This window comes from Mesoplodon mirus (genome assembly GCF_964341445.2).
Source record: "Mesoplodon mirus genome assembly, chromosome: 13".
NCBI lineage: Eukaryota > Metazoa > Chordata > Mammalia > Artiodactyla > Ziphiidae > Mesoplodon > Mesoplodon mirus.
In genome coordinates, this window is record NC_138989.1 from 17,938,917 (window position 1) to 18,083,095 (window position 144,179).

At 46.4% G+C, this 144,179-nt stretch overlaps 2 protein-coding genes across 4 annotated transcripts; both read right to left on the reverse strand.

Moving 5' to 3' along the window:
* Nucleotides 1-10,738: 10,738 nt before the first annotated feature.
* SELPLG (selectin P ligand) lies at nt 10,739-28,324 on the reverse strand. 2 transcript variants are annotated; one of them, XM_082639931.1, is made up of 2 exons: nt 24,403-28,324; nt 10,739-13,137 (listed from the first exon to the last, which is right to left on the reverse strand). In XM_082639931.1, the coding sequence occupies exon 2, from the start codon at nt 13,130-13,132 to the stop codon at nt 11,750-11,752; it is 1,383 nt and encodes a 460-aa protein (XP_082496057.1). In that variant the 5' UTR covers nt 13,133-13,137; nt 24,403-28,324; the 3' UTR covers nt 10,739-11,749. The 2 variants fall into 2 exon arrangements, with proteins under 2 accessions (XP_082496057.1, XP_082496056.1); XM_082639930.1 differs by lacking the exon at nt 24,403-28,324 and adding an exon at nt 16,634-16,742.
* A 7,802-nt stretch (nt 28,325-36,126) lies between these two features.
* Nucleotides 36,127-117,497, reverse strand: CORO1C (coronin 1C). Of its 2 annotated transcripts, XM_082640828.1 has the most exons (12): nt 117,399-117,495; nt 100,752-100,993; nt 88,536-88,735; nt 67,736-67,858; nt 49,067-49,196; nt 45,943-46,124; nt 44,638-44,757; nt 43,675-43,779; nt 42,050-42,195; nt 39,995-40,052; nt 39,648-39,893; nt 36,127-38,550 (listed from the first exon to the last, which is right to left on the reverse strand). In XM_082640828.1, exons 3-12 carry the CDS (start codon nt 88,728-88,730, stop codon nt 38,431-38,433), a joined length of 1,425 nt encoding a protein of 474 aa, XP_082496954.1. In that variant the 5' UTR covers nt 88,731-88,735; nt 100,752-100,993; nt 117,399-117,495; the 3' UTR covers nt 36,127-38,430. The 2 variants fall into 2 exon arrangements, with proteins under 2 accessions (XP_082496954.1, XP_082496953.1); XM_082640827.1 differs by lacking the exon at nt 100,752-100,993 and having other exon boundaries at nt 117,399-117,497.
* Between the last annotated feature and the right edge of the window lie 26,682 nt (nt 117,498-144,179).

Sequence of the window (144,179 nt, forward strand, 5' to 3'; positions counted from 1 at the left end):
GGTCTGAGTTCTCACGCTGCCACCTCTCTGGTTCTCTCTTCCAATCCCTCTTCCACTTTTAAGGACCCTTGTGATGATACTGGACCCACCCACATAATCCGGGATCAGCTCCCTAAGAGGCTTAACTTAATCACACCTGCAAATCCCTTTTGCCAGGTAAGGTGACATATACTCATAGTACAGTTTTGAGGGATTGGGATGTGGACATCTTTGTGGGGGGGGGAGGGCATTATTCTGCCTCTCACACCACGGTTGCCTATGATTACTTGTTCCCTGCAGAGCTGGCTGGAATCCTCCACCCTCCAAAGCACTGGGTTTTCCTCCCCCCATAGAACCTATCATTGTGCGTCAAACCCAGCGGGTTCCAGAAGACCTTGGGGGGAGAGAGGTGAATGAGTAAGCAAAGCCCATTCAACAGATGTGGAAACTGAGGTTCATGGCGGTGCGACCTACTTGGGATCCAACAGCCTGTTGGGGATCAGAGCCCTTGCTTCTTCACCAGCCCCTCTGTGTCTTAGCTGGAAGTGAAATTGCCAGGCTAGTGACCCCGTTAAAGTGCTATCAGACCATGTTTCTCACACACACACACACACACACACACACACACACACAAAGACACAAATGATCTCCTTAAGCCAAACATCTCAACCTTCTACCTGAGGACAGAAGAGCGAAATGTCAGTCACTGATGGGAGAAAGAAGGATCCCTGAGTTCCAACCCCCTCATGCATCAGCTGTGAGTGGCTGGGCAAACCTCTGCCCCTCTCTGGGCTGCAGCTAAATGTGGGGTCAGTCTAGATGCCCACCACAAGCCTGCCAGCGATAAGGTTCCAACGCTGTAACATTCTAAATTTTATTCATTCTACAAACATTTCCTGAGCATCGATTTTACACCCAGCCCAGTGTCAGGCCCTGGAATCAGTGATGAGCAAACACAGGCACCAAGAAAGGAGACCTGCAATAAGCAAGTAAACAAAGAAACGAATATCTGACTGCAAACTGAGCTAAGAGTTGGGATGGGGCATTTCTGGGGCTATGGGAGGCCAGTCTGGGGGGACTAGTTTGGTCCTGGAGCTCCTGGGGACCTCCATGAGGAGGTGAAAGTAGAGTCACTCATGAAGATGAGGAGGTATTTAGGAAGGCAAGGGTGTGACAGGATTCCTAGCGGTGAGAATGGCATGTGCAAAGGCCCTGAGGTAGATGGGAACCCAGCACCTTCAGAGCAGTTCCTGAAGATTATTGAATAGATGAACTAGGTGTATGGGGTCCAGGAACTTTGCCTGTTTTGAATACCGCCTAACTCCAGCATCTAGGATAGTGCCTGGAACACAGTAGGCGCTCAGTAAATGCTTGATGCCATGTCAATGACCACTCTGCCCTCCACATTCCCAGGCTCTAGCCACTCCTCATCCGTCCTGAGGGACTCACGGTCCACATTCTCCAGCTCCAGGACCTGTTGCGGGGTCTGGCCCGGGTGACCCCCATAGTCCGCAGCACCATGGCTCCAAGGCAAGGGCAGGCCTACGGCATGGAGGGGGCCGGGCCACTTGCTTGCGACCTGCATGTTCAGAGGCAGAGAGCAATGGGTCGTCTGCCCAGCCTTGAAGCGATTCAGAGACCCCACCCTGTGCCCACCGTGCCCCCCCACCCACCCACCGCTGAACAGCCAGGGCCGAGGAGGAGGGAAAACCTCACCCGGACTTGAGTCTCTGCCAGAGTCCTCCCTGGGCTGAGCCTGGGGAGGGCCGCCTGGCCCACCGCAGCCCCCAGCTCCAGCCTCTTGTGGGCTCAGAGCCACTTATAATTATACAGCCCCCAAGGCCACTGGGGCCTGCTCTCCGGGCAAAAATATCCCAAGCCTTTCATGTGGCTGAGAGGCCCAGGCTGCAGCTCCATCACAGCACAGGCCTGGCCTTCGGAGGGACACCCATGGAGCAGAGGCCTCCAGTCAGGGGCTCCAAGGAGGCCGAGTGTATGTGAAACCTCCCCAGGCCTCAGTTTCCCCATCTGTAAACTAGAGATGTTCTTTTATTCCCTAGCTCTTTCCCAAGTGTCTCCATGTGCCAGGAACTGTACCAGGCCCAGAGAGAGCTGTGAATGAGACAGACGCTGATGCACCTCCGCTCGGGCTCTTCCCTCTGCCTGAAGTGCTGCCCTCCAAGGGCCCCCGTGCCTGACCCACCTGCACATCTTGTAGCTCAGTCATCACCACCTCCACCAAGCCCTCCCCGAACCCCAGCCTCTGGGGAGGGAGATCGGCAGCTTTTTCTATGCTCCTGCACCCCCGTTCCCTGCCTAGAGTACACTGGCCTGTAAGGGCCTGTTTCCATGTGCCTCTAGACTGTCAGCTTCTCTGGTCCAGAACGAGGGCTTTTTCTGTCACTGTATCCCCAGCACCAGTGCCTGGAACACAGTAGGTGCTCCGTAAATGCCCCTCCACTGGCTGAATGACTCTAGTCCAACCTGACCATGTTACAGATGGGGAAACTGAGGCCCAGGGAGGGGATTCACTGACATAATTGTGCTCTGTCTCAGGGAGCTCCTATCAGGGGAGACAGTGGAGAAGCAAGTCAGCTGGCAATTCAGAAAGACAACCGAACCCTGCAAAATGCTATCAAGGAGATAAAAAGGCCGAGGAGACAGGAAGTAGCTTGGGAAGAGACAGGGGCAGGTGTCTGGGCAGCTATTTTAGCAATTGTGGTCAGCGCTGGCTTCCTGGAAGAGGTATCAGCACTGACATCTGCAGGATAAGAGGAATCAAGCACTCAAGGAGCAGGAGGAACAGCTTCCTGGGCCAAGGAAACAAACAGCAAATGCAAAGTCCCTGTGGTGGAAAAGGGCTTGGCATGAGGCCTCTTCCAGGGAAACCAGACGGGGTACTGATCGGTTCTCACCAAGGAGTCGTTCAAGCTTGGAAATTGAGAGACCTGCCTTCTTCGCTCTGGGCTCTGCCCCTCAAGCACTGTGTGACCTGGGCCTCAGTTTCCCTTCCTGCACCAGGAAGGGTCAGCAGAGGCTCCTCCAACCTCTCTCTCTGTGATTCTAAGTGAATTTTCCACTTGTTTGCCCACCCCAGCAAACAACCCACCACCACGGGGGGAGAAAAATATCACAGCCACTTTGGAAAACAGTCTGGTGGGTTTTATCAAGTTAACCATGTGCTTCCCAGATGAGAGAAGAAGAAAGCTCTTTTCTCGGTATTTCCCCAAGAGAAATGAAAACACACATTCACACAAAGACAAAAATGTCCATAGTCGTTTTATCCATAATAGCAAAAAAACCTGGCAACTACCCAAATGTCCACCAACAGGAGGATGGATGAACAGACTGTGGTCCATGCAGTGGACACTTTCCCCCCGTGGAAGGAAAAGATGGGAGGTGGACAATTTGGATGAATCTCATAGACACACCAAGCAAAAGAAATGGACCCAGTCGAACCCAGACTGGGTGATTCCATTTACAGGAAGTTCTAGAACAAAGGCAAAACTAAGCTATGGGGACAGAGTCAGAAAAGCAGTTACCCTTGGGGGGTGTTCACTGGAAAAAGACACAAAGGAAACTTCTGGGGCTGCAGACGTACAATGTCTGGGTGGCGGTTATGTGGGCACGTGCACACAGAAAAATCAAGCTGCACACTTCAGATGGTCGTGCTTTACGTAGGTTATGACTCAAAGTTTTCTTTAAAAATTAAGAACACTGCATCTCTCTCTTTTTTGGGGGGCGGGGGGATGCACCAGAGCCAGTAGGATCTTTGGCTTCCTGTGGCCATGGTGGCCTGGCCAGCTGCAAGCTGCCTTGTAAACATTTACATTCCCCAGGGCCCTGTGCAAGGAGCAGCTCCGTGCACCCCACAGGGAGCCATCTCGGAGGGCAGGAATGTAAACACGCACCACCGGCTGCAGACCTGGCCTCGCTCTCCTGCTCTGCCAGATGCCCACGGGGTGCCCTCGGGCGGGCACTCCCCAAGAGCCCCCGCTGCCCATCCCCACCCTCCATCACGAGCAGGAATTGAGATGATTCTTCTGAACTGTCTTTGCAGCACCGTTGGAACTGGGTTGGGGGAGGCTGCCTGTCTTTGAGCAGAGGGGCAAAGTGGGGAGGGCTTGGAGCTGGACTTCAGGGCCCCTAAGTCCCCCAAACACTCAGTACATCGTCTCATGAGTCCCCTGCTCTCTGTCCCCTCACTTTACACTGAGATCGTCTGTCCCGTCTTCCCTCTCTCCCATCTTTCCGCTTCTCCCCTCCTTCCTTTCTTCTTTCCTGTCCTTCCCTTCTCATTCCTCCTTCTCTCTCAGCAAATCTTTATTGAGCACATACTATGTGCCAATCACTGGGGCTACAGCAGAGAACAACACAGATGAAAATCCCTGTCCTCACAGAGCTTGCATTCTAGTGGGACTGGAAAATGATTAAAAAGATAACTTGGGGGCTTCCCTGGTGGCGCAGTGGTTGAGAGTCCGCCTGCCGATGCAGGGGACACAGGTTCGTGCCCCGGTCTGGGAAGATTCCACATGCCGCGGAGTGGCTGGGCCCATGAGCCATGTCCACTGAGCCTGCGCGTCCAGAGCCTGTGCTCTGCAAAGGGAGAGGCCACAGCGGTGAGAGGTCCGCGTACCGCAAAAAAAAAAAAGATAACTTGGTAATTATATACAGTAAGTATGGAAGATGGTGGTAAGGGGTATGGAGGAAAATAAAGCAGGGAAAGGGTAATGTTCAAGCAGAGACCTGAAGGATGTGAGAGAGTGAGTCAGGGAGATGATCAGAGGAAGAGCAGTCCAGGCAGAGGGAAGAGCAAGTGCAAAGGTCCTGGGGTAGGGGGCGCCTGGCATTTTCAAGGCGTGGAAAAGAAGTGTCCAATGAAGCTGGAGCAGAGTGAGTAAGCAGGAGAGTAGGAGGAAGTGAGGTCGGAGGGCAGCAGGGCCAGATAGGGCCTCTGTGGGCATTTGCAGGGGCTTTGGCTCTATGAGTGAAGGCTAACCATGGTTCCCCATGTGTGTGAAACCCTCTCCTCCCCCTGCATCAATCCCCTCTCCTCTTTATCCCCGATGCCACACACACACACGTACCCCTTCTCTTGAGGACCCTCACCAAGAGAGGGCTCTGGGTCCCACCTCTGGGGAGGGGAAGGGGCTCCACATAAAGCCCCTGTGAAGCCCATGCAGATCCCCAGCTCTCCCCTGGCCACTGGCTTCTGACTCAGCTGGGACCAGAAACTTGGCTCCCGGGGCTCCCTAATGAACCAGCTCTCCTGCAGCTGCCATGAGTCAGCCTTCTGCACCTGAGCCCAGGGACAGCCTGACAGAGAGGGTCTTCCACAACCCCCAGATCCATCCACCAGGAGGGACAGGGCCACATGGGGGTGACGGCAAGGAGGCAAAACGCACCCAGGGTGAGCTGAGACCACCTGCCCTTCAGGGACCTCTGGGTTCTGCTGCTTCAGAGCTGGGTGACCTTGGGCTAAGTCATCCCACCACTCTGGGCCTCAGTTCCTTCATCTGTAAAATGGGGGTAACAGTAACACACACTTCCTTGGGTTATTGTGAGAAGGCCATGAGCCTTGGTACCTGGCACTACATACATACGCTAATAATAACAACAGCAACGCAGGTGGCACCTCGGACTGACAATCCCTCTCACAGTGTTGGACAGCAGCGAATACAGAGGTCTGGCACACAGCAGGTGCTCCATAAGTCTCCTGGACGGAAAAGGGCAGAGCAATTACTCACCGCAGCCCTCACCCACCAGCAGGCCAGCCGGCGAGGAGGCCCCCATCCTCGGAGGGGTGAGCCCAGAGGGCCAGGCTGGCTCCTGCACCTGCCCCGCAGCCGGGGCCCTGAGTGCGTGTAGCGGATTGATCTCTCCTGGGTAGGGTCCGACCTCCCCGGGGCACACGCAGGCGCTGGCCATGGGGGAAGGGCCCCTGACAGCTGGAAACATCTGGTTTGAATTGTCGGTTGGAAGCACCAACCAGGCAGCCAAGGAATTTGTGAGCTAATTTTAGGCCAAAAGACGGCGAGCTCAGCAGGGTGGGGGTTGCTAGGCAAACCACAGGGGCTCGGGGGACAGGCCTGGGGGGATGTGGAGGCCCCACAGTTCCCCTCAGAGGATCCACGACTGCCCCATAGCCAGGGACTATCCCTCCAGGGTAGGCCCCAGCTGGGCCCCTGCAGTGTGCCAGCCATGTCAGAGTCGTACGAACAGCAAGGACTGTTCTCCCCATTTCTCAGGTGTGGAAGCTAAGGCTCCAAGAGGTTAGAGTTGCCCAACATCCAGCAACTTGTAAACAGCAGAGCGGGGATCCGAGCCCAGTCTGCCTGACTCTGCGCCTCAAACCTAAGCTTCCCTTGATTTCTGCCAGTCACATGGCCTTTCTTCCATTCTCACACCCTCGCCAACCTTCCTTGCCCATTTGTTCATTCAGTAAATGTTTCCTGAACCCCTGCTGTGTGCCAGGCACTGTGCAGTGAAAAGCAGAGAGTGAACGTGAGGGACAGAGGGCCCCGCCCCTGCACAGCAAAAATCCATATATCAATAACGTCTCTCCAGATGGTCACCTGTACCTGGAAGGGGAAAATGGAGGTGTCCTCAAGAAAAACTGGGGGCAGGGATGCAGAGAGGGCCCCTCTGAAGAGGTGACATTCAAGCTGAGACGTAAAGGATGAGAAGATGCCAGTCACGCAGACATTTGGGAAGAGGATACCAGGCAGAGGAATAGCAAGTGCAAAGGTCCTGGGGCAGGAGCATATGAGGAAGAAAGAACAAGAAGTCTCATGGGGCCGGAGCAGAGTGTAAATGAGAGGTGACAGCTTTCCTGCACTCATCCAGCCAACATGTTTGTCAATAGGTGATATGGGGGTCCAAGCAGGGCAGGAGTCGTGTTCCAGGAGCTTCCGCAGGTGGAATTAGGTACCCCACTGTCCTACAGATTCACTTGTATCCAGTGATTTGCTGAGGGGCCACTGAAACTCTGGGGGAAATCCCTTGAAGCCTGTCCCTCTAGGGGGCCTGGAGGCCAGACACAAGGCAGAACAACAGGGTCTCCTGGAAGGACTTCCCCAAGGGAGGGGGCGGCCCAGAAGCAGTGCTGAGACAGGAGAGGACCTTGATTCATCTGCCCATGCTCCGCCCCCCCGCAGGGTTCATGTGCCCGGGAAAGAGACTAGCCTTTGCCCCTTTGGTTCTCCAGTCTCCTGCCCTGGGCCTGTTCCTCTCTCCTTCCTTCCTAGGAGAACAGTTCCAAGGCTGTCCCCCTGCCAGGCTCAGCGACAGCATCCTTATTTTGCCAGCCTCAGGCATGGGGCACTGGCTCTGCGGGCCCCCCAAGTGGCAAGAGCCTGGGCATCTAGGGCTACAGCCTTCCAGCCACCAAAATGACGCTCAACAACCAAGTTCATGGCCACACAGAGGCCCCTCTGGGTTTCCAGAAACTTCTGAGAAGGGGAGCTCCGTGGGCCTCTCACTGCCGAGTGGGAAAAGCAAGCTTTCTCCACCTCAGCACCACTGACATTCGGACAAGACACTTCTTTGCTGTGTGGGGCCGTCCTGTGCACTGCAGGATGTTTAGCAGGGTCCCTGACCACCTGCTAGATGCCAGCAATGTTCCTCCAAGTAGTGACAATCAAAAGTATCTCCAGACATTGCCAGATGTCCCCTGGGGTGGCGAAGTCACCCCCAGGTGAGGACCACAAGCTCAGAGCCTTCCTGTGTGGGCATTAATAGCTAAAGAGCAATGGCTTTACTCACTAGCTGGGGAGACCCGGGACCCCCAGACTTCCTAAACACTTACAGTTTTGTTCCGTACATTGAAAAATATTAGGAAAACACAGAAAAGTTGAAAGAAGCAAATAAAATTCACCTATAATCCCACACTCGATGGCTAATCTCTCAATAATTTGGTGTACCTCCTTCCAGTCTTTTTTCTGCATTTTATAATCCTAATAGCTATGTTTTATGGAGCACTTACCCCTTCCCAGGCATCGGGTAAGGCTTGGCTGAGTGGCAGGTGGGGGTGGGATACGGAGGGAGGGTTTGGGGAGCCTTTGCCCAGATCAGCTGCCAGATGAACCACCCGCAGGGCTGGCAGCCCCCCCTCCAAAGGGACAAGGGACTGGAGTAAACTTAGCATGCCACCTCCTGACCCCCATTTCCTGTCTACCCTCCTTCCTTCCCTGCGCCAGAGCTGAAGTCAGCAGAGTCTGGTTTCTTAGCAGTGCGACCTGCTAGAGCCAATGGTCCAGCTTTCTGAACCTCAGCTTCCATAGCAGTAAAGTGGGATAATAATTGTCCCAACATCACAGGTTGTTGTGAGGCCCGAATACGATCAGGCAGATAAAGCATTTGGCGTGGGGCTGGGCATGGACTGAGTGCCCAGTAAATTCCAGCTCCTTGTCCCAGCCATCTCTCTCTGTCCTGGGTTCCAGCTCTGCTGTGTCATTGCTCTCTGCAAGCTGGGTTCGGCTTTGTCACTCTCCCGAGTCCCAATGCCTTCCCTCAGCTACCAGGAGCCACAAAGGGTGACTGACGGGGGACTTCCAGATGCCAGTACAGGTCTGCAGGGGTGGGAGTTTGGGGCATGGAATTCTCCCAGAACCCCGCTGTGATCTCAAGGATAGCGTAACTTAGTGGTAAGAACGTGGTTTTCTAATACAGGTCTGGGTTCCAATCTCAGATCCTCATGTAAGACCTGGGACAGGTGACTTCACCTCTCTGAGCCTCAGTTTCCTCTTCTGTAAAATGGGGAGAATCCTAGTTCCTCCTTCCTAGGCTGTTTGAGGGGATTCATGGAGATGTGGCAGATTCTCATGCTCAGTGGACGGATGGGGAGATTCAGGGGGTGATGTTCAAGGGCAAGGGGAGGTCTGGACAAGGGGAAGGACACACTGGCAGCCTATACCAGTTTCTGAGAGCCAGCTGTCAAATTTTCAGAATTTTGTGAGTCAGTTGTTTCACAGTTAAATTACATTATATTAAAAGCCAAGGTCCTCAATACTCAAAACTCATCACTTCTTCATGATTTTACTACATCCTACTATTACCTACCCTGTTGGCATTATTTACCTTTTTGTATCATCTACCATATAAATGGTTGGTTTCTCAAAAGCAGCCATGGGAGCATCTACAGCAAGGAAATTGGCAAGTACTGCAAACCATACCTTGGGCACCAATCCACCCAAGGAGCCAGTTGTTAAATATATACCAGCACTCCACTGGGTTTGGAGCCTCGTCCTGTTTGAACCATCCCTCCTTCATCCTCAGAGCCTGGACCAACGGAGCTCCAGGCTGCCATTGGCTCCAACAGCTGGTGTCGGGCGCCCCCTGGTGGCTGCTTCAAGCACCCACCATCCCTGCTGCTGACAAATCCTGCACCTTGAAGAGAGGGCGGCAGAGGGGTGGTCCTCTTCCAGCAGAGATGGAGAATCGACGTCCTGGAGCAGAGGCGCTCCGGGAGCCCTCAGGAGAACGCGGAGACCTGCTCCCTGCCCAGATGGACGGGGAAGCAAGACCCCAGAGGGACTGCCCAAATGTGCCCCCAAGTCCTTCAGCCTCTGGGTCCCCACCGCCGTGATGTGGAGCTCCCCCCTGACTTTTCTGATCACTGCCAAAGGCCAGGTGAACTCCTGTTGTTCCCTTAGGAACCGGCCTTCTGCAGGGTCAGCTGTTCCCGCCCACGGTAGATAACCCTCTCCACCAGCGCCCCTGCCAAAGCACCTTGAACACAACTTCCTGTGTATCACACTTGTTCTAGAGGTTCAGAGGTGGGGTGGGGGAGGGTAGAAGCAGACAATTCTCCACTCATCCCTGATCTGTCCCCCACGGTCCTGACGCTTTTCGTGTTCCTCCTGCCTTTCCCCAGTCTCTCCTGTTCCCCCAACCTGCCTCTCCGAGCTGCAGCCAATACCTCTCAGATTCAACATTTTCTCTGAACTCTCTCTGCAGGTTATGCCCTGGAGTGGAGGGGTCCTGCATTCCCAAAGAGGCCCCTGGAGGTATTTTTCTAGAAGAGAAAAAGTCCCCTGAGATGAATGTATTAGAAGGTACAAGTGTGTGTGTGTGTGTGTGTGTGTTGTCCTTCTCCCTGTACAAAAATGACTAAAAGGCATTGGGAAGCAAAAATCAAGAGTTTGAATCCCAGCTCAACCACTGTCAGGAAGTAAGCCAGGCTCTTCACTTCTCTTAAGCCTTTGGCTTCCTGATCTGACCCTCAGTGTCCACGTGGGTTTCAGTGCTTAAATAGGGCCACCCACTGTCCTGATTGCTGGAGCTGAAAGTCTTATATCCCATAATATAGGACTTTCAGTGCTAAAATCAGGGCAGTCTCAAACAAACCGGGACATCTGGTCACTCTACACTTAAGTCGGGGACAAGCTAACTTATAGAGCCTAACCCAGCCTGCTGCCTGTTTGTAAACAAAGTTTCAATAGAATTCAGCCAAACCCATTCATTTATGACACAGAGTCCATCGCTGCATTCATGCCATGACGACAGAGTCGAGAAGTTGCAACAGAGACCACGCAGCCTGCCAAACCTGAGATATTTATGGTCTGGCCCTTTAAGAAAAAGTTTACTGGCCCCCAACTCTACATGACAAGTGGTCAGTTGTAGGAAGGCCTTGTAGGGTGTAGCCAGGCTCCCCCTGTGAGGAGGGGCCGCTGGGTGTTAACGGGAGATGGGCCCCATGTGGAACAGAGGGGTCAGGGTGGGCTTCTGGGGAGGATGGCACTGATGTTTAGAGGGGTATCTGGCTGAGATCTGCGGGGGGAACCAAATTCTGTAGGCTTGAACTGGGTCACAGGAGGCACTGAAAAAAGTGGTTCCCGAGGCCAGCACCCTCTGCCCTCCAACAGCCTGAACCCCGCCTCCCAGCTGCCCAAGGGTACAGCAAGATGCCCCCTGAAGTAACCGCAACAGCCCGTGCAGGGGTCTTCCTGAGGGGCCTGGGGCTGGGCGTGAACAGCAAAGGGCCAACTCCCCACCTGAAGGAGGCACCTTGGTACCTTGAAGCATTCGTTCAGCCATCGCTTGTTTACCAAACATTTACTGAGTGTCTGTGCTCTCCCGCGCCCCGAGCTGGGCCCTGGGAGACTTCGGTGAACAAGGCAGAGCCCACCCTAAAACAAGGCCACAGAGGGAGGCGAGGGAGGGTGGGACGGGGGTCACTCTGTCACCAGATGGAAGTTCATTTGTCCACAAAGTCCCAAAGAAGCCCATAGTCTTGGGTTTTCCAAGCCTGCCCAGCCCTCACCCTGGGCTCCTGGGAGAGATACCCCAAACGGGAAGTGACAGGAAATGAACTCAGGAATGGCATACTCCCCCCCAAAAGTGCCCCCTTCCTGTGCAGAGACCATGGCCACCAGAAGAAAGTGGCAGTGGGGGTATGGGCAGGGAACCCTGAGTCCTCCTGGGCACATGGGGATGAGATTCCAGCAGCCGTGGGAGGCATTAGAGGGGGCCAAGAACACATGGGAGAAAAAAAAAAAAAAAAAAAAGAACACATGGGAGGCAGGGAGGTGGAGGCGGCCTCTCCAGCCTCCACTGGGGGCTCCGTTTGCCAGGCCTGCTTTGGTGCCTGGACCTTGGCTGCTCTCAGTCCTGTGTAGGGCGGCCAGGGTTCCCACCCTAAACATTCCCATCCCCAGGGGGGCTCCAAGGAAGCCTGGACCCATGGCATAGAGCCTGGGTATGGGCGGTGGCCCAGCAGGCTGTGGAGGCCGCTTGGGGGGCTGTCCTGCTCAGGCAGCCGGGCTGGGAGCTAAGGGAGGAAGCTGTGCAGGGTGAGGTCATCCCCCTCGCGGTCCTCCCCAGACCCCGCCTTCAGGCCCTGACTCTTGGCCTTGGGCAGGCCCCCGTTAGCCATGGCAGGTGGCCCCTCGCCCCCCTCGGGCAGCAGGGACGAGATGCAGACCATCTCGGTGGGGGAGTAATTGCGCACGGGGTACAGGTGGTTCTTGCGGGACAGGCGGATGGCCAGCACCACGGTGCATACGAGGAAGATGGTGGCCACCAGGGCCAGGATGAGGATGGCCAGAAGACACTGCTTCACCGAGCTGGGGTCAAGCAGGCCCTCTGTGGGGCTTGGGGCCATGGAGCTCCAGGGGAAAAGACTCTGACCATTTTTCCAGTTGTAGATCAATTTATCAGATGAATTGCCAACTGCCACAATGGTGCTCTTGGGAGGATCAGAGGGCACAGCAAGGGCTGTGGTTAGGCCCCTTGTGGTAGCAGGTCTTGTGGGCAGGGTCTTCACAGTGGCTGGATCTGTGGGCAGGGCCCCTGTGGTAGTGGGCTCCATGGAAAGAACTGCTGTGGCGGCCAGTTCAGTGGACAGAGCCTCTATGACTGTGGGTTCCATGAACAGGACCTCTGTGGCAGTGGATTCTGTGGACAGGGGCTCTGTGGCAGTGAGTTCTGTGGACAGAGCCTCCGTGGCAGTGGATTCTGTGGACGGGGCCTCCGTGGCAGTGGGTTCTGTGGTCAGGGCCTCCGTGGCAGTGGATTCTGTGGATAGGGCCTCTGTGGCAGTGGGTTCTGTGGACAGGGCCCCTGTGGACATGACCTCCATGGCTGTGCGTTCTGTGGCTGGTGCCATTGTGCTTGCTGGCTCCGTGGGCAGGGTCTCTGTGGACAGAGCCTCTGTGGCTGCAGGTTCTGTGGCCAGTGCCACTCTGCCTGCTGGCCCTGTGGACAGGGCATCCACTGCAGCTGATTCTGTAGATGGATCCTCCATGACGGGAGGGATTACAGTGGCTGGTTCTTTGGTCAGAGTGACCCGTATGACCAGTTCCATGCTCAGATTCCCAGTGGCTGCCCCTCCTGCATCCAGGACAGCAGGGTCCCTTGTGGCCACCTCCAGAGTGATTGGCTCAGGTGTTAAAGGCCCTGCAGACTCTCTCTGCTCCAATGTTCCCATCACAGGCAGAAGCTTGGGGGCCTCGGTGCTATAGTTAAGCATTTCTGGAGGGTCCGTCTGCATGTCATAGTCATATATGTCGGAGTCGTCCTCATCCACTTCTCTCCGGCCACGGACAAGCAGGGGGCCTGGGGCCTCCTTGGCTCCATCCTCCCAGGTCTCCCACAGCTGGAGGCTGCTGCCAGGGCCCAGCAGGGCCAGAAGCAGTAGGAGTTTCAGAAACATGGCACCTGGAGGGGGATACGGACAGAGGGATGTCAGGATAGCTGTACCCCTGAACCTGCCAAGCACCCTCAACGGCCACAGCTGGGAGCTCATCTGGCCTGGGGCATCCTTGTGATCCAGCACATGCCTGGTGCACAGAAGACCCTCAGCAAATAGCAGCTATTATTACTAATCAACATCAATGAATCCATCTGGCGGGTAGCCCTTTAACTCCCTCTACATGGTGCATAGAAATGTGTTTGCCTCCTTATTCTTTTTTATTAAAACTTTTTATTTGTGGGCAAGACAATCTATTGGGGTGCAGAAAGATAATATTAGATCTTCTAGTTATATTAACTTTTATGTCACTTCTTAATTTCTATTTTTGTATACATTTATAATATATCATGGATGCAGTGGTACTTTATACAATTAATAAATAGATCAATGTTCCTATATTGTCCACTGATGGGGTCTGTGAGCAAGAGTTTGGTGGCTGCAGGTTTGCAGGATAAAGCTGTTCATTTGGCCCTTTGAGGCTTCTCAGAGTCTGATCCTGACTCCTCTCTCCACATCGTTCTGTTCCACTTTCCCTTATCTTGGCTCCCATCCCACACAGCCCTGTCCTGTCCCTCAGATTCTCAGATTTCTCATCCTTTATTGGTGTCTTGCCTTGGCCCAGTTCCCTTTGGCCGGGTTCTCACTTACATGATGGGAATGACAGCACCTATCCAGAGACTATTGTGAGGATAACATGAGGTGATATCTGCAAAGCCCTTAGCACTTTGCTCCCATCTCCAGCTCCCACAAAGGGCAGCTACTTCAGTTCTTTCAGTAAATCTATCCCATAAGTCCTCAAGGACCCAGAGCCATCAACTGCTCTATCTGGGGCCAGGAGATAAACTCAAATCTTTTCTGAAGAGGCTATCCTCAGCGAGTTGACAGTCATCTCATTTGCCTGTGAGTAGGGAGGGCCACTGTCCATCCTGGTATCACCCCTCAGCCTCCCGAACAGGTAGCCAGAAAGGGCAGTGCCTTTCCCTTTGGACATCTCATTGATCTTTCTACTTGGCCTTGTGAACGCTCATGCCTTCTGGATTTCCCTCTCTCCCCTTACACTCCCCTGGCACTGGCTGGTATCTGTGGGATTCAAAATCTTGCAGCTGAGACTCCTGTGGTGACCAACAGCTGTGTCCTGGGGCAGGATTCATATATCACTCGATTCCCTGACATAGCACCCTTCAGCAATATGCAGTCCCAGGCACAGTGTCTGGGGCAGAGCCTGGATAATTTCCAGTACCTTTCCTTGTTTGTTTTCTTAATTGGAGTATAGTTGATTTAAATGTTGTGTTAGTTTCAGGTGTACAGCAAGGTGATTCAGATATACATATATTGATACATATATCTATTCTTTTTCAAATTCTTTTCCATTTATTCAATACCTTTCCTTGCACTTCATGTAATTCGGGGCAGAGAGCAATTGTTCATCATTCTTCGAGTGACTGTAACTCACTCACGGATCCCTCAGCTTCTAGGCTCAATCCAACCTCTCACGTTAGTTAGAATTATGATGGTTTCTAAAATGCCAGTCTGATTTTATCTTAAAATCATTTCTTAAACCAATCTTGATGATATTTGCACCAGACACATCTGGCTCTCACAGTTGTCCTCACTTTACTGAGGAGGGATGAGGCTCAGAGAGGTAGAGCAACTTGCCCAAAGCCACACAGCTGCCGAGTGGCAGAGATCAGATTCAAAGCCAGCGAGGACTCAGGAAGGCTTTGTGGAGAGACCTGATCTAGTTGGAGGGGCAGAAGGAGCAAAGGCTTGGAAAACAGCTTAGCTTGATGGGTTTGTGGCTGCTACTGGGGACCCAGCTGGGGAATGGAGGGCAAAGTAAGACTAAGGCGGACCTTGAAGGCCATATCATCCAGAAGGGTCAGCCCCCTCTGTACTGGGTGCTATGAAGGGCACAAGATTGAGGGCACAGATTGTGGGGTCTAACAAAATGATGTTCAGGTCCCAGCTCTGTCCATTACAAGAGGAATGACTTTGACCCAGATCTTTGCCTTTCTGAGCCTCAGTTTTATCTGTAAAATGGGAACAACAAACACTACCCATCTCACAGGGCTGTTGGGAGAATGCAATGAGATGAGGGATTCAAAAGTTCCAGGCTCACAGTAGGTGCTTAATAAGTGTGTTATACACACACACACACACACACACACACACACACACTCTTTGCCTCTGAACTTGCCTTTGGGAGGTAGACTGTTTTGCACAGGGGGTCGAGTTCCTTCTTGGGGGAAGAGAATATGGCCTAACCTTGCCCCACTTTCCTGCAGGTGGGGGACTTTAGGAATAAGCCACCAGCTCTGGGACATATTTCATAACTATGAAGACTCACACCCACCACCCCCACTTGGGCAGTTCTCGGTTCCTGGAAGGCAGAGCCCTCAGTCACTTCCTGGAAGCAGAGAGGGAGAAACAAAAACAGAAGACGCAACCCACCAGTTCCTGTGTCGGGGAGGTAACTAGGCGAGTCACGGAGGCTGGGAGGGTACTATGGAAGGGACCAGGTTGTGTTCCCCAATGTGGGCTCTCCCCATGCACCCATCCCCACAGTCCCCTGCACACAGAGGCAGCCTGGGGTGGAGGAGAGACCACTTAGCCGCTGTGTAACCTGAGCAGATCGCTTCACCAAGTCTGAGCCTCAGTTTCCTCATCTGTAAAATGGGCGATACCATCTCAAAGATGAGAATGGAATGATGCAGCAGGGAAGATCCCCAGATGCTGGCATCCAGCAGGGGGCGCTGTGGACAGAGGCGCAGAGGAGAGGGGGGCCTCCAACTCAGGGAGAGTACAGAGATGGCGACCTCCCTACCTCCCTACACTAGGGAAGCAGTTAGGGAAGCTGCAAAGACCTGTGTGAGAGCAGAGACCTCCCCGCCTGCTTGGGATGCAACCGTGAGCACTGGGAAAACCAGCATCTCCCTGCCTGGGCCTGTCGAAGGCGACCAGCTTATCCCAGACATCCGCAGTGTTAGCACTGAAAATCCCTCGTCCCAGTCAGTCTCAGGCAATCCAGGTGCCTAGTACCTGCCACACTGTGGGCTTCAAGGGGAAGGGACCAGGGACACAGCAGCCTCTAGCCAGGCCGTGGCTGGGCAGGCTTCAGCCCATGTGACTGAAACCCACATGGCTCCCAGAGGCTCTGTGGCTCCAAAGAGCCACGCAGGCAACAAGGAGAGGAGCAGAGTGTAAGCGCTGTGTACGGCAGGTAGGATAATCACTTTAAGCTTTGCTAAAACACATTTATGATGCGTTATAAAACCCCCACTGCGGATGGATCATTTCATCATCTCATCATCTGCGGGCCTCATTCATCTTCACTCCAGCACTGGCTGCTATGGTTCCCATTACACAGATTAGGGAAGCAAGGCTCAGGGCAGTGAAGTCACTTCCTTCAGGCCCCACCTTTCACCTCTTCTCTCCTCTGATGGCAGGAAAACAGTCACTTACCACAGGAGTGGGGTGGGCAGGGCTCAGAGAGAGGGGCAAGGAGATGCCACATCCTATTTTTCTTGTTGCTTGCTTAACGGAGGAGGTCAGACACTGCCCGTTTCGTCTTCACCCGAAACCAGGGTGCTTCTGCCCCAAGCCCCACCCAGGCTGTGTGGAGGAGCGAGCTGCCAGGGGCCACACCCCAGCTCTGGAGACCGCGCCACATGGCTGCCCTGGACCACTCAGGAAAGGTGCTTGTAGGACTCAAGAAGCTTGGGACCTCCCATTTGGAATCCTGAATCCCAGGAGTCCCAGCGTTCAAGAGCTTGAAATCTCAGGATCCAAAAGACGGAACCTCTCAGGGTGTGGGTTAAGCAGCCTCGAGAGAGGGGATCCAGCGGAGGCCCAGGTGTCGCCCCAGATCGCAGCACAGGTCTGAGTCCTGCTGCACTGGACATGTAACCCAGCAGGACCCTGTGGGGCCTTCCCAGGACAGACCCCTCCCCCATCTCCTCTGCTTTAGCTCCTTCCTGAAGTACCTAGATAACAGTATCTGATGCACATTTCCTGAGTTGTTTTACAGATGCTAAAACCCCCACCAGATGGAAGAAATTAACTACTTGATGACCCCAGACCTGGCACATGAGGATTGATAATGTTAACCCCTGTGATGCCACCCTGTTACCTCACCATCAACCAATCAGGGAATTGTGCACGAGCTGATCACAGTCCCTGGAACTCCCCTCCCTCACCTGGCGTTTAAAACTGCTTTGCTAAAACTCATCGGGGAGCTTGGGCTTTTTGAGCGCTAGCTGTCCTGGACTCCTTGTCTGGCGCCCTGCAATAAACACTGCACTTTCCTTCACCACAACCTGGTGTCAGTAGATCGGCTTTACTGCACACAAGCGAGCAGACCCCAGTTTTGGTTTAGTAACAGACAGGACCTGGCCCAGCTCAGGATCAAATCCAGTAACAAACCAGATCCAGTCCCAGCTCTGTCGCTTACAAGCTGTGTGATCTTGGGCAACTGAACACACCTCTCTGAGCCACAGGTTCTTCACTTGGAGCACAAGATACCAGTAGCGCCTACACTTTGTGGGATTGTTATGTGTTGAAGCGAGCTGATCCAGGTTGAGCGTTTAGCGCAAAGTAAGTGCTCAATAAAGGCCAGGTGTTGTCATTGTCATTCTGCATGTAAGGCCACATCCCTGAAAAATCTACAACCTTGGGACAGCTTTGACACACTTCTGACCTTGTCAGTCAGAGAGAGCTGGGGCCGGGAGTCCCAGAAACCTGTCTCCACAGTACGTCCTGGGTGCCATACACAGCTCTGGCCTCCTCTGGTTTGTGTATCACGTGTAGACAATGTGCTGGACACTGTTCTGAGAGCTCTGCATGAACCATTAGCTCACTTGGGCCCCACAGCCTCCTCGTATTAACCCCACATGAAAGATGGGGAAACTGAGGTCCACTTGGTGCTTAAAGTCACATGGCCAGTAAGAGAAGGAGCAGGAACTTCAACCTGGTTGGTCTTGCTCCAGAGCCCACCTCATAGTCACAGCTCTGTACCACCTGTGAACATGACCTGGCCATTCCCCGGAGCCGAAGCAAATGCTGCCTCCTCCAAGAAGCCTTCCCAGATTGCCCAGGCATCATTAGTCCGGTTGTTTAAACCTTTTTAAAAAAATGTTTGTTTACTTTCAAAACATTCATTCCCATCAGCTCATAAACACTAAGAGGACAGGAACCACAGACACCTTACGGCTCACGCTACACACCCAGGGCTTAGCAGACGGGCAGGTGCTTGGTGGGCGCTGTGACATTGGCCCACTGGAGCACAGGCACTGTGGCTGCCCTACCGCCCCCACCAGACCACAAGTCTCCACAGGATCCCTGGCCCTCACAGGCCTGGCGTCCTGGGGGCTCATTAAAGGCGAGTTGCAGGAGTGGACACAGGAGTGAGTCAGGGCAACAGGCATACAGCTGCACAGGACGTGCCATCTGCAGGATTTTGGCCTCACATTTCGCATCCTGCACTTCCCAACCTTTTCTAATCAATTACCCCAGCCCCATCAAGGAGCCTTTCCCGACATTACTTTTCCTAATTACCACCCGCCCCCATGAAATTTTAAGACTGCAGATATATCTGTTGAATGTTCTGTGACCCTTTACAGGGACACAAACCATAGTGATAGCTAAGATTTCTTTTGCCTTCCCTCCCACCCTCCAAAAAACCTAACTCTCAACTGTCGTACCCAAATTTGCTGGCCTGGTACAGGGGAAGTGAGGTCCTTTCACAAATGAATTCACTGAGACTTACACCTGGTTTTAGTATAACAACTGACAATTTTCAGAGGATATCTGTCTGTCTGTAGACAGATGGACCAACACACAGACACACACCAGCCATCTGTAACAGAGAAGAACAAGCCTGACTCCATCTTGTATTTCTGTCTTTAAAAGATGGGGAATGTTTCAACTATCCCTAAAGAAAGTTCTCCGGGGTGCATGTTGGATAAGTGGTCTGATTACAGCTATGAACCCATGAGTAAGAGGAAGATAATATTTTATTGTAACAGTGTGTGGCCACAGTACCTGTCAGGATCTAAGGAATGGTGGCCCTTGAATGGCTCTCTAAATTACAATACAATCCTGAAATTAGAGCTATTCTGTGAAGAAGCAGGGGAGAATGATAAGATCCCCTGCATGCAAGCATTTGTGTTATTCCATCAGGATGAGAAAAAGTCAGACAGCTGTCGCCTTACGGTATAAAGGCTTGAAAAGAAACCCAAGGCAAGAGCTGTCACACAGGAAGAAAAGGAAGGGAACAAGAATGAGGATACATTGCTCCAAACCTTAAACGCTCCCCTGGCTGAGCTGGGTCCCAGCCACTCCAGCCACTATGCCAGTACCTCCACCTCTTCCACTGCCTCCCATTCTTCTTGCTCCAGCCCCAATTCCCAACCCCGGGGCTCAGGTAGTAGTCAGACTGGCTCCCTCTCCTTATAGGGATCAATTATTTTCCTGGGCACAGGGACCTCGTCTGGTATCACCATCTAAGACCCAACAGGGCACCCAATTTGGACTGGGAGCCATCCCAGAGCATGGCAATTATCCCATAGGGTGCGTAAATGAAAATGGCCAGCTGGCTGGGTTTCTATGGATGCACAGTCCCTTGTCAACCTTGGACTTGTTTAATTGGACAATCCTCCTTATAGGGAGAATCCTTTCCGAATGACAGAATTGTTTGCTTCCATTTTTGCCACCCATCACCCTTCCTGGACAGACATACACATTCTTCTCAACATGATCCTTACAGGAGATGAAAGGAGAATGGTCACTGATAAGGCCAGGGAAGAAGCGTACCAGCTCCACTTAATGGACCCAAATGGTACACCCAAAGCCCACCTGGCAGCACCCACAGTTGAACCAAACTGGGATCCTCAGTGAGGCAGCAATGCCCTTATTAGAGCATTGCCCTAAGTGCATCTTGGCAGGGCTTCGAAGAGGGGTCCCAAAACAAAAGAGTTTGAAAATATTCAAGAAATTCAGCACAAATCGAATGAAGACCACTCTGAATTTTTTGAAAGGATTTATCAGACCTACAGACATTATACTGATGCCAATCCCAAGGGCCCTAAAAATACTAGAAAGGTAAACATGAACTTTATCGGCCAAAGTGCCCCAGACATCAGGAGAAAGTTACAAAAATTAGATGGTACATTTGGAATGAGTCTTTCTCAGTTGGTAGACTTTGCTTTTAAGGTATTCAACAGCAGAGAACACAAACAGAAAAAGAAGGCACAAGGTGAAATGTACTTTTCTAACTGTTGCATTGGATTCCTGGAAGACAGGAGGCTCTGAGAAAGATAAGCCAGCACTAGGTAAAGAACAATGCACTTATTGTAAAGAGAAAGGACACTGAGAAAGAGAATGCCTGAAATTAAAGAACAAGAGGGCTAAAGACATGGAAGCAATGTAAATGTCCAACAACAGATGAATAGATAAAGAAGATGTGGTATATATATATAATGGAATACTACTCAGCCATAAAAAGAACCAAGTAATACTATTTGCAGCAACATGGATGGAACTATAGATTATCATACTAAGTGAAGTAAGCCAGAGAAGGACAAATATCATATATCATTTATTTGTGGAATCTCAAAAAAAAGATACAAAATAACTTATTTACAAAACAGAAATAGACCCACAGACATAGAAAACAAATTTATGGTTACCAAAGGGGAAAGGGGTGGGGGAGGGATAAATTAAGAGTTTGGGATTAACATATTCACACTACTATATATAAAATAGATAAACAACAAGAACCTATTGTATAGCACAGGGAACTATACTCACTAATTTGTAATAACATATAAGGGAAAAGAATCTGAAAAAGAATAGATATAAATATATGTATAACTGAATCACTGTGTTGTATACCTGAAACTAACACAACATTGTAAATCAACTATACTTCAATTTAAAAAAATTTTTTTTAAAAAGGAGGGCTAAAAAAGGAAAGGAGTGGGGCCTCTCAGATTAGGTAGAGAGGGAAGAATGTTTAGATGAAGAATGAAGAGGCCCAGGGGCTCCTCTGGATTTATGACACTCAATTCAAATATCCCCACAGGAGCCCCGGGTAAAATTGACAGTGGGAAGCAAACTGATTGACTTTCTGGTAGACACAGGGGCAACGTATCCCATGCTAAACACTAAGTTGGCACAGAGAACATCCCAGTCTACTCCAGTCACTGGGGTATCAGGGGAAGTACAGAGCCGACCATTTTCAAACCACTGGAGTGTCAATTAGGAAATCTGATATTAAAACGTAGTTTCGGGGCTTCCCTGGTGGCGCGGTGGTTGAGAGTCCGCCTGCCGATGCAGGGGACACGGGTTCATGCCCCGGTCCGGGAAGATCCCACATGCCGCGGAGCGGCTGGGCCCGTGAGCCATGGCCGCTGAGCCTGAGCGTCCGGAGCCTGTGCTCCGCAGCGGGAGAGGCCACAACAGTGAGAGGCCCGCGTGCCGCAAAAACAAACAAACAAAAAACAGTTTCTTGTACATGCCTGAATGCCCTATCCCCCACCTGGGCCAAGACTGCCTCTGTAAACTAAATGCTCAAGTGACTTTTTCACCAGGACAACTTGATATCAGAGTCCCACCAGAACATGCTTTAACACCTACAGAGGGCTCTCCTAGAAAACTCAGAAAAACAGACAGAACTTGATCCCCCTGAGGTCTACAGAAAGGTAAGATGAGAAGTGGGGGCTGATGGTGCCCCAGGAAAGGCAAATTATTCCTCAATTTGGATTGCCTAACACCAAAGTGACAATGGGCTTGCTTTTGTCTACAAGTATAACCCAACAAGTATCATATTGATTGTAAACTACTCATTTACCTTGGGATAGGGCCTTGCCAGTTGCCCTGTGACAGATTAGAGCGGCTCCCAGAAGCAAGCTTAAATTAAGCCCTTTTGAAATATTGGATGGTAGGCCATTACAGGTGTCTGCCCAGGCAGGAGAATCTGTAGCCGATAGGTCTGCAGACTTGGACTTGCAAGCCATCAGAAGATCTTAAGCTGCTGTTAAGATCCTACCAGCCTCCTACCAGATAGGTAACAATGACTTTACTCCCCCATTTCACTTGTACTTGTTGGAAAGGAAATGCTTTAATAAAGCGAACTGTGTGGCCAACAGGGGACACATGCAACGACAGCTCAGGGCAGAGCAGCCTAGGTGCCCTCATCCCAAGTGCTGGAGTTTCTATATATGTTCAAGTGCTTGTCTAAGTGTTGTGACAGGGCCATGAAAAGGGGGAGCAGTGTCCTCATAACACAAACTGCTTATACCCAGCCTAGGACTCGGGAATACTTCCAGTTCCAAGTTGATAAATTCCATTCCACCATCACCCCCTCCTTGCCCCCCTTCAGCAGGAAATAGCCAGAGGGGTCATCACCCCTTATCCCGCAAGATTGTGGAATGGACATTGACAGTAGGGAATTGTAACAGAGAAGAACAAGCCTGACTCCATGTTGGATCTATTCCTTTAGCTCTAACCTTTGTGCTCTGTTGCCTCTGCTTGGTCCTACTGGCTCTGCACCTTTGTAAAAGAATGTCACCTATAGCTTGAAATATTCCCGGGCTTGACCTTTAAAGGTATAACACTTTTCCACTCTATTAGAGATTTAAAAGTTGCAGAACAGAAAATAACAATTGTCCTGTTGGAGGTTTACAGGAACGTTGCGACCAGAACTATGTGGACAGTTGCAAGAACAAAGGATTCCAGCACCAAGAAGTTTGCAACAACCAGCCACACCCCCTCCCCTTTTAGTATACAAGAAGCCTGAATTCTAGCTCAGGTAAGAAGGTTCTTTGGGACACTAGTGGGCCATCTTCTCGGTCTGCTGGCTTTCCAAATAAAGTTGCTATTCCTTGCTCCAACACCTTGTCTCTTGATTTAGTGGCCTGTCCTGCAGCAAGAAGTACAACAGGTAACAATCGAATTTCCTTCTAGCCAGAGGCCACCCCCACTGTCTTCCTGCTCCAGCTCAGCAAAGGAGACTGAGAGACAGAGGCCTTGGGTCTTTGTGGGCTCCATGAGAGTCCTGCGGCCAGATGGGGCCACCACAAGTCCAAGCTCGGCCACCTCCCAGCCATGCTGCCATGGGCTGCTGCTTCCCCGCTCTGAGCCTTGGTTTTCTCATTTGTAAAAAGGGGGCAGGATTCTCAGATGATTCCCCGGCCCCTCTGAAGGCCTAGGTTCCCAGGGAGTGCTCAGCCTGGCATCCCAGCCCATTCCATTGAGTTTCAATCTCCCCTGTCTGCCGGCCAAGCCCAGTGAGGGAGGCATCGACCATGTAGGGTGTGGCCTGCCCGGAGGCTGGGGAGCCACCTCCTGAGGAAAAAAGAATTCTAGGAGACCAGAGCCTGCCGGCCCTGATCCTTGTCTATGGGTGTGTGTGTGTGTGTGTGTGTAAGGGGACACTGCTTTAGTTACGAGCCCCCCACCATTCTCTTTTATGCCCCTAAAGCACCCCAGATACAAAAGTAATGAGTATTCTAATCATTATTATTTTCTCCTTTGCTAGCAGTAGTATCTTAATACTAATATTTTAATAATTTGCTGTGGACAAGCATCACTTTCTCAATCCTATAAGAATGTGAAGAACACACTTTGGAAACACTTTTTTTTTTTTTTTTTTTTTTTTTTTGTACGCGGGCCTCTCACTGCTGTGGCCTCTCCCGCTGCAGAGCACAGGCTCCGGACGCGCAGGCTCAGCGGCCATGGCTCACGGGTCCAGCCGCTCCGCTGCATGTGGGATCCTCCCGGACGGGGGCACGAACCCGTGTCCCCTGCATCGGCAGGCGGACTCTCAACCACTGCGCAACCAGGGAAGCCCTGGAAACACTATTTTTATGGATCCATAGCCTGAGCAAATCCCTTCACCTCTCATGAAAGAAGGAGTAGGATGATTTTTAGGGACATGCTCCTGATTTCCCCAGTTTTTTTAATTCAGAGTAGCCCCCAAGCCGGCAGCTGCTGGCAAACCTGACAGGAAAGGCAGGGTGGAAGTGAGGGGAGCAGGATCCGGAAGAGACAGCAGAATAAGGCTACCAACTCCAGGCAGACCTCAATCCCGAGTGCCCAGGGCTTTGGGGTGTCCTTTCCAGGGGCTGCAGCTCAGGCTCTGCCCGGGGCTCCCCCCCAACCCGCCCTTGGCTGTCTCCCTGGAGACCCTGCCACCCAGCCACTCCCTGTGGTTTTTGCAAGCTGGCACTTACCGTGCTCAGCAGAGCATGAGATGGCTGCCTCGTGGGCCCAGGAGAAGCGGCGTCTCTGCTTTAGCGATAAGGACCCAGCCCGTGCTGCCAAGCACGGCTGTGGCACCTCTGCCGTGGTCTCAGACCGCTCCAACCCCCAACGGCCGTGTGTAAAAGAAGGAAGCAAAAGTGTGGTTACTCAAGGCCACGTGACGGCCCACACCTCCTTGTTTGTTGCAGCTCTGGGGACGTTGATCAAGCTTGGGTGGGTAGTAGGAGAAAGGGCTCTGCTGAGCCCAAGGTCACTCTTGGGTTCCTGTAACCACGGAAACACCTAGAACCACATGGAAACTTACAGGGGAGGGGTAGTTGGTAGGGGAGGGGGGCGGCCCAAGCTGAGAAATGCCGCAGCACTACTCCACGGGGGTGGAGTGTGGAGGTGAGAGGGCACCCGTCCTGGAAGGTAGGGAGTGACCAGATGCAAAGGAGGATGGTGGGGAAGCCAGCAAGTAAACAAGTAAACAGACATTTAGGACACAGTGTAGTCACGTCACCCCGGGGTGAACCAGGGAGGGGCCCCTAACCCACCCTGGGTCAGGGGGGAGTTGTCAGGAGACTCTTCCAAGGAGAAGTGGCCCTTGAGCTGACAAGTAGGGGTGGGCTAGGGGTGGGCTGGGCGGGCAGCCCAGGGGGAAAGCAGCGGCCCAAGGAGAGCACAGAGCAGAAGCCAAGGCTGGGAGGCCTGAGAACGCACAGACTCTCAAGGAAGCCAAGGAGGAAGGGCTGTCTCCCAGGGTCTGGCCAGTGGCTTTGTACAAGGTGTGGCTCAGGACACATGCAGAGAGAGGTTCACATCCTGCCTTGCACACAGGTTGTTTTAAACTGAAAATCAGAGCCCCAGTGGGTTGTCCACATGACAGAACCTTGATCACTTTAGGAAGCTACAGCTGGAAGGGGCCCAAAACTCAGTCTGTACAGACAGGGAAACTGAAGTCCCCAAAGAGGAAGGGAGACACTCAGAGCTTCCCGCTCCTCCCCGGGAAGAGCCAGCCCTCAGGGGCAGGGGCTGAGAAACTCTGAAAGCCTTACCCAGGAGAGGAAGGCCACTCCTCTCATCTCCGATCATAAGCATTCCAGGTACGTCTCTTCTAGCCTGGGTTCAAAAGCACTTTGGGGGCGGGACAGTCTCTCTGCTAGGATCTGACCTGGATGTCCACCCCGAATCCCAGCGCATCCTGAACCACAGCCCGTCACCAGACCCACAGGTGTGAAGCCGAGGGCAAGATCCCTAAGATGCAGCGGTCAAGGAGAGCGAGCGGACCAGGAGTCAGGGACCTGTGTGACCCTGGGGTGACTTCCCCCCATCCAGGTCCCAGTTCTCTATCTATAAAATAGGAAACCTCCAAAGACGGCAGGTTCTCCAAGAACTGGGGAGGATGCTGATGGCCAAGTCAGAGGGGCACGAGGGCGGCTCTGACAGGAACTTCCAGTGGGCCAATCGCCCACCTGTCGGGGTGGAGAGGGGAACAGTCATGACTTTGCAGCAGGCAAGACCCAGTGAGAGTCCAGCTCTGGGCTGACAGTCTACACAGAGAGTGACTGACCATCCCGGCCTGCCTGGGACTGAGCGGGCTCCTGGGATACGGGACTTCCAGTGCTAAAACTGGGTCAGCTCCAGGCAAAGTGGGATGAGTTGGTTGTCCTAGAGCAGGGTCCAGCCCCTCCCAGGCCATAGGGCCAGGGGACCTGGTCATTTGTTCTATTCTGAATGGGGTATCAGAGGCTGGTTAGCTTCACCTGCGGCACTGGGGTGGGGTACTGGCCAGGGGGTCCAGAGCAAGCAGATGCAGAGCCCCGCATCTCCCAGATGCCTCCTTTCCTCCCTGACCCCCATGCAGCTACAAGCTGCTTCTCAGAAGATTTGAGCACAGCTTGGGGAAAAGTTAATTCTGCCACTGTCCAGCCCCCAGTCCCTTATGCCCCTGTGAGCTGTGAGAACCATCCAGGAGCAGTGCCCTGGAAGGGACCACTCTCAAGACCAGGGGCCTCGTAACTGGCCTTTTACAAGCTGCGTGACCTAGGCAAGTCACTTTTCTGGAGCCTCAGTTTCCTCACCTGCAAAGCCTCGTAATACAAACGCTTAACATTTCCTTGGCCTCTGCTATGCGCCAGACGCCATGCATCTATCCTCTTGTAGGCTCACAGCAGCCTTTGGAGGTGAGGATGCTGAGGCTCAGAGCGAGGCTGTGCCTTGCTCAAGGTCACACAGAGTCAGCGGCAGAGTCCAGGGAGCAAGAAAAAAGCCCCCAACCTCCACCCCTGGCCTGGGACCGTGCTGGCTGAGTATTTGAGCGCTGGTGAATCTTCTCTATACCAGCAAGTGCTCTATGTAAGGGGGAAGGCAATAACTTAGCAGCAGGTAAAGCTATGTCAAGGGAAGACTTGTGCCGCTAAATCTGCCTTGTAGAGGAGGAAATATTGCTAAGAGGATGCTGGTTCTTGGCGCCTGTGCCGAGACCATAAAAGCACAGCACACCTCGTGGCACATAAACACCTGTAAGATGCAAGCATTCAAAGTGAGCAGGTTTCCACTTCCACAAGAGGAACCCAGAAAAGTACTCCAGAATGCCTTCAGAGATTGAAGCAATGATATTTCACCTAAGAAATAGTGGGAAGAAACATTCAAGTCCCATGCAGTGGAAAGCCTGTCCCTTAATGGGATAAGACGCAGGTGTTAAAGTCACATTTATGCTGAATGCTTGTAAAGCACTCACACCTTGTTAGGTGTAAAAGCAGGGTATAAGAAGGTATAAACACCATACTTCAGGGGATGGACTTAGAGGATGGACTGAAAAAAAAAGCTTACAGTGCCCTGTAAGCATGACAGTGGCCCTTTCTTTCTATTTTCCTTTTCTATAATTTTAAATAGAAAAATGTATATAATGATGTATATGTCAGCTTTATTATCAGGAAACAGATTTTAAATTCTACGAGGACTTTACAGACACCCTACATTTCAGGATGGCTAGACAATCTGCTGCTTTTGTCTGTTTCTATCCTTATGGGGTCTTTGGGGGACAGCACCTCCCACCCCCTAAGCTTGTGTTTTTCGGGGCTGCCAGCCACGGTTTCCCAATGCCCCCTGGCCACAGCGATGGGACCAATGATATCACTTCTCCAAATGCTCCTCAGCCTGACTATGGAAGATCTCCATGGAAGATTCTCTGGAGGGGTTTAGGAACCTGCTCATATCACAGACTAAACTCTCAGAGAACAACGCATTCCCTTGAATAGAATCAGGGTGCTTTTTCTGTAAAGAGCCAGAGAGCACATCTTTTCAGCTTTGTGGATCTTGTCAATAACTATTCAAGTCTGCAGTTGTAACATGGAAACAGCCATGGTCCATATGTCAATGAATGAGCATGGCTGTGTCCCAACAAAATTTTATTTACAAAAACAGGTGGAATTCATTTACAAAAACAGGTGAATTTGTCCCACAGGCTGCAGTTTGCTGACTCCTGACCTAGAAAAATGGGAGTCACTGGCTATGAGGAGAACCAGATTGGAAAAGGGACCCACCTGGTCCCCACTGATGGGCAGAAAGAGACACTGGTCCCCTTAAGACTACACTGCTGGCTTTCTCAGTACAGGGCAAATTTATTGAGCCCTGACAAGCGCCGGGCACTGGGATAAGCCACAAGCAGGACACACACTGTCCTTGTCCTCTTGGGGCCTTCAGGTTAGTGGTCAGACCAAAAGCTACCAGGTAGGGCCACTGAATGCAGCCGGGTAGAAAACACAGCCCTAACAATCAGGAGAATTGGGTCCTTGCTTCACATTTTCTATGTGGCTTTAGGGAATTCTCTTGAGCTCTCTGAGGGTGGATCATCTGGAAAATGGAGATTTGAAGGCTTAGTGCAAAACAACGGAAGGACTCAGTTAAGGCCTGAGAGTAAACAGGTGGGGCTGCCAATATAGGCAGAGGCCAACTACCTTACCTCTTTGACTCCCTGAGTCCATTTACCCTAAAACTCAAGAGCAAAACCTGCCATAGGGTTCAGGATGCCATTCCTCAATGAATAAGAGCAGAGGCCCCTTCTTTGCTCCAAGTGCAGGAACTCTCTCCCTATGCAGGATTCAATGGCTCCCCATTGTTTTTAGAATAAAGACTCAAATCACCAGCATGGCTGGCAATGCCTAACCACCCCCCTCACCCCTGGCCTCATCTCATTCACATGCCCCCTTGTTCTCTGCTCCGGCTCTTTTTTAGCTCCTTTTATGTTTCCCCCACTGACACAGGGTCTCTGCATGCGCAGTTCCTTCTGCCTGGAGCAGTCTTTACTGGTCATCACCTGGGTAACCCCTCCTCACTCTTCAGACCCAGTTCATGTGCCCCCTCCTCAGGAAAAGCCTGTCCTGCCCACCCTGCCCCATTCTGCAGTCTCAGAACCCTGTGCCCCTCTCCAATGTACATGGGATTATCTAATCAATGTCTATTTTCCTGGAAGCCCCAGGAGAAAACCGTGTCTGTTTTGTTCACTGTGGCATATCCTGGGCTAAGCACAGAGCCTGGCACATAGGAATAAAGACTGCTAACATTTATCAGGTGCTTCTCTGTGCCAGACAGTGTCCTAGGCTCTTGATATATGCTAATTTGTTTCATCGTCACAATTGCCCCATGAGATAGGTACTATTAGTATTCCCATCTTATAGATGAGAAAAATCAAGGCCCAGAGAGATTAAGTAACTTGCCTAAGGTCACACAGCTAGTTAGTGGCAGAACCAGGGTTTGAACCCAGGCTGTCTGATTACAGAGCCTGCATTCAATCAGATAAAAGGTTATTGAATAAATATGTAAGTAATTCCAGCTTTTCCTGGCTGGCCCTGCCTGTGATGATTGGTCCAAGGGAATGGATGCAACGCTCCCCACCACCCTCTAACCTGAAGTGAGCAGCTGGGGTGTGGAGCAGGATTTACAATCAGCAAAGCCAATGGGTGTTAAGTTCCTTTCTCTATCAGAGTCCAGTGGTGGGCTAGCCTGGGAACAAAGGCTCACTTATGGGCCTTTTGGGAAAATGTGGTCCTGGGCATTAACTAAAGCCTGTTACTGCTGGAGCAGCCTCATCTTAAAGGGAATGGCGTGGCTCCGTGGGCACCAACTGGACGACTAAGGATTTGATATCCAAACAGTCCACAACCTCCTTATACTCGGACCCTCCTAGATGATCATTTGTGTGCTAAATGCGGTCGTGCTTCCGTCACCTGATGGGTGAAAGTGCTGCAGCTGCCACATGGTGATGGTCACAGCCTCACCGTGGGCAGAGGCCTATTTGGTTGTTGCTCCTTAGTCGTTTCTGGTTGTGGAGTGCGGTGGGAAACCGTTCTTATGAAACTTAATACCATAGAGACAAAGAGAGGAAGCATTAGGTGCCCAAAGCCAGCAGAGCTTAGCTCCATCGTGGTACTCACCAGACGTAAGCTGGTCAGTTATAGAGGAAAACGAGAAAAAACAAACAAAAAAACACTTGTGGACTTCTGGAAATATGTGGATAGGCAAGGACTGTATCTGACAGGCCAGGAGTAGCTGAGATCCAATCATCTTTGTAATTTGCTGGGGACCCGCGTGGCCCCTCCCTCACAAGATGTCCACTTCCTGAGGACCCTATGCCCATTTCCCCGAAAATGGAAAAAACTGCAGGAAAACGGGGGTGGCATCCCCATAGAATCATGCCTGCCTTCCTAAGTGGCCATCATGCCTCCTAGGAAGCTGGGGCTCAGGGAAGGGCCCAGGTAGGCCAAACCGCAAAGCCTGTGGCTTTCTCTCAGACAAACAGGAGTCCAGTTGGCAGCACAGCAGTTTTCAAGTTTACCCACAGGACCCTTTGTTCAAGTGAAAGCCAAGGTCTCATGAAACAGAGAACAGAGATATTCTAATAAAAGGCCCAGCCCTGGAGAGGCAGAGGGGAACCAAACCCAAATGCCTGCCCTTCCCTTCCTCCTCCCCACACACCCTCTTTGGCCCAAGGGAGGGCTCACAGGCTGCCATTGGTTGATTTGAATGTCCGAAGGGGAAACGGCCACTTTGGGGGCCACCACAGCCAGGACGTCATTCTGTTAGGGGAACCAATGACCCAAACTGCCCTCCCTGGCAAGGCCTAATAGTAACCACTTGCATGAGTTAGCTGACAACAGGACCTCCTGGCAAGGAATGCAGAACTGACAAGCTACCACCAACCAGAAGAATTCGGGAAAGGTCAGGAGACGCCGGTCCCTATGTCCCTACCTCCCTCCCAGAATCCTTCTCGCTGGAATCTATCTTGGCTGAGTGACACACGTACCACCAGGTAGGACCCTGAGTCAGAATGATTGGCCAGAGACAACCTGGAGGCTAACCCCATCACCATTAAACCCGAGACTGTGAGCCACGTGGCAAAGCAGTTCTCCTGGGTTCCCTCACCCTGCTGCTCTCGGCCCGGGCGCCCCTTCCCAATAAAGTCTCTTGCTTTGCCAGCACGTGTGCCTCCTCGGACAATTCATTTCTGAGTGTTAGACAAGAGTCCACTCTTGGGCCCTGGAAGGGGTTCCCCTTCCTGCAACAATTCCCCTCTCAAATGGGAACAGAACTTTGAGGAGTTCACATTCAGCCTGATTCTGGCTGCCTCTCAGGAGCTGGCTGCTGGGATGGGAGCCTGCAAAGTAAGCCAGTCCTCCAGAGTGGACGGGGACTCTCCAGGGCTCACTGGGTCAGCTTAGGGTGGACAGTGGCCAGCGCAGGCGCTGGTCCCAGACCTAGAAGGCCAGACGGCAGTCAAATCTAAAAAAGTGCTCCAGACTCCATGATTTTTCCAAGGAGCACAGCAGCTGAAGAAATCAATGCCTCCAAGGAGCCACCCCAAGCACTGGGCCTGGGCTTGGCCCTAAAGGTACAAAAGACGTAGAACTCTGGACCTCGGAACTCAAGGGGCTCTGATGAGGGAGACAGAGCTGCACGAGGCAGCGGTTTTGGTCGCAGACAAACTCAAGTCAAACCGGCTTAGGTGGCAGTAGGATTCCTGGGGTCACTCGTGCAGCAGCATCTCAGGCACGGACTTAGGGAGCAGAAGGGACCCAGAGCGCTTTCTCCATCACTGGGTACCTGTCCTGCCTGCCTACTAGCTCCCTGCACCCCCAAATCCCAGGCCTTTGTAAAGGAGAACTCAGATTTGCCGGCACTGAAGGTGGCGGGCTTGCTGGTCCAGCCTGGGGCGGACTGTGGTCAGGGGAGGGTCATAATCTGGAAGCAAAGCACTGTTGCCCAGATAATCCAATAGGTATCCCCATCTCAGATAATAATGTCTATATTTTCAATTCACTCATTCAACAAGTATTTATTAACACCATATGCCAGAATCTAGGGATACCACAGTCAAGTTCCCGTCCTGTTCTCATTCAATTTGGGAGACAGAAACTCAATGAGTTGATAGAGCTGGTGGTGATAGGTGTTATGAGCCCTGCAGACACTGGGGGTGGGGGGAAGGATGGGTGGTCCAGAGAGAACAGCACATGTGAAAGCTCAGAGGTAGGAGGCCTTGTGACAAGGGGACATCAGGAGACGAGGTCAGGAAGTCGAGGGCCAGCCTCAACTTATTGTGAGGATCTTATAGCTCTTATTGAGTGGGATGAAAAGCCAATGGAGGGTTTGGGGCCTAAAAACAGGAGTCAGCCAACTTCTTCCTAAAGGGCCAGATTGTAAATATTTCAGGCTTTGTGACCATTGGGTCTCATTGTAACTACTCAACTCTGAGGGTGTAGAGTGAAAGCAGCCATAGATGCTGCTCAAACAAATGGGTGTGGCTATGTCCCAATAAAATTTATGGACACTAAAACTTGAATTTGACGAAATTTTTACTTGTCACTGGGTTTTTTCCAGCCATTTCAAAATGTAAAAAAGCTCTTCTTAGCTTGTGGGCTGTACAGAAACTTTCAGTGGGCTGGATTTGGCCTGTGGCCCTTTGTTTACCCAACCCTGCTTTCATACCTTAAGAGGTTACTCTGGCTGCTGTGTTGAGAACAGACTAAAGCAGGGGACAACAAGAAGCTTGGTTTGGAAGATGTGATGGTTAACTTTTACGTGTCAACTTGACTGGGCCACAGGGTACCTAGAAATTTGGTCAAGTGCTATTCTGGGTGTGTCTGTGAAGATGTTTCTGGGTGAGATGAACATTTGAACTGGTGGACTGAGGAAAGCAGACTGCCCTGCCCAGTGTGAGTGGGTGGGCCTCATCCAATCAGTTGAAGACCAGACTGGAACAGAAAGGCTCAGTAAGCGGGAACTCCTTGCCTGACTGCCTCTGAGCTTGGTTTTTTGCTGCCTTTGGACTCAAACTGAAACACTGGGTCTCCAGTTGGCTGACTGGAGATATGGGAACTTGGCCTCCATAATCATGTGAGCCCATTCTTATAATGAATCTCTCACTATGTATATGGACACATCTCATTAGCTCTGTTTCTCTGGAGAACACAGAAGAAGCTCAGTTCATTTCAGAGACGATGGGGGCATGAACTAGCAGGGTTACAGCAGCGGTGTGAGAAGTAGCTGGAATATGGATGTATTTTGAAGCTGGAGCCAACATGAGTGGCTGAGAGGAGACAGGAACCAGTTGGGAGGGAGGAAGGGGCAAGTCAAGGGGGCTCTCCTAAGGGAAGCTGAAGAGCTGGAGATAAGAGGGGAACCACTTGTGTCTCTCTCAGAGATCTTGACAGATTCTGTTCTAGAAAACATCACTCTGGAAGCAAAAAGGGAACAGGCGGGCAGAGGTAGAGGAACCAGTTACAAGGCTGTTCAAACAATGGGCTGGTCACTCTCAAGGGGGGGGTTTCTGGCAGGTGCCCAGATGCCCATATGGGAATCTCCACCTTGCTGTCTTTTGTGACATTTTAATCCACTGCCCTGGTAGAAACTGGCCAGGGCGGTAAGAACTCGCTTGTCACTTTGGGAACGGCCGTTGAGAATGGCAGTACGTAAACCAAGAGGTGCTTTGTCTACCTTCTACAATCCAAATACCAACTTGGCACAGAAATGAAACTGCAACAACTTCCTATTATACATGGGGCAACTTCCCAGTTCTCAGACCTTGTTGCTTAGAGCTCCAAAGCTTGGATTTTGTTGCTGAAACCCTGAAGGTTGATTTCTCGACCTTCAGGGAACTGAGCTTCAGTCCAAACAATTGGGCCACTTGGTCACTGGCTCCACTCCAATTTTCTGCAGGCCTCTTAAAATCTCGTATTTCCTCAGTGAATGCCAAGATGAATGGAACCATGGTGGGGAGGGGTGGTTTAGAAATGAGTAATGAGAAGATAGCAGGGCTGTGAACAAGGTAAAGGCTGCCCTGCCCTCCCCCCTCAGCTGCTGCAGCACCTCAGGGGCCCCGGGACGCTGTGCGTGACCCGTTCACACTGTGATCGGTCTGCATCACCTGGACTAGTTGGCCGTGAAGGTGCGGAAGGTACTTACTTTGTGTTTGAAGCCCTCAAGCAGAGCCCCCGACACCAGGCCAGCTCCTTGTCCTTCCACTTTCAGACACTGATGACTGTCTGTTTCTTTCAACCCCAAAGCTTTCCCTATACCCACAACTGTCTGCCAGGCCTTTGTCTGAATCACTTCTCTCCAGTGCTGCTCCAAACCCACCACATCATCCTTTCCAAAAATATTCACTGAGTCTTTCAGATCAGCATGAGGAAGCCTCCATTAAAAAAACAACAACAAAAAACTCAGCACCTAGTGATTCTGGTAACAGAAGAGATCTGTCCACTTGCTTTTTTTTTTTTTTTTTTTTTTTTTCTTTTTGCGGTATGCGGGCCTCTCACTGTTGTGGCCTCTCCCGTTGCGGAGCACAGGCTCCGGATGTGCAGGCCCAGCGGCCATGGCTCACGGGCCCAGCCGCTCCGCGGCATATGGGATCCTCCCAGACCGGGGCACGAACCCGTATCCCCTGCATCGGCAGGCGGACTCTCAACCACTGCGCCACCAGGGAGGCCCAGTCCACTTGCTTTTCAACTGCTTCCCAACCTAATTTAGAAATTCAGAAAAAATCCAATTAATGAAAAATTACCCACAACTGCTACCCTACATAGCAACATTTGTGGTCTTTACCCTACACAGAAATATTCATTATATCAATATAGGCACAGATCCCTAAAAGGGTTTGTCAAAAACAATCTATTCCAGGGCCTCCCTGGTGGCGCAGTGGTTGAGAGTCCGCCTGCCGATGCAGGGGATACGGGTTCGTGCCCCGGTCTGGGAGGATCCCATATGCCGCGGAGCGGCTGGGCCCGTGAGCCATGGCCGCTGGGCCTGCGCATCCGGAGCCTGTGCTCCGCAACGGGAGAGGCCACAACAGTGAGAGGCCCGCATACCGCAAAAAGAAAAAAAAAAAAAAAAACAAAAAAAAAAACAATCTATTCCGGGGTGGTTAATAACTGAGCCACCCTCTGCTGGACTAATTTTCACTCTTCCAGTTCCCAAACATGCCTCCCGCTACTGTCCTTGGGACAAAATTCCCAGAGGTGAAAATCCTGGGCTAACAGGTAAGAACGTCGAGAACTCCTGATATAGCCTGTCAACCTGCCCTCGGCAGGAGTACCAGTTTACACACACTCCCTCCGGCAGTGGAGGAAAAAACGTTTTTCATCTGAAAAAGGAACAAAGGGCACTGTGCAGCTGCCCACCTGCAGAAGGAGAGGTGTGTGTCCTTGACCGTCTCAGGTCTGTGACCCAATGATGGCTTTAGGACGTGGGAACGTGCTATCAGCATAAAGGGACGGGCTGCTTCGAGCTAACTGATTCTGAAGAGCCAACCAAAATTCTTCTGGACACAGAACACCAAGTACAGCAAGGGAAGTAGGCTTTAAAAAGTGGAAGTTCTCCCTCGACGGGGCCTGGCTGGCTGTCTGGGGCTAACGTGGTAACCCTGGGTCTTCTGGCAAAGGAGCAAGGCGGCCAAGGTGAGAAGCCAGTTGGTCGTAAACGCCCTGCACCACGCATCTGCCCCCTGACTGGGGGCACCGAGGGGCTGCAGACGGAAGCAGCCGACTTCCACTTCCTGCAGCCACAGACGGGCTGACCACGACCCTGGCTGCCGTTCTCCTCACAGACTAACAGCAACTTCAGGAAGAGAGTGTTTGAGGAAGGGAGGCTTCGTGCCAACTAGTCATCATAGTGACATTTAGAGAAACCAAATGGAGGGAAATTCTTTGCTACCATCACTGAGATGTCATGGGACAATGTTTCAGTGCACAAAGGGAAGCGGAGAGAGGGCCAAGAAATTCGAGTGACCTTGAAAACCTTCTGCTGGAATAAAAAGCACAGCTAAGCCAAGAGTACTGGGCTTCCTACTGAAGAAAGAGCTGCTTTCCAAGGCCCCCATTCCCAGGGAATCAGCTTGTCGTAGGACCCACGGTGGCCGTGCAGTGGGCTCCTTGGGTGGCCAGATGCGGCTATTCCTCTCACCTGAACTCTACGCAAGTCTCGTCCCTCCTTCACAATTCGGGGTTCATCCAGACTAGGCTATCTGCCCCAGATCCGCCCCTGGCAGAGGCTGGAGGCAGGATAGACCCCACTCCACCTGCGGAACCCGGGGCCCACCCACATGTGCCCCGTACTTACCCCCCGAGAGGGTGGTTCCACCGAGTCAGAGATGCTGGGTCAGGCAGCAAGCTGCATGCTGCCTCAAAGACAGCGGGCGTGCAAAATAAACACGGACACCGTTTGGTAATCAATGGTTTGTTTTTTTTTTATCTTTGAAAATGGAAGCAAGTGTTTTGACAGAACACGATGGCCGCTCTATAAGAGCCGATCTAGGAGTAATTCACTGGTTTTCCTCCGGGATAGCACGGATTTAAAAAAAAAAAGGCAAAACAGGAAAAATAATCCACAGAGCTTGAGGCGCCAACTGAGACTGGCGGGGAGTCCGTTCGTTAAATAAGCCATACACTACACACTAAGATCAGGATAACTCACCCTCGCCCTCCTCTTCTCTCCGAACCGCATTCCCTACGGTGTTTCACCGCCATCAACAATTTTGTTCACTTAATTAATTGGGTGTCAGAACCTTAGAACACTTCCGAATCTTAAAAATGAAGGTCCTCAGCAGATTATGTTGATAAGGAAACACATACAGGTTTGAATATAAACCACTGTTATTGTTTTCTTAACACCTCATTATCCACTTTAATATTTAAAACACACATGCACGCACACACAAAACCACACCAAACATTCAGATGCCCTGAAACCATGGAGACGGCAATCCCAGGACCGGTAAAGAATACGGTACCTTCTTCTCTACCCAGACACGAGGACGGCTTGACCGTGCAGCCCAACCCACCGACGCCACACTCTGCCTCAGCCTGGGTCCCCGCGCACAGACGCTTCCAGCCAGTCCCAAACCGTCCCCACGCCAGCAAGAGCACGTGCAAGCGTCCCCGCCATGGTCCTAATGCATGACACGATTCACGTTCCATCACAGGCACTCAGCCCTTCCAAAGCAGAGGCTCCTTAAATCTTGTTTCTCAAGCACGCACTCTGAGAAAATGGAAATGGAGAGAAGTCCCAGCTAACCCGGGTGTGGGGCAGGCCATGGGAGATCAGTGTCTGGCCGGGGGCTGGGTAGTCTCTGTGCTCGGACCCAGACACGGTGCAGCTACAAGGGGGCGCGGGGGAGTTTGTGAAGAGGGTGCGCAGGGACCAGCTGCACCATCCAAGCTACAGCAGACGTCTACTTCCTTCTCGACCCTTCTCCCCAGTCTCAATATCAATATTCAACAGCACCCTCTGGCCTCAGCTTAGCAGAATGCAGTTAGCACCGAAAGGCAGGAGGAGGGAGGGACGGCCGGCCGAGGGAGCCCTGAGAGAGGGGGCTGCATACAGGAGGGAGAAGAAAGGGCAGGAGCTCCAGGGGGCAGCACGGGACACGCGGGAAAGCAGAGGATCACGCGGGGCGAACGCTTCCCTCCAGGTCCCCTAGTCTGTCTCACGCCATCCCAGGGTACTCGGGAGCCAGGCCAGCTGCTGAAAGGGACAAGTAGGAACATCCCACAGCACGTGTGGCTCCTCGTCCTGGACACCCTTGTCAAGTACTGACCAAAACCTGGAACATGACGTTAAAGTGATGAAGGTAATAGATTCTATGTGTGTAACAAAACCGCAGAAACACATGCTAGTTTAGGTTCGATTATAATCATCTGAAGCACAGGATAACCAAGAAGCAAAGTTCCATTCTGGTACAACCACCCAATTTCTAGAAAAGAGAAAGGAAACGATTCGATATGAGCTTTTTTTTGATCAGAAGACTCAATGGAAAGGGAGGGGTGGGAATATGAATCCACATGATTTTTCAAGCCTTCCTTTTGTACAGTCATTAAGATGACCAGGTTTGTGCTGCAAAGAAGCCAGCACAGTGTGGCTACTGCTCTGATTGTTCTCAGATGAATGTTTATACAAAATAATATCTTCATTTAGTTTATAAACATACACAGTGCTGTCCCTTTCAAATTAAGGAGAAAAAAAACCCCCACACACAAATACTGCAAAGTAGCAACATACAAAGAAAAAGAAGCTACTTTTGGTTTTGGCAACATTAAAAAAAAAAAAAAAGAAATATAAAAAGCAATGTGGCATTGGTCCCTGTTTGTAAAAAACAAAAACAAAAAAACCAAAAAAAACCAAAGGTACTTGGGCAGGACACTGAATCAGAATTGGTTGGTTTTCTAAAATTCAGAATATCTGGGATTTTCAAAGTAGCACTTTTGTCTTTTAGAAGTTCACAAGTCACATAACACTTAAAACATCAAAAAAAGCTTTCTGGTAAAAAGCTCAGCTTTTAAATCACATTTTGTTTCTGCAAATTTGGGAGACGAGTTGAGTCCTTACTGGAATGTGGCCTATCGCTGGTCGACAGATCTGAAATGTCTCCAAGTGGCAGTGCCTCCCTTTCGCCCTCCCTGGGACCACACCAACTACCAGCCACGAGCGCGCGTTCTTGCTCCGTCTGCGGGGTGGGGGGTGGACCTTCAGGCTGCTATCTTTGCCATCTGCTGTTCTAACTTGGAAATACGCTCATCTTGATTGCAGATTGTGTCTTTTATAGATTTGATCTCTTTCAATATCTCATCCAATTTGGCTTCATTTTGCTAAGGAAACAAAAAAAGAGGGGAGGGAAGAGGGTGACTAAAAAGCAGCAATGTTCAGCACAGGTAGAATGCACGGGCTATAACTGTGACCTTCCATTTTGGAAGTGGCAGGCTGCAGCGGCCCCGCTGAGCCTTGTAGGCACGCCAGGAATGCTGGCTGGGCCAACTGGCACCCACAGCAAAGCAACAGTGTATCACGGCTCCTGGCCCCACCTGTGCGCCTACCTGGATGGAGACTCCTGGGACACAACCAAACTGCAGGAAGAGATTGATCCCTGCAAGGCTGCCCCATATCCCAACCACCCCGATCAGCCAACTCCAGCAGGAGCATCTTCTATGTGACCAGGGTGACGGGTGACCCTCCAGAGGCTACTGAGCTCCTATCAGCTCCTAGAAAGGTCCTTGGGAAATATATCCCTTGCCCTGCCTGCTCCTCTAAAGAGCCTGAGCTTCTCCCTTGTGGAGCTGATTCTTCTGCAGGAAACCCTGCAGTCCCCAAAGTTGTGGTGCCTCATGTGGCTTGCTTGGTCACAGTCAAAACACTAGCTCCTGAGGGCACTTTGCCTCTTGTTTCTGCCACCTCCACATCGACAATTCCTGGCCCCTCCTGGCCCCCAGAACTCCATTCTACAGCCTGCCAACGCCAGCCCCCTCTCCTCCCTGGCTCGACCCCGCTCTCCCGTGGCCACAGGGGTCTTCACTGTCAGCCTCTGGTCTCCATCACTCCCCTGAAACAATTCTTGCCAAGATGCCCAGGATCATCTCTGCCTCTAAGTCCCACTCACCCCAGATCCTTCTGCCACTCAAACACTTAGCAACTTCTAAAATCTCTCACCACTCCCTCCTTCCTAGGACCTCATCTTCCCGGCATCGGTAACAGACTGACTTCTATCCTGGTCATCATAAAAAAGAGAGCTAAAGGAGTCAAACTCATAAATGTCACGTGATCAAGGTGGTTCCTACAAACAGTGCCTGTTACCATGACTGAACCCCATCCATCCAGCGGGGACAGTGCCCGCAGACGCCCAGGCTGGCAGGCGTGTTCGGGAGGGCCAGGCCGAGCTGGCCCAGCACGCCCCAGGCCCTGCGGTCCTTACCACGCCGGCCGCGTCTGCAGTCTTCTTGGGGACACTGATCAGGTCGCACTTCTTGTTTGCCATGGGCTTGCTGTCCAGAATGTTCTTCTTGACCACTTTGAGGTCCCTGTTTTTGCCAGGAATGTATCCGTGCTTCAGGGAGATGAGGAGTGGATCTGCATTCCTCCCCTCGAACCACTCTTCCGCCTCCAGCGCCGCTTCGGGCCCCGCCGTGTCAGGGTACAGGTCATCCTGGAAAAGGTCAGACTACACGAGACACAGTGGAGAAATCCACAGGTAAGGAAGGAAGCTCTGGGGTTTTTAAAACTTTTTTAAAACATGGATTGCCTAGACAACTGGGCACTTACCTTCCTGGGGACAGTCATGATAATAGGCTCACACTTTCTCTCGTGAAGTTTGAAGAATCTTCAAAGGAGAAATAAAGGCAAAGTTGCATTAAGTGAAACAGGAGGCCAAGTAACGGGCTTAATAACTCACTCGTACATTCTGTGTTTGCCCATCACCTCATCTGACGCATCCTGGGGAGCAGGTAGAATTCAGCATTCCCATTTCACAGAGGAGAAAACAGAAGCTGAGAGTAGCTATGCTAGGGAACAGCAGATAGGAGACACGAACAGAGGCCTATGCATTATGGTGACAGTCAAGTTCCAATTACCTGGGGGCAAATCAACTGTGGGGAAATGATTAACACCACCAACAATGAACCACTTATGAGAAAATTACCAAGTCAGAAGACAATTACCAAGCCAGAAGACAATGAACACCCATGTCTCAAAGAGTACTTATGACCTGGATGCCACGTCTGCTGCCAACATGAAGTGGCTGAACTTTCGTTGAGTGTAAATAGGATTTTTAAAAAGGAAACGAAAACAACCCTACGAATTAAATGTTGGCATCCGAGCAAACCACATCATGCATAACACTCAAGAAAAGTCTGGAATTATCCAGGGTGTGGGAAGAGTAGGAAGACCAAGCCCAAAACCTGTGCGGTCGGCTCAGTGGTGGGAAGGCTGGCCTGGGTTGGATGGCCAGCTCCACCCCCCACACCTAGGCACGTGCCCACCTGACCCAGCCTCGAGCTCCTCATCCACATGGGGGGTAAACCAGCACCCGCCTCACAGCATGGGTATGAAGAGAAAGGGGATCCGGGCCGTGTGATTAGCACAGTGCCCAACACGTAACCAACACCCCAGAAATACTGAGGAAACAGGAGGTGTCCTGAATGACTTCCTTATACAGTCATCCCTCGGTATCTGCGGGGGATGGGTTCCAGGACCTGCTGTGGACACCAAAATCTGCGGATGCTCAAGTCCCTTTCATAACATGGCACAGCATTTTATACTCTAAGTCATTCTAGATTACTTACAATACCCAGCACAATGTAAATGCTACGTAAACAGTTGTAAACACAAAGTAAATGCTACGTAAATGGTTTCCCATGCGCCACAAATTCAAGTTTTGCTTTTTGGAACTTTCTGGAACTTTTGTTTCCAAATATGCTCAATCCTTGGATTTGGAACTCGCAAATACAAAGGGCCGACTACATCTTTTAAACTTTTAGATGACAGTAAAATAAATGTGTTCCCAAATCCTGAATGTAATTTTGAAGTTCAGATTCAATCTGTTTTGAACCACATTTTCATTAGTTTGATTTAAGCCACAATTTAGAATTATCTGTGACAGCTTTCCTTCATTATTCTAGCTATAGAGTTGAAGGTATTATTAAAAAAACAAACAAAAAAACCCGTGCAGTGATTAATATAAAAAAAAGGGCTCATAAAAATTTCTTCTATTTTTAAAGACGTGTCAATTATTTATTTGTGTGACCAGGTCAGCACACTTAGAAAAATGTCCATATAAATGCAGTGTTATAAAAACTCCACAGAGTAGTCCAGAGAGGCGGAAGTTACAACACACAGCTGAGCTTCCTAAGCCAAGCTAACCTAACACCCGCTGTGGATCTTTGTTTCTCTAGTTTCGGATCTGTGGGCTCCACAACCGGGTTTGGAACCTGGCTGGTCCCTCTGCAGGGCAGGAAAACCATCCCTCATTTCCATCCCAGGGACAGGCTCTTCCTGGTTGCCTCCCAGGGGACGCTGGCCACAGCTGTAGCCTGAAGACAAGCGACCATGGTTTCACTACTTAAATTAGGGTGTGATACGCCCCAGTGAAGCCTCTTAACCGCTGCATTTCAAGTTTATCATCTGAAGGATGGGGAGGGCACAGCTGGATGAAATGATTTTGAAGGGTTTCTTCTTGCTCTCAAACTCCACGTTTCTAAGAACGGGCAGGAAACAAGATACTAATTCTATGATTCTACTGCACACACACAGGTAGAAAGACTCAGGAGTGGACACGAACGGCGTAAGCAGGCTGAACACTTTCCGATACCGATTCTGTACCTGGCAATCTCACATTTGTTGACATCGAGTCCCCTCTTGGGCATGTAACCCATCCCCCTCTGAGGCTCCTTGCTGCTGAATGTGTTGAGGTAGTGGACATACGGGGATTCGTCCGTGATCTCAAAATAGCGGATACTGCTGTCGCCCTACAAGAAATCGGAGACAGGTTTGTGTTTCACGTTAGCCGCAATATCTGATTTAGGTGGGTGTCCCTCTCCTCTATACACCCAGCACTGCCTGGGACTCCGCTACGCTGGCTGACCTTTCCTCCCCTTAGGAGGCTTGCCTCGAGCACATGATGGTTTCTCTTCCTGGCAGAGCAAGCCCTCGCTTATGCAAGGCTAGCACGCCCTTTAAACAGCCTCCCCCGCCTCCTCCTGAAGGTTCTGACTTTCCTGCGCTGAGTCTGGCACCGAGTCACAGTCGGAGCGGGAAGGTTAACACCTCCACCCAACAACTGCGCCACAACAAACAAACAAACAAACAGAAGACCAAGAGGGGCTAGCAGGCAATTACTGATTTTTCAGCATACCTCCACGGGCACAGACCTGAGGGCACTAACACCAGACCATCGGATAATAGGAAGTAAGATTTTTCTAATGAAGAGACATTGGTTTTAGTGAGTAACCTTTAACTTCAGAGGAGAATGCTATCCCATTACAATGTGTCAAGTTCTGTGATAATTTGGCTTAGAATGGTCAGATTTTTTTGAAGACCTGAAGCACGTGCTAGCCTCTCAGTGTAAATAACTGTAGCACAGTTACGTGAACCTGAACAATGAAGGCAATCCTGCCTGAGGGGAGAGATGTGTGTGTAAGAAGAAGTGATAAATAGCTAGGCAGTACTCTGCCCTAACAACCCTCTCCTTTCTCATATTTCCATTTGTTTCAATGATGTAACTATCTAAAGCAACGGAAGACAAGCTAATCATACACTGTTTGTTTTCTACATACTCACAGTAACTTTCCACCCAGTGTTAGTAACATCTGGGTAACAATGCAGTCTATGGCAGCTGTTAACATCTCAAGTAAAATCACTTTCAAGGAAACAGACAAGATCTCAGTTTCTAAATAACTGACCTATAAAAATGTCAAGCAGCCCACTCCATCAACTGTGAACAGAAGTAAAACACCCCCAGCTTCATCCCCAGCAAGGGACTATCTGACAGGTTTGGGGAAGGGAACACATCAACAGCTCCATTTGTATTAATTCATTTATTTCAACTACAAAAATTCTAAGGGAAATTGAGCCTACAGAAGAATAAGGAATACTGAGGTCTTTACCTTCTAAACTGAGGTAACAGGACTGATAATAAAGCTACCAACACTTCAGTTAGGCAGGAATCACCAGGCAGCAGGAAGGTGTCCTGAGTTCAGTGTGGGGTCTTCTTGTAACAACTGTCACCTCCTGACACTTGAGTCAGGCCATGTAATTGCAAGGCCTGGGCCTTAACACTGAACTCCAGGAGCAAGAACCCTCTGGAGAGTCTCTGAGGCCCTCAAAAGCTTGTACCCACGGAGCACTATTCTCTATACAAGTAATTGCTCATCTACTAAATCTCTGAAGGATAAACTTTTCTTCTTACAGGATTAAATTTAAGATCAAACAGCAAAATTACTGTTTACCTTTCCACATAAGTAAATGATACTGGTGTCAGGGTCATAGAAAGGTAGCAACACCCCATTGCTAGTGTCCATTTCATGAAGAGCAATTGGTTCCTCCATATTTTTCTGGGAAAAAAAAAATACACACACACACACACATTTTTAAAAGGTGAATTTTTATAAGATGATACATTTTTCATCCCTAATTAAGTTAGCCATTTCCCTAAAATAATGAAAGTTTAAACAATGCACATATGATATTCATACATGTAATTACCAATAGGAATACTAGATGAGATCCAACTCACTGAAAATTGTGTTGATTTGGCAACATAATTAATGCACACATCAGTGTGATCCCATGACAGAGATGAGAGCCTATCTCCTTTGTGACTGCTTTCTTTTTTAAAAGTACTTTTTTCTTATTACAAAAATAAACTCATATTCTTTTAAAATTAGAAGGTACAAGGAAAAATAAAAAAATCATCCCATATTCTGTAATCCCACGGTCCAGTGGCGGGTAGAAACAATTACCATTTTGGCCTATTTCCTTCCAACACAGAAGCACACACAGATTGGGATCATACCATATATGCAGTTCAGTACGTTTTTCCCACTTGTGCTGTCATGAACATTTTCCCAAGCATGACTATTTTGATTTAGACATTTGATCATGTTCTTTAGGAAATATTTTAACTAAGTTTAGAACTTATTTCCCAAGTCTAAAACACTGGATTCTTCACGCATTCTTTCTAAAATCTACAGTCAACACAGACTCCTTGGGAGTATCAAGAATGCATTTTTAAAATACATTTCGCAGTAAGTCTCCAGTGAGGATGAGAACTTCACATCCAACTTAAGACAAGCAGGAGTTCAGCAAACGACACTGAGAACCCTATCATCCACTGACCAACCCAAAGGCCCGCTCAGAAAAGAGAAAGCTCGAGGCTGGGGAAGGGGTGGCAGGGCTGGGGAGGGGCGTACCGGGTTCCAGAGGGCCAGCTGCCGCTCGCTCATGCGGCTGAAACCAGTGGTGAAGACGTTGCCGTCAGCCAGAAAGATGGCCCTCATGGGTCGGGCTCCTTCATGTGCTTTCTCCTTCTCCTGGGCGAGAGAGCAAAGAGGCAGCTTACACAGTCAGACTGCGGGAAGGAAAAGTGGGGGAGAGCGGGGGCTCAGACAGCGAACCCCGCCACCCTACATGGCACTCATGTCAAAGGTGTGTGTGAGTGTGCACATATGTGCACGAGCGGGTCAGTAATGGCCACCTCCCCTCCCTGAAGGAGGAGGAAACAAAGCGACACCAAGGGATCTGGCCAAGTCCCCTCGGCTGGTGAGCGAGCAACCGCGCCAGGTCGGGCGGGACTGAAAGGCCTCAGTCCTTCCACCAGCCCCTGCCACCAAACCAAGTCCAGGCTCTGCAAAAACAAAACACACGAAACGGCTCTGCCAAGCCTTTGTTTCTCAAGAGTATGATAATAACCTGAAGGTGGACAGTCACTACAGCATCTAGCAATTTCATAGGACAGAAAGTCGAATCTGGCTAACCCGTTCCTTAGCCTCATCTCTTCAGCGGGAACCCACCAGCCCCACCCCTTGGAAGGTTCTAGTGGAGAAAGCACGGGGTACGGGGCCTTGATAAGCACCAGCCATGCCTGCCACCCGACTCTGGAGAAGTATCACCGGCTAAGAGCCACCTTCTCAGAGAAGGGCCGTGACGAGGCACAGAGTGGGGTGGGAGTGAGGCACCTCTGGATTCAACATTTGCAGTGTCAACCTGACTAAAGGCCCAAGTGTCCATCTTTTGCCGTGATGTGTGATTCTGTGGAGGCCTAGCTCAGGTGGCAGAAACGGGGACGCTGAGCTGTGGAGAGAACCCATGGCATCTTGTCAGGCCCTTTAAAGACCGACTGGGGAGCAGGGGAGGGAATCAACAGATCCATCTGCAGTCCTAAGCCAGCATGCAGTAAACTCTGTGAGTTAGCTGCCCTAGACTTGCACATTCTTAAGCAAACTGATAAAAAAAACTTTGTTTCTTTGTGAGAAATGGTCGCCAAGTGAGAGGGAATTCCGGCTGGGGTAAAAGCTAGAAATGCACAGCTCTGGAGAGAAGGGCAACTGGGAGGCCGAAGCCTGGCCGAGACTTTTCTGATTCACAGTTTGGCGTCTGCACACAGCAAGGGTCCACAGACTGGCAGTCCCAGCCCCTACGGTCTGCCTTAAAACGCAGAAAGTTCTCACTCCCTAAAGCGCTACACATACTGGGGCTTTTGTCCTAAGAATACTTACAGCAACAATCTCCTGTTTCCTAGGATCGATTACTCTCACTTTCTTGTCTTTGGAGGCTGTGCAGATCAGACTGCCATTCCGGTTCCAGCTCACGTTGTAAATCATGTCCGAATGTATATCGTCCAAGTTTAAAAGGGCTTCCCCCGTCCCCACGTTCCAGATGATGATGGTGTTATCACAGCCTGAAAGCAAGCAGAACCACACCCCTCAGGGATGAGAAACGCCTGCACAACAACACATTTGTGAAAACTATCGATACAAACACAGGGAGGATAAACACACCTATGTATTGAAATGGAGATGCTAATTATAAGAAGGCTTACTTACTGGCAGTCAAAAACTGATGTGACCAAGAAAAGAAGAAATTTGTGTAAAAGAAACACATTAAAGGAAAAATACAGCTTGTGAAGTTTGGGCTCATGTGAAACAAACAAAACCAACCAAACAAACAAAAACAAAGAACAACAGGAAAATAGAACCCTATGTGTTTTTTTAAGAGTTAACTGGGCTGGTGGACCCTGAGTGATCTTAAGTTTCCTTTTCTAGTAAAACAAGCATCAGAACGAATACAGCTTCTTTCTTTTCCAGAGGAACTAAAAATAAAGGGTTTAAATGGTGGTTTAGGAGGCTCAAGACAAAGACTGGATAGCAGGTTATTCCCATCAACCATACTGTTAAGACATGGTCTTGCACAAAAGCATGTAAATTACAAGTGAAGGGAAATGCCTAGCCATCTGCTCACAGCAGATCTTTATCTTTAAAAGGGGAGAAAAATAGGCCAAGACTGGCCTGATTTGAGAAGCACAGACTGTCGTCAAGTAGGCACGTGAATTCAGAACCTGATCCCCAAAGAGGCCACAGGTCCACTGAGCCACAGCCCCTCAGCTCTTCAGCTCCATCCTCCCTTCCCTCCAGGGTTGGCCCCAAGTCCCCGAGGCCCCTTTAAAAAGAGGCACCATTTGCTGCTTCCAGGACATTAGCTCAAGGATGAAGCAAAATAAGGGATGGACATCCTGAAGATGGATTCTTGTCAATAAGCCAATTCTGCAAGCACTTAGAAAAATTAGCCACTAATAACCAGGACACCTAAGTTACCTAGGGTCAGAAGTAGGAAATGGGTGAAAAAAACTGTACGACAGACAGTATAAAAAGTTGGAGCTAAACTCTGCCGATGGAGATTTGACCCATCCTCTGCCTCGTTCATCATAGGCAAATGAGTAACTTCAGCCACTGTGGATGGATCACATAGTCTTAAACTATGCACAACTATGCACAACGCTGCAATCAACCATTCTACTCTGCATGTAAAAGGGAGACTGGGCTCAGTCTGCTGATGATACCCTAGATTTGACCTCAACGAGGCGGCCAGTAGGGTATTTTCCATGAGGGAATTCCACCTTTGGAATTGTTTTCTCTCCTTATCAGACTGAGGTTCTGAGTAGAACACTGGAAGGCTTCCCAGTTATAGTCAATTGTGATTTTTAAAAAGTCTTACTTTTTTTTTTTTTTTAAGTAGTTCTTGGTTTCAATAGGTTCCAGGCACTAGATTTTTAACTTAACTCACTACGTCACAAGTACCTTTCATACCCAGTTGAAAACTGAACTGCTCCTCTCCTTTTTACTGGTGAGGAGAAAGATCTTTAAAATTCTACCACTAACATTAGCACTGCTTTTTTTATAAGCCAATCTTATTAAGGTATAGTTTGTATGAAATACAGTGCACCCATTACAAGTATACACTGGTTAAGTTTTGATACATGTACATATTCATGTAGCCATCGTCACAGTCAAGATCAACATTTCCATCACCCCACAAAGCTCCTTCCTGTCCTTCGTATTGCTTCTATAAAAGCAGATAAAATCTCAGATTTTAGACAAAGAAAAAGATTTCTTTAAGATGAAACTTGGAAACTACACAAGTGGGAAACCAATAGGAACACTAGGACTTGGTCACAAGGGTTCACTGCAGTGCTGTTTAACAGTGAAAAATCGGAAACAACCTCAATGTCCAAAAATAGGGGACTGAATAAATAAACAGAGGTATTCAGACAATGGACTATTAATGGAGTCATTAAAAATATCATACAGGGCTTCCCTGGTGGCGCAGTGGTTGAGAATCTGCCTGCCAATGCAGGGGACATGGGTTCGAGCCCTGGTCTGGGAAGATCCCACATGCCGCGGAGCAACTAGCCCCGTGAGCCACAATTACTGAGCCTGTGCGTCTGGAGCCTGTGCTCTGCAACAAGAGAGGCCGCGATAGTGAGAGGCCTGCGCACCGCGATGAGGAGTGGCCCCCACTTGCCACAACTAGAGAAAGCCCTCGCACAGAAACGAAGAGCCAACACAGCCATAAATAAATAAATAAATAAATAAATAATTTAAAGAAAAAAAAAAGTTTATTAAAAAAAATATATATATATCATACAACATGTAATGGCACCTGAAAAGGACCACAGTGTACCAGCAAGTGCAGAAAGCAGGTCACATGTAAAGTGTCTGAACCCATCTTTGTATGTAAAATTGTTTATGGGCACAGAAATATCTCTGGAAAGAAACATCAAAGGGTAATAATGATGTTTCCTCCGGGTGGTGGGATTGTAAATGATTTTTCTTTTCTCCCTTTTGTTTATATATATTCTCCATAGTATACATGGACTACAAGTATAAGGAGAAAGATGAAAATATTTTTTAAAAGGAAGGAGGGTACTTGACTAATAGAACCACCCCAAAGTTGGCGGCAACACCAAAGCTGGAACCCAGGGCTCCTGGCTCCCACTCGGGCTCCTTCTACTACATCAGGAATAACTACAACTGAGGGTCATGGAGGCATGGAGGGCCCCAGCAGGAACTACGACTCTGCTGAGATGTGATTATATAAGTAAGCATGTGTCTGTTCCTAATTCTAGGCAGGAAGTCCACAGCTTCCACTGGCTTTGCCCAAGTAGCCTCGACGCACACACATGCACACGGGTGTTGGGAACTCCCACATTTAGGCACCCTGTCGTGGGCTCCAATGATCTGCTTCACAACTGCCAGCACAGTCAGCATGCGTCTTCTGTTCCCTCCACACAGAGGCCAGGAGAAGCGAGGGCAAGGGGAAAGCAGAGGCCAGCTTGGCTCCTACCTGCACTGAGAAGCACGTTGCGGGCCGTCGGGTGCCAGGCCACGATGCCGACTCTCTTTGAGTGGCCTTCTAAAATGACCACGGGCTCAGTCAGGGAAAGGGTGAGTCCGTTTTCTGGGATCTGCCATACCTGTTGGCAAAGGAAGAAAGGTCATCCACATGAAAGCGGTCGTCTTTCGTTATCACATTTACTGTGACCATCCAGTGTGAAGCCTTGCTCTACATAAACAGAACATACAGTGGTCTTTGGATGAAAGGCAGAATGTGGTGAAACACGTACAGCTGTTTTTCAAATGCAGTAGGAGAGCAAAGAGCAGAATATCCATGAGGTCTAAAAATGTTAGACCTCTCTGCTTTTATTTACTATCAGTAGAGATTTTATTTTAAATTCGCTGTTAAGTTCAAAACTCTCCAGTTAGAAGCATACCAAAAAATTGAAAGAAAAATACAAAATGACTGAAGCACCCATGAAGAGACGCATTGGAGTGAAAACCCCTAGCTAAGTCCATGATTCTTGAGGGGAAAGCAAACTCCATCCACCAAACCTTCTTGGGGGGTGGCGCAGTTTCTCAAACATCATATTTTCTATAATTTTACATTGAGAAAATGAAAAGGTAGCTAATAGCTTTGTAACATGTACTAAAGAAATCTTCTTACAAAAGAAAAACATTAATTGGACTTCATCAAAATTTAAAACTTTTGTGTTTCAAAGAACACTGTCAAGAAAGTGACAAGACAACCCACAGAATGAGAGAAAATAATTTGCAAGTCATATATCTATCCGAAAAGGGACTTTTATCTAGAATATTTAAAGAACTCTTACAACTCAACAATAAAAGGAAAATAACCAATTTTTTTTTGCAGTACGTGGGCCTCTCACTGTTGCGGCCTCTCCCATTGCGGAGCACAGGCTCCGGACGCGCAGGCTCAGCGGCCATGGCTCATGGGGCCCAGCCGCTCCACGGCATGTGGGATCCTCCCAGACCGGGGCATAAACCCGTGTCCCCTGCATTGGCAGGCGGACTCTCAACCACTGCACCACCAGGGAAGCCCACCAAATTTTTTAAATGAGCAAGGAATCTAGATGTTTCTTCAAGGAAGATATATGAACAGCAAAAAAACACATGGAGAGCTGCTCAACATTATTAGCCATCAGGGAAGTGCACATCAAAACCACAATAAAATATCACTTCATATCCACTAGGAGTTTGGAATAAAAAAGACAGATAACAACAAGCATTGGCGAGGGTATAGAGAATTCAGAGCCCTCATACACTGCTGGTGGGAATGAAAAATAGTGCAGCCACTTTGGGCAACAGTTTGGAAGTTCCTCAAATGATCAAACACAGAGTTACCTATGACCCAGCAATTCTACTCCTAGGTACCTACCCAAGAGAAATGAAAATATATGTCCACACTAAAACCTGTACACAAATTTTATAGCAGCATTATTCATAACAGCCAAAAGGTGGAAACAACCCAAATGTCCAGCAACTGATAAATGGATACACAAAATGTGATACGTGAAGGAATATATGACCACAGAAAGGGATTAAGTACTGACACACGCTACAACATGGATGAAGCTTGATAATGTCAGGTTAAGTAAAGAAGCCAGTGATGACAGTCCACATATTGTAGGATTCATGTATATGAGATGTCCAGAAAGGAAAATCCATAGAGACAGAGAGTAGATTAGTGGTTGCTTAGTGCTGGGGGTGGGGGAGGAGTGCAACAGGTAAAGAATATGGGGTTTCTTTTTTGGGGGGGGTTCTTTTTGAGGTGGTGAAAACATTCTAAAATTGTCTGTGGTGATGGTGGTACATATCTATGAATATACTAAAGACCACTTAATTGTACACTTTAAATGGGTAAGCTGTATGTGAATTATACCTCAATAAAGCTGTTAAAACCAGATATTAAGTAACATTTAAGTTTGTGAACAGGCTAAAGTTTAAAACAATTATCTTCTTCTGTATGAAGATTAAAATGAGTAAATCTTCTACCAAAAAAAATCTTATGGAACTAGTTCATAACAAATTTAGAACTTGCCAGTGGGAAAAAATCATACTCAACAGTGGAACAAGTGAGAAACAGAATTTTCCCTTGTTGGGGATTTTTAAGGAGGAGACAAACAACTGTCTGTTTTCGACTGCTTGGTGGAAAGGCAGAGTCTGAATTAGGAGTGGTTAAGGTTCAGCTCAGTTCTGTTGTCCTGAAAAAAATCAGAACAAAAATGTTGCCAGTCTGAGGACTGCAGGAAAGTCGTGAATTAAGTGATCATTCATAAACCTGCCTTCTGAGGGCGTAAATTTAGGACGTCACCTAATTTCCCCTGCACGCTCGTCATTCAGCAGATTTTAAACACGGCAGATATGAACAAGAATGGAAGGCAAAGGGAATCTACCTTGACTCTTCCAACCCCTCACCCAGACCACTGCCTCTCTCCACCAAACATAACAGACTCCGCGTGTGGGCATCTGTTACCCTCCAGAGCTATCTGTTTGCTTTCACCTATTTTTATTCAAGGGTTTATGAACAGTAAAACAGCTCCACATTGAACTTGGCTATTTGAATGTAAAGCAGGACTGAAACTGTGAATAGAAGGAACAGAAAACAACGACCGGTTTAATCAAAGCACGCAGTCGGCAGAGAAACAATTATGAAACGAGACTTCAGAGACTCAACAGGAAATGCATTTTGCAAGATGAATTCCGACTCAGGCTTAGGACGGAAAGCGTGGTAATTCCACCTGCCGTCTCCAGGGGGCACTGTGACCACGGGCTGCTGGGTTTTCCCACAAGGATTGTAAAACCTTCACTGCCTGAATGACCGAGATTAAGCAGTGCGTTTTCTAAATCCCTAATGAGGCGTGGAGTGATGGGAGGCTTTGGATATAAGCAGCATTTCCTGTCTTAAACATGAGAGCTCATAATGGGACATCATCTTTTCCTTTCTCTAGCTTCTTCATCCATCTTTTCCTTGGATGGCGAGGAGATGTTAATGATGGGACAAAACGTTTACTATATAATTTTAAAAATGAGGAAACTCTCTGTCCCTTTCTTTATCTCACTTTTGGCAGGTTCCATGGTTCCCTCAATGAGGCTTATGTATTTCATCCAGGCACCTAACCCATCCCACTACCTCGGTTACTCACTTGTGCAGCACTTTTCTTGAGTAGCCACCGTAATGCAGGCCCATTACCAGGCAAGTGGGGAAGGACAACTAAACCCAGGTCCCGCTCTCGAAGGGTTTACGGTCTAACAAAGCAGAGCTGTCTATGAGGCCGAAAGTCAAAAAGACAGCAAAGACAAGCAGTTGGATGGAGCATGGGCTCTGGAGCCAGAGAGACCCTGGTTCCAATCCTGCTCGGGCCTTTTACTGTGATGGTCCTGGGCAAACAGTTCAACATCACTGCACAGGTAAGCATCAGTACCTGTGCTTCCTAGGGCTGCTGTGAGGACTGAGTTAAGGAAGTCCTGGAATAGTGCCTGGCACACAGTCAGTGTCCCCAGTACGGTGCAGGGGTAAAGAATACCCTGATTCTGCTACGTATCAGCTGTATGACCTTGGGGACATTCACCTAACCTATCTGGGCCTTGAGTTTCCTCGTCAATGAAATGGGAATAATAATGAACCTGCCCTCACTGGGGTTGTCTGGAGACCAATGTGGTAACATGAATCTAAAGCACTTAGATGGGACTTCCGTGGTGGTGCAGTGATTAAGAATCCGCCTGCCAATGCAGGGGACACAGGTTTGAGCCCTGGTCCGGGAAGATCCCACATGCCGCGGAGCAGCTAAGCCCATGCTTAGCCCAACTACTGAGCCTGTGCTATAGAGCCCGTGAGCCACAACTACGGAAGCCTGCGTGCCTAGAGCCCGTGCTCTGCAACAAGAGAAGCCACCGTAATGAGAAGCCCGTGAACCACAACGAAAAGTAGCCCCCGCTTGCCGCAACTAGAGAAAGCCTGCATGCAGCAATGAAGACCCAAAACAGCCAAAAATAAATAAATAAACTTATAAAGAAAAAAAAAGAGATGGAAGGGGAGAAGGAAGGAAGGAAATCAAGGATCCAGTTTCAAAATAAAAAACACCGATGCAGAGAGCAATTTTCTAAAGAGCTGATGCTCCAAAGAGGCTGGCTGAGGGGCTGCCAGGGAAAAGTCACCAGAGTAAGAAAGATAACACCGGCATGAGGATTCCCAGAGGCAGGGGAGAGTCACCAGAACAGCCTGTACGATAAAATGCAAAGACAGTGTGGCATTCCGGCCTCTGTGGGGAGAAAGGCAGCCTGTGGGGAAGGGCCGGCACATCTGTAAGTCCTTCCACACGAAGCGGACACAGCCCTGCTTCGGGCCTGCTGGCCCTGCTCACAGGCCTGTCGGTATGCGGCTCTCTGCCCTCTGTAGGGCTCTCTGCTGCAGCCGGCAACGGCCTTCCAGTTTGGACTGGAGAGGTTGCAGAAGTCCCATTCGGTCCCTGTTTAGTTTTCTTATGCATAACCTGGGATGCAGCCTGGTGTGGTGGAAAGGATGCTGGCCTGGAGCATCAGAAGACACGGTCTCCACCAGAGCTGAGACGCTAACTGGATGTGTCGACATTAAGAAGGGGCCTCACTTCCGGGAGCCTCGATTTCCTCGTTCCATACAGGGGACAGCAGCGGCTCTGCCTCCTCAGGGGCAAATGCAAAGGTCAAATGAGCTGATACATTCTGCACCCCCAAGCACTACCCGAATGTGAACTACTGCAAACGGGGTGACCTTTGACAAAACTGTCACCCCCTGGGCCTGTGTTTCCTGAGTGGTAAAATGGGACACACTCCTGCCTTACTGTGCTGTTAACAATGGTTAAATATAATCACCACATAAAGGCTTAAAACGGCGCTTGACAAAAAAAGGATCTACTATATGTTCATGATTATTTTTCTTGCTGGAACTGTGACCCCTATGACCCCAACATGTAATTTTAAGTCTGGACAGCAGGATTCTATGGAATGAAATTAATTTGTCTTCAAATTAATTCAGCCCTGTACCCAACTGCAGGCCTGTTTATATCCAAGATATCATATGTGTGAAAGCTCCAGTTCATGCCCGGGCCAATTAGCACAAATGAGATCGGCTCTGATTTCCAGGCTGGTCCGTCAGCTTCTCTCTGTTCCGTGGCTGCGGCTAGGACTCTCATACCACTCGGCTCTTCCAAAAACGTATGCGGTGAGTAGAGAGGAAAAGTGGCATCAAACACCCTCTGCTGTGCCCTGAGTGGGCATCTCAGTACGGCAGCCACTACAAGCTATCCCCTCTCCTCCTGATTTTTTCTTTTCTTTTCTTTTTTTAAAAATAATACTGTGTATTCCTGGAATTTTCTATGTGGACAACACATTACTATGGCAATGTTTTGTCTTGTTCTGTTTTGAAAGAAAGGGAAAAAAACACAGTTAGTCTCTAGGGCTTCCACATGAAAAAGTGAATCAATCGGTGAAAACCCAACATGGTTCTGGAAAAAACAACTTTAAGCATCCATTCAGGAATGACTATATCACTGGCATCCTCTTCCCATGTGAATTTCTAAATATGGAAAAAGGACAGCTCAAGAGAACAGTTCTAACAAGAAAAAAAGCGAGGAAAGTTAAGAAAAGTGGGTTTCTCTCAAGTGGTCATTTTAAAGTACATTTATTTGATGGTTTCATTTCTCAAACACAGCGCAAATTTAAAGCAAACACAAAGTGTTTCCAGACACTGCCTCCCTGTTTTAATCACCCATCATGAACTTGCTACCAGGTTAGGCACTAGAGTTACAGCAATAAAAAGGGCTATTCCCCCAAAAGGCCACATTTTTAAAATGTAGAGGAAACCAATTCCAAAGGCAGAATGAAGGAAAGAGCTGATCTAAAGAGACAGGGAGAGTCTGAGATTCTGCAGCAGCTGCAGAGCAGCAAACCCCCTGCAGAAGCCACTGATCCAACACCCCAAGGGGCAGGATGCAGAGAGAGTCAGGACATCCCTAAATGAACCATGACACTGAGAACAACATTGGTTTTGAGAAAATCAAGAAGTGAGAGTTGGGTTCCGATGTGCCAAGGTTATAATACCCACTTGGCCAACGGCCCAGACGCAATCTGTACAGAATGGAAATAACAAGAAGTCCTGCTGAACGACTGAGTAGGCTCAGACTCCTGGGGAATGTGCTCCCATCACCAACCACATCACTTCTACCTTTATTTCAAGGCAGAAACGGCAATAGGAAAATTTACAACAGAAGCAAAAATGGGTAAAATAGGGAGTTTATTTTTGTTGATTTCCACAGGAGTTTAAGACTGATTTGAGAAAAGGGAAAAATGTCCATTTAAAACTTCATCATTTGGGACCAATCAGAATATCTAGGTAAAGGCAAATAAGATGCTCCTCCTGCAAGATCTTTCCCTCTCCCAGACTCTGGAAGAACCAGTCAGGCAGCGCCACTGTCTGAATTCACCAGTTTTTGCATCCATGTCTGCAGATGAGGGACAGTGTTGAATCAACATCATTCACTAAACTTACCTTGCCTGCTCTTTTATTTAATTTTATTTAGTTTTTTATTTTTGGCCGCACCACTCAGCTTGTGGGATCTTAGTTCCCTTACCAGGGATTGAACCCAGGCCCTCAGCAGTGAAAGCACAGAGTCCTAACCACTGGTCCACCAGGGAATTCCCCTTGGCTGCCCTTTGTATTATTTAAACACTGTTATTTTCTTAGAGCTAAAATTTTCCCAAGTAAAATACTTAACAGCTACAATCTTTAAAACTCTCTGTGAGGGGAGTTAGAGAAAAGAACTCACAGTACCAAAAACCTGGAAAACCTAGGAGCAGAGTATAGTTTCTGGGAAGAGGGTTTAATATCATTGCTATCTGCTCATACAAAACATCACTTCAAAAGTAGTACACCAGGACTCCAATGGCGGTCCAGTGGTTAAGACTCCGTGCTTCCACTGCAGGGGGCACGGGTTGCGATCCCTGGTTGGGAAACTAAGATCCCACACCACATGCCAAGCAATGTGGCCAAAAAACAGAAAAAAAAAAAAAAAAAAAAAAAAAAGGTAGTACACCAAAGGCAAACCATGCCAATATAATTTACTTTTCGGCTGCTTAAAGAAGCCATCTCTAAAAGATGGAGGAATGTACCATAAGGCTGGCATTCCCTCTCTAAAACTGCAATCAATGTAACATGACTGCCACAGAATCAATTCTCACACAGTGAATAAAACGCTGCTTAAATGCAGAGGACATAATGGAATTATACTATAAATACAAAAAGTATTTTTTTAATTAAGTTAATCATTTTACAGATCATTTGGTAAATTGTTTCTACTGTGTTTTTTTCTACTGAATTATCTGCTGAAGATATTCTTACTACCACGAATCCACTATAAGTATATATCAAAACTCACTGTAAAAACTAGTAACTCCTTATACTTCCTTGATCCTCTCAGTTGGCTTGTTTATTTAATTTAGTTTTTTAAGCATGTAAGGCAACTGAGGCTGAGAGCATTTAAGTGACCTGGGCTTATCTCAGCATCCTTTCTCTACTGGAGCTGGCCCTTGATATCCATCTACACTTGCAGGTCCTGGGCTATTATTTCCAGGAGGCTACGCTTGGGAAACTACAGAGAACTTTTCTGCTTTTTTTTTTTTTAATTAATAATGTTGCTGTTCGAAATCATTTGATTTGTTGTACACTGGTCTTTCATCTTCAGGAGAACAAAGGGGAAAATGAGGTATTAAGAAGCAGGTGGGGAGAGGGCACACAGCAGAAGCAAGAAGAACTACAATTCTGCAGCCTGTGGAAGGAAAAACCACATTCACAGAAAGACAGACAAAATGAAAAGCCAGAGGACTTCGTACCAGATGAAGGAACAAGATAAAACCCCAGAAAAACGACTAAATGAAGTGGAGATAGGCAACCTTCCAGAAAAAGAATTCAGAATAATGATAGTGAACATGATCCAGGACCTTGGAAAAAGAATGCAGGCAAAGATCAAGAAGATGCAAGAAATATTTAACAAAGACCTAGAAGAATTAAGGAACAAACACCCAGAAGAATTAAAGAACAAACAAACAGATATGAACAATAATAACTGAAATGAAAAATACACTAGAAGGAATCAATAGCAGAATAACTGAGGCAGAAGAACAGATAAGTGACCTGGAAGACAGAACGGTGGAATTCACTGCCATGGAACAGAATAAAGAAAAAAGAATGAAAAGAAATGAAGACAGCCTAAGAGACCTCTGCGACAACATTAAACCCAACAACATTCGCATTATAGGGGTCCCAGAAGGAGAAGAGAAAGAGAAAGGACCAGAGAAAATATTTGAAGAGATTACAGTTGAAAACTTCCCTAACATGGTAAAGGAAATAGCCACCCAAGTCCAGGAAGTGCAGAGAGTCCCATACAGGATAAACCCAAGGAGAAACACGCTGAGACACACAGTAATCAAACTGACAAAAATTAAAGACAAAAATTATTGAAAAAAACAAGGGAAAAATGACAAATAACACACAAGGGAACTCTCATAAGGTTAACAGGTGATTTCTCAGCAGAAACTCTACAAGCCAGAAGGGAGTGGCATGATATATTTAAAGTGATGAAAGGGAAGAACCTACAACCAAGATTACTCTACCTGGCAAGGATCTCATTCAGATTTGATGGAGAAATCAAAAGCTAAGAGAATTCAACACCACCAAACCAGCTCTACAACAAATGCTAAAGGAAATTCTCTAAGTGGGAAACACAAAAGAAGAAAAGGACCTACAAAAACAAACCCATAACAATTAAGAAAATGGTAATAGGAACATACATATCGACAATTACCTTAAACGTGAATGGATGAAATGCTCCAACCAAAAGACACAGGCTCGCTGAATGGATACAAATACAAGACCCATATATATGCTGTCTACAACAGACCTACTTCAGACCAAGGGACACATACAGACTGAAAGTGAGGGGATGGAAAAAGATATTCCATGCAAATGGAAATCAAAAGAAAGCTGGAGTAGCAATACTCGTATCAGATAAAATAGACTTTAAAGAATGTTACAAGAGACAAAGAAGGACACTACATAATGCTCAAGGGATCAGTCTAAAAAGAAGATATAACAATTATAAATATATATGCACCCAACATAGGAGCACCTCAAGACACAAGGCAACTGCTAACAGATATAAAAGAGGAAATAGACAGTAACACAATAATAGTGGGGGACTTTAACACTTTACTTACACCAACGGACAGATCATCCAGACAGAAAATTAATAAGGAAACACAAGCTTTAAATGACACAATAGACCAGATAGATTTAATTGACATTTATAGGACATTCCATCCAAAAACAGCAGATTACACTTTCTTCTCAAGTGCACACGGAACATTCTCCAGGATAGATTAGATCACATCTTGGGTCACAAATCAAGCCTCAGTAAATTTAAGAAAATTGAAATCATATCAAGCATCTTTTCCAACCACAACACTATGAGATTAGAAATCAATTACAGGGGAAAAAACATAAAAAACACAAACACGTGGAGACTAAACAATACGTTACTAAATAACCAAGAGATCACTGAAGAAATCAAAGAGGAAATAAAAAAAAATCTAGAGACAAATGACAACGAAAACATGATGATCCAAAACCTATGGGATGCAGCAAAAGCAGTTCTAAGAGGGAAGTTTATAGCTGTACAAGCCTACCTCAAGAAACAAGAAAATCTCAAATAAATAATCTAACGTTACACCTAAAGGAACTAGAGAAAGAAGAACAAACAAAACCCAAAGTTGGCAGAAGGAAAGAAATCATAAAGATCAGAGCAGAAATAAATGACATAGAAACAAAGAAAACAATAGCAAAGATCAATAAAACTAAAAGCTGGTTCTTTGAGAAGATAAACAAAATTGATAAAACTTTAGCCAGACTCATCAAGAAAAAGAGGGAGAGGACTCCTATCAAAATAATTAGGAACGAAAAAGGAGAAGTTACAACAGACACCGCAGAAATACAAAGCATTATACGAGACTACTACAAGCAACTCTATGCCAATAAAATGGACAACCTGGAAGAAATGGACAAATTCTTAGAAAGGTATAACCTTCCAAGACTGAACCAGGAAGAAATAGAAAATATGAACAAACCAATCACAAGGAATGAAATTGAAACTGTGATTAAAAATCTTCCAACAAACAAAAGTCCAGGACAAGATGGCTTCACAGGTGAATTCTATCAAACATTTAGAGAAGAGTTAACACCCATCCTTCTCAAACTCTTCCAAAAAATTGCAGAGGAAGGTACACTCCCAAACTCATTCTATGAGGCCACGATCACCTTGATACCAAAACCAGACAAAGATACTACAAAAAATGAAAATTACAGACCAATATCACTGATGAATATAGATGCAAAAATCCTCAACAGAATACTAGCAAACAGAATCCAGCAACACATTAAAAGGATCATACACCATGATCAAGTGGGATTTATCCCAGGGATGCAAGGATTCTTCAATATACACAGATCAATCAAGGTGATACACCATATTAACAAATTGAAGGAGAAAAACCATATGATCATCTCAAAAGATGCAGAGAAAGCTTTTGACATAATTCAACACCCATTTATGATAAAAACTCTCCAGAGAAAAGGGAACTCTCTTGCACTGTTGGTGGGAATGTAAATTGATACAGCCACTATGGAGAACAGTATGGAGGTTCCTTAAAAAACTAAAAATAGAACTACCATACGACCCAGCAATCCCACTACTGGGCATATACCCTGAGAAAACCATAATGCAAAAAGTCATATACCACAATGTTCACTGCAGCTCTATTTACAATAGCCAGGACATGGAAGCAACCTAAGTGTGCATCAACAGATGAATGGATAAACAAGATGTGGCACATATATACAATGGAATATTACTCAGCCATAAAAAGAAATGAAATTGAGTTATTTGTAGTGAGGTGGATGGACCTAGAGTCTGTCATACAGAGTGAAGTAAGTCAGAAAGAGAAAAACAAATACCATATGCTAACACATATATATGGAATCTTAAAAAAAAAAAAGGTCCCGAAGAACCTAGGGGCAGGACAGGAATAAAGACGCAGACATAGAGAATGGACCTGAGGACACGGGGGGCGGGGAGGGTAAGCTGGGATGAAGTGAGAGAGTGGCATGGACATATATACACTACCAGATGTAAAACAGATAGCTAGTGGGAAGCAGCCTCATAGCACTGGGAGATCAGCTCGGTGCTCTGTGACTACCTAGAGGGGTGGGATAGGGAGAATGGGAGGGAGACGCAAAAGAGGGAGGAGATATGGTGATATATGTATACATATAGCTGATTCACTCTGTTATAAAGCAGAAACTAACACACCATTGTAAAGTAATTATACTCTAATAACGATGTGAAAAATAATAATAATAATAAAAAAAACTCTCCAGAAAGTGGGCAGAGAGGGAAACCTACCTCAACATAATAAAGGCCATATATGACAAACCCACAGCAAACATCATTCTCAATGGTGAAAAACTGAAAGCATTTCCTCTAAGATCAGGAACAAGACAAGAATGTCCACTCTCGCCACTATTATTCAACATAGTTTTGGAAGTCCCAGCCATGGCAATCAGAGAAGAAAAAGAAATAAAAGGAATACAAATTGGAAAAGAAGAATTAAAACTGTCACTGTTTGCAAATGACATGATACTACACGTAAAGAATCCTAAAGGTGCCACCAGAAAACTACTAGAGCTAATCAATGAATCTGGTAAAGTTGCAGGATACAGAATCAATGCACAGAAATCTCCTGCATTCCTATACACTAACAACGAAAGATCAGGAAGAGAAATGAAGGAAAAAATCCATTCACCATTGCAACAAAAAGAATAAAAACCTAGGAATAAACCTACATAAGGAGGTAAAAGACCTATACTCAGAAAACTACAAGACACTGATGAAAGAAGTCAAAGATGACACAAACAGATGGAGAGATATACCATGTTCTTGGATTGCAAGAATCAATATTGTGAAAACGACTATACTACCCAAAGCAATCTACAGATTCAATGCAATCCCTATCAAATTGCCAGTGGCATTTTTTACAGAACTAGAACAAAAAAATCTTATAATTTGTATAGAGACACAAAAGACCCTGAATAGCCAAAGCAGTCTTGAGGGGAAAAAATGGAGCTGGAGGAATCAGACTCCCTGACTTCAGACTATACTACAAAGCTACAGTCATCAAGACAATACGGTACTGGCACAAAAACAGAAATATAGATCAATGGAACAGGATAGAAAGCCCAGAGATAAGCCCATGCACCTATGGTCAACTAATCTATGACAAAGGAAGCAAGGATATACCATGGAGAAAAGAGAGTCTCTTCAGTAAGTGGTGCTGGGAAAACTGGACAGTTACATGTAAAAGAATGAAATTAGAACACTCCTTAACACCATACACAAAAATAAACTCAAAATGGATTAGAGACCTAAATGTAAGACTGGACACTATAAACTCTTAGAAGAAAACATAGGAAGAACACTCTTTAACATAAATCACAGAAAGATATTTTTTGATCCACCTCCTAGAGTAATGGAAATAAAAACAAAAATAAACAAATGGGACCTCATGAAACTTAAAAGTTTTGCAAAGCAAAGGAAACTACAAACAAGACAAAAAGACAACCCTCAGAATGGGAGAAAATATTTGCAAACAAATCAACGGACAAAGGATTAACCTCCAAAATATATAAACAGCTCGTGTAGCTCAATATTAAAAAAACAAACAACCCAATCAGAAAATGGGCGGAAGACCTAAATAGACATTTCTCCAAAGAGAACATACAGATGGCCAAGAAGCACATGAAAAGCTGCTCAACATCACTAATTATTAGAGAAATGCAAATCAAAACTACAATGAGGTATCACCTCACACCCGTTAGAATGGGCATCATCAGAAAATGTACAAACAACAAATGCTGGAGAGGGTGTGGAGAAAAGGGAACCCTCTTGCACTGTTGGTGGGAATGTAAATTGGTACAGCCACTATGGAGAACAGTATGGAGGTTCCTTAAAAAACTAAAAATAGAATTACCATATAATCCAGCAATCCCACTACTGGGCATATACCCAGAGAAAACCATAATTCAAAAAGACACATGCACCCCAATGTTCATTGCAGCACTATTTACAATAGCCAGGACATGGAAGCAACCTAAGTGTGCATCAACAGATGAATGGATAAAGATGTGGTACATATATATAATAGAATATTACTCAGCCATAAAAAGGAAAAAATTGGGTCATTTGTAGAGACATGGATGGACCTAGAGACTGTCATACAGAGTGAAGTAAGTCAGAAAGAGAAAAACAAATATCATATATTAACACATATATGTGGAACCTAGAAAAATGGTACAGATGAACCGGTTTGCAGGGCAGAAATAGAGACACAGATGTAGAGAACAAATGTATGGACACCAAGCGGGGTAAGTGGCAGGGATGGGGGTGGTGGTGGGATGAATTGGGAGATTGGGATTGACATATATACACTAATATGTATAAAATAGATAACTAATAAGAACCTGCTGTATAAAAATTAAATTTAATTTAAAATTTTAAAAAAAGAAGCTGGTGGGGTAGAAGATCAAATACTTCTTTAAATTTTTTTTTCAACTACTGAGTTGTTAGAGCATTTTGTAATTACCCCAATAATAGTAACAAATGATTTGGGGGACATTAAGTGATTAAAATATCAGCACCATAGTTAAGGGAGTGAAAAAAAAAACTAGGAGGAACATTTATCCCAAAGCATTATTTAATTTACAAAATGTTCACTCTGGCAATACCAATAAGGGGGCAACGTCAGAGGATTCTGGGACGATGGTGGTGTCAGTGACAGCACAGTTTTGGGATCTTCCCAAGTCCCTCAAGAAAAACACAGAGCAGGCAGATAACAAAACAAAAACACAGGGACAATATATACACAAAACTAGGTGATAACCCAAATGCAAGTGTGTGGAGGAAAACCACCAACAGCCACACGACCCGTGTGTTGTCGGCCTCTGTGCAAAAAAATTCATGGGGCAGCAATGGGGTGCCCCACAGATCTGAGAAGAGCAGGCCAATATGAGGCCACAATGGAAACAGGAAGGGGCTTTGCCTTCTCCGATAGCAGGTGAGAACAGGGACCTGAAACGAAAAAGGTAGGAAGGGGCTGGAGAAATCTAAACCCCAATACCCTAGAAACCAACCAGAGAGGACTCCCTTCTGGGACAGGCCCACACTGAGTGGAAATTCCAAGAAATGGAATCAAATCTGAGCAGGACAGAAATAAGATGGACAAAGGAATCAGAAAGATCAAAAAAAAGCAGGTCAGGAAATCTGACAGCAAGCCACCATGTTTCTGAACACTACCTGAAAAGGACAGAAGAGGGAGCTCTGTGAAGTTAGAACAGCTTTATGAACCAAGCCAGCTTCTGAAAGCTTGGGAAAACTAAATTCACATAAAAATAAGAGAGGGAGGAAAAAAAAAAAATCAAGGCTCCAAAATTACTATGAGAAAAAAAGAGAATACATCCCTGCAGACAGTACAAGAATGCTAATACGACCAGCTCCAAAGAAAGATAAAAACTATCACACACATTTCGAAAGACATTATTAAGAAAACAATACAAGACAGGAAACATTATAAATCAGAACTTGAAAAACTCAAAAGTAAGGTGGCGGAAGTCAAGAAAAAAATTAGAATAAAAAGGAAAAATACTTTAGAAACGGAGACTAACAAAGAAAAAAAATAGAAATAAAAGGAAAAGTACTTTAGAAACGAAGACTAACAAAGAAACTAAGAGCAAATAAATATAAATAATGTCCCCAAAGAAATAAAAGGTAAAAGGCAGAAAAATTTTAGCCTAAAAGAAATGAGTAAGAAAAAAGGTTTGGAGAGAAACTGACAAATATCGAAGATAGGTAAATAAGATAAAGCATTTGGATAACAGGAGTCCCCGAAGGGAAAAACCAAAGCAAAGGAACAGAACAAATACTGAAGACTCTAAGTTAAGAACACTTTCCTGGGGGTGGGGGTGGGCGGGGAAGACCTGAAACCATATATATTGAAAGAGCACATCACACACAGAAATACCAACTCAGAATAACCAACAGTAGTCTAGTAAAATTACTACATTTTAAGAAAAAAAATCTTATAAACATCTAGGCAAAAAGAACATATACTCTATAAGGAAAAGAAAATCAGATATTTTCTGATCATCTGATTTTTACAGCAACACTTTATGCCAAAAGAAAATGAAATACTTAGATACTCAAGGAAATACTGCAAGCCAAGAATTTTATATCCAGAAAAATTCACCTTTAAGTATAAAGGTCACAACAAGCTATTGTCAATATAGAAGAACTTAGAAAATACAGTTCCCACGAGCCTTTCCTATTTGATTCCATCCCTTGGAACTGCTCCTCAGGGTTGGGCCTGTCCCGGAAGGGAGCCCTCTCTGGTTGGTTTCCAGAGTACTGGGGTCTAGAATCTACCAGAGAAGGAGCTTCAGATGATCCAAGTGCCTTTTTTTTTTTAAACTGCTTTCAGTAATCATAATGATGGTGATACTCTTAGTAGTTTTAGTTTGAGACTATTGTATGTATACTATGAAAAAGCAAATGAGATAGATTAGGATATTCTAATTCATCCTGAACCCCTGAGAACCAGGATTCTTGGTGTGAAAGAAAGGAGACAGAGATGTATTATTAAAGAAGTTAGGTAAAAACTATACAGTCCTGAATTTGAACTGGAAAGATTAAGACGAAGTCACAAGGTATTATATCTTTAAATATATATATATATATATATTCTAGCCAAATTTACTGCAAAGTCTTAAAAACAATGATCTCTACGGTAACAATGAGCATCCCTAAGCACTCAGAGAGTGATCTAGAAACTCCATTTTCCATTAAAACAAACCAGAGCTTCTGAGAGAAGTGGCGGATTTGAGGTGTGAGGTCAGGGATGGGCCTGGGACACCTGGACATACCGAAGAGCAAGGAAGCAACAGAAACAAGTAGGGTCCTTCAGGAGGACTCAGGAACTGTGAAGAGGTTCCCACTAACACAGACTGAATCCCCGGAGCTTTGAGAAAAGAATTGTAATGGATCGAAACCCCTTCAGTTCAAAATGAAATGAAAGGGGGAAAAAACCTCCAAATGAAAAACTAATTGGTCACCTTCTGAGGAAGATAAAGAACCAATTCATTATTTTGAAAACTGGGTAAATAAAAGGAAAGAATCAAGCATTTACCCTGCTTTCCTATTATGAACTATACTCCTGGGTAACTAAATAGTAGATAACAGGTGAAAACTGAAAACAAAATCATAGCATTTAATATCGCCATTTTGAGAACCCCTAATGAGTTGCTGGATCTAGGTGCTGGGCATCAATAACTGCACAAATCAAAAAAGAGCAAACAACCAGGCCTCTTGACACCTCGTGCCTCCTGAGGGGAGACCAGAGCACGAGCTCTAGGCTTGTCAAAGGGATGGAATCTGAATCTAATCATGTTCTAGGATCCAGCTGCCAACTCGCAAGGAATCTGAAAGAGAGTAGCAGGTTGAACTGGACCACGAGGGTGCAATCAGCAAACTCTGGACTTACGGAAGCAACAGGTCAAAGATCAGGCTTCTCCAACAAGAAAAGGATGGAGGAGGAACCTGTAGATTAGGAAAGACTTAAAAGGCATATCAAGTGTTTAAAACTTGGAAGACTAAGCTCTAGCGTCTAGAGATGCACACTTGAGTGATTAAAACCACAAAGAAAGGCAAGGAAGTGAGTTTTACTGGTTACTTGGAGAGGGAGGGGTGGATGGGGACTGGGATGGGGCACAGGGAAGAGACTGAGAAGCCTGGGAAAGTTCCATTTCTTGACCTGGGTGGCAGTCACAGGGTGTTCACTCAGTAATAAATCTCCTAACTCAGTTCACTTTTCTTTTTTATGAATTTTTAAAATTTATTTATTTTTGGCTGCGTTGGGTCTTTGTTGCTGTGTGTGGGCTTTCTCTAGTTGTGGCGAGCGGGGGCTACTCTTCGTTGTGGTGTACGGGCTTCTCATTGCAGTGGCTTCTCTTGTTGCGGAGCATGGGCTCTAGGTGCATGGGCTTCAGTAGCTGTGGCTCACGGGCTCTAGACGCGTGGGCTCAGTAGTTGCGGCGCACGGGCTTAGCTGCTCAGCGGCATGTGGGATCTTCCTGGACCAGGGATCGAACCCATGTCCCCTGCATTGGCAGGCAGATTCCCAACCACTGTGCCACCAGGGAAGTCCCTCAATTCACTTTTTCACTTAATTGAACTCACTTAACTGTTTGTTTAGTGTGTTTTATAATACAAAGGTTTTTTTTTTTAAAGGGCAATGTGACCAATAATGCTGGAGATGGGGAGGGATGGATCAAACCCACTTCTCCAAGAAAGGTTAAGACTCTTAGTTTAAGATTCGGGCATCAGGTCTAAATACTGTTCCTTTCCCTTAGCAAAATGTGTCTGTAGCCATTCAAATGATCAATTTAGCAAGGCATGTTAAATGGAACAATTCCTTTTAATAGCAGCATATTTCTTTAATACACTTTGGCTGCCAAAATCATGAGATCACAGGAGGAGTTATCCTCAGCCAAAAGTCCATGAGGAAAAATGGGTAAACGTTTAAATGGCACAGTTCAGGAATTAATTTCTGTTTATGTAAAATAACTGTAATTAACAAAGCCTTCCAAACAATGTTTCTAAGTCTGGTTCAGTGCACAGAAAACCAAGAGGGGGATAACCAAAGTGCAGTTCTCGCAGCTCTCCACCTGCCAGGTGTGAGGCTGCCTGAGGGATGACCTGCCTCCACTCCAGGCACAACTTCAGGGCTCCCTGTCTGCGCTCTTGCCCAGTCTTTGCAGCAGATGTTGGGCTAGGATTAAAAATGGATCCAAACTTATAATTACATTTGAAGGCTAAGAAGAACATAATCAAGAACAAGAAGCTTCACATTCACAAGTACTCCAAAGCCTGGTTTCATACATAACCTACCTTTGGAATCTACAGAACTTACTTTAACAATCTTTCAAGTTGGTTATTTGTACATCTGCATAAAAAGGACTTCGTTAACCAGGGTCCAATAGACATTAGCTTGGAAATAAGCACCTACAAAAACTCTTTACTATCTTTCAATATCTGTTTCATATCCCATCTATCTATATAACCTTTGGCATCGTATTTCACTGTAATATGCAATTCATGCTAGCAATTTTTTCTCTCCTTTTTTAGAGGGGAGGGAGGTCATGTGGTGCAATGGCATTCACAGAATTATTTGAAAGTCATTTTACTTTCCCTAAAATCTTCCCATCAAGCAGATGTGTCAACTGTTAACAAGGATGTGCACACACACAAGCAAAAGAAGAAAAAAGACAAGAGAGTACAACTCCTTGATATAAACTTGTAAAACGGCTTATCTGCAGTTAAACTTCAGTGTCGCTAAATTCTTGTATAGTCCAATGGACAATCAAAACTCTATGATTTTCTGCATTTCAAGCCTCCACACACACACTCTTTGAAGGCAGTAGGTGAGTCTCGCTGGCCTGTGTGCCCGCCACACCGAGGGAACTTACCATAACCGTGCAGTCCTCTGAGCCGCTGGCAATGACCTGATCATTATGTGGGCACCAGTCTATGTCCAGCACTGGTCCTGTGTGACCACACACTGTGGGGTAGGATTTGTCAATTCGACCAGTCTGAAAGGAGAGAGAAATAGACCTATTATGTAACATCAATGCCACAGAGTTTGTATGTTTTGTCAGACCCACTTCTCCTTTATTACTTCTACCCCAAACTCTCAAGAATCTACAAATTATGACGTTCATATCAGCCAACGTCAACTCTTAAGAAATGTCAACTTGCATTTCTAGAAACAGTTACTACCAAGGATACTCCATCAAACTAAGGATCTACATTTCCAAAACCACAGAGATTTTATTTAATCAACGGCCTTAATAGACACAGCAAAAGAGAATACAGGAGTCTTTTTACCACAATACACTTCTAACAATAGCCTATTGTAAATTATAGGTGTGTTTTTACTGTTTAAAAAAAAAACAAACCTGGTATTATTCAGAATGTAAAATATAACCTTTAATATGATACGCTAATGCCCTTGAATATACAAATGAACAGTTCTGGAAGTGGATGGCACTTCCAGTGAGCAAGCAAAGTGAAGGTAATAAAAAGAAAAGCTTTAGCCACTGCTCGGGGCCGAAGGACATAGTATGTTTCAACGTCTCGGTCTCTTCCATCAACAGAAACGCCAGCCGGGCCTTCTAATTAACCACACCTTAGCTCTCAGCCACTACCCAGATCCACATCTCATGAAGAACTCAACTTCTAATGTTGGTCATAGCAACCATCACAACGTGCTCATGTTACACACTTGAACCTAACAAGCCAATCTGGCTTATCGGACCAGTTCTGTCTGGTGTTAACCAAGACAAATGCTATTACAACAGCTACAAAAGCTGCTTCCTTTTAAAAAGGTTCATGCCAGTTCTTGCTGACCTTCTACATACGCTAAACGCAGGTGAGCAGAAAGGAATCACCACAATGCAAAAGTGAACCTATTTCTTGGTTGATGCTACTCTCCTGTTATGGCCAGCTGTCACAACACGGGGGCAGGCTTCTTGGAAAATTTTCAAGATCAGTAAATTTGGATTTCTCCACTTTGACTTGACTGTGGAAATCTCCAGAGAAGCAGTGTGCTAAAGCACAAAGACCACAGGCTCCAGAGTCAGACAGATAAGGATTCAAGTCCAGGCTCTCTTAGTTAAACAGTGTGTGATCTCAGACAGGTAATCTCTCTAAGCTTCAGCTCGTCATCTGTAAAATGAGTAGCAGTTAATACTTACCTCCCAGGATTACCGTGAAGAGTAAATGAGAAATGAGGTAAATCATAACCTAGCATTATAACTGTCTGTATAAGGTGTGTAAAAAATTAATTAGAGTACCCAGAATACAGTAAATACTCAATAAAAAGCCTGCACTTATTATTAGTTCCTCCTGTATAATGTTAACTTACTCAATCATTAAGAATTACAAGCGTGTGTTATCCGTGAACTCTGGGCCAGACACTGAGCTGAGTGTTGGAGACACAGAGGTGAGCAGGGTGCCCTCTACGTCCTGGCCAAGCGTGGAGTCCATCTAAAGCTCCAGTTAGAGCGCAACACAAGACGTGCAGCACCAGGACAGGCCCAAGGCGGCAGGAACACAGAAGAAGGACATTCAAGCAGCTGTGCGGGGGCTCCAGCCTTTGGGAAGGTTTTCTGTGCAGAAAGGTGAGTTCTGAGTTGAGGTGTGAAAGTGCACCAGCCTACGGACCTGAGGCCTGGGTTTTTTCACATGCTCCCCCTTTCTCTTGCAAAACTAATTCAACCCAGAGTTTCGGTCTCCTGAATTGCATCACCAAAAACAGGAATTCATAAACGAAAATGCCAAGGAAGAAACACAATATTACAGAGAACCTGGGTCTTGTGTGAGAAGCCACGTGGGTCACTGATAGGCCAAGAAGCAGTGAGGGTCAGGGACCAGGCTGTCAGGGCTGGGGTGTGGCACTGCCATTTTCTCCCCTGAGGCTCTGGCCAAATTACTGCATCTGGTGACCTCAGTTTCTCACCTGTAAAACGAGAACCCTAGAATTCTTTCTTCAAGAGCTGATGTGAGAATTAACTGAGACGATCAAGGTCAAGCACTTGGTACCGTCCCAGAACCTCTAGTGCTCAAAAAATGTTACCCCAAGTTTACCAACTGCCGGAATCCATTGTACCAACACCCCTGACTGTACCCTTCCTTAAAGAAGGAACTGCTACTGAGCACCCAAGCCAGGCAGTTTTACCTAATTCCCCCTGTGATGCTCCTCCCCTGGAGTTCCTACCCCACGTAATGGTCTACTACTCAAGGTGCTGGCGGTGAACTCACAGGTGTTTTGTTTTCTAGTATTATTACTGTTTTATTATGTATTATTATTATTTAAACTATAGATATAGTTACTCTCTTGAATGTGTGATATTTCGTTATTTAAAACATTCTGAGACACAAAGGCCAGGTTGAGGTCCGACACACATTGCAACAGACATTCCAGAAGGAGAGAATGCAAGAGAAACAGAACACTGAAGAGATGAGGGCTGAGGATTTTCCAAGTTTAACTGAGGGCATAAGTCTTCAGATTGAAGAGGCACAGGTCCCAAGTAGAATATCTTAGTGCAATTCAGAACACCTAAAACAAAGATAAAATCTCAAACAAAAGCAGCCATAGAGAAAAGACAGATTACCTACAGAGAGAATAACTAGACTGGCTGTGAGCAGACTTCTCAAAAGCAAGTACAGAAACAAAGACATCAGAAACTATCTCAGAAATGGGAAGAAAAACAACCACCTGTGCATTCTATGCCCAGGTAAACTATCATTCAAAAGTGATGACCAAGAAAACAAACAAACAAACAAAAACCTCAACATTTTTAAACAAAAAGATACAGAAAATTTACCATTTAAAGACTCTTATTCAAAGAATTAAGTTCTTGGACTTATCTCAAAGAATTTCAAAATTAATTTCAAAGAACTAAGCTCAAGGACTTATTTCAAGAAAAGAAAGTCAACCAGAAGAAAGAACTGGGATACCAAAACAAGAAGTGAGCAAAAAAACTGGTAAATGTGGTCAGTGTAAATAGGCATTGACTGTATAGAACAGTAGTAATTATGACTAACTGGAGTACAGGTAAGACAAGGCAGAACTAAAACACTAAACAACAATAACATGTAAGATAGAAAGATATGATCAGAATTCAAAGGTTTCAGGGCACTTCCCTAGAAAAAGGCAGAAAATTTGACTAGTTTTAGACTTTAAGTCATGTAAGTATGTTAAAATTAAGGGTAAACACTAAAAGAGAATATATAACTTCCAAAAAGTGTATGGAGTGGGAGGAAGGTTAGTGGAATTTTAAAAACTCATTCAATATAAGAGAAAGAGGAAATAAAAAGAAAAAAAGGCAAGAAAAAGCATGAAAACTAGAAAGCACAAAATAAGATGGTGGAAATAAAACCAACCATAAATCACAAACTGCAGTAAATATGAATGACTTAAACTCACCCGCTAAAAGACGAGGTGTTTCAGATCAGATTAAAACCAGCTATAAGACACATTTACAAAATAATAATACAAAAAGGCAACTAAAGGAGGGGAAGGGATATAAAAATATGTACCAGGTGGTTATACTAGAACAAATAGATTTTAAGGTGAAATGCATTATTTAAGATTACATTTTAACATTTAAAGAAACAATTCAGAGAAAAGCTTTAGTCACTATGGACAGGGACACGGGTTCGAGCCCTGGTCCGGGAAGATCCCACATGCCGTGGAGCAACTAAGCCATGTGCCACAATTACTGAGCCTGCGCTCTAGAGCCCGCAAGCCACAACTACTGAAGCCCATACACTGCAACTACTGAAGCCCGTGCACCTAGAGCCCATGCTCTGCAACAAGAGAAGCCACCGCAATGAGAAGCCTGCACACCACAACGAAGAGTAGTCCCTGCTCGCCACAACTAGAGAAAGCCCTCGTGCAGCAATGAAGACCCAATGCAGCCAAAAATTTTAAAAAAAATTAAAAAAAGAACCAGTACTGTAACTCCATACATCACTGCCCACCCAAAATCAATCAGTAAATACCAAAAATAATAGGCCCAGATGGTTTTACAGATGAGTTTTCCCAAACATTCAAGTAAGAAATCATCTCAAGCCAGTGTTCCCAGAGAATAAAAAATAAAGGCGCACTGCTGAACTCACTACATAAGGAATGTACCACCTTGATATGAAGGACAGGGTAAGGAAGAGAAACTTAGGCCTATGTGACTTATAAATATTGATGCAAACTCCCTTCAAAAAAGGAGGGGGAAAAGAAGCAATGCAAGTTCAGCAGTGTGGGTTGTTCTCAAAAAACACAAGTAAAGTGAAAAGACAAGTTGCAGATTGGGAGAAGATTTTATATCTACGTGTGTGTATGTGTATATACACATACACACACATACATATATATATATATATGTATGTGTGTATACATAAAATATATACCTGACAAAATCAACAAAAAACTTAACAGAATAAGGGGCAAATGATATGAACAGGGATCCACAGGGAAGGAAGCCTGAAATGATGTATGGAAAGTACTCCATCTCACTGGTAATCAGGGAACTGCAAATTAAAACGATAAGGTAATATTTGACACCTATTAAAATTGGCAAGAATTTAGAAGTCTAAATACAAGTGCTGGCAAACATGTTTGGAAAGAGGAACTCATAAAAACTACGCACAGGAGAGTATCCTGCTATGATTCCTTTTGAGAGCAATTTGGAAACAATTGGAGCTGAAGTTGCCCACCCCTCAGCAATATCACTTCTCGATGGTCTGTGCGAGAGAAACACTCCCATATTTTGCACAAGGGTACTCATGGCAGCACTGTTGGAAACAGTGAAAAAAGCAGAAGCAATGTAACTTTCCTTTGGTATGAGAATAAGTATCACTTACATAAAAGTTTAAAACATACAAAATAATAGTCTATGTTATAGGTACATACACATGTAATAAAGTACAAATATATGATACATACCAACTTTGAGGAGACAATTACCTCTGGGAAAGGAGAAAAGATGGAAAGGAGAATGGTATTTTAACTACATCTGTTATGCTTTACTGTTTTCAAAAAAGGGAGATACGAAACAAACATGGCAAAATATTAACATCTATTTAATCTTGTAGGTGAGTACATGAGTGTCCTATTATTTTGTTTCCTATTTTAAAAAAATAATTAAAATATAATAAAGTTGAGAAACACAACAATGTATTGTTATTAATTTACATTAAAAAAAAAAATCTATGGGACTTCCCTGGTGGCCCAGCGGTAAAGAATCCGCCTTGCAATGCAGGGGACGTGGGTTCGATCCCTGGTCAGGGAACTAAGATCCCATATGCTGTGGGGCAACTAAGCCCGCATGCCACAACTACTGAGCTCATGCACCTCAACTAGAGCCCGTGAGCCGCAAACTATAGCGCCCACGTGCTCTGGAACCCATGTGCTGCAACTACAGAGCCCACGCACCCTGGAGCCTGTGTGCCACAACTAGAGAAGAGAAAACCCACAAGCCACAACTAGAGAGAAGCCCGCGCACCACAGTGAAGATCTTGCATGCCTCAACAAAGATCCCACGTGCCGCAACTAAGACCCAACGCAGCCATAAATAAATAAATTAATTAATTAATTTAAAAATCTAAAAAAAACCCCCAAAAAACCTTTAAGCCCAAGGAAAAAAGTTTTTCTACCTGAAATGTTTTATTGTATCTCAGGGTCTTTGCATTCTGAGGCTCACCCCAGCACACCCCATCTGGCATCCTTGATGGCAGAGTATAGTAACTGAACTCTAAACATCCAAGGACACCAAATAATTTTTTTCAATCTGGGCTAAGAAGAGCTTTTGCTCAGATACACAGCAATTTTGAGGGGAATCTGGAAGTACATTAATACTAGTTGTTCTTAATTATACTCAGAAGCTTACTAAATGAATTTTCTTTTTAAGGATAAAATTATACAACCCTGGCCAAAAGTAAATAGCTACTCACCAGTATTCTTCAATCAAGTAAGATATCTGAGAATAGTAAGAAGCATTTCTGCCATTCTCAACTCAGCCCCGACAAGTCTATAGCATAAAAGTAATAAAGAGCCCAGCACTTTCATGGGAACTTGAATGTACTTTAAAAGACAACTGCCACTTATTTCCCCCCTTTCTATCAAAAACAAGTAATTAGTAATAAAAATCACTAGCGCTTTCAGAGTGCTTATGTTACATGCTAAGAACTGTATGACAATCTTTTATGTGCATTATCACAACTACCTTCATGAAATAGCAACTCTATTATTCCCACTTCCTAAATAAAGAAATAGGAACAGAGAAAACCAAGAAGCAGAGATCTAAAATATCACTGACAATCCTACTAGGTTTCTACAGAGAAAGAAAATTTCCACTATGCCATGGGGTTGTGAAAAAGGCACAAGAGTAATGTTGAAATTAGTGGCAGCTGGTCATCAGAAACACAAGTTAATAAAAAAATGATACCCTGCAAACAGCTGCTTCCTCTGGTTATAACATCATCATAAATCCTTACAACAAATAAAACAGGGAAAGTAGCATCATCCTGCAGCACAACAGAAAGGGAATCGACTAAATGTCTGACAGTGATAGAGGAACAGAAAGAAGTATGAGGAAAAAAAATGTCGTTTTAAATGTGCAATGATGGTTTTACACACAGGGTGTGCTCCACACACAGTCAAGTTATCAGCTGCTGTGATTCCAAGGGCTTGCACCTCCAAATAGCTTCTTACCCATAACAAAATCAAACCCAAAGCACAACAACATATTTCACCCATAAGTATGTATCTTTAAAAGGGCAGAGCTGGGCAATTATAAACTGCTGAGAGCTCAAGTCCATGGAAACTGAAGGAAACCATACAATAACGGCCTTATATGGTAAAGATGAGGGCACATCACTTCTGAAAGTCATTTTGCCCTGGGATCTAATGAGAATGCATTTCTCATTCATAATCATGACACATCCTCATTTATCATCCAGTGAATAAACCAAGGAATCCATGTCTAATTCTAGATTGTGAAGGACCATTCAGAAAGACATCATTGCAAGTCATGGTGACAACACGGCTTACCTGCACGTCTAAGCAGCAAATTTAAATGAATGCCGAGGCTGGGAGAAAGACTGACAAGAACTTAATAACAGCTTTTAAAGTATCTTTTTTGGCTGAACAGTGATTTAAGAACTACTCATCAATTTCCCAAGGGTTATATATAGAGTAATTTCATTTACTAACAAATCAGTCCACTGTTTCATTAAGGATGCATCACCTCAGTTACATCATCTAGAATATTACTACTTTGCTAGCATGGAATTGAAAGTTTAGCTGAGACTAGCCAGTTGGAGGTTCAGATTTCTTGCTTTAAATAATTATTCAAATGTATTGATTACTTACTAGTTATCTCGATCACATGCCATAGAGCTTTTATTGTACCTCTCTAGCTAAAACTCCAAGTGATGAGAATTACCGGCAAGTCAACTCAAGTGGCGAAAATGACCAACACCAAGGTTCCCAAAGGCTCTGGCCCAGACCCCAGTTCATACAGTTGTGGGACACTGGTGAAATAGCTCAGGGCACTGGCTTAAGGACTATTATTATCTAAAAGATCCGGTGGCCTGCAGGAGGCCCAGCAATATGAGCCCCAGGGAAAATGCAGCCTCCAAAGTGTGTGTACAGCTGGCACGAGGGAGAGGTGTGACGGCACAATTTCCATGTGGCGGCCCAAGCTGAGGTTGATGGCTTTGACAGGTTCTGGCTAGCAACCCTTACGGTGGCAGAAAACCACCTAGACACCGGCACTATCATTCACTTTGGGTATGGGGAAGGTCCTCAAAAATTTCAAAGCAGCCAAAAGCCTCAGCAGAGCTCCTGGAGACTGATGCTTCAACTAAGCCCACAGAGTTAGGCAATACTCTCCTCCTACAGGCTTGCTTTCTTCTTTTTTTTTGGGGGGGGGGTGTGAAAAATCAAAATTTAAGCATCAGTAAATACATATCTTTGTAAAACTGCTCTAAGAAGGAATGTTTATAATTTTAAATAAGTTGGCAAAAACATTTCCTCCTTAGGCATACAAAATTCATGTAACTCTTATGAAATGATATTTCTAGTTGTAAAGGTATTTCCCATTAGTTTGAATAGGAAACCACAACTGCTTCCATTTACATCAAATAGTGTATCTTATTATTATTATTATTTTTTTTTTTAGTAATTTTATTTTACTTGTTTATTTATTTTTGGCTGTGTTGGGTCTTCACTCCTGCACGCAGGCTTTCTCTAGTTGCAGCAAGCGGGGGCTACTCTTCGTTGCGGTGCGCAGGCTTCTCATTGCAGTGGCTTCTCTTGTTGCCGAGCACAGGCTCTAGGCACGCAGGCTCCAGTAGTTGTGGCATGTGGGCTCAGTAGTTGTGGCCTGCGGGTTCTAGAGCGCAGGCTCAGTAGTTGTGGCACATGGGCTTAGTTGCTCTGCGGCGTGTGAGATCTTCCCAGACCAGGGCTCGAACCCGTTTCCCCTGCATTGGCAGGCGCATTCTTAACCACTGCACCACCAGAGAGGTCCTATCTTACTTATCTGTCATATCTCCTTTCAAAAAGGAATCCATATTTAGGAAGCGCACTCATCCCACACGCCGAAGACACTACCGTTCAATCAAAAGAATTCTAATATATACAAACAGACATGTACAGAAATCTTCTCATAGATGTTTCTATAAAGGAGTTCCACCCTGGGATGTATTTTCAAGGAAGCTAATGGCGTATTTTACAGGTGCAGACATTTTCACCCTCCCAAAGTCTCAAAATACAACATTGGGATGCTTCCCATATGACCTTTGCATTAATCATTCAGAATGATTGTTTCTTAGCGTAAAACGGAGCCCTCACATGGTAATTGTTTTCGATCCACACATTAGCTCACTCAATATTAGATTGAAGATACTACCAAACTGGTGCCAACGAGGCTCAATCTAATAATTACTGGTTCCTTCCAAAAGTAACATTTGGTTAAAGCCACATAACACTTTACCCAGCAGGCTTATTCTTTCTCACAACTAACATACGTTTCCACAAAATTAAAAAAAAAAAACTCCTATGGTGCCAAAAAGTGACACCCGTTACTTTTATCACTCAAATCAAATATTCCCCTTTAAGATGATCAGGGTATTCCACATACAATGTCCTTCTAGTTTACACTGTGGATTCAGTCCTAGAAACGCAAGCTGTTCTGGGGTGGTGGGTTGTGACCGCCTCCTAGGCCATCTCCCTCAGCTAGTCCAGAGCAGGAAGCTCCCAGGACCTCCCTCCAAACTTCTCATCTGCATTCTTCTTATAATCCAGCCACTTTATAATCCATTACTATAATCTGAGCTTATTATCCAAACTGGTTACACCACCCTCAGATGTAAGGCCCAAACAGCCTCCACTCCACCCCCCATCCTGACTCAAGGAACAAAGATTTTCAAACTGTTCATTCCCTACTTTATATTCATACAGGTTTTCATTTTAGGAAAAAATGCTGATCAAAATCACTTGATGTGCCCAAAGTTCAGTAACTTTATCATATTGTCCATACATTAAAAGATCTTTTCAAAGGCACAGATAATACCTCATTACTGGCCTTGGAGTAATACCCTGAGAATTCTTGAACCCTCCGCAAGGAGAACGGTTAAGTCAAACATGTGCTCGGAAGCAAAGGAAAAAGTCTGCAGCCTGGGCATAAGGCCTCCATTCATATTGTGCAGAGTTCAAAGGAGTCAAAAAAGGATATCTATTGAAGTGGGTTTTCCTTTTTTTTAACTTCCTTTTTCTTGGAACAGTATTATTTATGTGGATACATGTTCCACTGCAATCTCTTCAGGTCCTGCTCCCTCACAGGGAGGAGCTACAATGACAGTGGTCGTGGCACAGGGGAGAGACTGGCCAGAAGAGCAAGACAGGGACCCCTGCAGCCTACCAGGAAGACTGATGCACACAATACAGGGCCTGCTGACAGGCTGGTCACCAAGAGTGACAGCTCGTGGCCCAGGAATAAAACACTCTGGGGAGGTTTTACTTTAAGGGAACCAGAAACGCCAACCCTGAGGGTGAGAGGAGGTGCTCTGGAATAGAACATAGAGATTGGGTTACCGGGTCCTGGAAAGTAAGCCAGCTGCCACAGCTGCCAGGGAGAGGCAGCATGGTGCTGAGAGCCCTCCCCTGCCTGTGAGTGAAAAGGAACAGTCTTTATGGGCACAAGTGAAAATGCCAAGCAAACCATTTTGGCATCACAGGTCCTCTTTAAAAACTGGGTTGAATAGTGAAAGGACCATTTTAAAAGTCCATTAGGAACTTGAGGGCAGTTACTACAAAACTATGGATATTTTATTATCACAAAGCAAAAAGGTGGAAGAGTTGGCATTTCCTTACTCAACCACACCTAAATACACAACAGCAAATGGAGAAGCTCTATTTCCTAACTTCCTGACTTAGCAGAAAATTTATAAAGCAAAAACCTCATCAATGCAGACAAGTAATTCCATATGATCCCTCTGGTCTGAGAACAAAGAAAAACTAAGAGCCCAAGATGAGGTAGAACCTAGTCAAAATACAATTCAGCTCGACAGGAAAAACTGGAAAGCAAAAGAACTATCGAACTAAGTACAAATATAGGAAATTAAAACAAAGCATTTAATATCCAAGCAGAAAGGAGAGTAACTTGTTGCCTAACCCTTGGTACTGAGTGTCATCTCCAATGACATTGGAGATTCCTCCCATGGGACCCTTGGTGAATGAGGAAAAGCCCCAGAGCTACCCCTTCCAATCCCAGTTCTGCACTGGTTTACCCACAAGCCTCAGAACAAAAACCCACCCTTCTTGAAGTGGGGATGAAAAACAGAAAAATATCACAGCTCTCTCTTTTTTTTTTTTCTTTAGGCAAATGCCTTGGGCTGCACGGCTGAGGCAGCTCACATCTTGCAGTGGTTGTAAACAGCAGGAGGACTGGAGCAGAGACCCAATTCAGTAGCCTGTATCATTTACTCCCGACTTAAAGCTCAGCCAGAAAGGAAACCCAAGTCCCCGTTCCTCTGAGAAAGCCAACACGTGCTGTGCTCATCACTTGCCCTCCAGGCTCAGCCTTCCCTGGACTCAGCTCAGGTCCCACCCCCAACTAGCATGGAATTCAACTTGGTGAGAGCAGAACGTTTACTACATATGGTTATAAAGAGGATTCTGGACAAACGGGGACAGCAGAAAGCTGTCCATTGCACCTGGAGTCTATTTTATTAGAGTAATCAGTATTCAGAAACCTGCTCTTCGCTGCTTCCCTGACTTGGGTCATCATCACGTTTATACAAGGTGGCTTCTGGCAGCAGCACTTGCCCATGTGCTCAGCTCAGACTCACGCTCCAGAAAACCAGGAAAGAGTTAAATGTTCTTTGCACTTGACTCAGTGGCTTCCCCTCACCACACACTCCCAGATCCCACCATTCTCCGAGCCACGCAGCCAATCAAAGCAAAGGAAGGAAATGATCCTGGCCGGCTGACAGCCCCAGCGCTCTGATGGCCATATATGGTAAAAACCACTGTCAGAGCCCTGTCAGGCCTGCAGGCCGGCTGCTGTGGACATATCAGTGAACTGCAGCAGCGTGAGAGGCTGGCCAAGGAAATGCACAAAGGACAGGCTGCCTGCTCATCTCCAGGGGAGGGGGCAGGAGGAAGGCAGGGGAGGGGAGGGGGGAGCCGTCATCTGCCAGGGCACACTCTGAGTCACAGCCACTCACTGTAATCAAAAATAGCCCCAGGGTACATGGTAAGATTCCTTCTGCCAGGACTTTGTGCTCCATTATTAACTGGGGGTGAGTAGGGTGTCCCCCTCCCATCACCCCCCCCAACAGACTGTGGAAAACAGTCACTGGGAGCAAATGAAAAGGTCCTTCTGTGGCGCTTCATGTGGTAATGAGGCCGTGCAGTGCTCGTGGGGCTGGCAGCACGGAAGTAATTTGGAAGTCATTGTTCTGCACCTGGTGCCCCCCACCCCACATCCTCCACTGCCGTCCCTGCCCTGCCTCCCGGCCTTTCACAGCCCACACAATTGACAGTTAAGGTGCTCAGGGTAGCAGACAGACAGCATCTATTTCAGGAGGCGGTGAATGGGCATCCCAGGACACATCAGGACGCTGGCACTGAATAAAAGCCCCTGCCCATCACACCAAAGCTACCCTGTGCCAGATGTCCACATCCGTACAAAGGGTTACTAGCATCGCCACCCTTGTCCAAAATGGGGCACCGCTATCTGTGGGAATGGAAATTGCCTGTCAGCAGCGTACAGTAAGGGGGAGGCACAGCCAATGCAAATCCAGCAGGTGCTGGCAGTAACTGGGGGTCACAGAGAAAAGCACCATCGGGAGACTGCCATTTCTTTTGAACTAGTCCATGAAAGAAGGCACTTATCAGCACGGCGCCTGGCACTTAAAGGAAGCCCTCAATGATGTGAGCTGCTGCGACTCCATCACTGCCACTGTCTACTCGCAAGGCATGGTAGAGACCAAGCACTTTCCAAACACTGAGACAATTCTCCGAGCTGCCAGAATCAGAGCCCTGACAGGCTAGTGTTTTTGTTATTAAGCCTTCTAATCCCAGAGAAAGAATGCAAAGGATTAAGTGTCAATTTGACCACGGTTTCTATGAAAAAATCTTTCACACTCAGTGGGAAAAAAACGTTAATCAAAAATGTACATGTACAAACCAAATAAAGACTCAGAGACCTAGGTTCTAATCCACAGAAGACCCCACAGCCCCGGGCAGTCACTCAGCCTGAGTTTCAATTTCTGCAACTGTAGAACAAAGGTATGACAGCCACCCCACCGTGTGCAAAAACTAAGACATCATATATGAAGGGGACCCTCCAAGCACATTCTGATGTCACTTTGCAGCCTTACTTTTATGAATATAACATGAAGTCACCGCCTTTTCCTGAAGCGGAAACAGTGGAAAGATGCCATGTAGATCCAGTTTTAACAAAAATCCTAAAATGCAGAGCAGTGCTTATCCTGGTTCTTCTCCATATAACGATGAAGGAGAACAGCAGTTTTGTACTATTTACACTGGAAGTGAAGGAAAAAAAGAGCCAAGAAGTGTGTACTTTTTCTACCAAAAAGCTGTCCTACAGCTCCTCCCAATCCCCCTCCAGTCAAGCATTCCATTTCTCCAATAGGAGAAGAGGCCATCCCAACGCAGAAAGAAGGAATGTGGCCCCCCTCGTTCCTCACCCTCCTGGGAACAGAGCCCCTCTTCTAACACCTCAGTTTAGTGAGTTGCTTGGGCTCCTCTTCCGTTTCATCCCTGGCTCCTCCTGCACGCAGGAGAAACCCAACTTCCAACAGGACCTTCTCTGTGACACCTTCCTTGAGCCTCATTTAGAACTCATCTCCCATCGCTGCGTCAGAGCCCTTCAGACACAGACAAACCTCCCCATTGGAGAGATCGAGGTCAACTGTTAGCAAAGCGTTTTTAAGAGCAAGATTCGAAACAGGTCCTGGCACAGAGCAGGTGCTCAAATGTCTGAGAAATAAGTATGTGAATGAATTAATGTAATTTTTTTAAAGTACTGTTTTAGGTTTCACTTAAGCTTAAACAACAATTAGCTCTTCATAGAGCTTTGGTAATATTTCTGATATGACTACTACAGAATCCCTCAATTATTCATTTAAGATTTATTATAGGGCTTCCCTGGTGGCGCAGTGGTTGAGAATCTGCCTGCTAATGCAGGGGACACGGGTTCGAGCCCTGGTATGGGAAGATCCCACATGCCACGGAGCAACTAGGCCCGTCAGCCACAACTACTGAGCCTGCGTGTCTGGAGCCTGTGCTCCGCAACAAGAGAAGCCGCGATAGTGAGAGGCCCGCGCACCGCGATGAAGAGTGGTCCCCACTTGCCACACTAGAGAAAGCCCTCGCACAGAAATTAAGACCCAGCACAGCCAAAAATAAATAAATAAATAAATAAATTTTTTTTAAAAAAAGATTTATTATAGAATGCTGTATATCTATATGTATCTAACTATACAGATTTTTTTTAAAAGGAGAGGTGGAAAGAGTGTTTAAAATTATCTGAAGGCCTTTTAGGCCGCTCTGAATTACTGACTTATTTGTGCATTGTGTGACCTAACATTACTGAGTCAAGTGCCTCATCCTGAGAATACAGCTGACCCTTGAACAACACGGGTTTGAACTATGCAGGTCCACTTATATGCAATTTTTTTCCAAAAAATATGTACTACAAGATCCACGGTTGGTTGAATCCACAGATGCAGAACCATGGACACAGAGGGCCAACTGGAAACTTATATACAGCCTTTCAACTGCCAAGGGGTCTGCACCCCTAACCCCTGGGTTTTCAAGGGTCAACTGTACATGTTTTAGTTATCACTGCTGCTTAATGAGTTACCCTAAGATTTAGCTACTTAAAATGATAAGCATTTCTCATCTCACACAATTTCTGTGGGTCAGGAGTTCAAAAGCAGCGTATCCGGGTGGTTCTGGCTGAGGGTTCTCCTAAGTCAAGGTGTCAGCTAGGTTTGCAGGATCCACCTTCAAGATGACACACTCACGTGGTTGGTAAGTCAGTGCTGGCTATTGGCGGGCGGTCCTGTGGACCTCTCCACAGAGCTGCTTGAGTGTACTTACAGCATGAAAGCTCCAAAAGAAATAAAGTAGAAGCCATATGCTTTTATGACCGAGTGTCAGAAGTCACATTCCATCAATTCCTCCCTATCCTAGTGGCTACACAGGTCAGCCCTATTTAATGTGGGAGGGAACCACACAACGGCAAGACACAAGGAGGCGAGAACCACTGGAGCCTACCTTGGAGGCTGCTACCACAAGAGAGTAAGGTGAGAGGCTGGAGAACCCTACCATACACCCATCCATTTTGTATCCTCCATCCAAGCGAAGGTCAAGAGATCAAGAGCATATAATTCCAACCACCCTCCCGTTATCTGTTATGTGGCTAAGAAAATAATTACATTACAATGTGATAATGCAGCCTGTGGTACTAGTGGCATGAGACAAGCAGCTAAGGAATCCCAAAGGATGATTTCCACTGTCTCAGCAAATTGGAGATAAAATTTGAGTTGGATACTAAACATCAAGAAGGAGCACTTAGAATACTGACCGAAATGAATCAAGATTTCTTCCTCAATAAATTTCTTCTTCAATAAATATGACAGAAAAATACTCTAAAGCAGCCCTTGTCAACCTGGGTTCTGTGAAGGAATTAAGTCCTAATGCCCTAAGGCAGCTACTTTATGTAATGGATTAATTTCTCTCCTATCCATCTATAAGGCTTAGCTATGTCCCTTTCTTGAGAAAACTAAGAAAATATTCACTGAAATGATTTTCTGTAGGGGGTGCTGAATTCTTTCACAAAACTCTAGTTGAGAAAGACTACAAAATGAGTTGAAAAGACAGTTCACAGACATAAATAAAGCAAGATCCCAAATATTCCCACACACAGTTCTTAAAATATATGGGAGAAACATAACTGTGTATAAGAAGGCACCTCACAGCTACACCAGAGGAGCAAGAAGAGAGAGGAGACAGTGACCCAAAAGGCTGACGAAGACTTGGCCACACCCATCCCATCATGGCCCAGAGCAGAGCTGCTCTCCTAGGCAATTACTGGGAAGATGAAATTAGACATCACTCCAATCCTCCAAAGTAAGAACAGTCAAGGGAGGAAGGGAGAAAGCGATTAGGGAAGACAGGAGCCCTCCAATTTGCATTCTCCGTCCACGCGGATGTTAAGACATCAAGAGCGTAGAATTCTAACCAGCTCCCTCAACCCTTGCTCCAGGTTCACTGTGATCTGAAGTTTTAGTGTGTATGCGCACGCCTGTGCCCACAGACATCTAACATTGCTATTTGTAGGAGCCACCGTGGCTCACAACAGGGATGGGAACGCCTTGGTCTCACATCACGAGCGTGGCTCCTGCACAAGGAGAGGCTCGTTCGTGCCCTTCGTGCCCGAGTGGTAGTGCACAGGGGGCTGGAACCTGTGTGCTCCTGACGAGAAAGCTTGTGTAGCTGTGGGGAGAACGCAATGGCCAAAACCACAAAGCCAACTTCTGTTCAACAAGACTGATATTATTCATCCTATGAAAGACCAAAGAATAAGAAAATGTACTAAGCCACACCTTGAGAAGTCATGACTGAACAGCATGCCACAGCTTGAGGGAAGCATTACAAAAGAAACCCTGAATCATGTGGGCTAATCTAAATCACCCCACCTCAGGGCTGAGCACTTTCCGTATTCCTCCGGCAGTGACCTCTTAAAATCCTACTTTCTCTAATAAAAACTTTCGAACAAAAACCTCATAAACCATACACTTAAATAAACATATATTCGTTCCTAAGCTTACCTCTTGCTGTGTATGTGTCAATGTATTTGTCTCTACCACTCTTTCCATTTTTAATTTTAAGTCCTGGAAGACAGAGACCATGATTCTCCTGGAATCTAATCATAAGCCTCATGAGGTTGCAATAATAAGTCCTATTTACTGCTGACGCTAACTAACTTTGAAGAATTCATGGAAGGCCATGTTTCAAAATGGGAGCCTTTCAGAAAGAGTCACAATACATCTTAAGATCAGTACACACATATTCAATTTTAACATGGACAGAAGGCCCCAAAAGCATCACTAAAACCAACCTGGCTGACTATAACCAGCAAAAAAAAAAAGCAGCGGGGGCACACAGACAGACAGACAGACACAGACACACAGACACACACACACACACACACACTGCCAGAAGTCTCTTGAGATAGTGATTAAAAACCATACCCAGGGCTTCCCTGGTGGCGCAGTGGTTGAGAGTCTGCCTGCCGATGCAGGAGACACAGGTTCATGCCCCGGTCCGGGAAGATCCCACATGCCGTGGAGCGGCTGGGCCCGTGAGCCATGGCTGCAGAGCCTGCGTGTCTGGAGCCTGTGCTCCGCAACGGGAGAGGCCACAACAGTGAGAGGCCCACGTACCACACACACACACAAAAAAACCATACCCACTTCCCTAAGTTCATGTTTAGAGAAATCCTAGACTGCTATCAACACAAACAGGAGCCCAATACACACCCAGAGCATCATTTCCCACAATCTTCATTTCAAGCATCACTTCTTATTATATGTGGGTATTTGGTTTTTCTTTGCCTTTAAACAAAGGCAGCACCTCATTGTAAAACTATTTCAAAGTTGCCAAGACACTGAAGTTGTAGGATCTCTTTTCCAGGGCAGAGTCCTGTATTAGGATCAATGGGTTCACCATGTACTCAGGTCCCCAATGTTTTTGTCCTTCAAGGCTGCACTTCTAAAGGTGAGACAAACACCGCAGTACCAGCAATCTCCTGGGCGCCGGGGGGTGGTCAGGAAACTGACCGCAATGAAAAGTAGACGCAGTGCTCCTGGAGAGCGAAGATGGCACCCGGCAGACACTCAGTCTACAGACGATCAAACCACACGTGCATTAGTCAAAGAACAGTGAAGACCTCGTACCACATGAACAACGAAATCTCTGTAGAAATGTAAAACTTACGATCCTTATTCAAATATTCATTATTATACTAAAATTATAAGGAAATAGATATCCAGAGGGCAATCAGCCCTTTAAAGCAGGCAGAAATGTAGGTTTTCTGACAACGTGGAACATAGTTCTATTTTCTAAAAGCCTAGATAGTAAATAGTCAAGGGACAGGGTCTTATGAAGAAAAGAAAGGTGGGTGTCTGTCACCTGACACTTCGGGGCTCCAGGCTAGGCCCTGCCATTACAGCAGATCCTTCTAAGAGCTCCCAAGACACAGAACTGTCTACAGGAGCCACAGACCACTTTTCTTTGCTGGGCTCAGCCTTGCCCTTGGCGGAAAAGCAGCCACGAGTAAAAAGGCATCTACTTCCCAAAGTTACGTGTTGGCACCAGGGAGGGAAAAAAAAAGGAACAACAGTGTTTCCTTTGCTGAATTTTGGGTAGCAAACCACTTTTTTTTTTTTTTTACATCTTTATTGGAGTATAATTGCTTTACAATGGTGTGTTAGTTTCTGCTTTATAACAAAGTGAATCAGCTATACATATACATATATCCCCATATCCCCTCCCTCTTGCATCTCCCTCCCACCCTCCCTATCCCACCCCTCTAGGTGGTCACAAAGCACTGAGCTGATCTCCCTGTGCTATGCGGCTGCTTCCCACTGGCTATCTATTTTACATCTGGTAGTATATATAAGTCCATGCCACTCTCTCACTTCGTCCCAGCTTACCCTTCCCCCTCCCCGTGTCCTCAAGTCCATTCTTTACGTCTGCATCTTTATCCTGCCCCTAAGTTCTTCAGAACCATTTAGAAAATCACTTTTATATAGAGCCCCTCACGTTACAGATAGAGATATGGGAGAGCATAAGGACAGAGTGACATATCCACGTCTCACCACAAGTCGGGGACCAAGACAGGATTGAACCCCTGGCTCCAGACCCATGTTCCTTCCTCGATGCCACACTCACCCTAAGGGCTCAATAAACACACTCTAATACACAAAAATCCCAGAGTACGTGTGAACCCATTGATTATAAAAGTCAATAACCCCAAGTACTGACCTTATTTCCAATGGGTGTCACTGGGCTTAGTTTATGCCAATGTCACCTCCTCCAACACAAATTAATATTTAAGGAGTGAGCCACACAGAATGTATTATAAGCCTGGGAAAAAGACAGACCCTCGAGGCTCCTCCAAAAACCAACGTTTCGTTCAAACATGATAATTTCTGAAGCAACTTATTCTGTCCCAATTCCTATACAGCTGGTTGAAGAACAAAATAATAAAACCTATTTATTAGGTATTGGTCACGTAATGCAACTGAAAACCAAAGCATAAGATCCAGTTAGCTTAGGACCTGCACACAGGGCTCCCTTAAACAGTATAAATATAACTCTAAGTTTCCCATGGTTTGTGAAAGCAAAGGTGGACTCACAGAGCCTTTTGTGAATGTGGGACTTGAAGAGAACTGTCTGAACTTGGAGGAAGGTTAGCCGTTCAAAAGTTTATTCGGGGCTTCTTAATTGGCTTATTCTCCTTCTTTGAAGCAAAAAGTCGTAAATTTACCCCTCTTGAACTCAGAAGAGATCATGGTACTTCAGTGCCTGACCTTGGCTGACAAGCTGAGGCGAGGTGTCTTCTCAGCTGGCTGCCATAAGACCCACCACTGAGAAGTCAAGTTTCCAAACGCTCCTTGCTCTTGGTGAACAAATCGACTAGAAAGTTGTAGAGATCAAACGCGACTGGCATTGAACTCCAACCCCCACTCCCAAATCAGGTAAGTACAGTTACAATAGTGTAATGTATTGTTCACCACTGAAACAATCTCCTCCACAAAAGCAAAAGTATCTGAGTAGAAAATTTAACTTCAATTTAATGAAAAGATTCTCCTTTAAAACATGATTAACAACTTTGCCAATAAGACAGTACATTTGGAAACGTATGTCAGATTTGTTCCCCAAAGGCATCCATCTCGTCTGTAGTGAGATGGTTCTATTGTGTAATATCACATCAATCCAGCCACTGAGATACAAATCAGATGTTAAAATAAAACAAGTTAGTCATGAGCATCTGAGAGAATGAAAAGTACAAGAGAATTGGAAGTTTTCCCAGCAAGAGTTTTCCTAAGGAAAAAACACCAAAATACAATACTTTGACAGAAATTCATGTTACTGTAACCACTTTCAGAATCACATGGTCCAATATGATGAGACATGCCTCTACTAGGCATGGCTCCGACTCAGGGAGACCCACTGTTCCCAGCAGAGTGGAAACAGCTGTAACATGACCCAACATCTGCATCCTTATCATTAGGGCTCAGGACTCACCAATCTTATTTTCCTCCTAAAAGCTAATCAGAAAATGACTCTTTCCAAGATCTCTCTTCACGGTGTTTCCCACCCCCCAAGATTTGCAATTCCGGGATTTCCTGTTAAAGCTAGTACAGACTTTCATCTACAATTTTCAAGAACAGGCAGAAAATTACAGATCTCCAGTCTTCTCCCCCATACTGGAGAGGGCTGTCTGGAAGGATAAAGTCAGGAGAAGGGAGAACTAGGAAGCCCAGCGGGTTCAAAGTCACACAGAACCACTTTCAATAAAGAGCCTTTATTTCCACCGCTTGTTAACGCTGTTTAGATCCTATGCTGAAACCTACTACTGTCCAGACTTGAAATCTGCATTGTTTGGGGACATTTTCTTGAGCCCTCATCCCATTTACCATTCAAAACCAAAAACAAAGCAAAACCAAAAGGTCTGAGTCCTCATGACCTCACACACAAAAAAGATTTTCTTATAATCTTATCAATTTCTGCCCATTTAAAAACATAACTGTTTCTAAAATTGCACTTTTGGGAAAAACTTTTATGAAGAGTGGATGATTATGAACCAAATCATAAAATTCCTGTGCCTGTCCATGCTCACAGCATCACTATAAGAATCTTTTTCATCCGTAGAGGGCACACCCAGAACAGAATTTGCCATTCTGTTTAATGATTCTCTGTCAGAGAAAAACTGATGTGGTTAGTAAAGCGTGTGGAACTTAAGCTCAATTACATCCAAGTCTAATGGTCCTAGAAATCACACAATGCTTAGTGACTATCAATCTCCAAAATCAATCTATTACAGACTAAACAGAGATTACCGGAGGGTGTCTCACAGGATGGAAAGTCAGATGACTTACCTTGTGCAAAGGGAGTACAAGGAACGCTCCTCCCCCACTCGCTTCTATGATTATGGCAACGAATCTGGGATTGACAGCACAAAAGGAACTATCCCAGGTCACTCGAGAAACCCGGATATCATCGTAACACTGGTCGTTTTTCACCGCTTGTCCAAATACATGGCGAAACTTGCTCTGTCGTACCACTCGCCTCATCGTGTCTGTGGGAGAACAAAAAGTATATTAAAATCATGCCCCCGAGTGAAAGCTTTACTTTTACAAATGAAAAGCTGAAAAAAAAAACAGAATGGTATGGCATTTTGTCTGCTCTCCTAAAATGTAGCCAAATGGCAAATCCAAATTTCCTTTAGCAGCACATACCCAGAGAAAACTGCAAAATGTGTCAGGGCAAGAATGACAAAGAAATGAAAAATTCCTAACTCATGATCCAGAAACAGCTCATCAGTTTTAATTTCAAGAGAAAGATCAAGGTAAAGAATGAAGGGAAATTAGCCTTTCAGAGTTGGGTGGGAATGGAAAGACAATCCACTCTAACCCGCCCTCCCCTTCTACAGACAAGGAAACTCCAAAGTGAAGTTACCTGGTAGACCTGAAACTGAGGAATCCTTCCTCTCCCAAATTATGATACTGTGGCTTTTTCCTCAGTCTGCCAAGGTAATTTTTCCATTTTTCAGCTTTTTCTCCAGACATCAGCTCTCTAGTCTGAGAGCGGAGACTGCTCACGAGTGTTTCCACAAGACCAACTACATGCAGTGGAGAATCCAACACAAGCAAACCACCCTTGCCTTCAAGAGGCTTCCAACACAGGCAGGACAATCAAAGCAACTCGGAACCAAACTCCTGGTGCCGACTGCTACCAGGAGTCTGACTGCTACCATGGGGCAAAAGCCAGGTCTTGGAAAAGAGTGGCAAAAATTTGAATGGAAAGTAGAGACGAGGATGACAAGAGGTCTGACGCTAGCACACTGGACCTCTTAGACAGCAAGAAGCGAAAAGCAAGGGGTTGGGCTAAGAGGCTGTGATGGTGAACCAGGCCTGAGAAAGGCCTGGAGTGATCCCGGCAGCGGCAGTGAGACAGAGGAACAGAAAAACTCAGGGAGGGTAACAGAAACCAGGATGTCAGAGCTGATCACTCACCACAGCCACTTCCCAAGTAAACCAGAGGGCCTAGGGGACAGGAAGTGACACCAAGCTGGTGTTCCCAGGCTTCCCCATGGGTCATTTTGGACCGCAACTTCCACTGGGTTGTCCACCTGGCATGTGCACTGACAGCGTTCAGGCTTTAGGATCAGCAGCCCCACCTGCCTGAGGTCTCCTGGGCTGCACCACAGTGTCCTCTTCCTGTCTGTTAATGCCAGGACATTCCATTCACGCTGGCTAGGGAGGAAGGAGCCACGGGAAAACACAAGTGGAGATGGAACACAGTCAAACCTTCAGAGCTCAGCTGAAAACCAGTCCCCCTGATCCCCAAGGACAGGAGGGCTAACTAACACCTATCCACTCATGCCAAATGGGACACATGCGGGGCTGCTGCTAATTCCTCCCCTTGAATTCCCTTCCTCGTGGCTCTGGGCCCACTGCTAAGCACAAAAGGAGAGAAGTTGGTTTTGCCAGTCTCCTTCTACCCTTTCAAGGCATGTACAGAAGCGGCCTCTCTCCAAGCCTAGGGCGTGTGGCTGGGCTGAGGCGACAAAGCCTAGGCAAGCTGGTGAGCAGGCGTGTTCCTCAGCCCAGCTGCTGCCAGACCTTCCCAGCTGACCACCAGGACCAGAGGCTGAGATCACCTGGTGGAGGAGACGGCAAATGACTTGCTTCCATTTGGCCGGGGTCCTCCATCTGTGAAACAGTATGAATACTTCTCAAACTGAAGGAGATAAGACAGCTTCCACGAGGTGGTGAAAACCAAAAGAAAAGCACATCCACACAAAAGCCAATGTACAGCCAGCTGGTCTCAGGATCCATTTCCCTACCCCACCATCTGCACAAGTCAGCAGAAGCCGGAATCCCTGCCATTACCTTCCAGCAAGTGTTTCAAAAGTAAAGTTAACAAAGAAGAAGGGAGAATTGCACCATATGCCAAAGAGTTGATATCCTTCATATATAAAGTTTTTATAGATTCCAAACATGCAAATCCCAGTAGGAAATTACACAAAGGACATGAAGAGTTAATTTACAAAAGAAACACAAATGGCATTTACCGCCACTCCTTCCTGAAATCCTAACAAAATGACAGGAAAGGAATAAAAGCTGGTATAAACACCAAAGGACAAGCGAAAGGACACTGGAAAGGAGCCTACAAGACAGCAAATGTGACCACAAGACCGTGGAAGAGGAAAGCTGTCAGGCAAGTGTAACTGACAGAAGTGAGTGTTCTCCACTCAGCGGAGGTCTCAGGAGGAGAGGCTCACAGAAGGACACCAGGCCCACTGTGAAACCGCCGAGCGCTCAGCAGGGAAACAGATGTGGGAGAGGGGCTGCAGGGAAAACTGACCAAAAGCCTAACTAGGAGCAGCTAGACACCCAGCGCTGCTCCTCCAGTGCCGCACCGTCAGGGGCCACCCCTCGCCCGCCCCAGAAGCCACAGGGCAGGCCCTGGACAGGACACCACCAGCACAGGTGAGCACGGGTACCAGCAGGTACCACACAGACGACCTGGTCCTGTACAGGGGAGCCTCCAGCCCTGTGTTCTGGGAGCTCCCAGAAGGCTGGCTGCCTGGCTGAGATAGCACCCGCCCTGCCCCACAGGAAGTCAGCCCTCACCGCCCTCTGTGAGGTCCACCACCCACCCAGCCCCCCTACCCACACAGGCATTGGGTCGGCTTTTTGGGGCCCACTATTCAATGTGAACGGACATTTGAGGAAGCCCTTCAACCTGAAAAATGGAGACAATCTTTCCTCTTCACTCAAATAGGCCAAGATACCATCTAATCTCACCAACAATATGAATATTAACATAAATATGGAAAGTGCTTTGAATGTCTTCACTGAAAGACATCACACAAATCTGCCGGCTGGCTGACACACCTTTAAAAGTCATTTCTGTATTACACAGGGTGACATATGTTACACAAATTTTCATCTAACTACACGAAGTCAGAATGATAGACAGGTTCTTTTGCTACAACCATGGAGGACAGTTAGCTACAGAGCAGAGAGAGTGAGAAAAGCCAGGGATCCCGGAGTGCTGTGCTGTCTGGGCCAGGCCATTCACATCCAAGGTCAAATCTGATCTGGCTCAGCTGCCCACATGTGGCACAGCTGCTTTTGCTGCACACAATAGAGAAAGGCAATTAAGAGGGCAGGCTCCAGAGTCAGGCAACCTTGTGAGTGAGAAGCACAGCTGTACCATTTGCTTCCTGGCCGTGGTTCAGTAGGGCAAAGTCATAATCTCCTTAAGTGTCAGATTCTCTATCTGGAAATGGGTACATTACATATAAAGTTAAAGTGATCATTAAATGAGCACTTGCTAATGGGACTATAGCAGGAGATGATTTCGTTAAAGTACCCTGTCCGGTTAAAAACACATAACTAAATACACAATAAATGTCGGCTATTGTTATCATCCTAGTACTTAACATAAGGTAATCCAGATTCAAATCCCAGCTCTGCCACTAACCTTTACGAGCCTCCGTTTCCTCATCTATAAAATGAAGGGGATGATACCCATCATAAGAATTAAAAACAACATCTGACATCCCAGGTCCAGATGGCTTCACTGCTGAAGTCTATCAAATATTTAAAGAATTAATACCAGTTCTTCACCAATTTTTACAAAGAATAGACGGGAACAAATTTCCAAACAAATTTTATGAGACCAGTATTGCTCTGATACCAAAATCAGACAAAGACATCACAAGAAAACTAGACTAATATCTTTTATAAATATAGACACAAAAATCCCCAACAAAATACTAGCAGACCAAATCTAGCAACATACGAAAAGGATTATACACCATGACCCAGTGGGACTTAACCCACAATGCAAGGTTGGTGTGACATCTGAAAATCAATTAATGTAACATGTATCAATCAGATAAAACCCCCAAATCACATGATCATCTCGCAGAAATCTGACAAAATCAGAACAAGGACAGACATATAGGCCAACGGAATAGAACTGAAAGTGCAGAAATAAATTCATACATCTTTGGTCAAGCGATTTCAACAAGGGTACCAAAACCATTCAATGGGGGGAAAAATAAGTCTTTTCAACAAATGGTGCTGGGACCATTGAATAGCCACAAACAGAAGAAGCTGGACCCTGACCTCACATCATATAAAATAATTAACTCAAAATTGATCAAAGATATAACGGCTTAAAACTTTTAAACTCTTGGGAGAAAACATAGGAATAAATCTTCATGACCTTGGATCTGGCAAAGGATTCTTAGATATGACACCAAAAGTACAAGCAACAAAATAAAAAGTGTACAAAATGGACCTCATCAAAATTAAAAACCTCTGTGCTTCAAAGTCACCATCAAGGAAGTGAAAAGACAACCCACAGAATGGGAGAAAAGTTTTGGAAATCATATATCTGATAAGGCGCTTGTATCTAGAATATATAAAACATTCCTACAACTCGATAATAAAAAGACAAATAATCCAATTTAAAAATGAGCAAAGTACTTGAATAGATATCTTTCCAAAAAAGATACACAAACATACAATAAAAGGTGCTGGACATCTTTAGCCACTGGGGAAATGTAAATCAAAACCACAATGAAATACCACTTCACACCCACCAGGATGGCTAATATCAGGCCAGAGAATAACAAACATGGATGAGGATGCAGAGAAATCAGAACCCTCATACACTGGTAGCGGGAATGTAAAATGGTGCAGCTGCTTTGGAAAGCAGTCTGGCAGTTCTGAAACGATTAAACAGAGTTATGATGTGACCCTGAAATTCCACAACTAAGAATATACCCCAAAGAACTGAAAACAGGTATTCACACAAATACTTGTACAGGAATTTTCATAGCAGCATATTCACAACAGCTAAAGGGTGAAAACCACCCATATGTTGGATACCCATTGGATGAACGGAAAAACAAAATGTGATATATCCACACAATGGGATGTTATTTGGCAATTAAAAATAAAATTAAAAAGTAGGGGACTTCCCTGGCGGTCCAGTGGCTAAGACTCTGAGCTCCCAGTGCAGGGGGCCCGGGTTCGATCCCTGGTCAGGGAACTAGATCCCACATGCATGCTGCAACTAAGAGTTCGCACACCACAACTAAAGATTCTGCATGCCGCAGCTAAAGAACCTTCTTGACGCAACTAAGACCCAGCGCAGCCTAAATAAATAAGTAAATATTTAAAAAATAAAATAAAGTACTAATACATGCTACAACTTGGATAAACCTTGAAAATATTACAGTAAGAAGCCAATTACAAAAGTCTACATATTATGATTTCTATTCACACGAAAGCCCAGAACAGGGAAACCTAGAGACACAGAAAGTAAATTAGCGGTGCTTGGAGGGGAGGAAGGGGTACTACGGAATAGGAGGTTATAGCTAAAGAGCACAGGGTTTCTTTCCAAAGTGATGGAAATATTCTGTAATTTGTGGTGATAGTTGCACATATTTGTGAACATATTAAAAAGCACTGAACTGTACACTTCAAGTAGGGTGAGTTGTATGATATGTGAATTATACCTAAATAAAGCTGTTCTTTAAAAATCTGCAAAGTACCTAGCATAGAATCTGAAGCATAGTAATAAGCACTGTCCAATAAATGTCAACAATTATTACTTAAGAGACTGCTACTAGGTTTCCCTACCCAAGGGAGAAAACCCAAATCAATTTCCTACTGATTATGAGCCAAAAGTATGATTTTCACGTTAATGAACTAGTATCAGTTATCGAGGAACCTTTACAAAATTTTATGTTCTCCCACCTCAGCATGCTGTTTACTACAGAAAAAAAAAACCCTCTTCTCGAGAAAAAGGCCTGCATTATCAAATGGTATTAGTGTTTCACCAATTTTTTAAACGCTTGGCTATAAATTTCCAAACGGTCATATCATCAAACTTAGGCGTCCTTTTATTAAATATCTTGTTCCAAATTACACAACTAGAGTGTCCCCAAAACTAAAGCATTTTATAAAGAAATCTAATTTTCAGTTATATTTAAAAGAGTAAGTGAAAGAATCCTGAACTAATACATAGACACTAAGTCCAAGGATAGGGTACATTCAATTTTGGGGGGGGGCCCACACCCCAAGGCATGCATAACTTCCCCCACCAGGGATAGAACCCACACCCCCTGCAGTGGAAACCCGGAGTCTTAACCACTGGACCACCAGGGAAGTCCTCAATTTTCAATGTCTTGTCAGAGTTCAACCTTGGAGAGGTTGTCTGCTCATTAGGTCTTTCAAGTACAAATTCTTCAAACTGCATAGGGCCTTTTCTTAGCAATTGTCACTGTAATAAAGGATCCTCGTAGTAATAAAGAGGGAGACAATGTAGCAATAAGTCTTTCATTAAGCAAATGAAAGAAATGTTTACAAATTTCAAAATAAACTGATTTTAGAAAAAATGCAACGTGGTTTTTAATTTCCACAAAATGTTGGGAATTACAAACCTTACCCAAGGCCTTATAATAGGCCTGCCCAAATTTCCAATAAGACTGGGACTATTCTAGAATGGTTTTCATTATAATAAAAACTGAGGTGTCTTTGAAAGACAATGTGAGAGCAGGTTGAGAGCACAGGCCCAACTCTGAAATGCTCTCTCTGGGATGTGGTTGAAACCTCAGTTTTAGAAACAGAGACACGTCTCCTCTGCCCAAGTTTCTAGATGATACTGAAGGCCAAGCAAGAGTTAAGTCTTGATTGTCCAGCAGCCATCGTAGTAAACCTCTTTTTAATTTATCTATCTTTTTTATAGTCACCATGCTGTACATTACATCCCCAGGACTTACTTATCTTATAACTGGAAGTTTGTACCTTTAGCTCCCTTCACCCATTTCATCCACCCCCCTAATCCACCACCTCTAGCAACCACCAAAATGTGCTGTCTCCATGAGTTTGGGTTTTGTTTTGTTTTTGTTTTCATTTTTAAGATTCAACATGTAAGTGATATACAGCAGCAGTCCCCAATCTTTTTTGGCACCAGGAACCGGTTTCGTGGAAGACAATTTTTCCATGGACTGAGGCGAGGTGGCGTGGCGGAGATGGCTCAGGCGGTAATGCGAGCCATGGGGAGTAACAGATGAGGCTTCACTCGCTCACCCACCGCTCACCTCCTGCTGTGTGGCCTGATTCCTAACAGGCTGTGGACCCCTGATATATTGAAAAGATATTTGTCTTTCTCTATCTGACTTACTTCACTTAGGATAATGCCCTCAATATCCATCCATGTTGTCACAAATGGCGGGATTTCCTTCTTTTTAATGGCTGAATAATATTCCATCATACCACATTTTCCCATCCATTTATCTGTTAATGGACACTTAGGTTGTTTCCACTTCCTTGGCTATTGTAAATAATACTGCAGTGAACACGGAGGTTCAGATATCTTTTCAAGACAGTGATTTAGTTTCCTTTGGATAAATACCCAGAAGTGGAATTGCTGGATCATATGGTAGCTCTATTTTTAATTTTTTGAGGAACCTCCATACCATTTTCCGTAGTGGCTGCACCAATTTTACATTCCCACATAAATTTCTAATGAGTAGATAATATATTCTCGTTTTCAGCTCCAAATAAAGAAAATCTAAAAGCCGACTACCAAGATCCACAATACTTAGCAGCTCATCTAAGGAAACAAAAATGATTAAAATTTTCTTTACATGTTGGGTAAACATCTTAACCAAGAACAAGCTGTAAAAATAAGGTCCATGGTTTAAGGACTTATTTTATAAGCATCAGAGTAAAGTTTGCTAAAAATCATTCTCAGAAGAAAATTTACATCTTACAGTCAGTTGATCATCCTCAACCTCTAGGAGAGTGTGAAGGTGTGCTTCTTATGGTACTGCCTAGTCAAGTTATAGAGAAAATTTATTTCACAGGCCATACAAGAAATGTGATGGGTGTTGGGAGGGAAAAATGTAGACAAGACAGGGTGTTTACAATACTATAATGGCACCAAATAAAATATACTCAAAACACCTGAATAAATGTTACTACCTTTTCTCTATTCTGTCTACTTCCATCAATCTTGTAAAAAATGACGACAATTTTGACATTTTCCTGTTTAAAGATTCCAGCAGATGCACTTCTATGGTTTGTATAAAAGGAAACACATCCTGCTAGGAACACGTACAGGAAAACTCCTACTCGCAGCAAAATCCTGCTCGGCACATTAGCTGAGACCATTCCAGAGCGTCAATTACTCAAGGACTCAGGAGGCTGAGCACGTCCCCTAGCCAGCAGCAACCACAGGAGACTCCAGAATATCCCAATAGGGAAAGAACACATTCCCTCTAAGTTGATGCTTTTCTGGCCCTTTTTAATGTGGGAGAGATCGGACACGTTATTTAATAGAAAGTGGCAAGCAGGACAGCAGAGGAGGAATCAAATGTCCCGAAATCAGCTATTTCAATGGCAATGCCAACAGTTAAAAATTCTTTGTAAGAAGTTAGAAAGGTAATGTGTAAGCCTACGTAGAAGACACATTCACAAGAAAGCAGACACCGAAAGCAAATACGGGAGGTGCTCTGATTAAATACAAAAATTCAACGTTCATCATTTCTGGATATGAGACGGCTGTGCTTTTTTTTGAATGTCCTTAAACAAAATTCATCAGTGACACTTGAAGAGTTCACCTAACAAATCATTTGTACTGCATCCAATTCCTTAATTAACAGATTCATATATGAGATACTCAAGAAAAATACGCCTAATTTACCTACTTTAATAGAAGTTGTTTTACGAAGGAAGAAAAAAGACCGCATGCAACAATTTGCTTTATATAAAGCACAGGAGAAAGTCAGATAGATACACAACATTCCTCATACACAGCAGCTAAGGCTGAAAGGTTTGCACTCCACTTAAGACAACTGACTGCAAGTATGGAACAGCCCTTATGTTGGTTCAATTTATCATGACACCAAGAATGGCGAAAGTAAAGGGCGAAAATTCACGCTCATTATAGCCTTCCAAACGCTTTCATCCCATTATCCACCCAGGTACTAGGTTAAAATGCCAAGGAGGCATACCGACTCTAAGTGCACTCTGTTTCGACTCAAGAACCCATTATCATTTTGGTTTTTAAACGTTTCTTGGAATGAAAAGATAAAGAAATGCAAGTCAGATTTACCAAGAAACATCCAGGCTGGGTCTTCACAGAAGCCTGGAGTAAAAAGGGTCACCAGTTCCGGCCTTTCATTTTCAGCCCAGAGACACTGTGTGACTTGCCCAAAGATAAAGGACTTCGGAGAGAGACTCGATGACCTCGAACCACAAAGTATGGGGCAATTCAACTTTTCACCCCCTGAACTTTCATACTTTTTCAGCGATAAACTCCACACACACATACAGTTTGGCTTTCCCACGTCAGCCAGTGAGGCCTCTAAGAACCGCTCCATGGAGTGCTGTCTCCACAGCTCACAGTTCCACCTGGCCTGTTGGTGCCATTTTTAAATAGGAAACTGCACTTGGCTCACACTTTATACAATACACAAACTGGCTGTTCGCATTCAAATATGCTGAGATCAACGAGAGGGTGCATTAGCTGTGCCAAAGGAAACCAATCTTTGCTTCTGACTGAAAACCCTCAGGCTTAGGCCGGAGGGCTCTGTGCTCAACTGTCCAAGAGCCTGAACCGACATGCCTAAAAGGCTGGAATCAACACATCAAGAACAAGTTCTAAAAGGTGAGGTGCAACGGACAGGCTTTTTCTCTTTTTTTTTTTTTTTTTTTTTTGCGGTACGCGGGCCTCTCACTGTTGTGGCCTCTCCCATTGCGGAGCACGGGCTCCGGACGCTCAGGCTCAGCGGCCACGGCTCACGGGCCCAGCCGCTCCACGGCATGTGGGATCCTCCCGGACCGGGGCACGAACCCGTGTCCCCTGCATTGGCAGGCAGACTCTCAACCACTGCACCACCAGGGAAGCCCCTTTTACTCCTTTTAAAGCTTTCTAAGAAAAGGACTCCGACTTTCACACTTTACAATTTTGTACTCATTTTAGGAACTGGTTACAAAAAGAAGTGGGGGCTGCCTGCCATCAACATAGGCGCTCCCTGCTCCCGATGACAGAGTGAGACGTGCAGCTCTGAGAGTGACTGCTGAAAATGCAGTCTGACAAGAGACCAAACGAGCTATGCACGTACATCAACTAACCGCGAGGCCCACTTTAAATACCTTACAACTCGGTGTGTCAACTACACTCAGTAAGGCTGAAATTAAAAAAAAAAGAAATGAGTGTGACATGGACAGCAAAATAGCAACAGATAAAGATCCTAAATACAGAAACCCCAAATCCTCAAATCGACTCTCTCACACTTGTATTAAAAAGAGACCCTTTACGGGCTTCCCTGGTGGCGCGGTGGTTGGGAGTCCACCTGCCGATGCAGGGGACACGGGTTCGTGCCCCGGTCTGGGAAGATCCCACATGCCGCGGAGCGGCTGGGCCCGTGGGCCATGGCCGCTGAGCCTGCGCGTCCGGAGCCTGTGCTCCGCAACGGGAGAGGCCGCAACAGTGAGAGGCCCGCGTACTGCAAAAAAAAAAAAAAAAAAAGAGACCCTTTACAACTAAAAGATGCCCGAAAAGGGCCTGGAACTCCCTTAAAATAAAGAAGAATGACACAACACGAACTTTACAGTTACTACACATGAGATGACAAGGGTGTATGGGTCATCTCTAGCTCTTCAATGACAGAATTTTTTTTAACTACATTATCAAAGGAAGAGCAGATTTTTCAGAAGATAATGTGTCAGGATGACATGTTTACAATCCCTCTATCTCCCAGTTTTCTGCTTATCACCAGCATCGTTATAAACACACCCACTATACCCCTCCCTGGAGCTTTGAGAAGGGATTGCTGAAGAAACCCCCATCAGAGACAGCAGCAGGCGTTGCCTGCCCAGACAACGCGGTGGAACCGAGTAGAATCCTCTGAGCTGCCAGCATCTCCCTAAAGTGCCCCACAGGAGGTCAGGCTCGGAAGCTCTCTTCAAAGAGCCAAATTAATCCCAAGAGCTCTCATCCCAACTGCAGAACTTTTACCCCCATGACTGGCCCAGCACTCTCACTTAAAAATTAATGACGAATGTGTTTCAAAATACTCTTTCTATACTGATGACCTACTTTTCTTATCAACAACTGGGGGAAAGCACACTGTGTACGACTGTTCAAACTTGCTAAGTCTGTTTCCACTACTTAGTCAGATGGAGTGTCTCTTGGAATAAAATTTTCATAATTCTTTGGCAATATACTTATACCATGAAATGAAATTACTGGACTCCAAGATCTTTTTTTTTTTTTTTTTTTTTTGCTGTACGCGGGCCTCTCACTGTTGTGGCCTCTCCCGTTGCGGAGCACAGGCTCCGGACGCACAGGCCTAGCGGCCATGGCTCACGGGCCCAGCCGCTCCGCGGCATATGGGATCCTCCCAGACCGGGGCACGAACCCGTATCCCCTGCATCGGCAGGCGGACTCTCAACCACTGCGCCACCAGGGAGGCCCCTCCAAGATCTTTTTGTGGGTTTTTTTTTTTAAGGCATTTTTATGAAGACCCTCATAAGGCTAGCCATAGCAAAAGTAGCAATGTCAAAAAAAGAGTAATCTCCTTCAACTGAAGAATTTCTGTCTTCCCTTTTTAATACCCTATACCCTGGGCAAGCAGTGATTAAATAAACATACCCCTGACCATATTTCAAGAGGAGCTAAGAGTAGGAATAACTCTGGCCTGGATTCAAGACTAGCTTATCCCGACACAGTCACCTAACCACTAAATCATTTTAGCGCTATGGTTGGTTGTTTCCTCATCTATAAAATAGGAGAACTAAAATAAATTATTTCTAGGGTCCTATTATTAATATAACTATTATAATCTAAAGCCTACAAATCTATAGGGAATGCTTCTTTCACTGGGATCCAGTCCACATCCCCTAATAAAACACACACAATTCAAGGAGAACAGAGTTAGCAGCACCCACAGGGTTATACACATAACACATACACTAGACTGTGAATGCCGAAGAGGTCTTTAATCCCAGTCACTCATCATGCATTTATTCAACAACTATTTACTGAACTCTGACCGTGCGCCTGGCGTGATGCTAGACGCTGCAGATGCAATGGTGAGCAAGGAAACGGGCCCGGCTCTCAAGAAGTTGACAGTCTCCAGGAGGAGACACCACAATCAATTATTCACACCAACGTCACTGTGCTGCTGCGACAAACACTGGGACACAGAAGTTCACGGGGGCAGGGAGTCAATACAGGACGAAGAACCACTTCTTAGGAGCAGCTCCCAAGAGCCTTCTCTTTACAAGTAGGGTGTCTGAAAAGAGCAAAAACATAGGGAAAATATTTAAATTACTTATTGTGCCTTTTCAGATTAATAACTGGATCCATGGCTTCAAAATTAAGGTAGTTGCCCACAGAGGTGCCCAGAGCTCGAAGGTAAACACATTTAACAGGGGCTTCCCTGGTGGCACAGTGGTTAAGAATCCGCCTGCCAATGCAGGGGACACGGGTTTGAGCCCTGGTCCGGGAAGATCCCACATGCTGCAGAGCAACTAAGCCCGTGCACCACAACTACTGAGCCTGCGCTCTAGAGCCCATGAGCCACGACTACTGAGCCCACTTGCCACAGCTACTGAAGCCCGCGTGCCTAGAGCCCATGCTCCACGACAAGAGAAGCCACCACAATGAGAAGCCCGCGCACCGCAACCAAGAGTAGCCCCCGCTCGCCGCAACTAGAAAAAGCCTGCATGCAGCAATGAAGACCCAACGCAGCCAAAAAAAAAACCCAAAAAACAAAAAACATATTGAACGGGCTATTTGAAAATGAAACTAACACTGTTTAAAATAAAAATGAATTTTCAGCCATCCTATAGGAAAAGCAGCAGTATACAGGCATACACAGCTCAACAATATTGCAGGTTTGGTTCCAGACCACCGCAATAAAGCAAATCTCAAAATAAAGCGAGTCACAAGAATTTTTTGGTTTCCCAGTGCATATAAAAGTGATGTTTACACTATACTGTAGCTATACACTATTAAGCGTACAATAGCATTATGCCTAAAAAAAAGTACACACCTTAATTTAAAAATACTTTATTGTTAAAAGCCAACTATCTAATCTGAGCCTTCAGAGAGTTATAATCTTTTTTCTGGTTGGGGGTCCTGCCTCTGTGTTGATGGCTGCTGACTGATCAGGGTGGTGGTTACTGAAGGTTGGGTAGCTGTGGCAATTTCCTTTTTTTTTTCTTTTCTTTTCTTTTTTTAGTTTTTTGCCATGCTGCGTGGCTTGCCGGACCTTAGTTCCCCGACCAGGGATTGAACCCACGCCCTCGGCAGTGAAAGCACAGGGTCCTAACCACTGGACCACCAGGAAATTCCCGGCAGTTTCCTAAAATAAGACAACAATGGCATATGCCACATCAATTGATTCTTCCTTTCACGAAAGATTTCTCTGTAGTATGAAAAGCTGTTTGATAGCATTTTACCCACACTAGAACTTTTTTTTCAAAATTGGGGTCGATCCTCTGCTGCTGCTTTATCAACTAAGTTTATGTCATATTCTAAAGCCTTTGTTATCATTTCAACAATCTTCACAGCATTTTCACCAGGAGTAGAGTCCACCTCAAAAACCTCTTTCCTTGCTCATCCATGAGAAGCAACTCCTCATCTGTTCAAGTTTTATCATGAGATGGCAGCAATCCAGTCCCATCTTCAGGCCCCACTTCTAATTCTACTTCTCTCGCTACTTCCATCCCATCTGCAGTTACTTCCTCCACTGAAGTCATCCATGACGACTGGAATTAACTTCTTCCAAACTCCTATTAATGTTGGTATTTTGACCTCTTCCCATGAATCATGAATGATCTTAATGACATCTAGAAAGGTGAATCCTTTCCAGAAGGTTTTCAATTGACTTTGCTAAGATCCATCAGAGGAATCACCATCTATGTCAGCTACAACCTTACAAAATGTATTTCTTAAATAGTAACACTTGAAAGTCGAAACTCCTTCTTGATCCACGGACTGCAGAGTGGATACTCTGTTAGCAGGCATGAAAACAACATTCACCTCGTGGTACCTCTCCACCGGAGCTCTGGAGTGACCAGGTGAGTTGTTAACAAGCAGCAATATTTTGAAAGGAATCTTCTTCTGAGCAGTCGGCCTCAATAGTAGGCTTAAAATATTCAGGAAACCATGTTGTAAACAGATGTACTGTCATTCAGGCTTTGTTGTTCCATTTATAGAGCACAGGCAGAGTAAATTTAGCATAATTCTTAAGGGCCCTAGGATTTTCAGAATGGTAAATGAGCACTGGCTTTAACTTAAGTCACCAGCTGCATGAGCCCCTAACAAGAGAGTCAGCCTGTCCTTTGAAGCTTTGAATCCAGGCATTGACTTTTCCTCTCTAGCTATGAAAGTCCTAGGTGGCATCTTCTTCCAGTAGAAGATTGTTTCATCTATGTGGAAAATCTGTTATTTAGTGAGCACCTTCATTAATGATCTGAGCTAGATCTTCTGGATAACTTGCTCCAGGTTCTACATCAGCACTTGCTGCCTCACCTTGCACTTTGATGTTATGGAGACAGCTTCTTTCCTTAAACCTCATGAACTAGCCTCTGCTAGCTCCAAACTTTTCTTCTGGAGCTTCTTCACTTCTCTCAGCCTTCACAGAATTGAAAAGAGTTAGGGCCTTGATCTGGATTAGGCTTTGGCTTAACGGAATGTTGTGGCTGGTTTGATCTTCTCTCCAGACCACTAAAACTTTCTGCATATCAGCAATAAGGCTGCTTTGCTTCTTATCATTCCAGGTTCACTGGAGACCTTCAAGAACTTTTCCTCTGCATTCACAACTTGGCTAACTGGCCCAAGAAGCTTAACTGTAAGTCTATCTCGGCTTTCGACATGCCTCACTCACTAAGCTTAATAATTTCTAGCTTTTGATTCAAAGTGAGAGACATAATACTCTTCCTTTCACTTTAACACTTAGAAGCCAGTGTAGGGTTATTAACTGGCCTAATTTCAACATTGTTGTGTCTCAGGGAATAGGGAGGCCTGAGCGAGGGAGACAGGGGAATGGCCAGATAGCGGAGCAGTTAGAAAACACACTTATTGAGCTCACCATCTTATTTATGGGCGTGGTTTGTGATGCCCCAAAACCATTACAATAGTAACATCAACGATCACTGATCACAGAGCACCATACCAAGTATAATAATGAAAAAGTTTGAAATATTGCGAGAATTACCAAAATGCGACACACAGACATGAGGTGAGCAAATGCCGTTTACAAATACCTTCCATTTGTAAAAAACACAGTATCTGTGAAGTGCAATAAAATGAGGTGTGCCTGTACCTCTTGAAATCTTACTGCACCTTCAGACGAATTGTTTTGTTTTGTCTGATCCTTTTTGGTAAAATTACAAACTATTTCCTTATCAGCACACCTCTCTTCTAAAGAGGGGAAAAACAAAAAACTCAGAATATCAGTGTCTACAACAGAGTATAAGAAACTGGGGGAAATGTAGTTACTACCAAATAAATACTTTACCACCACCCAACACCTTCTGAAGGTCTCAGTTCTTTAGGGGGAAAATGCCACACATCTCCTTTTACCAATAAAACGAAAATACCTCCGGGGAAGTGGAGACAAACAAAACTCACTTTCAGGAGGAAACATTTGGGCTAAGTATTTGGGGAGTGAATTCTCTATTACTAGAAGCTTTTACCAGCCTTAGCTGGTAAAACTGTAACCTTAACCATCCCAAATCCAATTTCCCTCCAAACTGGATAAAGATTTGAAAAGAAAATCATAGTCCTTAATCCTTTATGTTAAATTAATTGGACTGCATAATAGTAACTAAAAGGGAAATTCCATACGCCTCAAATGAAAGCAGGAAGAGTCCTTTTCTAAGCATTTTGAGTAGAAGGTTAGCAGAAAGATCAGGGGCTTCCCACCCTTAACAGTACTCTTCTAAAAAACTACATTTACAACAAACAAACTACATGTATGGTTTGTAGGAACCTCTAAAAACGGCCAGAAATAACACACACAAAAATGCAGCTACAAAATGATTCTTTTTTTGTGATCACATGTTACTAATAAGATACAAACCAAAGCCTACAGATTTTCGAATTTCAATATTGCACAAATGAACTCCTAAATGATTCAACAGCTGAAAGGGTGCCCAATTCACCCTTTCTTAATGTACTTGGTTCTTGTCAATTTCTCAAGTTAAATGAACCCAAGCACATTAAATCCTTGGAGATCCAGAAGCCACTGAAATGAGCTGAGACCTGCCCTGTGATTCCCCTGGGGCTGGGCCTAGGGGCCCCTCAATGTCCAATGCAGACACTTTACAGGCAGTCGATTAAAAGATAAGAAACTCGAGGAAAGGACAACGACAAGAAAGGGAAACTCAGCTTTTTCGAGGGCTACCTTAACTTTAAATCCTCATCTTGATACAAATTAGGGTTCTTCCCATATCTGTTTTGACAAAAACTCTCCAGCTGAAGGCACACTTCCTTTCCACTAGGACGTTCCTTCATGGATTCTTTCTGAAGTCGAAGTTGCTAACCAAACCACAAATCAAAGCCCTAAGAACTCCATGCCACCAGTACTTTCAATTTATTCAAGAAGTTAGTTAGGGGCTTCCCTGGTGGCGCGGTGGTTGAGAGTCCGCCTGCTGATGCAGGGGACATGGGTTCGTGCCCCGGTCTGGGAAGATCCCCGCTGAGCCTGAGCGTCCGGAGCCTGTGCTCCGCAACGGGAGAGGCCACAACAGTGAGAGGCCCGCGTACCGCAAAAAAAAAAAAAAAAAAAAGTTAGGTAAATTTGCAATAAAGTACCAATATGTGATGCCACCCTATTTTTCATCAGAATTCACGCTTTAAATAACCAGAACTCCAAAATTTGCTTTACAGATAAAACGTTTCAGTAAATAAATGTGTGTATATGCTAACACACTTATTTAAATGAAAATGATGACTAGCTTATCATAAGATAATTTACTAGGCAAATGTTTACAATCAGTAGTCCTTCTACACCACAGAAAATTTCCTCTTTTCCTTTCATCTTCTAGGAAAATGGGAAGACTAACAATCACTATCACAAGTGTACCATGTAAAACTGAAATTCAATTATTCGACTAACATTTACTGAGTACCTACCATGTGTCACGCAGCCCGCTTGGAAACGGAGGCACAAAAACATTGTGACATTCTCTGCCTTCACGGAACATGGCATAGAGTGGGTACTAGTGTTCACTTTCACACAATGGAAAATAATAATTCCACACTTATGTTTACTTAAAATTTCTACTCATTTAACCCAAAATGTAATTAGGAATAGCACAGAAATCAATAATGTTAGGGACACCCACAAATTACATTTCCAGCTACCTTTATAGCTCTATATCTAAACTATGCTTACCTTTTACGCAAACACACCGTATAAATGTGTATTCCGTTCTCATGACCCTGGACAATCTGAGCCATCTCCCTTATCCATCTGACACTGCTCTTCCCCAATTACACCTCCTCTGAGTCAGCCCAGTGCTATTTTGCAAACCCTCGGGCAGGGCCTCGACCCAGTGTCCCAGAGACACTGACTCCCCACCACCCTGTCCTCTCAACCCCCGCAGAGCTCAGGCTCCACACAGAGAATTCAGCGTCAAGAATTACATACTTGGGGGCTAGAAGAAGCTTGTAACGTATTTTTAAAACTATTATACCGTTTAAAAGTAAATCAAAATATTAAGCCTGCCATTAACACTTTGTGAACAAGACTTTTTCTAACTGCATCAGAAAAATCAAGTCCCTAATCCTTATCACACTTAGCATCATAAAATGCTTGAATAAGACGTTCTTAAAAACTAGACAATCCAAACCCTTCAAAGAGGCAATAACAAAAAGGAAAGATCAATTATTTCCCTCTGAGGAAAGAAGGGGCTTTGTGGTAAGAGTTTATAAAGGGACAGAGATATAGACGGGGACCAGCACACAGCTCTGGCCAGCACAAGTTGCCCCCAACTCACAACCATTACCCTGCCCTGATCTACTTCTCAAAGGTCCTGGAAACCAAGTCACTGCTAAAACATAAGACCCTTTCAAGCTGTGTTTCCCAAATGAAAAGAGAGGAAAAAAAAAAAAAAAGGATCCTGTGTATTTTGAAAAAAGCTGAGCAGATTCACTGTTTTCGAGGTTACAGGAGGAACCTTTCTAAAGCAGGCAAGGCTCCTTCCTGATTCCAGGAACCAGGGCTAGCCTTCTATATGGGCTCTGTCTGACCCCACTCGCCTTCCTTCAACTTTCCCCTTGAAACACTGTTATACTGACTACATGCCAACATTTCAGAGAGATGATGTTTATCAATAAGGAGCTTCCTTTGTAAAAATATTAACACTGTAGCTCTAAAAGGGTTGAGACATGAGTGAAATAAGACAAAGCCCGTAGTCCTTCTAGCACTGAATAACAGTGCTAGTCTAGTAGGAACTGTAGCCATCCAGGAGCGCATTAGCAGAAATGAATTTGAACCATATGCTTTGCGACTACTATTTAAAGGAGATCAGCTTAACCAGGGGAGTGGAAGCTTCAAGTAAAGAGAGAAGGAAGATGAACTTGGAGGGCTGCTGTGGCATGAGGCTGCTGGATGCCACACAGCCTACACAGACAGGCATCTGGGGTGGAGCAGGGTTCCATACTTCTTTGTCACATGACTCCCAGCTTCCAAGATCCAGAATTCAGCTATCATAATTAACAGTTTAAAAAGCTGTGCTGTGAATTAAACAGATTTCTTCTAGGATGGGAACCTACCCACCACTGTAACACTGAATCTGTACCCAAAAATGCCTTCTCAGTTCCAAATAACTGAGTTAGACTCTGGAACACAACCCAGTCCTGGGTTGGGGACTGAATGTACACGTTGCCTCCAAAACAGAAGCTGCCTCTCGGCTCTCAACCTTTCACGGCTAGAGAGCCACATGGCTCACAAGTATCCTTTGCAGGTAAGATGTATCATTTGTTCCGCTTGACAGTGTATAATAATTCAGCCCAGTGCATGCACGACAGCGCTATACTGCATAAGAAGACCAGGGACGTTTCAGGGTATGTATGTATGTATGTATGTATGAATGAATGAATGAATGAATGAATAAATAAATAAATAAATAAATACTTCCAATTTCCCTTTTCCTATGTAACACTGTAAAGCAACAGCGGTTCCCATAAGAGAGAGAGCCTAAGGGACGGTTACTCTATTTCTAAAACAGACAACATGCATCTTATTAAATATCACCCCAAAGAGCTGTGGCCAGCACTTGTTGGCTCTGGCCTTTCTCTTGCTTGCCAAGAAAAACTCGGATGATATTGTTAAGCTAAAGACACTACTAACCGCAAAATTAATTCACCATCTAGCTTGTAAAGTGACTAGTCAGTCTCCTAATAAATCCTTCTGCTTAACGGAGATGATAGCTCAAGTTTATGTGTGTTTCTCAGTCACCGCTCAGGCAGCATTTGAGTTCTTACATTAATAAACCAGCCTCAATTCTTTAAGTTCCTAAGAATGAAAGGAATTAGAGTCTTTAACTAGAAAAGAATGCTTGACCATTATGAAAAGGAATTTAAGTATCTTTCATGTGAAGTAAGCAAATAATGGTGAGTAAACATTCGTCCTACAGAGGGGGAGCCCTGACAATGTCAAGAGTGGAAATACACCCCCAAAGGCTTCACACTCCCAACACTTCCCTTCCCGTGTGTGTTTATGGCTGTTGATGAAACTGAAAAGCTACAGCTTTGTTCATCCAGAATGAAGGCCTCAGCAACTGTCAGAACATGGGGACACACATCTGAGTCCACAATGGGGCAAAAAAGGCTCTTACACCAAACTGCCAGGTGCCCAGATTACCAGGCTGCCTTGGTTCCCTGGAGATAGAATGAACACGCTGTGAAGTAATGATCAACTTCGGCCAATGCCACGGGGTTTTCATTATGCCTGTCTGTAGTTCCAGTACTGGCTGGATGTTGTTCCTGTCAAAATCAGCCTTTTCATATATGGATGGCTTAATAGGGCTGACCTTTGCGATATTAATTGGTCTTTGAAACACCCAAGATAAATCCTTACCATGACCACATCCTAATGGTCAGGTTACATGATTGAGGACACAAAAAGGGATCAATAAAACACTGTCAAGGAACTTTACATGAAAACTAGGAAATCAAGTCTACCAAAGGCTTTTCCAAGAGATTCCACGTATTTTCAAGTTTCCCCAAACTGCATCTAAAAAGAAACCCTGAAAATCTGGACCAAGCTTCATAGTTGAATACATGTACAATCTGAAGATGTGAGAGGGGGGCGGAACCCACTGGTACTAACTACCAATTGTGATGATGAACTGAAGCGATAAACAGTGAGTAGGCTCAGTTTGTAAATCTGGCAGAAGACTGTGGCAGAAGCTTAAGACGGAATTGTTGCATTGGGTCAAGGACTAAAACTCAGGGAAAGAACACTGGGTTCACACTGTTAAAAAAAAAAAAATCCACACTATAGTATAAATCCACACCACCTACTACAAAAATGAATTCACGCTACCCATGGAAGGAGGTGGGGGCAGAAGGGAGGGACAGTCAACTTCCTGATCTTGGGCAAGTCTTTCAAGCACCTGTGACCACAGTCCCCTCGTCCATCAGATGAGGAACAAGGCAGCAAGGTACTTTCCACTCTGGCTGTGATTCAGCGTCACCAGGGAGCTGGAGCCCAGGGAGCTGGAGCCCAGGCAGCTGGACTGACCAAGGTCTAGAGCTGATCCTCACGGGCATCAAGTTGAGGACCTCTGGGCGTGAGAAATAATCTCCCAAACGCCCAGTACGATATATTTTTCAAAAGGTGGTGAGATACTGGGGCTAAAAGTATGATCCACTATTCATAATTTTTTTTTAATGTAGATAACCGCATGACCGAAGGGGGAAAAATACGTATTGTGAAATTCCCACCTTCAGTCATACAAAATACAAGCCTTCCTACTCCCATTTATAGTAGTTTCTCTTACTCCGATCTTTGCATTAATTTGATTTTTCTTGACTATGACAAACAGGAGGAACAATTTTTGTCATTAATGTAAGATTCAAATGACAGGCCTAATTTAACATCCCATGAGACTATGGAGGCTCTTTTCCCACACAGAATGTTACATTGTATCACAATGCTGCCATTCACATCATACTCAATCCCATGAGCATCTCACACCCTGCAGTGCAATCTCCTTCCAAACCCTAAAAAGATCAATCTTTTGCCAGGAACTAAACCTTTTTCCTTAAAATAGACAGACAGACAGACTGAATAGAAGCCTAAGGCCTGAATAAGAGAAGTCTGTCTGAATAGACATTTCCAATTCAGATAGATGGCCAAAAACTGCCTCACTTTTAACACTACCTTCCTATCCTAAAATTAGACACTTTTTTCCTCTCCAATGATTCAAGTTTGATTTGAAGTCTAAAATGCTGAGGCAGGAGTGGGAATCCACACAACAATAGCTTAATATCAGAAATAAAATATAGTAAACTTACCCCACTTGATTCTCCCCAGTTCCATTCATTAACAGACATTTAAGGACTTCCCTGGTGGCACAGTGGTTAAGAATCCGCCTGCCAATGCAGAGGACACGGGTTTGAGCCCTGGTCTGGGAAGATCCCACACACAACTAGGCCCGTGTGCCACAACTACTGAGCCTGCGCTCTAGAACCTGCGAGCCACAACTACTGAGCCTGCACGCCACAACTACTGAAGCCCGTGGGCCTAGAGCTCATGCTCCACAACAAGAGAAGCCACCGCAATGAGAAGCCTACGCACTGCAAGGAAGAGTAACCCCCACTCACTGCAACTAGAGAAAAGCCCGCGCACAGCAACAAAGACCCAACCCAGCCAAAAATAAATTAATTAATTAAGAAAAAAAACCAAAACAGACATTTAAGAGTGAAGACAGAGGGAACACAAATTTATTGGGTGTCTACTCAAAACCCAGCAAGGTACCGTTAGCATCTCCATATTACAGAAGAGGCTCAGGGAGGTAGGTTAATTGACAAAATCATAGCAGAGAGTGAAACCCAGCTCAGTCTGGCCCTGAAGGTCTGCACCCTTCACTGCCTCAATTTCTCTAGACAGAACTCTTAGAGCAAGAAACTATATAAGTACAGATAGCTCATTGAGCCTAAGGAGACAAAGAACAAATTTGAAATTTATTTTTCTTTTCTTTACTACCTTGCCACAATCCAATTACTTCAGTGAACACACAAAAAACATACCCCAAATGGTCAACTGGTTTCTCCTAATTCTCAAGAAGATACTAAGTGCAGTATTTTTAATTAAAGTATTAATCAAATGCTCTGAAAGATGCAAGAGCACGAACAAAAGAATGAAAAGGAAGGAAGTATGCACCTCTAAAACCCGATTTACACCCACCATCAGGCGTGCACTGGGGTAGTTCCAGCACTGACTGCCTCAACACCACCAGGCTAAGCCTGCTGCACTTGGTCTTGGTAAATCATCCCAAACCAAATGTGCTCCCTGGCCCTCTGCCCTGCTGAGAAGGCTGTGCGCCAGTCATCACTGTTTATTAGGGGGAAAGAACGTGGACAAGAATATTCTGCCCTCAGGAAAATGATTCAAACACTCGGTTTACATCTGAGCAATTTTTTAGTAAGAGCTGGACTTGGGTGCCAGAAAGGCAGAGAGGAATTACCCCTGTACTTCAAGTTATTTTAACATAGGCAACACAAGTGTAAATAATAACCAGAGAAACCCACTGACCTCAGGATCTTTCCAGTTAACTTCAATAAAAATAATCTTTCATTCAGCAAATATCCAGTAGGCACTAGAGACCACGCTGTGAGCAACAGAATCTCGGTCTGCTTTCCATGTGAACTTCTCTCCCACATTCTGCCTTCTATGGGAAGACGCCCTTCAGACAGTGGATTCAAGTTCAAATCCAGTTCCTCGTAGCAGACAGGAGTGATGAATGTCTGATGCATGAGGGCAGGGACAATGTCTGCCTGTGAGGACTAAGGAAGGTTTCATGGAGAATCCCAAAGGACAAGAGGGATTCACCAGGTGGAGGGGGAGCCGAGTAGTAAGCGCATCACAAGATCTTAAGGCTGGACAGTCAGGGAGTGGCAGTGGAGATGAAAACACAGGAAGGGGAGCAGTGAGAGATGAGACAGGCTGAAATCAGAGCTGTCCTCATCCACAACCACATTAAGTCTGAACTTTAACCACAGACAATGGGGTGGGAGACCACGAGAGGATTTAAACAGGTAATGATATGTTCCCTGATGAACCCTTTTTGATGTAGAACTAACTCAAATCTTTCCCTAATCCTTTCACATTTGGATTTTAATTTATATAACCAAACTACCAGTAAGGATGTGATTTAAGGTCTAAATAATTTCTAACTCATTATCAGTTTGGACTCTATTATGCATAAATTAAACTTCACCAAAATTAAAAACTTTTCTACTTCAAAGGACACCATCAAGAAAGTGGAAGGAGGGACTTCCTTGGTGGTGCAGTGGTTAAGTGTCCGCCTGCCAATTCAGGGGACACGAGTTCGATCCCTGGTCCAGGAAGATCCCACATGCCACGAAGCAACTAAGCCCATGCGCCACAACTACTGAGCCTGTGCTCTAGAGCCCTCGAGCCACAACTACTGAAAGCCCACGTACCTAGAGCCCGTGCTCTGCAACAAGAGAAGCCACCGCAACGAGAAGCATGCACACCGCAAGGAAGAGTAGCCCCCGCTCACTGCAACTAGATAAAGCCCGTGCACAGCAACAAAGACCCAGTGCAGCCAAAAATAAATAAAATTAAATTTAAAAAGAAAAGAAAGTGAAAAGACAACTCAGGACTTCCCTGGTGGCGCAGTAGTTAAGAATCTGCCTGTCAATGCAGGGGACACAGGTTTGAGCCCTGATCCAGGAAGATGCCACATGCTGTGGAGCAACTAAGTCCGTGTGCCACAATTACTGAGCCTGCGCTCTAGACCCTGCGAGCCACAACTACTGAGCCCATGTGCCACAACTACTGAAGCCCACGCGCCTAGAGCCCGTGCTCTGCAACAAAGACAAGCCACCGCAATGAGAAGCCCGCACACCGCACCGAGGAGTGGCCCCCGCTCGCCACAACTAGAGAAAGCCCGTGCACAGCAGCAAAGACCCAGCACAGCCAAAAACAAACAAACAAATAAATTTATTTTTTTTAAAAGATAACTCACAAACTGTAGAAAATGTTTGCAAGTCATATATCTGATAAGGCACTTGTATCTAGAATATATAAATAACTCATAACTTAACAACAAAAAGATAACCCAATTTTAAAAAGAGCAAAGCATCTCAACAGAGGTTTCTCCAAAGAAAATATACAATTGTCCACTAATGACTTGAGAAGATGCTGGACATCATTAGCCATTAGGGAAATGCAAATCAAAACTACAATGAGATACCACTTCACACCCACCAGGATGGCTAGCATCAAACAGTCAGGGAATAACAAGTGTTGGCAAGGATGTAGAAAAACGGAAACCTTTATACACTGCTAGTGAGATTGTAAAATGGTGCAACTGCTTTGGAAAAGTCTGGCAGTGCCTCTAACAGTTAAACACAGAGTAACCACTATGACCCAGTAAGTCCCAAGAAAAAGCAAAACATATATCCACACATGAACTTGGACACAAATGTTCACAGCAGCATTATTCATAATAGCCAAAATGGAGAAACACCCAAACATCCACCAACTGCTGAATGGAAAAACAAAATGTGGTATATATCCATACAATGGAATATTTTTCAACCATTAGAAAAAGAATGAAGTACTTATACATGCTACAACATAGATAAACCTTGAATACACTATGCTTAATAAAAGACACAAAAGACCACATATTGCATGATTCCATTTATATGAAATGTCCAAAACAAGGGAAATCCATAGAGACAAAAAAATAGATAAGTGGTTGCCTAGGGCAGGTGAGGGAGAAGAACTGGGGCGGGGGGGGGACCGTTAATGGGTATGGGGTTTCTTTTGGAGGCAATGAAAATGTTCTGAAATTGTGGTGAGGGACATCCCTTGGGGCACAGTGGTTAAGAATCTGCCTGCCAATACAGGGGACACGGGTTCGAGGCCTGGTCTGGGAAGATCCCACATGCCATGGAGCAACTAAGCCCGTGTGCCTCAAGTATTGAACCTGCACTCTAGAGCCCGCAAGCCGCAATTACTGAAGCCCGCACCTAGAGCCCATGCTCCGCAAGCAAGAGAAGCCACCACAATGAGAAGCCCGTGCAATACAAAAAAGAGTAGGCCCCTCTCTCTGCAACTAGAGAAAGCCTGCACACAGCAATGAAGACCCAACGTAGCCAAAAATAAATAGTAAATTTATTTTTAAAAATTAAAAAATAAAAAAAATAAAATTGTGGTGATGACTGCACAACTCTGTGAATATACTAAAAACCACTGAATTGTACACTTTAAATGGGTGAACTGTATGGTATGTAAATTATATCTCAATAAAGTGGTTATAAAACAAAAAAGATTCCATTATGTGCCACTGAAATATAAGATAAGCTCTCAAAAGCAGTGTAGAATCTTGTTCACTCATTTTAAAGCATCTGAACTAGGGCAATGAAAACCCAGAGAGATTCTATTACTTAACATTCTAGGTACTAGGTCATACTGAAATATTCATGAGTATTTCCATGTTTTAATAAAGAAAAGGCATCTTAAGTTTAAAAAGATATACAAGTGTCAGAAAAGAGCTCTGACAGGAATAAGGTGACACTGGGAAGTCATCAAAAGGAAAACAAACAGGATTTGTACCCTGAATCTGAAATGGCACTCAAATTTATTATTGTTCCACCTCTGAAAAAAGAAGTCAAAGGTAAAACAACCTGGTTAATATAATGTTTCTAAAGCACCGTTTGTGACAAATCAAAGTATTAAGAAATAATTTGCCATCATACAGAATTTCCACACCCCCAGTGACATAAGTAAGAACTGATCACTTATCCTTTTGAACGTTCCGTTTCATAGGCATCTGAGTGACTCTCCTCATGGTTGGAGTGAATCTCAAAAGTGACAGCTGCGTTAAGCATAAAACTTACATCAAAAAAATCCAAGTATTTAAAAAGTGCTGTATGTCATGGGTGAAGGAAGTCAAGAAGTACAAACTTCCAGTTATAAAATGAATTAAGTCATGGGATGTACTGGACAACACGGTGACTTTAGTCAATAATAATGCAGTGCGTATTTGAAAGTTGCCAAGAGAATAAATCTTAAAAGTTCTCGTCACAAAATAAATAAAAGTAACTGTATGGTGACACACCGTAACTAGGCTTATTGTGGTGACCATTTCAGTGTATACAAATATCAGATCATTACGTTGTACACCTGAAACTAACATAATGTTACATGTCAATTATACCTCAATTTTTAAAAAAATAATGAAGTAGCACACACACCGAAAGTCCTGTCAACCCTGAATCTAATCCCAAATTATACATAAAGTAATAGACATAACTTCTGATTAGCACAATCTACAGGCAAAGTAACAAATGATCATGAAAAATTCAATACTTTGTGCAGTGATCTCTCATTGGTATGCGTCTATTAGAATCCATCAAGCTTTTATGTACCTTCCACAAATAATGAAAACCAAATACGGACAAGGCACATTCCAGATTTGTCAAAAAGGTGTGTACCCAACCTTAACACCCAGTACACACGACAAACATTTACCACAAAACATGTCACCTCAAGGCCTAATATACAATTCCCACTTTTATTTCACTTCCCCCCCCCCACTTAAGGATGCAACCTCTCAGACCCAAGTGTTACTATTAGGCTTCATATCCAAACATTGTGACTCTGAAATGTACCTCCAAGCCAAAAAAAAAAAAAAAAAAATTAGTGTCCTTAGTTTTCTGAAATATACAGAATCAAGTCCAAAATAGATTTTTCCCATTTCTTCAGTTTTATAGGGAATGAAGAAAGTGCAGTCAGATAAGCAGATATCTATTTGCCTTCACAACTGAACAGACGGTGCAAAGCAACTGCTTATACTTAATCATGTTTCTGTCTATTCTAGCAGGCCCTGGTGTCAGGAGAGCTCTGCCAGATAAGGACAATGAAATGCATTATTACATAGAGTGACTACAAGCCCTACAAGTACTGCTTGAGGATGTAATCCCGGGCAGGAAGGCTGCAGTGAGACGGCCTAATATTATATTTTGTGATAACTATTTGCAAAAGTAAACACATTCGCCACCCAGTACCAGTTTACAAACGCGCACTATAATCAATTCTGTTTTAATGTATTATAGGAAAGAAAGGCCTCTTGCTCTCCTGGGGGAGATGAGCGCCTTGCAATTTGCTTCTCACACTGAATCCCACGTTTGCAACATGTAGAGCAAGGACTTCAGACACCACAAAACAAGGACAGCCTACATCAAGGCCAAATATAGGATGTGATTCTAAACCGCCATGCAGTAAAGCGTACGTTTCCTTTCCCAGCGATCAAAAACCCTTTGAACACTCCCAAAAAAGGACGGCAGGGCCAGCGCCTCCCTGCAAGAGGAAGCCCCTTTCTTCTCGGCTCTCCCCGCAGCCTGCCACTTCCCCCCAACACATTCAAGTCATTTGAGAGACACAGAGCTGTGTGCGCGCGCCTGTGGGGACAGGCGGGAGAGGGCTCGGCCCCTGCATTTCCACCTCTACGTCTGAGTTCATCCTCAGTCATTTAGGCGCAGCGGAGCCCCACCTGCACCTCGCTCCTTCTTACTGCATCCCTCGCCAGCTGCTCCGCTCTTAGGCGAGCGTATCTCTGAATCACCCAGTTCACGCGGACGCTCCAGGCCCCCGACCCTGCAGCCTTCCTGCCCCATTCTTCCTCTCCCAACCCGCCCCCCCGCCCCTCCTCCGCCAGTCCCAGCCCTCCGCTCCCAACGCCCGGCTCATCCTCCTCCCGAGTCGCCCCCACCCACATCACCCCAGCTTCAGCCCTGCCCCGCCCTTCCAGACCCCCAAACCAGCTCTTTAGGGCCCAGAGCCGGCCTCGCACCCCAAAGCTGGCAACCCCCAGGCCGGACCACCGCCCTCGCCCCTCCCACGCAGGGACCAGCTCCCCCCGGCGCCACGTGAGCCCGCCCCCTAGCCACCCCCCCCCCACTCGCTCCCCAGGGCGGCTCAAGTCCCGCCTCCCAGGCCTGGCGCCCCCCAGGCTCTGCGCTCTAGCCTCTAGCAGCCCCTCCCCACCCAAGACCCCACCCAACCTGGCGGAGCCCTGACCCCTAAAATCCTTCCCGGGGCAACCTCGTGCCCCCTCGGCTCCTCGCCCGGCCAGGAGGGTTCCGGACCCCTAAAAGTCTCCCCAGGGCAGCCTCCTCCCCACAGGAACCTGGGTTCATTCTCCCCAGGCCGAGCGGTTCGGTCCCCAACTCCCTTCCCCACCGGATCCCAAGTCTCCCGCGGCAGCCCCTACCCCTACTCCACGTACACCGGCCAGGGCGGACCCCCGGCCCAAGGATCCGCGCCTCGCGCGCCCACCCAGCCCTGTCCGCTCCACCGAGCCCTGTCCCATGCCCCGCCCGCTCCTGTCAGCCGGCGCCGGCACACGCTTAAAGGACAGGTCCGTCCGCCCGTCCGGCTCGCTCCCAAGCCGCCCCGCCGGGCGCGCGCAGCTCACCAGGGCTGAGGTGCCTGAGGCGCCGCTGCCGAAGTCCCCGCTGCAAAGCCCGGAGAAACCTCCAACTGCTACCGCCTCCCGCCTGGCACTGAGCGCCGCGCGGGGGAGGGGCGCGGACAGCCGCCCCCGCCCCCGCCGCTGCACGCAGGCCCCGCCCCCGCGCCGCACCGCGCCCAACCAGGGCCACGGGGTTGCGGAGCACCACGCCCACTTCCGGGAGGGGAAGCCCGCTTCCCACCCTGCGTTCCACGCCTCACTCTTTCTAGCGCCCCCTCTGGTCGCGCCGAGGGATGCGGGAGTGCCGCGGAGGAAGGCGGTGCCCAAGCGCAAGCACCGCCCGCTAGTCCTCTGAGTGGCCGGAGGGCCAGGCCCACTGACCCCAAAGAACCAGGAGCGGTTACCTTAGAGCCCCGCCCACTGACCTGTTTGGCTCGGCAGGAGCACATCCCCCGGCTCCTCAAAAATTCCCCCAGAGTCCCTTAAAACCGTAACATCAGCTGCTCTGAACCCCGCCCATTGCCCCATCCAAACCCCTTGCCAGCATCCTGGCTCCCTAAGGCCAGCTCCCCTCTCATTCCTTCAGAACTGGCCCTTCTGCGCCACAACCCCCGCCCCAACTTCTAGAAGTCCCGCCCACGGGCTGGTAACCCTATTCGCAGCATCGCAAGTCCCGCCCACTGCCCATCTAACAGCGTTAATTCTTCAAGCCCCGCCCAGAATTCTCGAATCCCCGCCTCTGGCTCCCGAAGTTCCGCCTCTGCTGCCCTCACACCCTCCCACCACCACTTCTGGGGATTCCCGACGCTATGATCCTCCTTCCACTACACCTTGTCACTTTGCTAGCACAAGGTGGCGGCCCCTAGGCTGGACCACACCCACATATCCCCCCCCCCACTACACAGAAGGGCCTATCTTGACCCAATTTCGCAGGTGAGGAAATGAAGGATGCAGGGTCCCTCCCTTCCTTTTCCTGGCCAAAGACCCTCTCTTAATAAATGGATGGCCCAGGCCTGAAAGTCAGAGCACCGGGATTCCAGTCCATCTCTGCTGCTGTCAGACTGGGTCCTGAGGCAGTTCCCTTCATCTCTGTGGGCCTGAATCTCCTGATCTGTAGCGTGAAGTTGTCCTCTTTATAGCCAGAGTTCCTTTCTCAAATACCAAGCTCTGAAATGCCAAGGTTTGAGGAAACTGGGACTGATGAACTGAATTAACAAAGCAGACCTGCTGATGGGGTAGGCTATTTACTTCCCAAAGCAAGGCATTTTTGCAGTTCACAGCAGGGGAATTTTTCATGTTAAGCATCAGCCACAGAAATGTGTGTTATGTAAATCAGGGTCCACCTGAACCAAAACAGCTATCACAGCAAATTATTTCTCCTCTCTAAGCCTCAGTTTCTTCATCAGTAAAATAGGGATATAGCAGACGCACCTTGGGAAGGATTCCATGAGCTCTTGGTTAGTAATACACTTAGCAGGGTGCCTGACTTGGCATAAGCGTCAGTTAGTCATTACACTAAAGATGCCTCTCTGGCAGCATGACAGAAGAGAAAAACATGGACTGTAGATTCTGACAGACTCGGCTTTAAATCTAGGCTCCACTTCTTACCAGTTGTGTGACCTCAGGCAAATCACTTCCCCTCTCCGTGCCCTGCTCGCCTCGTCTATATAGTGGGATTCGTCTAAATGCTTACTTCAGAGAGTGGTTTTGAAGATTCAGTTTAGATTCAATGAATTAAATCATGGAAAAGTATCCAGCATAGTGCCTGGCATACAGTAGGTATTTAAAACAGGTGGATTCCCATCTCCCAGTTCTATAAATGATAAAATTAGAAGTAAAACTTCCCAGGACATCAATTCCCCCAGGATGACACCACCATACTGCAACCATAGAATACGCTGAGAAAGATCCCAAGGCCTTTGCCTTCCAGTTTTATCCTTAAGGTGGGGGAGGTGATTCTTGCACAGAAAGCATCTAAAGCCAGAAGCAATGCCACCTCACCACACCTGACCCAAATGTGGTCAGTGGAGAGCTGCTACTCCCAGAAGCAGCTGGAAAATTGCATAACTCTTTGCAAACTCCTCCTCCCCCACCATCCCATTGTTCTTGAATTCCTTTCCTTCGTGGACTCGAAAGGAAACCTTGGTTCTGTCCAAACTGGCCCTAAAGGAGAGATTCAGGTCCAGGTAAGATGCTGGATTTGAGAGTCTTTTCCTGCTCTCAAAACCTGATTTCTGAAGTAGCCTTAAAAGATCGATGCTAGGGCTTCCCTGGTGGCGCAGTGGTTAAGAGTCCGCCTGCCGATGCAGGGGACACGGGTTCATGCCCCGGTCCGGGAAGATCCCACGTGCCGCGGAGCGGCTGGGCCCATGAGCCATGGCTGCTGAGCCTGCGCGTCCGGAGCCTGTGTTCCACAACGGGAGAGGCCACAGCAGTGAGAGGCCCGCGTACCACAAAAAAAAAAAAAAAAAAAAGATCAATGCTAGATGAAGATGCATTTAATGATCAGGAAAAAGAATGATTCCATACCCCACATGATACACAGGCCAGGTCTTGTATGAAGAAGAAAGAACTGTGGGACCTGCATTTGGAAGCTCCTAAGGAAATCATTTTTCTAGTTTCTCTTAGTAGCAAATGGAGACCTTAGCCTTAGGTTGCCAGGGTAACATGGAAGCTGAGTGGATTAGCCCTGTGGAAGCATTAACAAATAATAATACTATTAATTAAATGAGTGACTGGAAGTAATCTCAGATTACTAGAGTAATCTCAGTAAGCAAGACCTCTGCTTGAGTGACAGAAGAGGACAAAGCTCGGGGAATATTAAAATTCACCCTCAATTGATCAATCTTGATTCTCACTGCTTTGAGTGCTTCTTTCTGAGAAACAGGAACTAGAAACGATTGATTGGCTACAGACGGGATGCCTTTTTTTAAAAATTTATTTTATTGAAGTATAGTTGATTTACAATATTGTGTTAATTTCCTACTGGGCATATACCCACAGGAAACCATAATTCAAAAAGACACATGCACCCCAATGTTTGTTGCAGCATTATTTACAATAGCCAGGACATGGAAGCAACCTAAATGCCCATTGGCAGATGAATGGATAAAGAAGATGTGGTACATACATACAGTGGAATATTACTCAGCCATAAAAAGGAACAAAATTGGATCATATGTAGAGACGTGGATGGATCTAGAGACTGTCAAATAGAGTGAAGTAAGTCAGAAAGAGAAAAACAAATATCGTATATTAACGCATATATGTGGAACCTAGAAAAATGGTACAGATGAACAGGGTTTCAGGGCAGAAATTGAGACACAGATGTAGAGAACAAACGTATGGACACCAAGGGGGGGAAAGTGGAGGGTGTGTGTGTGATGAATTGGGAGATTGGGATTGACATGTATACACTGATGTGTATAAAATGGATAACTAGGGCTTCCCTGGTGGCGCAGTGGTTGAGAGTCCGCCTGCCGGTGCAGGGGATACGGGTTCGTGCTCCGGTCTGGGAAGATCCCACGTGCCGCGGAGCAGCTGGACCCGTGAGCCATGGCCGCTGGGCCTGCGCGTCCGGAGGCTGTGCTCCGCAACGGGTGAGGCCACAACAGCGAGAGGCCCGCATACCGCAAAAAAAAAAAAAAAAAAAAAAAAAAAAGGATAACTAATAAGAACCTGCTGTATAAAAAATAAAATAAAATGCAAAAATTCAAAAAATAGTGTTAATTTCTACTGTACAGCAAAATGATTCAGTTATACATACATATACATACTTTTTCATACTCTTTTCCATTAGAGTTTATCACAGGATATTGAATACAGTTCCCTGTGATATACAGTAGGACCCTATTGTTTATCCATTCTGTATATAATAGTATGGGATGCCTATTTTTTTTTTTTTTTGGCCACGCCACAAGGTGAGGCATGTGGGATCTTAGTTCCCTGACCAGGGATTGAACCTGGGTCCCCTGTGGTGGAAGTGCAGAGCCCTAACCGCTGGACCACCAGGGAATTCCCTGGGATGCCTTTTTTTAAGTAAATGTTAGATTTTGAGATAATTGTAGGTTCACATGCAAGTATAAGAAATAATACAAAGAGATCACATGTACCCTTTACGAGTTTCCCTCAGTGGTTAACATCTTGCAAAACTATAGTATAGGGAGACGCAAGAGGGAGGAGATATGGGGATATATGTATATGTATAGCTGATTTACTTTGTTATACAGCAGAAACTAACACACCATTGTAAAGCAATTATACTCCAATAAAGATGTTAAAAAAACTATAGTATATAATATCACACTCTGGATATTGATATCTTGATACAATATACAGAACATTTCCATCAACAGGAGGACCTCTCACACCCACACCCATAGCCACACCCACTTCCTTCCTGCCCCCATCCCCTCCTAAGCTTCTGGCAACTGCTCACCTGTTCTCAGTTTCTATAATTTCGTCATTTCAAGAATGACAAATGAAGTCATATAGTGTGCAACCTTTGGGGACTGGTTTTTCTCAGTGTAAATCTCTGGAGATGCATCAAGGTTGTTGCATGTTTGTTCCTTATTATTTTTTGTTGCTGTTATCTTTTCATTTTTCTTTTGTTCTTTATTTTTTTAAATAAATTTATTTATTTATTTATTTATGGCTGCTTTGGGTCTTTGTTGCTGCGCGCGGGCTTTCTCTAGTTGCGGCGAGCAGGGGCTACTCTTTGTTGCGGTGCGTGGGCTTCTCATTGTGGTGGCTTCTTTTGTTGTGGAGCATGGGCTCTAGGTGCGCGGGCTTCAGTAGTTGTGGCACATGGGCTTAGTTGCTCTGCGGCATGTGGGATCTTCCTGGACCAGGGATCCCCCCTGCATTGGCAGGCAGATTCTTAACCACTGAGCCACTGGGGAAGTCCCTTTTGTTCCTTATTATTGCTGAGAAGTATTCCACAGATAGAGCAGAGTTTGTTTAACCCTTCTCCCATTGAAGGACATCTGGGTCGTTTCCAGTTTGGGGCGGTTTCTTATGAACAAAGCTGCTATGAACATTATACACATTCATGTACAGGTTTTTGTGTGAACATAAGTCTTCATTTCTTTGTGAAAAATGTCCAGTAGTACTATTGCTGGGTCATATGGTACAGGCAGACCTCAGAGATATTGCGGGCTTGGTTCCAGACCACCACAATGAAGAAAATATCACAATAAAGCCAGTCATGGGGCCTCCCTGGTGGCGCAGTGGTTGAGAGTCCGCCTGCCGATGCAGGGGATACGGGTTCGTGCCCCGGTCTGGGAGGATCCCATATGCCGCGGAGCGGCTGGGCCCGTGAGCCATGGCCGCTGGGCCTGCGCATCCGGAGCCTGTGCTCCGCAACGGGAGAGGCCACAACAGTGAGAGGCCCGCATACCGCAAAAAGAAAAAAAAAAAAAAAAAAAAAAGCCAGTCACACAAACTTTTTGGTTTCCCAGAACATATAAAAGTTATGTTTACACTATACTATAGTCTATTAAGTATGCAATAGCATTATGTCTAAAAAACAATGTACATACCTTAATTTAAAAACACTTTATTGCTAAAATATGCTTACCATCATCTGAGCCTTCAGCGAGTTATAATCTTTTTGCAATAGTCACATCAAAGATCACTGACCACAGATCACCGTAACAAATATAGTAATAATAATGAAGAAGTTTGAAATATTGCAAGAATTACCAAAATGTGACACAGAGACATGAAGTGAACAAATGCTATTGGAAAAATGGCACTGTAGACTTGCTCGATGGAGGGTTGCCACGCACCTTCAATTTGTAAAAAATGCAATAAAGTGAAGCACAATAAAATGAGGTATGGGTGTAATTGTATGTTTAGTATTTTAAGAAACTGCCAAACTCTTCTCCAGAGTGACCACATCATATTATAGTCCCACCCACCTGCAATCTATGAGGGATCCAGTTTCTCCACATCTTCACCAGCCTTTGGTGTTGTCGTTATTTTTTATTTTAGCCTTTCTGATAGGTATATAGTGATACCTCGTTGTGGTTTTAATTTGCATTTCCCTAATGGCTAATGCTGTTGAAAATCTTTTCATGTACTTATTGCCATCTGTATATCTCTTCATGTTTTCTGCCATTTTTACTTTTTTTTTTTTTTTTTTTTTCTTTTTTTTTTTTTCTTTTTGCGGTATGCGGGCCTCTCACTGCTGTGGCCTCCCCCGTTGCGGAGCACAGGCTCCGGACGCGCAGGCCCAGCGGCCATGGCTCACGGGCCCAGCCGCTCCGCGGCATATGGGATCCTCCCAGACCGGGTCACGAACCCGTATCCCCTGCATCGGCAGGCGGACTCTCAACCACTGCGCCACCAGGGAGGCCCCATTTTTACTTTTTATTTAATTTTTTAAAATAAATTTATTTATTTATTTATTTATTTATTTATTTATTTTTGGTTGCACTGCATCTTTGTTGCTGCATGCGGGCTTTTCTCTAGTTGCGGCGAGCGGGGTCTACTCTTCATTGTGGTGCACGGGCTTATTGCTGTGGCTTCTCTTGTTGAGAAGCACAGGCTCTAGGTGCGCAGGCTTCAGTAGTCGTAGCATGTGGGCTCAGTAGTTGTGGCTCATGGGCTCTAGAGCACTGGCTCAGTAGTTGTGGTGCATGGACTTAGTTGCTCCACAGTATGTGGGATCTTCCTGGGCCAGGGCTCTAACCCATGTCTCCTGCACTGGCATATGGATTCTTAACCACTGTGACACCAGGGAAGCCCTCTTCTGCCATTTTTAAATGGGACTGTTTGGTTTTTTACTGTTGAGTTTTGAGCAATATATATATGTATATATTCTACATGCTAGTCCTTTGCTGGATATGTGGTTTGCAAATATTTTCTCCCAGTCTGTAGTTTGCTTTATGTTTTTTCATCCTCTTAATGGAGTCTTTCACAAAAAAAATGTTTTCAAATTTTTTTTTTTTGCGGTACGTGGGCCTCTCACTGTTGTGGCCTCTCCTGTTGCGGAGCACAGGCCCCGGACACGCAGGCTCAGCGGCCATGGCTCTCGGGCCCAGCCGCTCCGCAGCATGTAGGATCTTCCCGGACTGGGGTACGAACCCGTGTCCCCTGCATCGGCAGGCGGACTCTCAACCACTACGCCACCAGGGAAGCCCAAAATGTTTTCAAGTTTGATGAAGACCAATTTATCAATTTTTCCTTTTAGGAATCATGCTTTGGTATTAGATCTAAGAATGCTCTGCATGTATCCCAAAGATTTTCTCAAAGGCATTTTTTTTTTTTTTTTTTTCGCCGCACCACACGGCATGTGGGATCTTACTTCCCTGACCAGGAACTAAGCCAGTGCTCCCTGCAGTGGAAGTGCAGAGTCTTAAGCACTGGACCACCAGGGATGTCCCTCTCCTATGCTTTCACTAAAATTTTTGTAATTTTACATTTCACATCTAAGTCTGTGATCCATGTTGGATTAATTTTTGTCCTACTGGTGTTGTGGGAGCATCCATGAGAAAATATATCTATGAAGAAAATGCAACTTGCATGCTTGGCTTAGGGCCTGGCATGTGCTGGAGGCTAAGTCCATGCACAGTAGCCCTGCTGAATTGAGTTGCTGGTAGAAGCCCTGATGTAATAACTGGCCCTGCCACTTCCTGGATCGGACATCTTGGATAAGTTATGTTACCTCCCTGGGCTTCAGTTTCCTCATCTCTTTAATGGGGAGAAATAATACTAACCTGTGATTGTGTTTGTGTGAGTACCTGCCACAGATCTTTAATACAAATAAACACTATGATGGAGCTTGTACTTATTAAGCACTTAGTCCTCACCAGGCCCAGTGTTACTAACTTGCTAGGCACTAATTCTTTGAATCCTCATACAAAGCTGATGAGAAATAATATGGGTTTTTTAATTTTTTATTTATTTTATTTATTTTTGGCTGTGTTGGGTCTTCGTCGCTATGTGCGGGCTTTCTCTAGTTGCAGTGAGTGGGGGCTACTCTGCGTTGCAGTGCGTGGGCTTCTCATTGCAGTAGCTTCTCTTGTTGCGGAGCATGGGCTCTAGGGGCACAGGCTTCAGTAGTTGTGGCTTGCAGGCTCTAGAGCACAGGCTCAGTAGTTGTGGTGCACGGGCTTAGTTGCTCCGTGGCATGTGGGATATTCGCAGACCAGGGCTCGAACCCATGTTCCCTGCATTGGCAGGAAGATTCTTAACCACTGCGCCACCAGGGAAGCCCTAATATGGCTTTTTTAAATCAGCATTTTACAGAGGTAGAAACAGAGGTTTGTTACACAGCAGGAACTAACTGATACAAACTTGACCTCAGAAGAGGTATTCTACTTGGGCTCAGTAATTCCACTGTCAGAAATTTATCCTAAGGCAATAATCATGGTGACATGCAAAGATACAATCAATTCTCATTATTCTATGTAGTTATATTCTATAAAGTCAACAGAAACACTGAGCAAGTGAATATTGAATCATTGCTCCTAGGGGAAATAAAAGGTTAGGTTCCTACAGGTTTCTGGCCACATTTTTGCCAACCAATCAATATATAACCTGGTTTTATGTGTGCTTTGGTTTAAAGACACCTTATTTAATATGTACTGTACATTGCTGAATTTTATACATATATGTATTTGATTTGTTAACACTGAACTCACAGCCAACAGCACCATAACTCATGTTGGAATGAAGCTAATCTAACACATATATTTCCTCCATAAGGCACATCACAGCCTTCTTGTCCTTAGGAAGCCTAGACAGCACTTTATCACTACGCTTAGGGGCCATTTTAAGTAGCAAAATCATGCCAAAACACACAAAGGCTAAAAATGTGGCACTACATATACCAGGAAAGGGTACTTGTTTACAGTACAAGCTGAAACAAGAAGACAGAGCTTTGCCTCATTCAACCTCAGCTGGCAATGTGTGCACTGGGTGACAAATTTTTCTCCACTCTGTGCATGCACATGCCCACAAATGACTACAAAAGGACCACGAGTATGGCTTTGGGGGTCACAAATTTTAACGAGGAGTTGTTGAATTTGCAAATAATGAGGATCAACTGTATATGTGGAAGGATGTGTATCACACCACGGTCTGCTAGGGAAACAGCCCTCGACACAAACAACCAGAGGAGATGCATTGCAGGGCAGGAACTGGACAGAATGCTATAAATGAAGGATACGATCAAAAAGACAGATGGGGCTAGGCACAGGAGAGAACGCACAGCAGCCAAAAACATCAGTACCTCTCCCCGGAGGCAAAAATGACTTCCCAGAACCCAAGCACTGCCCTCTCCTTTCATGGGATCTGTGGTCTCTGCCTCCATGTCTCCACGTAACTTCTGTACAGCACGAATCAGGGAGTGTGGCCTCATCCTTTTCCCCCTATGAATCCTGACTATTTCCAGGCCTCCAGGAGTCACAGGAAGTTTTTAAGCAGGAAAAATAAAAGAATTTCATGGAAGAATATTTGTTGCTTAATGATATGTAAAAATGTTCCAGATGCTGTTAGATGAAAAAGGCAGGCCGGAAAACAGTATGTCCCATTTTTATAAAACACACACACACTAGTATTTTGGGGGACTTCCCTGGTGGCGCAGTGGTTAAGAATCTGCCTGCCAATGCAGGGGACATGGGTTCAAGCCCTGGTCCGGGAAGATCCCATATGCCGTGGAGCAACTAAGCCCATGCACCACAACTACTGAGCCTGCGCTCTAGAGCCCACGTGCCACAACTACTGAAGCCCGCATGCCTAGAGCCCGTGCTCTGCAACAGTGAAGCCGCCACAATGAGAAGCCCGCGCACCACAACGAAGAGTAGCCCCCGCTTGCCACAACTAGAGAAAGCCCGCGCGCAGCAACGAAGACCCAACGCAGCCAAAAATAAATAAATAAATTTAATTTTAAAAAATAGTATTTTTGGGCTTCCCTGGTGGCGCAGTGGTTGAGGGTCCGCCTACCGATGCAGGGGACACGGGTTCGTGCCCCGGTCCGGGAAGATCCCATGTGCCGCGGAGCGGCTGGGCCTGTGAGCCATGGCCGCTGAGCCTGCGCGTCCAGAGCCTGTGCTCCGCAATGGGAGAGGCCACAGCAGTGAGAGGCCCGTGTACCGCAAAAAAAAAAAAAAAAGTATTTTTGCATCTGTTCGTCGGCGATATTGGCCTGTAATTTTCTTTACACAGATTGTAACAGAAATTATCTCTGAGTGACAGGATTCCAGTTATGGGTGAGTCTGCTTTTTCCATTTCCTGTCCTGTGTTTTCTACTTCTTTTGCAAACTGCATTCAACGGTATAAAATTGGAAAAAAATTCTCTTTTTTGAAGGGGGAGGAGGAATTCTATCAATTCAAGGTGTTCTATCAAGACCCCAAACCCAATGTCACCTTCTGACAACCTCAGCAGAACCTAGCTGGAAGAATTTCCAGACAATGCTCCTGTGGAAGATTTTTCAAAATTTAAACATGAATCTTGGCATAAAAAGTGCTCACTCATCTGCGTAAATCTCATTATTGAGGTAGTAAACCTTGCAAGTGTCTGCAGCGGCATGAGCTGCAGCTTCCAAAGCTCAACCTGGCTGCCCCTCCCAAATCAGATGCCTCAGACTCACACAAAAAGGGAATTCGTGTTCATTAGTAACAACAATAAAGGCTTAGACCAGAGGTTCTCAACCGGGGGCAGTTTTGCTCCCCCCCCCCAAATGTCCCTCCACAGGGACACTTGGCAATGTCTGCAGACATTTTTGGTTGTCACAACTAGGAGGGTGCTATTGGCGTCTAGTGTGTATAGGCCAGGGATATATCCTGCAATGCACAGGACAGCCTCCATCCCAGCCCACAACAAAGAAATCTTAGGTCCCAGGAGTTGGTAGTGGTGAGACTGAGAAACCCAGGGCTCAGATATATGGAGCCGTATTAAGTCTAGCTGGGCTAGGGGCTTTACAGGAAAGATCTCGTGTAATCCTCACAGCAATCCTAGGAGACAGGGCCTATTACATGCCAATCATGCAGAAGAGGACACTGAGGCTCCAGGAAAGGAGGGAACTTGAGATTATGACTCCATCTTGCAGAATCAAGATCCTAAGATCCCGCAAGCTGCACAGCGTGGTCAAAAATAAACAATAAAAAAAAAGAATCAAGTTGAGTTTCTGACTTGATGGAAACAAAAGAAACCAATCGCAGGAGGCCCCATGCTCCCGCTCTCCAGCATCAGGGCTGCACTTGGAATTTCAAGGACACCGTGCTCTCCTACAGAATCAGGAATCCCTGAACACGCAGAGAGAAATCACACCAGACTGGGGTCCTCAGGGCCACGGGACCCCCTCTGTCAGGTGGTTTGGATTTTGTTCCCTTTCCATTTACAGGTTTTGATCATAGCCCCCATCAGCTGCTGCCTTTCCCAGCAGAAGAGTTGGGTGTAAGATCATCTCTCTCCCCAAGGAAGCACACCTCCTTTTCTGAGAGGCGAGAATAAATGGCTTTTCCCAAAGGGATGCTGAGATGGGAGAACGAACGCTCTGAAACAGACACTCTTGCCACCAAAATTGCGAGTAGCAGGAAGGAACCGTGCGAAGTGGGAGTCTAGGCAGCTCTCCCTCTGCGTCTGCATGATGCTGAAATTCTTAAGGGAATGGGTGGCAATAGCTTTTATTCAAGCAAATGCTTTCTGGTTTCTACTTGGTGCCAGGCTCGACTGTGTTCAGTCTAGGACTTCAGATGACAAGCGCTTCTTTGAAAGGAGGCCAGACCTTCAAGGTGGGACAGGAGAAATGGGGTTTGTAGCCCACATAGAGGCTTCTATGAGTCCCTATTCATGTCTGTACTGAACTACATTTTCTTCTGTGTTGGGAAAAGCAGCAGAAGGGAAAGCTATGAACGTGAGCTTTGGAATCAGCCCTGGGCTCAGAGTCCAGCTCTTTCACTCTAATTAGCTGTGTGGCTCTAGGTAAGTTATCAACCTCTCTGAACCCCAGTTCCCTCATCTGGAAAGTGAGAATTGTTCATTCAACATGCCTTGAGCCCAGATGTGCCAATAAATGATTTCTATGATCTTAATTACTGTTCAAAATCCCATCATTTTTCATTTGTTCTTTCCAATATCTCTGCCAGGGCCACTGTGGTAGATTGTAAAAATGCAAATTATTCTCCTCCATCTAGCCATGCCCTGTGGAGCTAGCTGCTCTCCACTCTGGCTCTGGCTTTGACCATGTGACTGGCCTTGGCCAATGGGACATGAGCAAACACAACACATGGAAATGCTTGAAAACTGTGTGGAGCTTGCCTTGTCTTGTTGTCCTTGGATCCCAGCCACCCAGGAAGAAGCAGCTAGTCTGCTTGATGGTGAGAGTCCCAAGGCCCAGACATCCCAGCCAGAAGCTGCCAACCACCAGACATATGAGTGAGGACATCCTAGACCATCTAGCCATGAGCCAACCTTCCAGCTGACCACAGATGTAAGCACAAACCTACAGTCATCCAGCCCCCAGAATGGTCACCTAAATAATATATATTGTTTTAAGCCACTAACATTTTGGGGTGGTTTGTTATACAGCAGTAGGTAACTGATACATAGCCCTCGCCCTCCCACTTTCCAGACAAAGAAAGTGAGGCTCAGAGAGGCTTGCCTAAGGTCATGGAGCCAACACACAGTCTCTTTCCCCTATACCATTCAGTGAGGCACCTTCTGACATCCCTGGCCCCCTGATGCAGGACCAACTTTTTTTTTTCTTTGGCCACGCCGTGTGGCTTATGGGATTTTAGTTCCCTGACCAGGGATGGAACCCAGGCCCTCGGCAGCAAAAGCTTGAAATCCTAACCTCTGGACTGCCAGGGAATTCCCATAGGGCCAATTATTGATAAGACATCTGGCAGGCTGACAGCTGTGTGCGCTGGGTCAGCTCAGTGGTCTGCTGGGAGAGCTGGGCCATGCCCTTGGCCTCATTAGCATGGAAGACCTGTAATCGGCTGCTCAGAAGCTCTGGAGAGATATGTCTAGCCTGGTGCATGGGGTGGACACCCACACAACAAGCTAGAGGATGTAAACTCTTCGAGACCCTACCATTCACTGGGGGACCCTCAAATGTTCACCAATCCCCTCTGTGTCCTAGCCACCTCTTCTGTGTATCTGATGGCAGCATTAGGGGGATGTATGACCTTTCTAAAATATGTATGAATGAAAAAATACTTCGCTTGTACAAGATGGAATAAAATAGCAAAAAAAAGTACCCAGCAACTCCCTTTACAGGGCATAACCTATGTTACAGACTCTGGGTACAGCTCTCTTTATGCGTTGCCTAATTTTATCCTTCCCTAAGCCCCATCATGTGGATCTAAAGTTACAGAGTTAAAAGAGCACTGGCTGAGGACTCAGATTGCCTGGGTTTAAATCCTGGCCGGGCCTTTTACTAGCGAGAGATCTAACTTCCCTGTGCCACACCTTCCCCATCTGTAAAATGGGGGTGTGATAATAGCAGCTGCTTCATGGGGCTGCTGTGAAGACTAAGCGCATTAATGAATATAAAGTACTGAAAACAAGGTCCAGCACGTAGCTGGCACTCAGTGCATGCCAGCTGTCATCGTTAACACTACTTTACGGATGAAGTAGTGATGAGGCTCAAAGAGGTGATGCACTGATTAATTTCACTTAGATAAGTCGATGGTGAGCCGAATCGTGGACCCTAGCCTGACGGACTCTGATGACAACTCCATCATTCCTGGAAGTGCCAGGACCATCTGCCCACCACCCAGGGTCCTGCCTCTGCAGCCAGAGTTCCTGCCCCAAAGTCAAATGAGGGCTCGCTCTTTAAGTTCCTAGCTACACAAATGGATTGCAGGATGGTTCCTCAGAAATCCACACCCAGCCTTCAAAACCTAAGGGAAAGACTTTGTTACAACACTTATTACGCTGCGTTGGAATAATGTGCTTTTCTGATCATCTTCCCTCACAGAGATAGTACCATACACTACGGGTCTCCCGTGTGCTGAGTGTCCATATGCAGACACTGCCTTATTCAATCTGCACCACCACCCAGCAAGGTACATTGACTATGCCTAGTCTACAGGGCAAGAACTGTGGCTCTGAGTGGTACAGGCGTTTGATCCACAGCACACAGTTGGGATGCAAATAGGAGTCTGTCTTGTTTTGTGATGTGGGCTCATTCGAGGCACTGCAGGACCTTTTACTACCAACAGTAATAAACTCAGTACTTGTTAGAAACAGACTCACAGACATAGAGTACAGACTTGTGGTTGCCAAAGAGGGGGGTGGGGGAAGGATGGATTGGGAGTTTGGGATTAGCAGATGCAAACTATTATAAACAACAAGGTCCTACTGTATAGCACCAGGGAACTATATTCAATATCCTGTGATAGACCATAATGGAAAAGAATATGAAAAAGAATGTATATAACTGAATCACTTTGCTGTGTAGAAGAAATTAACACAACACTGTAAATCAACTATACTTCAATAAAATTAAATATACATACATGTATATATATATATATATATATATATATATATATAGGTATATGAGTGTCGTATTTTGTGATGTGGGCTCATTCGAGGCATTGTGGGACCTTTTACTACCAACCGTAATAAACTCAGTACTTGTTAATTCATGCCAGGATCCAGGTCCAGTACTGTTTCACAGGCATATCTCATTTAATCCTCAAACCATTGCAAATAAATACTATTATATTTTCCTTTTAGAAGAGGAAACTGAGGCTCAGAAAGGTGCAGAAACCTGTCCTGGGTCACAAAGCTTGTAGACAGGTTAGCTGGGATTTGAACCCAGTACAAACTATAACAACTGTGGACTTTTTACTCCATTTGCTGCCTCTGTGAATAACTTCAAGCACAAAAACTATAACTTATACTCCTTTGAATTGTCTCAACAGTGTCTGAAATGCTAAATAAATATTTACTGAGCATACCAACGACTGAATGAATGGAGCGCTTGGTATTTCTCCAAGTGCTCAGGCAGGTTCCTCGGGTCTGTGCATCACGTGGGGAATCTTTTGAGCACATGTGCCAGAGAAATGGAAGCCGCCTTGCTCATGATAACCCATATCCTGGTTGCATGGCCTCTGATGAAATTTTCCTTTGCGAGCCAGATGTTTTTGCTTCCACTCCTTAAAAAGCTTTTGAGAATCCAGAGAAAGCAAGGAGCAATTCACTGACAACAGACTGGGCTTTCTCTGCTGCCCTGCTCAGGTTATTAGATGGTTTAGCTGGCCACAGAAGCAAGCTGTGGACATCTCTCCCTGGAAGGGCTCACGGCCACAAATCAAAAACCAATCTTCACATGGAAACAGTTTGGAAAGGGCTGTTGGTCACGTACGGGGCTTTCCAAATATACTCCATATGCCCAGAGCTGATAGGATCTCCTATCAAGAGGTCACTTTAGACCACCAGGTCAATTACATGTCAAAGTAAGTGCTGACAATCTGGCAATATAAAAAGGAAAGATGGGGACTTCCCTGGTGGTCCAGTGGTTAAGACTCCCCGCTCCCTATGCAGGGGGCCCGGGTTCGATCCCTGGTAGGGGAACGAAGATCCTACATACCGCAACTAAGCACGCACGCCACAACTACTGAGCCCATGCACTCTACAGCCCGCAGGCAGCAACTAGAGAAGCCCGTGCACCGCAATGAAGACCCGGCGCAGCCTAAATAAATACATTAAATTAAAAAAAAATAAAGTATATGGTAGCTATACCCCAATAAAAATTTTAAAAAATAATAAAAAGGAAAGAAAAAAATGGCATTCTGCATCATGAGTCTAAAGAATGCTCTAGTCTTTGGTTTAGTATATTAGTTATCTACGGCTGTGAAACAAATCAACCATAACATATTGGCTTAGAACAGCAAAATCATTTATCATGTCTTGTGGGCTGGGGATTTGGAAGCAGCCACGCTGTGTGCCTCTGGCTCAGGGCTTCTCGTGAGGTTGCAGACAGATGAAAGCCAGGGCTGCAGTCAGCAGAAGGCTTGCCTGAGACTCCACTCCCATTTCCACGTTGGTCCACCTGCAGGTTGACAAGCAGGTGGGGCAGTTGGTGGGAGGCCTCAGTTCCTCCTCAGGTCTGATTGAGTGTCCTCAGACATGGCGGTTGGCTTCCCCAGATTGAGAGATTCAAGAGATCAAGACAGAAGCTGCAATGCCTTTTATAACTTAGCCTTGAAAGTCACACACTGTTATTTCTGTCCACTCAGGCCAGCAAAATTCAGTATAGAAGGTGACATTAAGGGTGTGAATATTAGGAGGTGTGGGTCGCTGGGGTCCCCCCCTTGGAGGTAGTCTGCCATTTCTGAGAACCAGGTCTAAGGAAAGACGGCAAGTGCTACAAATGCTTTACGCACAAAGATGTTCATCACAGCATTGTTTACAATAGTAAGAAATTGTAAACAACCTATGTGTCCTTCTACATGAGATTGGCTGAGTCGACTTCAGCAGAGCCACACAACGGAATAATGATTATATATGTGCAGATGCCCAGAGGAAAACTGGGAAGACATCATCCCACTTTGAGCAATGGTTATTTCTGTGGGAGGGTATGGGATTGAGTCATAGGGGAAGAAAATTGAGGTTCAGGGTGTCCCAATGTGGGACTGAGTGAAGTAGGAAGGAAGCTAGCTCTTCATTTATAAATCCATCCTGCTGGGTTCTTTCTCCTCAACACCCCCAGAAAATTGAAGCTGAGCACCTTGGTTTCCGAGTACCTGTGTGGCTGAAACACCCTCTTAACCAGGCTATCATTCCAAACAGAGGTTTAGCAGCCAGCTATAGGGTTTAATCGTAGCAGACTGCCCAGCTAGATGTCAGGGGTCAGCTCTCATTCACTTCTCTAATCCTCTCTGTCACCTACACCAATTAAGACACTGAGGGTCCTCTCCAGCATCCAGGGCAGGAAGGGCCATAGGAGACTCCTTCTCCTGTTAATTACGAACAGACGTTCATCCCCTGCTCCCTCCCCCTCCACCGGTTCAGTGGAAAATGATCAGCTATTTCCTTGATCCCCCGACACATTAATTATCCAGGGATAGCAAAGAAAATGAGACCATTTCTGGAAGAAATCTATGGCCCCATGTGTCCCTATTTCCCTACCGCTCCTGGATCTCAAAAAGCTTTTAGTGGATGCAAATACAGGTTTCTTCCATCCAGATTGCTGCCGTCTCCCCGCAGATCAAACTGAGTCCTATCCCAGAGCCCGGGACAATTTTATCCCTAAAGAAGAGGCTGATAGGGTGAGAGAATTGGATGCCAACTCTTCCTCTGCCTCAGTCAGCAAACCAGAGGTGACAGAGAAAACGAAGACGCCTTCCTGCTATAATCTGGACACAGATGAAGCAGTTTGGCAAATGAGCACAGGTTTTGGCAGCAGACAGACCCCGTTTTGATTTCCGTCTCTGCCAAAGACGTGCTGTGTGGCCTCGGGCAGGTCACTCTGTCTCTCTGTGCCTCCCCTGCAGCACTTTAAAAAGGGTAGCGTAATAATAAGGCCTACCTCTCGTGGGTGCTGTTAGGTGCAATGAGATCACATTTAAACGCCTTGCACAGCGTATGGCACACGACGAGAGCACAGTGAATGCTCGTCAGGATTACACTGCTGGATCATACAGCCACAGGACACCATATTCGGGGATGCGGTGACGACAGGATATATGTGCTGTAAGTTTGGAAATACCAGCACTGAATGAGTGGCATTCCTTGCTCCTTCTCTCTGGCTAGATTATTCCCACTTGGAAATCGTGGTGCTTGTTTATCACTTTGTGGTTTGTTTAGCCCCAAAGGAGGAAGAGTGGGGGATGCACCCTGGAGTCAGAGCCAGAGGGGCTGGAATCAAGACCAGGCCCTGCCGGCCTAGACGGACCCGTTGTGGAATTAGGAGAAGGTGCCCGAAGTGACGGGGGCAGATTGCTGAACCCCCCTGACCTCAGTTTCTTCACCTCCAAAATGGGGATAAATAAGACACAGCCACCTTGCTGGGACGCTCAGATCAACTGTTGGATCTGGTGTAGACGGTCAAGCAGGTTTCAAACCCCAATTATTGGACCTCACTGAATTAACTGCACCTGCTCTTTCCCCCAGTCTTTAGCACCCCACCCCCACTTCCCCTTAACCTGTGACCAGGCTAGGGTTTTTCCCATCTCGAGGAAAAAATTCCCTTCCCCCCACCCAGCATCGCCTTCAGTAACAGCCTTAACTCTTTCACCAACCAGCTTCTCAAGAATGGTAGCAACTTCAGGCGGGTCACTTTGTCTCTCTGTGCCTCCCCTGCAGCACTTTACAAAGGGTACAGTAATAAGGCCTACCTCTCACTCCCGGTCGGCCAGGCCAGCTGTCGCTGTCTCTTCTCTCTCTCCCTCCCATTCTCCCGAATCTTCTCTTTCCAAGGTCACCAGCAACCTGGCTGCATCCAGGGCCTGCTGGTCCTGGTCGACAGGTGCCCGGTGATCCCGGCCCTTTCGTCACTGCTCACCCCTGGCTTTGCTGCTGCTCCTCTGGCTGCCTCTGTGATGTCAGCATCTCCAGGGCCCTCCTCCGGCCCCTTCTTCTTGTATCTGCATCCTCTCTCAGGTGTGCCCATCTATTCCCAAATATCTGCCTAGCCCACACCTCACTGCCAGCCTCCGGGTCCAAATATCCAATGGCCTCCCGGACATCTCCGTGTGGCCACTGCACCAGCACCCCAGACATGAGCTCGTCCTCGTCCCCCACACCCACCTGCCTCCCTCCCAGGTTCCCATCTTAGGCAACAGCCTCGCCATCCACTCAGCTGCCCAAGCCAGAACCGAGGTGCAATCCTTGGCTCTTGAACCAGTCACCACAATCTATCAATTCAGCCTCCTGCTGGGCTCCTGAGATCATCCTCTCATCTCCATCCCCATCACCTCACTCTCATCCAGCCCATTCATCCATTCAATGGGCTTTTATTGAGCACCTGCGATGTTCCTGGCACCATGTCAGGCGCTGGCCACCGGCATCTCTCACTGGATTCCTGGCACCCCATCTTCACTGGTCTCCTCCTCCGAAAACATTTTCTACCCAGAAACCCAAGTGATGTCTCCAGCACAGTGCTGTCCATAGAACTTTCTGCGATGGTGAAAATGTTCTATATCTGTACTGTCCAATATGGTAGCCACATGTAGGCACTGGACACTTGAAATATGGCTAGTGCAACTGAGGAATTGAATTTTTAATTTAATGAGCCATGTGTGCATTAGTTAGCTTGGGCTGCCATAAAAAAAATCATACTGGATGGCTTAAACAAAAGAAATTTATTGTTTCACAGTTCCAAAAGCTGGGGAGTCCAAATTTAAGGTGCCAGCCAATTCAGTTCCTGGTGAGACCTCTCTTCCTGGCCTGTAAACAGTGTCCTCACATGACACAGAGAAAGAAAGAGAGAGATCTGTGTCTCTTCCTGTTCTTATGAGGGCACCAGCCCTATAGACTTAGGGCCCCACCCTTACGACCTCATTTAACCTTCATCTCCCCTCACAGGCCCCATCTCCAAATACAGTCATGTAATGACTTAGAGCTTCAACATGATTTTGGGGGAGGGCGGCACAAATATTCAGTCCATAACAATGTGGCTAGTGGCTACCATAGTAGACAGTGTGGCTCAGGAGGGAAAACCAACCATGTCCTTCCACAGTTTGAACCTCCTTGGCTCCCCAGCTCCCTCGGGATGGAGTCCAGACCCCTGACAATGGCCCACAAGGCCCTGCAGGGTCTGCACCTGGCCCATCGCTGTAAGCTCTACCTGTTATACTGACTGCTTAGAGTCTGTAGAAACCAGAGCGCTGGCCTCCACCTCTGGGCCTCTGCACCAGCGCCTCCCTCTGCCTAGAACACTGGTCACCTCCAGCTGCCCATACAACCCCCACTTCTTTACCTCACTCTGATTCCCAAATCGGGGGTCCCCGTTTAGACTTGTGTGAGGGGCCCTTCTCCATCGTGCATGGAAGGTTTGGGTCACAGACAGGCTGGGCCAGTGATGCAATGTCCACATCAGCTGTCCATCCTCCCAAGGATGTTCCCCGGGGATAATGCAGAAAGGTGGTCTCAGCGACCTGAAGGTGGTGACCAGAAACAGGAGCAAGGACCCCCTGGCCATTCCTCTGAGAATCCAGCCCTTGCAGGGTTCAAGGAGATGATCTGAGGAGGCAGTGTTACAGTGGAAAGAGCAAGGGGCTTTGAACTCAGGCCTGCGGGGGGGAAGGGGGGTGCTGGGCCCTATTTCTGCAACTCTCATCCACCCACTCAGGACCCTCTTTTCTTTGGGCGGGGGGGGGGGTGCGCGTGGCAAGCGGGATTTTAGTTCCCCGACCAGGGATCGAACCCACGCCCCTGGAACTGGAAACACGGAGTCTTAACCACTGGACGGCCAGGGAAATCCCAGGAGCCTCATTTTCACATCAATAAAATGGGGTAACAGCACCTCCCCGGGAGGGTTACTGTGAGAATTCAATAAGGGAAAGGAGGTTTGTATGGACCAGACACTATTATAATCCCGCAACCTTTCACAAAACGAAGTCTTTGAGTTTTATGGGTGGAAGGTCAAGGTCCAAGCCATGGTGGCAGAGATAAGGAAACCGAGGGTCAGAGAGGGCCAGGAGTTTGCCTAAGTCGCTAGCAAATGGGCAGCAGTACTGAGAATGCAGATGTGAGGATGCCCCCGAGGGATAACTGTCCAGTCTGCAGGTCCGATGGAGTGGAGGGACACCTCCAAAGGTGCTCACCTTTTCGAGTGGGGGGTTCTGCCTTCCTCCTTTCGGACCTTGGAACTAGCGGGTCCTTCCGTGGGGAATCGGAGGCTGAGATGGCTCCCGAGGTCCCCTGCGGGGCGCACTGGAGATGGTGCACCTGGAGGCCGACAGGCACGCTGGAGGCCGGGAGCTCCGGGAGGCCCACGCAGCGCGTACTCTCCTGAAGACCTTACACGCGTACTCTCCTGAAGATCTTACACGACAGCCGGTGCGGGTCCCGGTGGGCGTCTGCGTGGGGTCGGACGGCGAGGCTCCAGCCACACCTTGTGGGTGGGGCCGCGGGAGGCAACGCCCCGCCTCCACCTCCCCCAGCATCGCCTCGCCCCGCCCCGCCCCGGGGAGCTGCAGGAAGGCTCCTTGAAGGTCATTCACCACCCCTGGGAGGCTTCTGGAACAGGGGGTAGGTGGATAAGGGTGACAGGGTTCCCCCTCCCCATACTTTGTGAGCTTCTAATAACAGCCCAACCCTAGATGCTACCGACCTTGTGTCTTTCCCCCACCTCTCCTCCCAGGGTGGGGTAGGCGACTGAACTCCCCAAACCACGGCACTCAGTGTCCCTCGACTGTCCACTGTCTCTTCCTGCATTCAACAAACAGATCTGAGGCTGAAGTCAAGACCCTTCTTCCCACCACTGTGTGCTTTGAGCAAGTGACTGCTCCTCTCTGAGCCTCAGTTTACTCATCTGTAAAATGGGGATGACAGTAATACGACTTTCATCGTTTTTTCAGGATTTGATGAGAAAACAAGTAGGCCCTCAGCAAGGGGGTCTGTTATTGTTGTGCTCTCCTCCACTCCCCCCACCCCCTCAACCCAGGAGACCCCTGCCTGGTCTACCCAGACGCCCAGCCCTGCTGGTTATTTGGGGTTGCCCAGGGAGAATGGCTAAGGCCAGAGCTGGAATCAGCAAGATATAGGCTCTGCTACGTTGGACAAGACACTGGCCCTATGTGGGCCTCAGTTTCCCCATCTGTGCAAGACAGGAGCTGTAAAAACTGAGAGACAGCAGTGCCTGGTGCATTTATGGAGCGCCGACGGTATGCTCCACACTTCACCACCTTCCCCACAATCCTGAGGGGCTGCCAGTGTCATCAACAGCCCCACTGTACAGGAAGGGAGGCTCAGAGAGGTGGGGTGACATGTCCACAGTCACACAGCTAGGAGTAGGGGTGCTGGGCTTGAAGCCTCACTCTCCTGTCTGAGGACCTTGGGCCCCTGGGAAAGCAGGGCTAACTCTGGAGGGACTTCCTCTCCCCCTCCCTCCTCCCTCCTTCCCAGCCTCCACTGGGAGGTGTGCCCTGGAGGAGCAGCTGCCACCCCACCTCCACCAGCCTCAGCACAGAGTCAGGGGCAGGGCGGTGCTCTGTCTCCACCTCTTCGGAAATGGGATGGAAAAACACAGGAGAGGCGGCCTGGAGGGGAGGGCGCTGAGGAGCCGGCGCTGGCTCTCTGGGGCTGCAGCACAAAGAACTGAAACAAGATTCAGTTCCTTCGGGCGTCTGAGCACCTACTGTGCGCCTGGCACTGAGCGGGGCCCGAGGGGCGGGTGGGAGAGTAGGAGCCATCCCTGCCCCCAAAGAGCTCATTCTCCATCACACAAGCCGTCCGTTTGTTCACTTACTATAGGGGACTCACTGTGTCCCTTCATTCACCACCACTGAGCTACGGGTGCTGTTATCATCCCCACGGGATGTATCTGGAAAATGAAGCCCAGAGAAGGAAAGTGATTTGTTTGAGGTCACATAGATAGTCCATTTCGAAGCTGAGAGTTGAATTCTCGCAGCCTGACTTGGGGCCTGAATTGTTTCTCTACAGTGCTGTTTACTGAGCATCTACTATGTGTAGTCATCGTAGGTCATCTCCAACCCTCCCCACAGAGGGAAACCTCAGAGTGGTTAGGTAACTGGTCCAAGATCACATAGCCAGGAAGTGGCAGAGGAATGATTCAAACTCAGGCTTGATTCTCCCAAACTTCTCCTGGCCTGAGAGGGGGAAAAGCGATCAGCTCCACCATTCATTCGTTTATTCATTCAACAAATATTTATTGAGCATCTACTCTGTCAGGTACAGGCACAGGGTGGATCACAATAAACCTGCCCCAGCCACTGCCCTCAGGGGGTTCATGGTCTTGAGCATGCCCATGGGGTACTCGGACAGAAGAGCCACCTCTTCCAGAATTGGGGCGGGACGAGGTGCTGCCAGGGATGGCTTCCTAGAGTTGGCTCTGGAATTCTGTCTACCTTCTGGCTGGGCAACCTGGCCCCAAAGTCATTTACCTTCTAAGTGTCTTCATCCGAAAAATGGTGACAACAAAGTCCACCTTGTCCAGTGTGGCTCAAGAAATGTCACCTGTTATTACTCACATTATGGTCCCAACTGAGCCCTCACGGCAGGGCAGAGAAAGTGGGCAGGGAGGGAAGGGGTGTGACACCATCCACGTCTAGGCCCTGGCTGGGGATAGGCAGAGAGCGCCGAGACCCTGGGAGCCTAAGAACACAGGGCAAACCAGTGAAAAGAAACCCCAAAGGGGCCTCCCTGGTGGCGCAGTGGTTGAGAGTCCGCCTGCCGATGCAGGGGATACGGGTTCGTGCCCCGGTCTGGGAGGATCCCATATGCCGCGGAGCGGCTGGGCCCGTGAGCCATGGCCGCTGGGCCTGCGCATCCGGAGCCTGTGCTCCACAACGGGGGAGGCCACAACAGTGAGAGGCCCGCATACCGCAAAAAAAAAAAAAAAAAAAAAAAAAAAGAAACCCCAAAGGCCTCAGACAGGGAGTGGCTGCAGGGAGTCTAGGGCCAGGTCTGTGACCTTGGGGGGACCACTGGGACCTCCAGCAGGAATGAGGTCAGGGCTGGGGCCCTGTGATTAGATGGGAGGAAGGGACCCCCCAAGATGTTCAGGAAGCAGCAGAGGGTGGGGGTTTGGGAGGATGGAAGATTCTGGGCTTAGAGCTCTAGTGTTGGTATAACCTGGGTTCAGATCCCACTGGGCACTCATTATGGGACCTTAGGCAGGGGATGGCACCTCTCAGCCTCAGCTTCCTCCTCTAGAAAATGTGTTTCTAATACCTGCATGGCCAGATGGAATCAGATCATGTTAACAATTGTTTTATTTAACAGACGTGCGTACAGCGCGTACTGTGAGTCAGATGCTGCTGCACGCACTTTCTGCCTGTGTATCTTTAGTGAGAGGTACGCGCTCCTACCACCACGAGGGCAGCTATTGTCACTCCTCTACATCATGTGACTGTGTTACAATGACTGCATTTGACTTCCGAATCAGGAAAAATGACAATAACAACCAGGAAAGCAAATTCCATTTGAGAAGCAGGCCAGGGCCTGGGGCAGCTCTGTGAGCCTGGCTGTGGGCTGGACCAGGATAAGAATTCGGGACGGCCCGGTCCTGCCAGGGCTGTTCTCCAGGACCTCGAGGAAGAAAACCAAGAATTGGGAACTCTTCTCTATGGGAAATCTGTCTGTCCTGGAAGGCCAACTTGCGTGTGTGCCTGCGTGTGGCTGCAAGTCTGTGCATACGTGTGAGTGGGGGTGGGGGTGGGGCGATGTCTGGGCCCTCACCCATCTGCAGCCCCGCTGCCAGCCGCCAGCCTCAGCCGTCTGTTGTGGCAGATGTTTGGCTGTGCCATGGCAACGCCAGAACAGGATGTACCTCTGGATTGCAACAGGGACAAGCCCATACTCACAGGCCGCCCACACCGTTCCCCTCCCCAAAGGCCTGTTGCAAAGAACCATTTGGGTCCAGGTCGGGGACAAATGGTGTCTGTATCAGGAGACAGGCAGAGCTGGCATCCTCCGAGGGGGTCAGTGGCAGGGGAGGAGGAGGAGGACGCATGTGCACAGCCCAGCTGAGTCCCTCCTCCAGTGGGCTCGTGTCGGTTTCCCTCTGTCCTTCAGAGGATGCTAAGGAAGCAGCGTGGGAAGAGGAGCTGCGTCAACAGGGCTGGTCTGTGGGCATCGGATCGCTGTCTTTCCCACGATTATAGCAAATACTCAGGGAGGGAGTGCTTTGTGCCGGGACCTGCGCTCAGTGCTTCATCTAGCAAATAAGATCTACATTCACGGGTCTTCACTGTGTGCTGATGACACAGCGCTAATCTTTATAGCAGCACTATGAGGTCATTCCTGTTTTTCAAATGAGGAAAAGGGGGCACAGAGAGGTTAAGCCAGTGACCTGGGTCACAGACTGGGTGAGTTAGGGAGCAAGACCCTGGGCTGTCTTTCTCCAAAGCCCTTGATCAGCGTGGTGACGCTGCCAGGACCGGCGACATAATTTGCAGGGCCCAGTGGGAAATGAGAAGGCCTGGCCCTCATTAAAGAATTAAAGACAGGACAGCAGAGCACCGACCAATCACAGGGCCCCTGTAAGTTCAGAGTCCTGTGCAGCTGCCCAGGAAGCCAGGCCCCAAGTGCTCAGGGGGTGGGCACAGTGGCCTGGAGAAGCTCACACACCAGGACAGTGAGCCCCTGCCTGGCACCCCTGAGCCTCAGTGATCTGAGCACAATTTCTGTTCCAGGGGGGCCGTTACCCCATCAGAGGGGAGAAGAGACCCTCCCCACAAAATGCTGTGCTGAATTCCCTAGAACCATGAGCCTGGGAGCTTGGAGGGCAGATTGTAGCTCAATGCCAAAGCATCCTTTTATTACATCTTTACATTTTCCTTTTTAAGTATGAAAATAACATAATAATCCTGTTGCAGAGATTTGGGAATAGATCAAAGCAAAAAACGTCAACCTCGAATCCTCCCCATCTAACCCCATTGCTGTTGGCAGGTGGTGTATTTCCTTCCTAGCTTTTACAGATGGGCTTTCCATCAGGACTGCCAGGGGGTGAAAGAGATGGGCTCCTCTTTGTCTCGGGCACCTGACACATGGCAGGAGCACATGAATGGGAGAGGATGACGGAATGGACGGATGTTACAAACGGGCCTGGTCTGGATGACCTTTCAGATTCTTCTGGTCTCTAAACACTCAGGATTCTTTGATTCCTGCATAGTAAATGCCTGGTGTTGACCTAGGGCTCAGTCCAGTGTGCCAAGCCCAGTGTGCTGGGGCCCCAGAGGTGTCTGATTCATGTCCCTGTCCTGGGAGAACATGGTTTAGGCGGTCATGGGTGTCCCCAAGCTTTCCCAGCCTTGGTGAATGAAGCTTGGGACCCATTTTCGCAGCATATTTCGTTCATTTACTCTCATCCGGTATTTACTGAGTGCTTACTACGCACGAAGTACATTAAGTGCTGTCTTCTTTGGAGAGGAGATGGTGGGGTAGAAAGTGTATGAGTTTGGAGTCAGGCACCCCAAGCTTTGTGTGGCCCTTATCCAGGTGACCTAACCTCTCTGAGCTTCCACCTCTTCGTTTGTAAAACAGTCACATCTGCTGTGAGGATCAACTCAGCAACACACATGAAACACCTGCGAGGAGTAGCTGCTCAGGGCAGTTTACTTCCTTTTCCCCTCCCTCCCCTCCATCCCTCCTGCCAGTACCAGCAGTAAGCGCTGCCACTGACTTAGCAAGTGGTGTGCCAGGCAGAAGAGGTTTGCATACATTATCAGCTAAGTCTCAAATTACTGCCCCCTTGAGGTAGGTAGCATTGTCCTTCACCCGTTGTGACATCCAATTTCAAAACCAGAGGGAGCTTAGCACCTCCAACCACTTGTGGGGGAATTTGTCTCTTAGGGTCAGATTCCCCTGCACCCTTTTCTGTGCTGGGGGTTCTGGTCACGCAAATGCTGACACTTTACTTGCTGAAACAGTTTACCAAAAAAAGGAATTTGGGGCTGAAACAGGACCCTTTGCAAGTATACTTCAGGGTGCATGAGCAGCTTCCCTTTAAAGGCAAAATATGATGAATCCAATTTGGGGGAGGGAAACAAACCTTGTGCCGCCCAGATAGCCTTCGGAGCACGAAGTGGGTCAGATTTCCCAAGGGCTGGAGGCTTCATTTCTGACTCGGATGTTTTCTTGCTGGTACCTACAGGGAGATCAGATGCAGCTTCAGCTTGCTGCTTTCTACT

What these genes read in the sequence shown, in the direction of transcription:
- CORO1C (XM_082640827.1), bottom strand. Translation starts at nt 88,730, where the DNA reads ATGAGGCGAGTGGTACGACAGAGCAAGTTTCGCCATGTATTTGGACAA. An exon ending in CAGAGGACTGCACGGTTATG is followed by an intron (nt 49,197 to 67,735) that starts GTAAGTTCCCTC and finishes CTTTGCCAACAG; the next exon opens with GTATGGCAGATCCCAGAAAA. An exon ending in TCATGACTGTCCCCAGGAAG is followed by an intron (nt 39,894 to 39,994) that starts GTAAGTGCCCAG and finishes TGTCTCGTGTAG; the next exon opens with TCTGACCTTTTCCAGGATGA.
- SELPLG (XM_082639930.1), bottom strand. Translation starts at nt 16,685, where the DNA reads ATGTGGCATCTCCTTGCCCCTCTCTCTGAGCCCTGCCCACCCCACTCC. An exon ending in CTGCCCACCCCACTCCTGTG is followed by an intron (nt 13,138 to 16,633) that starts GTAAGTGACTGT and finishes ATCCCCCTCCAG; the next exon opens with GTGCCATGTTTCTGAAACTC.